General features: G+C 42.4%; 4 protein-coding genes across 8 annotated transcripts in view; 2 read left to right on the top strand and 2 right to left on the bottom strand.

The window, feature by feature from the left end:
• Positions 1-4,383: 4,383 nt before the first annotated feature.
• On the bottom strand, positions 4,384-16,483 carry frk (fyn-related Src family tyrosine kinase). Of its 2 annotated transcripts, XM_088285689.1 has the most exons (8): positions 15,893-16,481; positions 13,102-13,223; positions 11,692-11,855; positions 11,395-11,563; positions 8,867-9,025; positions 5,753-5,934; positions 5,387-5,546; positions 4,384-5,302 (listed from the first exon to the last, which is right to left on the bottom strand). In XM_088285689.1, the coding sequence occupies exons 1-8, from the start codon at positions 16,273-16,275 to the stop codon at positions 5,094-5,096; spliced, it is 1,548 nt and encodes a 515-aa protein (XP_088141815.1). In that variant the 5' UTR covers positions 16,276-16,481; the 3' UTR covers positions 4,384-5,093. The 2 variants fall into 2 exon arrangements, with proteins under 2 accessions (XP_088141815.1, XP_088141816.1); XM_088285690.1 differs by lacking the exon at positions 8,867-9,025 and having other exon boundaries at positions 15,893-16,483.
• A 5,406-nt stretch (positions 16,484-21,889) lies between these two features.
• On the top strand, positions 21,890-66,279 carry lama4 (laminin, alpha 4). 2 transcript variants are annotated; one of them, XM_088286160.1, is made up of 37 exons: positions 21,890-22,202; positions 26,038-26,139; positions 26,939-27,066; positions 27,157-27,237; positions 27,657-27,871; positions 29,318-29,418; positions 36,292-36,472; positions 36,902-36,985; positions 37,067-37,218; positions 37,348-37,458; positions 37,610-37,721; positions 38,300-38,464; positions 38,546-38,739; positions 41,253-41,369; positions 42,782-42,930; positions 44,190-44,331; positions 44,416-44,509; positions 44,586-44,702; positions 44,868-45,053; positions 45,435-45,574; positions 46,632-46,796; positions 48,800-48,945; positions 49,039-49,201; positions 49,288-49,421; positions 49,840-50,011; positions 50,247-50,378; positions 50,497-50,639; positions 52,674-52,803; positions 52,875-53,012; positions 53,188-53,321; positions 54,332-54,496; positions 55,019-55,172; positions 57,626-57,785; positions 62,429-62,553; positions 62,633-62,726; positions 64,419-64,535; positions 64,626-66,279. In XM_088286160.1, exons 1-37 carry the CDS (start codon positions 22,095-22,097, stop codon positions 64,757-64,759), a joined length of 5,085 nt encoding a protein of 1,694 aa, XP_088142286.1. In that variant the 5' UTR covers positions 21,890-22,094; the 3' UTR covers positions 64,760-66,279. The 2 variants fall into 2 exon arrangements, with proteins under 2 accessions (XP_088142286.1, XP_088142285.1); XM_088286159.1 differs by having other exon boundaries at positions 64,611-66,279.
• Positions 66,280-82,075: 15,796 nt separating this feature from the next.
• On the top strand, positions 82,076-83,802 carry LOC148316986 (B2 bradykinin receptor). Its single transcript, XM_088286897.1, has 2 exons — positions 82,076-82,089; positions 82,786-83,802. Exon 2 carries the CDS (start codon positions 82,786-82,788, stop codon positions 83,800-83,802), a length of 1,017 nt encoding a protein of 338 aa, XP_088143023.1. The 5' UTR covers positions 82,076-82,089.
• Positions 83,803-93,548: 9,746 nt separating this feature from the next.
• The window catches only part of kcnk10a (potassium channel, subfamily K, member 10a), a 41,527-nt gene continuing 10,323 nt past the window's right edge, over positions 93,549-124,752 (bottom strand). For 2 of the 3 annotated variants that reach the window (XM_088286162.1, XM_088286161.1), the window contains 5 exons: positions 122,349-122,466; positions 120,954-121,114; positions 113,305-113,497; positions 112,522-112,664; positions 93,549-96,779 (listed from right to left, as the gene is read on the bottom strand). In XM_088286162.1, the coding sequence (XP_088142288.1) occupies positions 96,102-96,779; positions 112,522-112,664; positions 113,305-113,497; positions 120,954-121,114; positions 122,349-122,466 (1,293 nt within the window). In that variant the 3' untranslated portion in view covers positions 93,549-96,101. The remainder of the gene's footprint in view (positions 96,780-112,521; positions 112,665-113,304; positions 113,498-120,953; positions 121,115-122,348; positions 122,467-124,752) is intronic. The other variant, XM_088286163.1, reaches the window with a different exon arrangement.

The raw sequence follows: 124,752 nt of genomic DNA, 5'->3' as shown, positions 1-124,752 counted from the left end.
CAAATTTATATACGTCAGAACAACAACCGGACTCATTTGATAATATGGACCGTTTCTTTTCCTCCCTTAATCTTTCTCGCTTATCTGATGAGCAGAAGGCCGCTCTCGATGCCCCGATATCGAAGAAAGAGATACTGGATGCGATAAACGGATTACAATCTGGGAAATCAGCTGGCCCGGACGGGCTCTGTTTGGAATTCTATAAAGAATTTCATGACATATTAATTGATCCCCGATTGGACATGTTTAATGATTCGCTGGTCAAAGGTATGTTACCACAATCCTTGAGAGAAGCAAATATCTCACTGATTTTAAAGAAAGGCAAGGCTCCTGAAGAATGCACATTTTACAGACTGATTTCCCTGCGGAATGTGGATTAAAAGATTCTGTCTAAACTCCTAGCGGCTCGATTGCAAAAAGTATTACCAATTTTAATTAACGACGACCAAACAGGATTTGTTAACGGAAGAAACTCCCGTGATAATATACGTCGGTTACTCAACGTCTAATATTTTCAGCATCACTCTAAAAGTGGGCTTGTAGTATCCTTTGACGCCGAGAAGGCATTTGACCACATAGAGTGGGCATATTTGTTCTATACCCTGAATAGGTTTGGACTTGGTGCTACATTTACTAATTGGATTAGAATCTTATACAAAAACCTTCTTTCAGCGGTGCTCTCAAATGGACTGCGTTCTTCTTACTTCAATGTTTCGAGAGGAACTAGGCAGGGTTGTCCCTTGTCACCATTGCTATTCGCTCTTGCGATAGAACCTTTGGCCGAGACGATTAGGACAGATCCTAATATGAGTGGCCTTAAGATCCTAGATAAGGAACATAAAATTACACTGTACGCTGATGATGTTTTGATTGTTATGACGAACCCAGTCACCTCCATCCGTCTTATTGAGGGAATCAATATATTTGGCAGCTTTTCAGGTTTAAGATTAATTTGACTAAATCCAATGCCACGCCATTGGGCATCTTGGAGAAAGTGCCAGTGGAATCTTTCCCCTTTAATTGGACCCCGGGAAGTTTCACTTGAGAATTTTCATTACACATAATTTTGAATAACTGTACAAGGCTAAGTTTCCCCCTTTGCTTACTCGTGTTCAAATGGACCTAGATAGATGGTGTAACCGCCCTATTTCTGGGATGGGCCGAGTCACACTACTGAAATTGAATATTCTTCCCAGGTTGCTCTATCCGCTACGGATGATCCCTGTTTTATTATCTCACATGGTAATTAAACAATTGTATAGTTGGTTTAGCTCTTTTATATGGTCTAAAAGAAAGGCACGTGTTAAAATAGCTGTGTTGTGTCAGCCCTTATCGGATGGAGGCCTCAATCTCCCGGATATAAAAAATTACCAAATTTGCACGCACTTGTATATGATAGCCAATTTCTACCTAGCCTACTTCTCTTTGGATCAATATTGAAAACTCGAAGTCTGAGTGTTCCTTACTTACCTTGCTGTTTCTTTGCCAACTTAGGTCTTTAAAACAGTCTTGTCATAATCCTGTTACTCGCACTACAGTTATGGCGTGGCGAATTTTGAGAAAAATGGAAGGAAGGTCAAATATTACGTCTGCACTCACGCCAATATGGAATAATCCGGAGTTTGTTCCTGGCATGAGAGATGATAAATTCCGAGATTGGGCGTGTCGGGGGTTATCTAAATTACAGGATTTTTTCGAGGGGTCTATTATGATGTCTTTTGATCAGTTAACTGACCGATATGGCATTCCAAAGAGAGACTTCAATCAATATTTACAAATAAGGGACTTTATTAGGAAGAATTACTGCCAGCTTGGTACTTCAGGCTATATCAGACATTGAGAAGCTAATTTTTACATCCAAGTGTACCTCTGTTAAATCATTTCACAATACTCTTAAGGAGCTATCTCTCATCAACACTTTGTTCTTGAAAGAACATTGGGAGAGAGAGCTCCATTGTAAAATTGCAGAGAGTGAATGGAGGAATGTTTGGTATAAAGTAAAAACACTGTGTGTTTGTAACAGAGTTAAAGCAACTCAGCTCATGATCTTCCATAGGGCCCATATTTCTCCTCATCTGTGCCATAAGATTAAACCTCACACCTCCCCAATGTGCTTGAAGTGTAAAGTAGAAATTGGCACCCTCACACACTGTTTTTGGTCTTGCCCCAAAATACAATAATTTTGGTCTACAATTGGAAAAGAAATGGAAAAAATATTTGTTGTTGATTTGAGTTGCAATCCTGTATTTCTTTTGCTTGGACTCAATGACTATTCTATTGCTAACAAATATCATAAGAAATTGTACCAGATTCTTTATATTTTGTGCTCGTAAATGTCTGCTGGTGAATTGGATTTCGGCGCGTGCATCTTCAAAGACACAATGGCATAGGATTATCTTCGACCATATATCCCTGAACTATCTGACTTGTAGACTGAATCACAAGGAGGTGTTCTTTCTGGAGCTCTGGGAACCTTACTTGACTTTTGTTGTACTTGAGATTTCAACTATTGTTAAAAGATCATATGTGCTCTGACATGTTAACTTGTCTCTGCGGGTACTATTATTCTAACATCCTTTTGGGCCAATGTTGATTTTATTTTGTCTTGAATTTTTTTGTTTTATTTTTGTTTTAGGTTTTGTCTACTTTATTTTTACTTATTCTATTCATGGTATTTTCCCACTGATTGTTTTGGCTGTTGGTGTACTAAAAAACAATAAATATATATTTTAAAAAAAAAGTGCAGTCAACAATAACTCCTGAAAAACCCGCCCAGCTAAATTAAGACAACCAAAGAACAAAAATAACAATAAAACCGCTGGGGATGCGGCAGGCCTCTCGTTCTCACTGTGCATGAAATGATGAAATGGTTCTTTATGTGAAAATGATCCATGGTGCAAGATTGGGGAGTGCTGACTTTGCAAATTGAGCCAAATCAGTTGATTCCATTTAGATTGTTTTTTGAGTTTGCATGTGAGCGAGACTGAGACTGAAACGGTTGTCAAAGGCCACACCAACATGCTAAACTCAATTGTCTTAAATATGAATTTGTCTTTTTATACAGCAGGCAATTGTATTGTTTTAAAATCCTACTCGTATACTTTTGGTATCCAAACACAGTATACCTTCAAGACTGTCATTATTTTACTGTGAAAATAACAAATTTGACTTTCTGTGTCCTCTCTGCTCTCATGCCAGGGTGCCAGGATCGAGGTCAAGGGTCACCAATGTGGCGCTTGCAGGGATCAGGAAGCACCCAATGAGAACATGTGTAATCATCAGGCGAGTTTTATTAAATAGTAACATTTATATACAAATTACCAGCTTGTGGTCACCGAGGTCCGAACCCATGTTGTTTTTTCAAATGACTGTGATTCTTCTCATCTGGACCTGCACTTCATCTTACTTCTGCCATCAACTAACTTCAGGATTTACCCCTGCAGTACAGGATAAACCATCAGAACTGGCTTGCCTCACTTGCCTGGCTTGACCTCAGGAAATAGTCTCTTATATGAAGACCAGTTTTTTTTTTCTTCTCAGTGAACACAGTAAGGGTGGCACGTGGTAGACTGGTTAGGACGATAGCCTCTCAATACAGAGGTGCAGGGTTCGATTCCGGCTCTGGCCTTCCTGTGTGGAGTTTGCATGTTCTCCTCGTGCCCGCGTGAGTTTTCTCCAGGTACTCCGGTTTCCTCCCACATTCAAAAAACATGCATGGCAGGTTGTTTGGACACTCTGAATTTCCCCGAGGTGTGATTGAGAGCATGGATGGTTGTCTTTGTGTGCCTCACGATTGCCTGGCAACCAGTTCACTACTGCCCAAAGACAGCTGGGATAGGCTCCAGCAAGCCCTGTGACCCTTGAGAGGAGAAGCAGTTCAGATAATGGATGGATGAATACAGTTATATCGGCAACTCTTAAGACTAGTCGTTGGAGGTGATCGCTTGCACCACCAGAATAAATGCAATTCAAAATAAAAGCAGCGTATATCTACATTTTTTTACTGCATAAAGGCTGCAACAGCCAATCACAGACAGGCGTTGGTATCTCGCGGGCTATACTTTACCGAGATTTGTTAAAGTTTATTCATGAGGTCGTGGGTCAGTGTTGAGGGGAAAAATGAGCACCAGAAATTAACCTCTGATTCGCTAACTTGACCCGAGAAATTACAGTACGTGCACCCCAATTGTTCTTCACATGCAGCAGTCGCCAACTGTATTATCCCCTTCAACGGTTGCATTCAATGTGGACCTTACTGGAGAGAAACTGTATTTAAGAACATTCACCCCAAAAATCTTAAATCCTTGAGAATCCAATATTCACTTACTCCATATTCATAAACATCTAGCACTGCTGCTACATGATCAAAAAACTTCTAAAGAATTCTATTTAATTCACTTTTATTCAACATAACTGACAGTAAGGTCATCTAAACACTTGTTAAATGTACAATTCATTCATTATATAAAAGTAAACTTTTGTTATAACATATGAAAGCACCACATCTACGCAGCCCACTAAGCTAATTTGTTAAAATGATATGCTTGATTACAGTTGCAAATCATATACAGTATCATACAGAGTGAAACTAAAAGGATGCTTAAGATCAAAATTACCGCAAATTATTGACACCCACAGATAACTAAATATACAAAAATAGCAATGACTTTACAATGATGGTTTTAATTTATATTTTTAAAAAAGTACACACAGACTAACTACTGAGTTACGATACATAGCGTCAAGAGTTAAGATCACATGCAATCAGCTGAGGTAAGGTGTTGTAAGTATGATTCACTCATTTTCATATCTTGCACAGAAGGTAGCAAGCGGGAAGAATGTGGCTAGCATGAATTGCAAGCAGAACTGGTTCATCAAGATATTTAAAGACTATATTTACTTTGCTGAAAGCAGCCTTTGAGGCCATTCACTTGGCAAAACACGCTAGCAGGAGGACTACAGTGACAGCATACTCAAAAAGGTTTGACAGTATCACATTCAAACGTCAATCAGGTTCTAAATTTAAGTGTGGAATGTGTATGGATGCAAGTGATTTTGTTTAAAATGTATTATTGAGTTCTCAGCTCGGAGCGCTAATAGGTCGCAGCGTCGTCATAGGAGGTAGCGCTCAGGTCAAAGAAGTCCTCCAACTTCCACTGCAAGGTCTCAAATGTAGGCCGGTCCTGTTCATTCTCATTCCAGCAGTCCATCATTATGTCATACATGACTTTGGAGCATTTGGGGGGACGCGACATTCTGTACCCTTGAGGAACTCGTTGGACAACCTGGTAGTTTGTCATGTCTTGACAAAAACAAGGAGAAATTGTAAACAAATTGATATGACAGCTCAGTTGTAATTTATTATTTTTTCAAACACCGGTCTTACCTGGGTATGGCATTTTGCCAAATGTCATGATCTCATACAACAGAATACCAAATGACCAGACATCAGATTTTATTGTGAATACGTTGTTGTGGATGGCCTCCGGAGCAGTCCATTTTACCGGGAATTTGGTACCTTCTCTTGCCTCATACACATTTTCATTCTAAGTGCAAAACACAAATAACACATTAAAATAGCACAACCAAAATACTTCAGAGCAGTGTCACTAAAAAGAACACACAAAGATCGATTGATCTATATTTTATGGGGCGAGTAGGTTTAGTTCCCCATCTGGTTCTAAAGCAAATATCACAGCAATGGTTTATCACACCAAATGAAGCGTAATCATGGAGTGTATGAAAGAAATACCTGAAAGACCCTGGCGAGACCAAAATCGGCCACCTTGCAGATGTTGTTCTCCCCTACCAGCACATTCCTGGCAGCAAGATCTCTGTGAATGTAGTTCTGCAACTCCAGAAACGCCATACCAGATGCCACCTGAGCAGCCATCTCTATCTGGTCAGAGAGCTGTAGTTTGGCACCCTTGTCCTCTGAAATTATTAAGACAACCAAAATAAGTCAGTGGAAAACGGTGCAGTATGCAAACAGTTATGATGAAAAGAGTTAATGTTACGACAAGTCCGCCTTTGTCATAAGCGGTGCAAAAAATATGAGCAGCAGAAGATTAGTTAGTGTACATTATACAAAAAAAAAAATCTCAACCTTTACATCTCAAACCCCTTTTAATCATTATTTCTATTATTTATACACCAGCCACTTACTATAACTCTAGAGGAGCAGTGATGCAAATCAGGAAAGGAAAATCTTTTTATAGTAGGATCAGTGTTCTGGGACAAAATAATGCATCAAATTATTTTCAAGTAAAATCTAAAAAAAATGAATAAATATATAAATAAGAAAAATCAATTAAGAAAAATATATATACATAATCCATTTAGTGCAGTCCAGACCTTAAATGGTCAATCCATGTCAGAGTGCATCTTAAGATCGGTAGCCACAATGATTTTCCAAATCTCAAAATATTTTGGACCCGTTTTTGTAATTTTTCACTCCCCGACCATCGAGGATAAGGAGTCAGATTTTAACAAGGCTCTGACTAACCTTTGAACTGGTAGAACTGGTGTAACCAACTTTTTCAGTTGGTCACACCAGCACAGATTTGGTCACACTTTTTTTTTTTTTTTACGGTGGTACAGCATGACCATGACTTGAAGTATAAACGTCACAATTGGCATTCCGTCGTTTCATGACAAAGATTGACAGAGATATGATGATGAGATCAAGATATGATGTTTTCAAAATATTTTACTGGAATAAGAACTGTCGGCAACAAGCAATAGCTGACAAAACAGGTCAATTATTTTGTATAACATTAAAAGACAACATTGAAAAAAAGATTTAGTTTTAATGTGAACATGATTATGCTCAATGCAGAAGGACCAGCTCGTCAGAGCGTTACAGCCCGCCTAGCATCATACTCAATCGACTCAACGCTGCTTTGGTTTAGGTCCTCCAAAGCAGCGTTATGTGGGCACATTGCAGGGGGAATATACTCATCAAAGCTCAGATGACTGATGTCAATAAAACTGCTCAAATTACTCTAAATATTATTCTTGTTCAGTGTTTTGTTCCCGTTATTTAAAGTTTAATCCCTGTTAAAAGGGGGCTACTTTCAAGTTGCTCCAGTTTTTTGTGGTGAATATTAAGAATTATATACAACAAAAAAAAATTAAATCACGTTTTGTTTTAATTTTTATTATGTCATTTTAAGGCAATATTGTTGTTTGATTTGTGTTAAAAGAATCAAATGTTCAAATTAAGAATGAATTTTCTTGTAACTCATTCTCTGCCAGCCTAGGTAAAATGAATGTAGTTTTTGGCTTTTATATCCGTCAATAATAGTCAGTTAAAAAAGAAGAAAAGACAGAAAAGCATACCATAGCTTTTAAGTTTACATGATCATTTGTGACTGGAATGGGCATCGGGTCTCTCTCTATCACATCTATCACTGCTTCTGGCAGGACCTGTACCAGATTTCATAGATCTCATAGCCTCTCTGAAATGACGTGAGACTGTGGGCTGTGGAATCAAGTGATGTCAGAACCACATTAACACGTTTGCCTGCTAAAACAGCACATTTGAGTCCCGCTTGCAAATAGCTGCCAACGGCAGAAACTTTTGCCGTATAATACAATGACAGCAAAATTAACAATTTAAGTAGCAGTAGTATCTTTAACTAGCGACTGAATATGATTTTGGTATGGCATCTGATATGTAGATGTTGGTTGCTATGTGACATGCTAACAATAAAACTGGGAAAAAGGCAAGGCGAGAAGACAAGTCAAGCCAACCGTCATGTCCGAAAGGCTTGATAGTTCGCAAGCAAAAATGGGGCGAGGTTCACCACTGTGATCAACTGTGTCAGTGTGAGAAATAGAACAATGTTTCTGCTGTGAAGGCTTACTGCAAAATCAAAGCCTATGAAGTGTATGATGTTGATGTCCATGTGAGAGATGGGCATTTTACAAAATTTTGCCAGCCTGTCATTTGTCAACAGTCTGGGCACCTGTTTGTCAACGTCGGTACTTTCCCCCCCCCTCTTCATCACTTTGTATTAATGAGCTAAGAGAAACTATTTTGGCTGTCTTAGTTGGTGAGGAGGTGTCTGTTCTATCAGTCTATGACATTTGCGTTGATGTCCAGGGGAAGGGGAGTGCAGGGACGTCTCCTGTGGGAGGGCGTACATGGATTTCACGGAAACCATTTTTAATTGCGTTACCTGAATGACTTGAGAACAGTTCAGTCCCTCAATACTTATATAAATAAAAAAATACAATTTTAGTAAGTAAAACAGAAAAACAAAAGCCACACTGGTGACAACTATGCCATGTTAAGTGCAATGTCATGCAGCAGCATTTTGTAGACATTGGATCAATGTCCATCCATCCATCCATCTTCTGTACCACTTCTCCTCACTAGGGTGTCGCGGTGGTGCTGAAGCCTATCCCAGCTATCTTCGGGCAGTAGGCGGGGGACACTCTGAACTGGTTGCCAGCCAATTGCAGGTCACACAGAGACAACCATCCACACTCACACTCATACCTAGGGGCAATTTAGAGTGTTCAATCGACCTGCCATGCATGTTTTTGGAATGTGGGAGGAAACCAGAGTACCCGGAGAAAACCCACGCAAGCACGGGGAGAACATGCAAACTCCACACAGGATGGCCGGAGCCGGGATTGAACCCACGCCTGATGTTGTCTCTCACTGTGAGGCCATCGTGCCAACCAGTCTACCACCGTGCCGCCCCATTGGATCAACGTGGGTGTCGTAATTCCCCCCCCCCCAATATTGGTCTGATAGTTATCATGATCCTGAATTGAATCAATAACATCCTATAACGAAAATAGAATAAACAACTGAAAAAAATGTAATGTAAAAATTGAGATAAAAAGTATGTACTTTGGAGATATTCAAGCAAGCTGCCATTCTTCATCAGCTCGGTGATAATATAGATGGGCTCTTCCATGGTGCAGACGGCATAAAGTTGGATTAGCTTGGCATGCCTCAGTCTCTTCATGATTTGAGCTTCTCTGAGAAAGTCCTCAGCGCCCATTGTACCTCGAATATACAAGACAAAAGACTCAGTATATATAGAGCTGGGTGAGATTAGTATTTTTCAATCATCCAAATTAGCAACATTGAATAAGCAATGTAATGTTAAATTGTATTACTAATACTACGACTACTACTACTACTACTATTCTAGACTTCATTTGCTTTGAGTTATGTTTTTGAACATGCAAATGATGTACACCACATACACGAAGAAGAAGAAAAAAAAAATCTAAAACAAACAAAAGAAAACAATATTCGCAAATAATGGAGTATAACACAAAGTGAAAACAAAAAGTGAGCAATTTCAATGTCCGAAACGGGGTGGAAAGGACTGCACTTTATTTATTACACATCAATACTTACCAGATATGGATCTACCTCACCATTAAGTATTACTATTTTCTCATTTATATCTGCATAACATGCAAACATACATATTGTATACCTGTATATGCATCAAGATTATTTTACTAAAAAACTAAAGAAATAACTACAACTAGAATTGAATAAACATTTTCGTTAAAGAAATTAAATTAAAACTAAAATGATTTAGAAAAATTAAAGCTAACTGAAACTAGATATTACTTTTACATATCTAACTAAAACTCACTATAATTGCAGAGAAAAGGTGCTTTGTTTTCATCTTTGGCAATTAATTATATACACAAGCCTTTGGGGTTGATTTTAAAAGAATTTCTTTTGATATTAACATTGAAGATAATGCATGGACATGTATGCAGATGAACATAACAGCAAAAGGACAGGCAGGGTGAATTTCAAGCCCCAGGTACAACTCCATTAAAAAAAATAATAAACAAAAATAACGGTTGCTCAGGCTTTCTCTGCCTCAAGGTACGGAAGGATTGTATTAAAATTAGTGGCATTATTCAAAACTTTTACAGGACAGAATGCCAATTATTTAATTTAGCATATTCATATTTACTGAATATGTTAAACATTGATTAAACAAAAATCATTTATCAAATGAAACTAGAAGTACCGTGCATAGGAATGACTGGGACGGTAGACATGGTGTTTTCTGATTTTTTTATATTATTCTCATATGCTAAATTTATATTACTTAGTTTAAATGCGTGAACTCTGTTGAAATTTTCAGTGGTAAGACCTCAAACTTGCACACATAGTATTTTCATGACCTACACTCACATTCACAGCAAAAATATTCAGTCTGCACATTTCAAACTGATTACAAACCAGACAGCATTTCATGGACAAATACGATAAAGCACATTTTCCAATTAGGCCGTAGAAGATGCAAACATACCAAATTGGGAAATGGAGGGGTTACAGGGACGCTATTGCAAAAACACATTCTGAACTGACTGGTACAAGATCGAAGGCTCATCTTCGGATATGCTGCCATGGATATTACAGCCCTGGATGAGGACCCACTCCACTGAAGTCATCTTCCTGCAGCACTTCATTCAATTGACTCTTACATTATCTTATCTATTATTGCATAGCATCATTGTATGTGTCAAATGTTGCCCAGTTGGCATCCATTGCAGCCTGGTCATCCTGGAAGGGGGATTCCCCCATCTGTGGTCCCTTCTCAAGGTTTCTCACTTTTCCCCTAATGAGGTTTTTTGAGTTTTTCCTTGCCCTCCTGGGGGTTAAGATCGGGGATGTTGATTGTGGCTATGTAAAGCCCTTTGAGACTGTCTGTGATTAAGGGCTATACAAATAAAATTGACGCGACTTGACTTGAAAGACATAACAATTTGAGATCGGAGCACCCACACATGCACACCGACAAGATTACAGGGGAATGCCAGCAGGAGAGAAGGAGAGACTGCCCGCTGGAGAAGGCCAGCCGTGGAATGCCAGTCTTGGGGACCAGACAGGAAACAACCTTCTAGACGATGACTAACCTGGAGAAGACCTTCCCTTCGACGTGGACCCCTGCCGTGGTAGGGAGCGAGGACGACTGATTCAACGTATATCACCCTTGACATAGAAACCTGGCTAGAGAAATCTTATAAATGTGAGGGCGAGCTGAGATAGCGCGCAATTTTTCGATAGTACTCGCCCAAGTACAGTTTCTCGTGAGATTAAGAAAAAGCAGACCAGATACCTGTCTTTGTATTATTTCCTGAACTCTAGAAATCGAAGAAACTAAATATCGGAACTCTAATCAGTTGTTGAGTCTATATTTACCCTTTTCTTCTTGAGTACAAAAAACGAACACACACTGGCATAAGTTTGGCTTTTAAGGTTTATTTACTAAATATTTCTCATTCCCTTTGTGAACACCAACAGCACCAAATGGGCGACAGGTGGTGATGACATAAAAACTTTCCATTGTCCACAGGTAACTATATTTTGAATAGTATTTACATCAAAGCGCTTACCAGGTTTGAGGGTCTTCACTGCAACAGCTGTGGTGTCATTCCATAGGCCCTCATAAACTTCTCCAAACTGACCTGCTCCCAGTTTATGTAGCAGCTTGATGGAACTGCGGTCAATCTCCCATTGGTCCACAGTGTTATAGGATAGGCCATTAGTCTGTGGAGCCTCAATCTACACAAACATTACACTTTGTTATGCCGTGTTTAATATTAGCCATTCTGAATAGCCCATTCACCACAATTATTAACAGAAATGAAAATAGATTTTAGGGGAGTTTAGAATAAAACTAAAATACGTACCTTTTTGCATGGTTCTCCCAGACGCACACAGAGCCCATCTGGTTGCGTCGAGTAGTGACACACCAACTTCTTCAACGTTTCAAATACTTTGGTTCTTGAGACATAGTAGAGACCCTGCTCTGTTTTTCTTACTTTATAATGCTTCACCTTCCCATTGTCCAACACTGAAAGACAAAACATCATAGAAAGTGCATTAAGTCTTCTCCTGTTCGGCCCACCAGGCGTTCCTCTCAGCGGTTAGTCGACCAATGAGAAGGATCCAGTTAGAACCAGAGTGTTCCCAATATGACAGTGTCGCACAGTGGGCGTTGGTGATATGATCAACTTTTTTATGGCGTTACATTTATGCCACAACTAAGCTGGCAAAATGTCAAATACTGCGTACGAAAACATGTTTTGTGCGTACAAAAATGTGTTTCACATGTAAAAGACCCTCCAAATGTACGCACAAAATAGGTTTTACGCTTACAACTTCTCACTCCTCTACGCATACAAAGCAATTCACGCTTGCGATGCAGGCGTGACAATTGTGCCACAATTCTTAACCAATCAGGAGTCCGACACCAAAATCTCTGGCACCGCCCTTGTATACATATACACATACATGTATACACACATTATAAACACACACGTGTGCACATATGCACATCCACTCGCACTTAAATAAGCAACATAATGAGTGAAATCAGTGACAATGCCTTTCACAGGTGACTCCGAGAATTTTAAATATATAATGTACAGGAAGAGTGTGACAAAAGAATAGGTTGGGTTGCTTTTGAGCCCTAAATAGGAGCCTCTAGCTGAGCCACTCTTTTCTTTCTTCATTTTTTAAAAGGTGCGCGTCAAAATGTGCATGCCTAGGGTCATGCAAACACTGAAACTTACCTAAAAATTTCTTCTAAATGCCCTCCCTTCTGGTTGTTATGTACGGCGGATTCAAGAACATGTTATTTAATCTTCTCCATCTCCATTTCTTGCTGACGGTACGAAGCAGAAGATTTTGTTATAAAAGTAATATGTTCAAGAGCTTCTGCAGCACAAACATAACACCGTAATCCGCCATTGTTGTGAAAATGTAGCCGGAGTTTGCACACAGTCATGTGAGAATGTCATCGCAGCCTTTTGAATTGAATGGAGAGAGCTCCATTTACCAGGAAAACTTCGCAAGGATGTCACACAGAGTAAGTCCAACATTGAACAGCATTGACTGTTTCATGAGAAAGTAAAAATATTTCTTCATTTAATCTCCAAACTTCCAGCCAATTCTAATTACTTTGGGCTAATATTGGCCCATAAAATGATCCGTGCCCCCTATACTTTACAGCAGCAGAAATCGTCGATAAACGTGCAATAGGCAAAAGATGATTTTGGAAGGAAAAACTCAAATTAATGTAATTACTTGTTTCTTACCTGAGAGGGAGAGCTCCCCTTTCTGGCTTTCACAGTCCCTGATTAGGAAGGATCCTTGTTGGTTCTTTCCTGTTAACAGCATCTTCTCCGCATCCAGCCTTTTTGTCTCGGGAAAATACCAGCTACACATTAAAGTGAACGCAGAAGAGAAGTTAATCAGACATGTCACAAGTAAATGAGTTCCGCCTCCTCTTCCTCCCAAAAACATGGATCCGTAAAACATCTAAACTCATATGGTTCAATAAGCTTCTCGGTTGAGTTGGTCAAACAAACGTTCTGTTTTTGTTTTGTTATTTATTAATTTTTTTCACTAACAATTATCAATGCGGAATCTCTTAAAACACTTGTTTGAGAATGATTTAAAACCTCTCCTTTTCTTTTTGCACACGACAATGCAACTCGTTCAATGTTTGTCCAAGAAGAAACCTTTTTATAAATGGGTAAAAAAAACAACTACATTTACGGTACACACAACACCACAGCAGTGGTAAAGAAGGTCCGCCAGCGTCTGCACTTTCTGAGAGTCCTCAGGAAATTCAACCTGGACAGGAAGCTGCTGCTAGCCTTCTACCACTCGTCCATCGAGAGCCTGCTGACGTACTGTGTCTCCACCTGGTACAGCGGCTGCACTGAGGCGGACAGAGTGAGGCTCCAGAGGACAGTCAAAACAGCACAAAGGATTATTGGCTGCCCTCTCCCCTCACTATCGGACATCTACACCGCCCGGTGCCTCAGAAGGGCTCTCAACATCGTCAAAGACAATACCCACCCAAACTCACACCTGTTCGACCTGATGCCCTCTGGCAGGCGCTACAGATGCATCAAATCGAGGACCAATAGACTGAGAAACAGTTTCTTTCCGAGAGCCGTCTCCATTCTGAACTCTCACACACACACGAGAACACCCTTACCTTGCAGAACAGCATTGTGATGTGTTTTTATATACACTATTCAGTACTAAATTCCATTGCACTCTCTTATTTATTTATCTAATTTATATATTTGTCTGTATTATTGTTGTATTGCACTGGAGAGGGGAGCCCTCTAATCTCGTTGCACACTTGAGTGCAATGACAATAAAGGGATTTCTAATTTCTAATTCTAATTACCTCAGACATTTGCAATGTGAACGGCCTTCTTACTTGACTTTCTAGATTTGGCTTTGAAAGCTGGTGCTTTTTGTCTGTAATATGGACATCCTCATGTTTCTAATCTGGAGTCCAAATATTCTGATTGTATATTAATGAAATATTATTCTGTGTAACACTGGTTGATGAAATAAAATTGTATTCATGACTCTATTGTAGTCATCTACAGGGTGACCTAAAGCGTGACAAAAGTGATGGCCTATGACTGTAGCCCTGGAAAATAATGTTTGAAATGGATTGCATTAAATGTGAGGCCCAGAGTGATACAGAATATTTTTCACAGGGCCCCATAATAATGGTCCTATTCGTACGCCGGACATTACAATATTTCAGTAAATGCGTACTAATCCCCCACCCCCAAAATAAAATTTCCCTACTGTTTTCATAAACAAAACTGCGTCAACCTGTGAGTTTATTCACTCCAACCATACTTTGGTACCTCACAAGGTCAAGTAAAAACTAGAGGGAAAATATTTTAGTATAGTATATATAGTTAGTAGTAGGTATAGTATACTTCTCTGACAATTCATAACACATTCAATGATTAACGTTGTCAAGTACAGTGTGGTATTAACTGGTTTAAAGATATATCTGAAAATATATGTGTAAATTAAGGGCTTGTCAAAATTAAAGTGCTAACTCTGGAGATCAATATATTTTTTCTTAACTCAGTTAAATATTTTAATTCATTTTACCCCGTTTGATTTATTTAAAAAATAATTTGCATACTTTGCAAATATTGTACCATATTAGCTGTACATCTTTAGCACATCATCTCAGAACAAAACACCCTCAAGTTAACATTGGGCCTTGCAAATCAACACTGCTGGAGTGTTGGTGTTTGTGGGCTGTTTTGAGAAATGTTTCGAAGAGAAATGCCCGCAGAGATGACTCTGTTTAGATTGGATTCAAGAATCAAAGAAAGCTATTTGAATTAAATATACTTCATATTTGGTGATTTTGCATTCCTTACAAGATATTATTCAAGTAAATATCTGTCAGAAAAATCTTAGTTGAAAAATGTGATTAATCGCAATTAATCATGGGATTTTTTGGGTGATTAATTAGTTAATTGTTTACTTGACAGCAGTAGTTAAATAAATAAAAACTTGGAAATCTTATTTTTACTTTCAGACGGACAATGTTTGTTTGTTGAGAAGCAAATATACATGACATCACATTCTTTTATCGACCAAAACTATTTTAACATGTGAATAAAACAGGATAAACCTGTAGACCGTTTCGTCACGCAAAACTGAGAACATCATCCAACAACAGAAGTTCCTATTGTTTCCATTATCTCGACTTTTTCAATTGACGTCATAACCAGTGTTTGGACATATAATGTAAATTGAATTAACCACAAAGTACTTCCAAATAGCATTCCCTTGAAATAATATAGGACACCGTAATAAAGTAAATTATTAATTTCGGACAATGATCAACTAGCCTGAGAACATTCTTCAACGCAAAACTCAATATCTTTACGACTGCATTTTGTATTTGGGAACAAACAGGGTACAGGCATGCTATTTTTTTTTTTACTGTTGTAATGCTTCAACAATAAAAACATGAACATAAAAGTAATCTGACCTGACTTTTCAATTGAGGAAAAAGGAGCGCATGACAGCACTATTACTCACGGTTCTGCGTTGATACTCTCGACTGGCGCCACATAATTTGCGGGGATATAACCCTGTTTGGACTTCGAAATTCCAGTGAGCGCTTTTGCATACCACCAGTCTTTGGCTTTGATATCCAGAGCTTGCAACATGTCACCTGAATTGAAGCTTAAATCCTCCTCGGTACGAGCAGAGTAGTCATAAAGTGCGATAAAACGATTCTCGATATTATTCTCTTCTTGGCTGCTCAAATGCGGCTTAATTGTCCGGACAGTTGTTGGGTTTTCAATGACGATATCTGTTTCTTTTTTCTGGTCTTCATTCTTAGTTCCGCTAAGATTTGGATTCTTAAAACAAGTGAGAAATCTCTCACAACACGCTGAACACTTTGTTCTGATATCCATGTTCTAAGTCAATCATGGCAATTAATTTTCAATGTTCCAGTCGGGGTTTCTCTCATGATCCGTCACGTACAACTTTAGTGTTTCGATGTCATAAAAAATGTATCGGAGCGCAGCACTATTACTTGGTGAGCATAGTCCAAGTTGATAGTGGCGATCACCTGCACCTGATGAGAACTGGGGAGTGTCACTTCCTCTGAAGGGAAGTAATGCTGCGTTCGAGTGCTTCTGGGAAAATCCTGAAATTTCCCTTCCTGACTGTCGGTAGGAGGCGTATTGAAAATTGAATTGTTATTTTCTTCTGAACAAATAGTTTGGTCTGTAGGTTTCCTACCTAACAATAAATGTGCAAAATTACACAACAAACACAAAACATTTTCTACTATGTAATGCTCGCAAAATAAATGCTTTGTTGAGATGGTAATTATTTTTCTCAAGTCCCATCAAAGAGTCACTTGTTGGCTTACTGCATTTATTTGATTTATATTCATGATGTTGTTCTGTAAAATAAATGAACACTGGGTGGCAGCATTGACCTGTAAGGATCACAGTGTGATATGCTGAGCCTGATCCTTTCTGAAAAATTGCACCATGGGAAATGGAGTGTGGTAGTTCTGTGCTGCAGCGCGGGGTGGCGGGATTTCCTGTGTCTTCCAGTGTCGGGTTGCTTGATGGGGTTAGGATCGTTCGGAAGCCTGCGCGTCACGCGTTATTATATATTTTTGCAATATTTTTATTTGACTACATGTTTGTCCCCCGTGTTTGGTGTGTTTCTATGTTCTGAGTTTCTAAATAATAATAATTTAAGAAAAGTACACTAATTTATATATTTGTCTGTATTATTGTTGTATTGCACTGGAGAGGGGAGCCCTCTAATCTCGTTGCACACTTGAGTACAATGACAATAAAGGGATTTCTAATTTCTACTACTTTTGCAAGGATAGAATATAATAAAATAAAACATGTTTACCCAAGGCAGCACGATGGAACGACTGGTTAGCACGATGGCCTCACAATATGGAGGTCGTGTGTTCGAATCCGGCTCCGCCCTTCTAGTGTGGAGTTTGCATGTTCTCCCTGTTCCTGCGTAGGTTTTCTCTGGGTACTCCGGTTTCCTCCCACATACCAAAAACATGCATGGCAGGTTGATTGGACACTCTAAATTGCCCCTCCGTATGAGTGTGAGCGCAGATGGTTGTTCGCCTATGTGTGCCCTGTGATTAGTTGGCAACCAATTCAGGGTGTACCCTGCCTACTGCTCAAAGACAGCTGGGATAGGCTCCAGCACCCCCGGCGACCCTCGGGAGGAGAAGCGGTACAGATAATGGATGGCTGAATGGATGTTGACCCAAACGTAAAAAGTAAAAAAAAGACAGAAACATGGATCATAATAATTTAATTTGAAGTCCTGGTCCGTTTAAGTCAAGTCCATTCATTTAATCACCACTTAATCACAAAAAAAGTTTAAAAGAGCTTCACATGCCCGCAGTTGACAAATATTACCGTTATCCCCTAGTGTTAACCCCCATGAGCGAAACGAAAAACAAATAAAGAAAGGAAAAACAAAAACAAAAAAAATCATCTGAGGAAAAATGAGAAACCTTGAGAAGGGGGCGTAGATGCAGGAATTCCTCTTCCAGGATGACCAGGTTTACGGTCCAAGAGGTACACGACACCATCGAGGAGCTACGAGACTTACCCAGAGGATACATCAGACTTCCCATAATTAATTGGCCGCAGGAAGCTCTTTGATGCTCAATTGTCTCTCCTCAATGTGCGTGCGTTCAAGACAATTGAGGTGTTCCTTAAAGGGACTGGCCAGCCATGGTGGCCCATTTTTCACCAACAAGCTCAATTTACATATCTATATATATTTTTATCAGGAAACTGAAATTGGTCATCATTATCTTTTTCATCCATTCATTTTGGAGAAATTATCAAATAAGTGACTACTTCACAACGCCTACTCTAAATGAGAAATATGGCCACGCCCCCTCCTCTCTCCTCATGTCCTGCGAGAGTCACTAAAAGGGACAGATTTCAAACTCTCCATTGGAAATCATTTTACTTTCATTGCATATAAAACGGTGATCAATTAGCACCAAAATTCATGTGAACATCCCTATCAATGACCACTTATAATCAAAAACATTAACCTCCCCTTGGCTGATTTACGAGAATAAGGAAATATTGAAGTGAGCAGATGCACCCGCAAGCTACATGTATGTATGCTGGGAGGACGCTAGCACACTGCTTCTTTGCTGATCACGCTGAAGATGCAAGGCATAAACCACCGGTGTGGATATTTACAGAGACTCAAGTGGGAATGAGTAGACATGCACTTGTTTGGATGAGAATTGACCCAAGTTTTTTGATCTACTACACGCCGTCCAATTTCCAATGCGGCCACACTTGGCTCTAGAGTCGGCCTCCTCGCTGTAACTTTTTTACCGCTGAACATTGATGCTCCCAAAGCAATGCGCTACATTCTAGAAAATAGGTCTTTATCTGTAGTCGACCCCCACTCGCTCTTATGGCGAAGCTGGCAGCTGCAAGGGGTGTCAGACAACGCATTCGACTGCTTGGGAGGCAACTCTGCAACATGAAAACGCTGGCTGGCGGGAAAGTAAGGAGTTCATGTTGTTGCGCTAACGCCTTTTGTTTTAACAGCCTGAAGCTAATTGGTGCCATTAGCCGTGACGTTAACCTACTGTTAATCTGTGAGGGAAAGGGGGAGGGTAAAGATCCATTCCCGCCTGCAGCCGTCCATCTCCTGGGAGTTGACATGACTTTTGCGAAGCTAAATGTCCGAAATATCACCAGTCTGGCTTCATGTGCGCATTCATACTCTCGTCCGCAAGAGATCTGCACGGTATTTTGAATTTTGTGGAAGTGATCACATGTGCGCCCGTTTGATGACAATAAATCCAAGCTTTTATGCTGTGGTGCAGTTAACCTGTTAATGGGCCTAGGACCATGCAGTGCCATTTTGTTGTGTTTTTTCCCAGCCTAGGTATGGTCAGTGAATGCAACGCGATGTTATGAGTATGAGACTGTTGTTAGATTGCTTCTTGTTGTATTGTACTTGCGGATCACTGCATGGACACTGCTAAAACGCTGTTTGTGCCGGAGCTAGGGACCAAAACAACACGGTGTATCATCTCAACCAATATCAGCTGTGATTGTAACTTTATTGTTACTGGAGGCAAGTAAAGTTGACGAGAGAAAATTCTTTGTCGTGTGACTCCGTCGTAAATCTCACCACAAAAAAAAGCCCTTAAATCATTACAGAGTCTTTTGGGGGAGGGCAATTAAGTACTGATCTAATTTATACATGCAAACATATTGAATAAATGTCAATTTTAAGCCCATCCAAGTGTCCCTTTAATATGGCGACGTGAGAACAACTTCTGGGTCTTGTTCAGTGATCTGAGGAGCGAGGAACTAGGAAAGTTGCAATTAAGAGACATGAGATGGACACAATTGAATAAATACAACCCATCCAAAAGGCAGAAAAACAATGAACAACAGGGTAATCCAGGACAGGAATCTGATGGGTCACCTTGTATAACGTCCCTCTTTTGTCGATACATAAGAAAGGTGAAGGGAAAAAAGAACAACCACTGACTGAGCTCCTTTAAGGGGAGCACAGTATGGATTTGGAATAAAACTAAGCAAACAGGCTCACGAGGCTCAGGCTAGCACATGTGTAAGTAGGGAAGAGGGAGTATCAGATGGGGAACATTCTGGCCCAGATGCACTGAGCAGGTTCCGCAGCCAGAGGCGCCACTTCATCCCAGGTGGCTGCGCTGCAACACAGGAAGGGAGGTCATATGAGTGTGTGCGTGTGTGCCTGCGTGTGCGTGTGTGTGTGCGTAAGTCTATGTCCTCTGTCCAGACTGCTCACCAAAACACATCATATTGTTGCCATAGAAACGACCTCACTGATTGCATTTACATGACATCACTATTCGAGTTAATGTCAAAATTCTGGTTTGTTAGCTATTTGGAATAACCCATTTCCAAGAGTGAGCAGACAAGTTACTCCTGTTTACAAAAGCTGTCATTTGTTATTTTTTTTAATTAAAATTGTTTACAAATATTAGTTTTTCTTCAAGTGAAGTTTTCAGAGTGCTGGTTAATTTTTTTAAACTCTTTGACGTAATCTAAATTTACAGCAGTTTTGGACCAAATAATTTTTTTAGATTTTGTGCAATTTATTTAAAAACTTCTTCCAAAAATTCCTACAGATGGGCAGCTGAAGCCTTCTGAACCTTTAAAAATTTTCATCCAACTTACTACACTCGTAATGTTGCTAAGGTTGAAAAGGTCAAAATTATAGCATTAACTCAGTTGATTAATCCAATTTTTTTTAACTCAGTTAAATATTTTAACTCAATTAACTCAGTTTGATTTACTTAAAAAATAATTTGCATACTTTGTAGTTATTATGCCATATTAGCTGTATATCATTAGGAAGTCTCAGAACAAAACACTGTGTTCAAGTTACCACTGGGCCTCGCAAACCAACACTCTGGAGTGTGGCGCTTGTGGGCAGTTTTGAGAAATGTTTTGAAGAAAAATGCCTGTAAAGATGTCTCCATTTAGATCGCATTCAAGAGTCAAAGAAAGCTATTAAAACAGTCTTTTAATTAAATAAACTTCATATTTGGTGATTTTGCGTCAATTCCAAGATATTATTCTAGTAAATATCTGTTACAAGCTTTGCAAAAAATAGTAGTTGAAAAGTGTGATTAATCCTGATTAATTATGGAATTTTTCTGTGATTAATTAGTTAAAAAAATTAATCATTGACAGCACGAATTTATACACATGATTTACTCACAGTGTTGATGTCATTTCCCTTTAATGAATCTTGGTTTGATATGCGCTTCAGAAATTTCATCCAAGATTGCTCGGCAGCCATTATGTGGAAGAAAATTCCTGGAAAAATAAAATCTGAAAATACTTAAATAAATTATCTGATTGAGCATGTGGGGGCTACAAGCATAATTCTGCGGGTGAGTGATTGGGGTGGGAGGCGCATTGCCCCCCCCCATAGCTCCGTCGATGGCAGTTAGAATTAACACTATTGTATGTGTTTATTGACTTCTTTTGACAACCTAATGAACAAAGTATTTCAATTAGTGCTGTATACTATGCTTAAATGGTGCATGTGAAGTTAAGAAGACAGCCATAGGTGCTTTTTTTTGCTAAATAAGTCTGTAAGAATTGCGGAACGAACTATTGCACCAATAATGATCAATGAATGAATCAAGCATGTTTTCCACGTGGCTGGTAAGCTTTGAATATTTTTTCCCTTTAATAAATTAAGAAAAAAAAATAAAACTACTTTGCAAAAAGAAAAAAAAACTAAGAATTTGATAAGAGGCAATTACTTTATCATGGCACTACAGTCCAGTAAGTATTGAGGAAAAAGGGTTGTTTTTAGATAATGATAGCAGGAACATCATCGTGAAGGCCAATGGCAAACTTTCCATCTGTCTTCTTTTGCTCTGCCCTTTCTTTCATTTTCCTGCCTTTCCATCTGTATGTGATTTAGACACACTGGCTCAGGCAGTGGGGGAGGGCAGTTTGACCAAGTGAGAAGATTCAGAGCTGGCAATCAGGGAAAGAAAGGGAGGAAGTTCACACAACTTTGTTTATTTGACTCAGCCCGGGACAAAGATAGGCACTGTGACAAATGAAGACATTAGAGTAGTGGAAAAGTGAAGCACAAGGAGCAACACGAAGACTCTCCCATTGTCTGATTCTACTCACAGACACAGATAGAAAGGGAGCCCACTCAGCCAAAACAGAACATGGCTCAGAAATCTATGCGATTCCTCTGCGTTTTAGGCATTCTCTTTGGGATTGCCTCATCATCGTCTGCTGTCAGGCTTGGAGCAGAGCAACAGGCATCATTGAAAGTAAGACATTTAATATTATTGGTTTTTGAAACAATGCTGGCCAGCATTGACTTTTGACACAATTATAATAGGATTCATTGTGTAGACAATAAATGCAAGATGGATGGTGATTAATGTACATATGGAACTATTTGGAAATTGTATTGCTTTGGGATGCCCTTATGGTTAAATTTACCGAGTTTCATTAGGAGAGCCTGAATAGTAGTTTGTGCTTCCACCATTGCCATGTTACATATGCCCCACCCTGACTGAGCAAAATAACAGTATTTACTTTATCCCTCCGGTATGTTGGCATGAAATTCTCATCCTTTGTTGTATTCATTCCAAAGGCATTTGTTTTATTTGACATCTATTTTAAAGAAATTCATTTTAATAATTCGACTATTGCTCATTTTCAGAATATGAAATCTTGTGTTCACTGATAGAGGCTTCCAAATAATGCATAAACTATATATTGCAAATACTGTTCTACGGAATTGATAATTAAGATTTTAATAAAAAACATTTGTTGCATAATACAGAAACTGTACTGACTGTTGACTACGTTGTTTGGCATGACACACATTTGTAGCAGTCTCCAATCAGAATTCATACAAAATCAATGTGATTACACCTTTATGGTATGGATTAGAAGTATTCACCTGTGTCGTCTCAACTTCTGTCAATTTGATAAACACTGTGTCGAATTAATACATTTAATGTCCCATTCCTTGATCTGGATTCCTATGTGGTTGTTACAGTTTGTGACAATAGCCACAGTACTCCATTTTGTTGCCCTAAATTCTCATGTAAGGATTGGGCGTTAGTTAAATAAGATTTTTACAGGTAGTTCATTGCCAAACATGGAAAAACAATTCCTCACAGTGTGACTGATGAGGATTTTTTTTACCCTCCTTATATGTCGGAGTGGATGGCTCAACTTCCACAGACTTACTTTGTGCAGTTAGGATGACATTCTCATGACCCCACATTTTTTTCCATTTTAAGGACATTCCGGGGGAGTTAGCTTGAATAAGTTCTGAGTTTAAGCGGCCCTCCAAAGCTCAGAAGAGGCATCTCAATATGGTTGTTAATTCAAGATATTTTATATTTAATAAATAAGAAAATAGCTATTCTTATTTCATCAAAAGAAAAATTGAATTTGAAAATATTTTCAGAAAGAAGGATAAAGACATTAATTGGAGGGATATAAACACACACACCCAAAGAAAAGCTTAAATCACATTTCAAGTTATCGTTTTGAAACAATACCTCAGAGAGTGTAATCTGAGCAGTGAGGAGGCTTCACATTTCAAGAGAAGGCATGGCCCCAAAAGACAAGTGAGGGTGTCGACTTGGAGGAACACTCAGTGGTGGAGACAAGACATGTTTTTGTGTTTGATACTATTTCAACTCTGCCTCGCACACACACATGCAGAGCTTCAGAACATACCAAAGCCGCACGTAGCGACACAGGCAGAAAAAGAAGTTTGAACAATTGTACGACTGTGACTTGCTGAATGTCATCTTTGTTATCCAACTGAGTGAAAATAGTGGGAAGGAGGCTCTGATGTTAAATAGTTACTGACTGTGCTCACTTCTGCTGCAATACATTCTAATTCACATGACGTTCACATGAAGAATGATGTTGTCAACCACCTAAACATACATGAACTTTTGACCTAACATTACATTTACATTGTTTTACAGGTGTCAAGTTAAAATTGGAATATTTGATGTGCTGGAATCCATTCATACCTATTCATCTTTTAGCACGTGACCTAGCAATGTATACACACATTTGCACCAGTGCACCATCTTGAACAAACAGACATTTAAGAAAGACAATGCGGGGGAATTTGGCCACAATAAGCTAACCTCTGACGAAGAACATCAAAAGACGAAAGCAGCAAGAAGTTATGGAAGCTACATTCACAAAGACAGCTACTCCGACAGGGCGCATTAAAGATTTAAAGAACAAACTCATTTTTTCTGTCAGTTTTGTTGTGCCTTTCTTTATTATACATGAATACACAACTAAATTGCAACTGTAGACAAACATTTTTGAATTAAATTAGATAATGTGTAATTTTTAACATGGTGATAAAATGACTTAAATTACTAAGTTATTTATTTAATAAATAATTATATATTTTATTTTATTTTTTATATAAATATAATATTTATTATACTATTCTTACATTGTACAGTATTTTCATTATCTTTCCAATGTGCGCCACATAATAATAGATTTACTTTCTTTATATGCATACACTGAATTTCTATGTGAGCTATAAAAATGTAATTGAGTTGAGTTGAGTTTATGGGAGCTTATGTATGCTCTTGTTCCCATATAACTCAAACTCTGGATTTAGATCATATTAGAGCAGAACTACCCTTCCTGACCATCTGCTGCATCTCCTATAAGCACTTCAACCCCCTTCCCATGCATTCTCAACTGCGTAAGCGCTGCAGCTGTTTGAAACGTCATACTGTGGTCAAAGAGCCAAGGTCTGAACCGGGTCCAAACACTTTAGGTGACTTTAGAAATGGTAAATAACAGATACACTTTCCGAAATGTGATTTATGACTAGTTTAGTTTTAGGACAGCCTTTTGGAGAAGAATCATTCACTTAGTTTCATTGAAATGCGCTTTCCTACCCTTGTCTTACTTTTCTATGATTCAGCCCTACTTTCCTGCCAAAGGTCATTGGAAGCTTAGATGGGGACAAAGCGTTTTCTGTCACTGGTACCTGATTATGGAATTTGGTGTCAATGTTAAAAACCTCTTGAACAAAAGATTGACACACCATTATAGCTTGAGCCTGATTTAATTGTCTTGTCTGTTTTTATAACATGGTTATGAATTGTTTTTATATTGTTTAATTGTCTTTTGTTCAAATATTGGATTGTTATCTATATGTGGAACATAGTTTCAGCTTTGGTGGCTTTTAAAGTGCTTCATAAATACTATTGAGCAGAGTTAAGTTACTTTAGTTCAATAGTTGCTTCATTTAGATTCTTTTCTTTTCTTTTTTTTTATTTATTGTATTGCCTATTTTCTTGGGTTTTTGTGACTATTCTAACCATTGTCTTACATACCTCCTTAAAAATGAGAGCATATCGGAAGGATTTACTCCTAATAATAAAACAATTGCTGTACTAATGACATGATGGATTTTAGCAAAAATGCAATGGTACGCAATTGCATTCAATATTACTTTTCAAAGCACATTCATTGACAAGGTCAGTCAGATCCTGTTTTGTTTTTCTGCCCAAGTTGTGTGACATTTTAAAATCTTGAATCTTCAAAACCTTGACGTTATAATGGCAGAAACTTTTCTTGCGCTTATTTTCTTAGTTGATATTCACTATTTCTCTTATTTCCCCTCCGGGTAAATCAAAAGTGAATGATTGAGAATGATGACCGAAGAAAATGACTCAGACCAAATCATAATGAAAGTACGAGTCATTATTAATTTACCTATGGACCAAATTAATTTAACTTACCTTATTACCTATCAGACAAATTTTGAGAACGAACTTGTTGGACAGTGTACTTAGACCTAACTGAACATGACAAAAGAATTTGTAAATATCTTGTGAATACAATACGATACAACTTTATTTATTACACTACAGCTGTTGCTGCAACAAAGGACTTTCCATATGGTGTTATATAAATTAGCGGGAAATTAGAACACAAATTAAACGTCATCATCTGAGGGCAAAAAGAAAATCCAAACTGTAAAACAGTCCTAAAGCTATTTTGCCTTTATCATTTTGATTCAATTATAAATTATTGTTTGTCCAATTAAGACTTTCTTTTTAATGGTTATTCTTGTCCACTCCTTAGGTTTGCGCTAAGGGATTTTTCCTTAGTGAGCAAAACAAATGCTTGCCGTGTAACTGCAAAGGCCATGCTGATCACTGTGAGGACATCACGGGCATTTGCTTTGTAAGTTAAGTTTACAGGACATATTTGCATCAAAGACACTAAGTTCATTTATTTCATTAAGTGTTGGCTACATACATTTGTCATCTCATTAGAATGCTTAAATGGAAACATGCATTTTCGAATTTTCTGTATGAATTGGTCCAAAAAAGGCACAGCAACAGGAAAATGCAGTCTCTGCAAGCTAATGCTTATGTTTGTATTGGACGGACCAGGGGAATATTCCTAGTGCATGGGAGAAATGTATGTGAACGGCAAGGCTAATGACTTCTTCAAGAGCTAACCGGAGTCAGGAGTTAGCCAATTAAGAGTAGGCTACTGTAAAGGAGGTGTTGATTAAAGCTCACCGGTTTTGAGTTTGCTATTCTGAGTAAGCATTCTGACACATGCTTTGCACAAAAGCGTATCAAAGAAACGAACTTGATCGAAGCTTGTTGTGATAAAATATTACTGACCCAGAGCAGTTTAGAGAGGAAGTCAAAAATCATCATTCCTACTGTTCTGTTCGATTCCAAAACAGATTCAATCATTTATTAAATTCAAAGGATTACATATTTTTTTCATGGTGTGTTCAGTAAAAGCATGTAAACATTTTTATACATTTTTGTGACTTAGATCTGTGAGATTTATCCAGACGTTCAGGAATTTCCAAAGTTTTCATGTTTTTTTTCTTGAAACTGGAAACTACCAGACTCAAAGGCCACACCGAACTTGTTTTTTTTTTTTTTTTTTTTTTTGGTAATGAGATCAATCACATGATGTTTCTTAAAAAGGCTAATCTGTTGTACTTGGCCGCTTTCAGAATTGCAGCGATCACAGTATGGGTGATTTCTGTGAAATGTGCGAAGATGGCTACATGCTGGCTCCTAGCCAGGTTGGACGCCATAGCTGCCAACCCTGTGCCTGTCCTCTCTCTGTCCCTTCCAATAAGTATGCATGTCTGTACTTTTTCCTCACGCTGAAAGTTCAGTGTTGCTCAGCAGTGTGCAATATTTGAAAGAATTTTGTTCTTATGGTTAGCTTTGCAGTCCATTGTGACAGGAAAGGTGACATTCAACGGTGCAAGTGCAAAGAGGGTTATGCCGGACATACCTGTGAGAGGTGAGTACTGGGTCGTCTTATGTTGTCACAGCATTCAACATGTGTCACCCACAGAGGTCAACAAGCGACTATGCATAGAAGACATTGACAATGGCAATGTACGTTGATTTTCCCCACGGCCCTCATAGTTTTTTTTTTAATGTTGCATGCCATTGGAACGAGCCTCATGATCCTGAAATTTAACCTCTTCCCTCTCTTAAAACTATTGAAATAAGTATAACTCCAAAAAATCAGGAGAAGACGATGGGAGAGGGCTAGGGCATAATTGTGCTGCTACGGGATAGGCTGTGCCTTAATTTTAACAAATGTAAAGATTTGAGCTACCCATGCCACATCCATTCATAAATATATATAAACTCAGTAGGTGACAAACTGAAAACTTTTTTCTTCATTGTAACAATAACAATTTCTCCCTCCAGGTGTGCCCCGGGTTACTATGGCATGCCATTGAGAGTTGGCGGTTCCTGCAAGCGATGTGACTGTAATGACAACTCTGACCCAAACCTGATCTTTAATTGGTGCCACAATGTTACTGGTCATTGCCAGCACTGCTGGGGCAACACTGCTGGGGCGAATTGTGAGCGGTGTGCACAGGGTTTCTACGGTGATGCCATCGTTGCCAAGAACTGCAGAGGTTTGGGGAGTCACATTTGAATGTTAATACAGTGAAATCAATTTGTGATGGTCCAATAATAGACCTGAGTGAAGATAGAACTGCTTGGGTTCTCAAATGGATTGAAAGAGTTGCTATGGTTAAAAGATGCTCAGAATTCTTTTAGCACGCAATGACAAGTGGTATTGTGTTACCTTGTAAATCCCAATTTCAATGAAGTGGGGGTGTTATGTAAAATACATGATTTGCAAACCCTTTAACCTATATTCAAATGAAGATGCTCCGAAAACAAAACATTTAATCTTCAAACTGATACATTTTCTTGTTCTTGTTTTTTTTGTTTTGTTGTTGTTTTGTTAAGTTAAAAAAAAAACGAACAAAAAAACCTTACTACTAATACTTACAACTTCGAACTTACTAACAAAATTAGTCTTTAGGTGAGCACTAATGAGGGGTGACTATGCACCGTATCCTGTAAGCATTGTGCGGTAGTAACTCTGTCCGCCAAGTCCTAATGTTTCAGAAACCGGAGGTTTGACCTTCACCCCGATATTGACCGAAGCAGCCAATGCTGTTCTCTTAGCCAATGTGAAAAAACAGAATAAGTGCAGTGTCCTTTGTACTTTTCACAGAGGTCGGTCTGGTGGAACCATGTTCAGGTGGAGAACAACAAATTATGAACAGAATCTTGTAGACGTGAAAAAGTAAACACTGACAGAGATTTATAGAATTAAAGTTCGCTTCACTTGCTTCGGATTAATCAGTAACCAAGAAGTAGCTCTTGATTTTAATGTTTGGTGGAGAAAACAGCTATATAAATAGAAGATTTACACAATAAGCAATCACTGCAAAACTGGACAAGTATTGGTTATTCCTTATTAGGTTTTGCTTTGTAGCAGAAGTGATGAACTGTGTTAACATACAACATTTTTCTGAAGTGTTCCTGAGTCCACATGGCGGGATACTTTACCCAATGATGCCGTTTCTTAATGCAGTGCCATTGAAGTATCAAAGGTCACGGGCATTCAATGTTGGTTTTCGGCCTTGTCACGTATTTCTCAGGATTTTTTAAAACTTTTGATGATGATATAGCCTATAGATAGCTTGCAAACTGTTGGTTTATTTGTTTTCAAAATTGTGTTTGTAGAGTATTCAATTGAATATTGGTTGAAATGGTATGCATATCATTGCACACGTTTTGTTTATTTTTTTCATTTTAATGTTTTACATTATGTCCCAATTGATTGGAATTTGGGTTTGTTTATTGAGAACTGACCCATTAATAGATTAGACTTTTAAGAAAATGTTCTTTTCTAGAATACATTTCATATCAGCGACGTAAATGTCACAAACACACAGTTTTAATGAAGTGAAGCGTCTCATTGAGGCCTCCAAAAATAAACTTTTCACAATGCCTGTGACAATTTGACCTGTAACAAAATGCTGTGCGTCCTGTGTCTCTCCCAGAGTGTGAGTGCAATAAATGCGGAACATCCTCATGTGATGACAGGACGGGAGTGTGTCACTGTAAACCAGGCGTAACCGGGCGACTCTGTGACCGCTGTGAGGTAAGAAATAACTGCACTAGTTGGTAATTGTTACATCAAAATGATTTAATTTCTGGAGTTAAGTGGGAGATTAAATGAAACAAAACTATAGAAGAAACACAGTAATCGAAGCACAAGTACTCCACATAATTAAGAGTTTTTACAGATATGGGTAGAAGCGGGCATGGTGTAGCCGTCAATAGAAAGCGACCAGTCAGGGCAGGTGATGCGAAGTGATTTTGGGCCAATGTTGCTATTGAGTTTGAGGAAGTTGGTCTGCATCTAGTTTTTCATGTATCGCAGGCAGATGATGATAGTGGAGTGAGTGGCAGCAGTGATGGATTTGATGGAGATCATCTGAATTCCAATGTTCATGAATTATGAGTTGTCCTTTAATCAAGATCCATCAGGCTACATGCAATGATACTCTAATGAGACGGAAAATCACTCGTTTTGTCGTGGTTAATTTGTGTGAAAAACCGCAAAGTAGAGGACTTTTTATTAGTTCAAATTTTTACATTTGACATTTTTATCATAAATAAATAAGTAAAACGTTCATTATTCACAGATTTTTGCAATCTGCCGTCCGGACGAATCCCCACTATCTCTATCCACTATACCAGCGGTCTCAAACTCAAAGAATGACATTTTGCAGCACCCACCTTGACATCAAACTTTAATGTTAGTGCGGCCCCCTCCTTTTTTTCCATGTCGTTACCCATGGCTTTGTGTTTTGTGTGTGTGTGTGTGTTTGTTTTTCTTAATTTATGAGCTCCCATTTGTCAGGCTCATAACAGCTTTCAGCGAAATGTAATTCTGAAGTGTCATAAAGTAGAAGGATGAAATTTCCTGTCACACTGTACCTCTGGGAAGAGAAACGCTGTAGACGAGAAGAACCAATTTCAAGAAAAACAACAGACAGAATGTTTTATTTTGTTGAGCACAGGGGCACCCCGACATGTCTTGAATGCACATAGAAAGTTGAAGTGCTCCAGAAATCCGGCATCATAAATCAACTTGCTACCAAATACCTGTGAGATGACAGGGAGCACCGGGTAACTAATCATGTTCACGTTTTGAAGACTCAATAATGCTCTGAACTCGTATTAATACATATGAAGATTGGATTAGTTGCACTTCTTTTTTAACACTCGAAACCCATTTTTTTTGTGGAATACTCTATCTCCAGCGGCTCCCACATAAGTTATTATGAGAGCTCTGCACTAAATGGACTGTAAAGAAAGGTTTAAATCATCATTGTCATCTCTCACTTTCAAACAACATATTTGGGCAAGAAAGAGATTTGAGTTGCCATACCAACTTAATGATTCACAATTACTGTATTCTCACTGCAAGTTTATGATATAACGTGACGTTATTTTTCCTTTATTTCTAATTAAATGTATTCATCTCAACCACATTTGTGGTGAACTGTTGGCAAAGAGACCATAATTTTTTTTTTTCGTTGACTCAATGGCGATTAGTACCAGGGCCTTGGTTAATGGAGAATTTATCCTTGCCACGCTTCCCTCAGGGCAAGAGTTGTGTATCTATGGACAGATTACCTCTGTCATGATCCGCGTCGGGCATGGCAGGGTTCTGTTATTATTTTTACCTTTCAATGCTTTTGTATTATTGTTTTGTCAGCTGAGTGGGGGTGTTCCCCCTCAGCACTCGTCCTCACCTGCCACGCACCTGTTCCCCGTTAACCGTCACACACCTGATCCCCATCCGCTCCACTAATGACCGGACTATTTCAGCTCCCCATACCGACTACTCCGTGTCGGGTCATTGCAGCTATTTACGGACAATCACGACCGCATTTTGTTCTCGTCCATGTGCTTATTCATATCCTCGTTCCCGTTTACGTCCCTCAGCGTTTTGCCCCTGCTTTCGTTCCTCGCCCTTCTTTTCTGTTAGTCACGTTTTGTTACCTTTGTTACTTGGCTCCCTTCCCCGTTGTCCTTCCTTGTTGAATCCCTTTAATACATTCCCTTAACATTACCCATTTCCCTGCCTCCTCGCCTTTTGGGTCCCCCTCCTCCTCGCCGTAAAGCGATCGTGACAGAATGACCCGACCAAGAAAGGACCCAGCGAGGGGCTCACGGCAGCGTCATGGACGCCGCCGCACGGACAACCTCCCTCATCAGCCTGCCGACCAGCCCCGCACCGCGTCTGTTTCATTCCCTTCATCTCACGATTACGTAATCGACGGTCTACCTGTAATTCCTCCACACCTGATTATAGATTCGGATCACGACGACGATTTTGAGCACCATGCACCTTCACCCACTGACTTCCTACTAGTTGCCGACACCATCGATGATTCTGAGCACTATGCCCGCTCGTTTTTGTTGACTCGGATCACGAGGACGACGCCGACTACATCTACGCTCTGTTGGACGCCATGCGCAACCCGGACTCAGTTAAGACCAGTCACTTTCTTCCCCCCGAACAATTTCTGACAGCTTTTTCGTTCGAGTTTTTTGACACCACCTCCCACTCTGCCTCGCGCTCTTCACGCCCCAAATCACGTAAGTCACGGTCACGCCGCACTCCTCGTCCACTGTCGGTTTCCGCACCTTGTCACGTCCCCCTTGCGTCTCGTAGCTCACGTTCACCAGCACCTGTAGTCTTGGTCCCTCGTGTCTCCCGTTCCCCTGGTTCCCTTTGGCGGCAGGCTGATGGGGATCAGGTCCCCCGTCTTGGCTGCGCCCGGCCCGACTGCTGCGCCCGGCCCGCTGCCGCCTCCACGTCAGCTGCAGCAACCCACGCCGCCTCTATGTCAGCGGCACAGACCACGCTTTCTCCATGTCAGCTGCAGCAACCCACGCCGCCTCCACGTCAGCTGCAGCAACCCACGCCGCCTCCACGTCAGCTGCAGCAACCCACGCCGCCTCCACGTCAGCTGCAGCAACCCACGCCGCCTCCACGTCAGCAGCAGCAACCCACGCCGCCTCCACGTCAGCTGCAGCAACCCACGCCGCCTCCACGTCAGCTGCAGAAACCCACGCCGCCTCCATGTCAGCTGCAGCAACCCACGCCGCCTCCACGTCAGCTGCTGCAACCCACGCCGCCTCCACGTCAGCCGCAGCCTCCATGGCCGACCCCTCGTCGGCTGCAGCCTCCAGAGTCCCACTCCGGCTCCCCGCCAGCTGCTGAGCCCCGTCCCGGCTCCCCGCCAGCTGCTGAGCCCCGTCCCGGCTCCCCGCCAGCTGCTGAGCCCCGTCCCGACTCCCCGCCAGCTGCTGAGCCCCGTCCCGGCTCCCCGCCAGCTGCTGAGCCCCGTTCCGGCGCCTCGCCAGCGCCTCAAGTCCATGTTCCGGCGGAGCACGCCCTGCGTCCGCCCCAAGTTCACGTTCCGGCGGAGCACGCCCTGCGTCCGCCCCAAGTTCACGTTCCGGCGGAGCACGCCTTGCGTCCGTCCCAAGTTCACGTCCCGGCGGAGCACGGCCAGCGTCCGCCTCAAGCTCTTGTCCCGGCGGAGCACGTCTTGCGCCCGCCCCAAGTCCATGTTGCGGCGGAGCACTTCCCGCGTCCGCCTCAAGCTCATGTCCCGGCGGAGCACGTCCCGCGTGCCCCCCAAGTCCATGTTCCGGCGGTGCACGTCCCGCGTCCGCCTCAAGCTCATGTCCCGGCGGAGCACGTCCCGCGTCCGCCCCAAGTCCATGTTCCGGCGGTGCACGTCATGCGTCCGCCCCAAGTCCATGTTGCTGCGGTGCACGTCTTGCTTCCGCCCCAAGTCCATGTTCCGGCGGAGCACTTCCCGCGTCCGCCTCAAGCTCATGTTCCGGCGGAGCACGCCTTGCGTCCACCCCAAGATCACGTTCCGGCGGAGCACGTCATGCGTCCGCCCCAAGTTCACGTTCCTGCGGAGCCTGTATGGCGTCCGCCCCAAGCCCTTGTTCCGGCAGAGCACGCCTTGCGTCCGTCCCCGGTTCACATACCTGTGGAGCCTGTACGGCGTCCGACCCAAGCCCTTGTTCCAGCGGAGCACGCCTTTCTTCCGCCCCAAGCTCACGTTCCGGCAGAGCACGTCCCGCAGCCGCCTCAGGTCCTCGATCCGACGGCGCTCGTCCTGCACCCGTCGCAAGTTCCTGCCTCGACGGCGGATGACAATTCCCCGCCGTCCCAAGCCACGTTCGTGACGGTGTCCGATGGACCGCCGCCGGTTCCCGCCTCTGTCACGGCGGTCTTCGACGACGCGCCGCCGCCTTTCTTCTCTGCCTCGGCGGCGTCTGATGAACCGTCGCCGCTTCTCGTTTCTCCCTCAGCGGCGTCGCACGAAGCGCCGTCACTCCCGGTTCCGGCGCCCGCAGCGGACGACGTTCCGTCATCGCCCCCCGTTCCTGCACCGGTGGTGGAGGACGACACGCCGCCGCCTCTCGCCTCTGCTCCAGCGGTGCCAGATGAACCACCGCCACTTCTCGCCTCGGTCTCGGCGACGTCCGACGACCCACTACCGCTCCAGGTTCCTGCCTCGGCGGTGGACGATGACCAGCCGCCGCCTGCCGCCTCGGCCTCAGCGGCGTCCGACGAAGTGCCACCGCTCCCGGTTCCGGTGCCCGCGATGGACGACGGTCCGCCGCCACGTGTCACCTCAGCCTCGGCGACGCACGACGACCCACCATCGCGCCCTGCTCTTGCCTCGGCGGTATCCGACGACCCGTCGCCACTGCTCGTCTTGGCCCCGGCAGTGCTCGACGACCCACGGCCGCTCCAAGTTCCGGTCTCGGCGGCGCCCGAAGGTCCGTCTCCGCTCCACGTTTCTGTCTCGGCGGTGTCCGACGATCCGCCTCCGCTCCGAGTTCCGGTCCCGGCAGTGCCTGATGATCCGTCGCCGCTCCACGTTCCTGACTCGGCGGCACGCAACGGTCCGCCATGCCAAGTTCCGGTCTTGGCGGTGCTTGACGATCTGCCGGTGCTCCAGTTTCCTGCCTCGGCGGCGCTCGACGATCAGCCGTCGCCCCAAGTTCCTGCCTCGGCGGCGCTCGACGACTAGCCGCCGCTCCACGTTCCTGACTCGGCGGCGCTCGACGATCAGCCACCGCTCCAAGTTCCTGACTCGACGGTGGTCGACGACCCACAGCCGCGTCTCGTCCCTGCTCCGGCGGCGTCCGGCGATCCACCGCGTCTCGTCTCCGTCTCGGTGGCGTCCAACGGCCCGCCGTTGCTCCAAGTTCCTACCTCGGCTGCACCCGCTTCGACGCCGGCCCAAGCAACGTCCTCGGCTGCACCCAGTGTCCCGCCGCCGCCTCTCGTCTCAGCCCCGCCAGCGGACTCCTTGTGGCGTTCGGGTCGTCTCGGACGTCCGCCTGAATGGCCCCAATGGGATGCACTGGTCTGGCCACCCGCACGGCCGCCTGAAGGGCCACAAAAAGACTCGCTGGTCTGGCCTCCCGGACATCCACCAGACCGGCCTCGATCACGGGTCGATGACCCACCTCCCGACCACTTCCGCCCACCTTCGTTTTTGGACATGGTTTTCTTTTTGTTCATTTTTTTTTTTGGGACGTCTGGAATCCGTCCCTTGGGGGGGGGGGGGGTACTGTCATGATCCGCGTCGGGCATGGCAGGGTTCTGTTATTATTTTTACCTTTCCATGCTTTTGTGTTATTGTTTTGTCAGCTGAGTGGGGGCGTTCCCCCTCAGCACTCGTCCTCACCAGCCACGCACCTGTTCCCCGTTAACCGTCACACACCTGATCCCCATCCGCTCCCCTAATGACCGGACTATGTCAGCTCCCCATACCGACTACTCCGTGTCGGGTCATTGCCGCTATTTACGGACAATCACGACCGCATTTTGTTCTCGTCCATGTGCTTATTCATATCCTCGTTCCCGTTTACGTCCCTCAGCGTTTTGGGTCCCCCTCCTCCTCGCCGTAAAGCGATCGTGACAACCTCATTGTTCGATTATGCCTCTTAATAATTACACAGGCCGTTGTGAAGTTTCCTCTTGGGTCGGCATCTTTTCATCTATGACACGGTTAGAACACATATCAGTTGATTTCAGTTCAGGCCGCAAAGTCACCAAACAACAATAGAGAGAAAACTTAGTAACATATTATTTGAAGTGTGTCATAATCATAACGCGACACCTGTCATGAACATGAATGAATCCTTTTGACATCAATGTCAATCAGTGGCGGGCCGTGCATTTCACACATAGGCCTTCAGTGAAGTCCTCTTTTGTGTGACTTGAATAATAAATCCCTTCATATTGCCATCATTTATGACACTACAGCCGGAGAAATAATATACAGAAAGACACTTACATACTACTGAGTGTTGGACGACCTAGGTTCTCTTGAAAGGTCCGTCTTGAAAATGGCCTGGCAAGTGTATCCATACTTTTCACTCCTTTGGCCATTGTGGTTTAAAAAAGCAAGAATATATTTTACGTTTTCGAACGGTCGCCAGTTACAACTTCAAGGTATGTTTATTCCGCTTAGCGCTGCCCCCTCATGAGTGCGTATCCAATCACAGAACACGTTCATCACCTTCAACGTAAGGCCTGTGAGAAGGCCTTACTGTAACCATAATATAAAAACTCTCACCTAAAAATACAACACTACGATATAATAAGACATCGATGGAAAAAATATGATCATGATTTCTTTGCGTCAGACCTGCGCCGGGCCTGAAAATAGGGTCACACGTCTCAGTTGTCTTATATTCAAGTTCCATGGACTTGCTAAGAGAAAGGAACCACTGATGTTTCCCTTGCAGAAGTCTTTTAGCTCCTCGACAGTGTCAATGAGTATAAATTGATTGTGCACCATCTGTATCCTAAACTGAACAGGATACTGGAAAGGTTGGAATCCAAAGTGAAAAATGTGTCCCCAAATTCAGTTACAAGGTCCTAACATTGTTTTTTGTACTGGTAATTCAGGAGGGTTACTCGGGTTTCTCCAGCTGCCAAGGCTGTCAGAGATGTGAATGCAGGCCAGCTTCTCTTCGTCCCACCTGCCATTCCCTCACTCACAGCTGTCTGTGCCGCCCGGGTGCCGGAGGTCGTTACTGTGAGAGGTGCCTCCCAGGCTTTTGGGACTATAGCCCCTTGGGCTGCAAGAGTAAGTTGTCCATAGATGTTACAGTGTGTTCTCAATTTCTCTCGAGGTTCATGCAGTTCATCGCATGTAGGAAATGTTTTCTCTGAATAATCTCAAATCACTAGTACACCCACACACATTGTGAGGATTTATGAAAGAACATTAATGTAACATTTTTATCTAATTTATTTGTGTGTAGCTTTTGTCTTATAAGAGTACCTAACTGAATTATTCTCTGTGGCATTTATCCAATTTTGCTTTTCTGAATTTGTCTATTATGTACACAGCCAAAGAGTTAGCACACTGTTGCTAACGTACAGTAACAACTCACCTCTCAGCCAAAAGCACATTTTATGGATGGTTTTTTTTCTCCACATCTCTAACAGCTGTAGGAAATTTACCAAAAGCTGAACAGTATAATATGGAATGTGTGTTTATGTCGTTTTACAGGGTGCGACTGTGAGAGCAGTCACTGTGATATGCAAACAGGAGAGTGCCTATCAGAGCCTGCAACCGTTAATATGTGCAATATCAGTAAGATGAGCTCTCTGGAGTCGTAAATCAACTCCATCAAAAAGTTTTGATCCTGATCAAACACATCTAAATTCTTTGCAGGTTGTGATGAATGTATATGGCATGTTATCGGAGACATCCGACTGTCCAACAAAACGCTTGACCATTTGAGGGTTGGAGTGTTGAACATTTCTACTGGGGCTGCTGTTAACGACAGAGTCAAATATTATAACTACACCGCTCAACAACTGCAGGTACATACACAGATACATTACAATACAATAAAAGTCAAAGGAAGAAATAGTATTATGGGGTGAATTCAATCCTTTTTTGATACACTGAAGAGCTAATGATATTGAATTGGATTTCTTTGTGTGTTTCAGAATCACTTTTATGCCTGGAGAAACAAACTGTCTGAAATTAAAACAGAGACTGATGGAGTGGAAGATTCCACACAGGATGTTGTATCATACATAAAAAATCTTAGTGAATCGGTTAGTGAAGTTATATTTTAAATTCAGAATTTTTAAAGTGAAAAGGTTAGCTTTGTGCAACAATACCAAAATTGATTGTGTTTTATGTTCTTAACTCATGCTGCAATTACATTTTTAAACTGCATTTGCTACATTGTGTTTAAATTGATAGGAAAACACGGTGAAGAATCTCTGGAGCCAGCTTGATGTGGATACACTTCAAACCTTAACGCTCGCCGAACATTTCAGCAAAAATCTCACTGACCTCAACATGCGCATTGAAGGTACAATATAACTTAGCTGAAATACAACAAATACGTATGGATTTCTTGCATTTATAATTTAAATGACCATTAATAAAATGTGGATTGATTTCTAGAGTAATATAGCGCCTGTGGTTCAAATGTAGGCTACAACATTCCCATGACTAGGCCTTTTAATACTTGAGTTTGGCTTTGTAGTGTTTATATCTACCATGTGGCTCTGTGCACTCCAGACAACACAGAGGCCTGATGAGACAGTGGATAGTACCAAAAGCAATCTTTTGCCAGACCAGGAACAAGACATCTGGATGTGTTTAACTCTCACTAGATGTGCATGTCAAACAAACAGATGTTGTTGCGTGGTCCAGGCTGATGCCGTTCAATGGCATTTTCCAGTTACATACCAAATCAGTCAATTTGCAATAAACTGGAGGTGCTTGACTAATGTAAATGGATTTAGGTGGTGACAGGTCACCACACACACCGGGCAAAATTCTTATTTTTCTCCAAAAAATTATGATTATATAGACCCAAACAAAAACAATGCCATCGTGCACATGCACATGGTAAAACTCTGATATTCTTTTTATCATCTGCAGAAATTATCCATGAATGGCAGCTGTACAGTGTTGAGCAGGAAGCAGACCCTGAAGTGGTCAGGAGAAATACAGACCAAGCCATGAGTATTGTGAGCAACATGAGAAATCTTGATTTGTCCACACAAGGGCCTATAAACATTGAAGAGTCAACAGAAGCGCATGATTGTAAGTATATTTAGTTTAAGACTACATCATATATATAAAATAATGAGTGTAATAAATTCCTCATCCTGGCTCTATTAACAGTGCTAAGACGTATTCGTCAGTTGGAGAAGAAGTCATTGATTACACTTGGTCATCTCAACCCACTCAAATTGGCTTTGTCTCGCTTCACGACCAAACTGTCTGATGCTCAGTCCTTCCTCCAGAATGCAACTAGTACAATAGAGGAGACGCGGGACAGGAACAGCGGCAATGCCCTCAAATTCCAGAGGAATGAGGTAATTTCCCATGACCTTTTCTTGTGTCTTTTCCAGCTTTTTCTTCTCACGAAGTATTTAATTTCATACAGTAAGCGTATGTATAAACACCCTTTGTGGTAGTCCACACGCCTACACTTTGCCAGCATACCCTCCCAAGCTCACACAGGAAGGTATAATTTTGATGAATTTCAGAGGTTATAACCTAAAAGATAAATGAACTTCTTCCTTGGCCCACATTACTGTGGTCATGTACCTCCCAAAGGACTTGGGCAGAGTTATGAATTGTATAGCTCTTATGCTTACATTTATTCTTCATGATCAAAAATAAAAATATTTCCTCAGGACTGTATATTAAAAGGAAGAAAACATGACATTGCATCCTCACTCATCAACTCAATTCACCGAATATGTACAGATATATATATATTCCTTAATAGAAAATCATTATTTGTTTCTTCACCCTTATAACTGCTGGGCAAAAAAAATATTGGACAACCCCCTACTTGGGTCATTTTGACCCTATTTTCAGGTTTATTTTGTGCAAAGTATTTTTTTTTTGCTCAAATTGGGTTGGTTTTTTTGCCCCATATTTTTACACAGCAGCATTTTGAGGCTGAAGAAAGAATGAAAGAAAAAACGATACATACACATTTTTGTCAATCAAGCGACCTTTTGTATAATATGATAATGCAGATGTGGAAGTTCTCCAAATGGCATTATTTAGTTTACACAGTATGTTTAAAAAAAGAAATTTCCAGTTGGGATATTATCTCCAGCTGGAGCTAAACTCCTAAAATTTTGGGACACAAAACAAGTGTTTAAATGTATTATTGAAAAGAAATGATTAGAAATAAGATAAGAATCAATAAGAAGTTGGTTTCTAATTTCCGACTGTAACAGCTTTTTACTCTTCTGGGAAGACTTTGTCGCAGTTGATCTGTGGGAATCTTTTTCCTTAGATGTATCGGCCCCTTTTCTAGGACGCCACAAATGCTGGACAAAAAACTTTGGTTCACAATTTGTTTTATCCTCAGGGTGTTTAATTATACCGTGGTAGTATTAAAGGTGAAACGTCTTGATCTGTTTTAAGTTGACATTTTCAACACTTAAGAATGGTTATTAATTTGTAGGAAAAAATAATGAATTGACCAATCGTACAGATTTGTGAAAAATATCCCAATTAATTGTGAGATACTAGGTTTTGGCATACGCCATGGATATAATAGTGCTTGGAGCAACATGCACTTCCATGCATGCGGGAAGTAAGAATAAATATTACTAAATGAATAAATAAGAAAGTAAAGTAGTAGTATTTAATAAGTGAAGGAGCCACTGCTAGGTGCACAAATGGAAGAGAACAAAACAATTCTTGTGAGTAGGGTTGGGCGTTGTTTGAATTTGATCATTTAGATTGTTCCAAACGGTTTGCGATTTCAATTCTTTTCTGGGTGTCCAAATTACAGCCATTCGTCTTGAGAAGCTTGCAGCGCACACTAAAATAACACTTGACACGGCCCGTGTGCTTTGCCAGCATTGCATTGTTCAAACTGGTATGTTTTTATCAACACCCACCAACATTAATTTTGACTCTCATTTGGCATTTAGAATCATGTATGCAGGTATAACACACACAAGGCGCAAAAGAAATGATTTCACATCGCAGTTTGTGAGGTAAAATTTACATTTATAATCTCATCAAAATGCATTTTATGTATAACAAATAAACCACATATTACCCCATAATTCAAACTTTCAGAATGATGTTGGACGATCAAACAGTGGTTTTGGCACAGCATGAACACAAACGATCGGGGTGAAATATGGTCTCCATGTGACAACTTCGCAGTGGTGATTTGGGATCATTTTGGCTTGGCCAATTTTACATCATCTGCAAGTGAAAGTCTGCTTGCAGTTCTTTCAAATGTACTTTACGGGTGTCAATCTCCTGCATGCACTCCAGCGAGTCTATTTCTGCTTCCACCAAGTCAAAGACTGTGTGCGCCTCTCCTGTGCTGAGAGGAGCCGCTCCTATTGGCTGAGAAGCAAGTTGGCTGTGTTCTCTTCCACAACGGCGCAACCACCCCTTTCTCACTAAACAAAAGTCTAGTGATGTAAACAATTCATATCATCCTTTCCAATCTACTCAGTTTCCGTTTTAGCGCCGATGCTATTTCGATCAAAAGTCCCTTTCGAGGTAAATTAAGTGCAGATCTATATGTAAATGTGATCTCATCCAGGGCAGCAACTCAGATGAGTGGCCACCTCATGGAACTGTCTGATATAAATGGGAGTTCACTGTAGTTCACTGTAGCCTGCTTTACCACCAAAAGCAGTTCATGACAGAATTGTCCGTTGACCCATTACATGACAGTGGTTTGCTTTAGAAAGCACTGTAGTACAACAGACATGAAGCAAGGGGAGGGTTTTGTGGTCTGCTGTAGGAATTTTGTTCACCCGATCAACAAAGAACATTTTCAAATGCATTATATTTAATGTAAAGCTCCCGTGCTTTTGTTTTTTTTTACTTTCAGGCAACGCTGCAGAAGCTGGAAGCTGAGTTCATGGCTATTCATAATGGCACGGAAAAAGCCAATGACAGAATTTCTAAATCACAAGAGAATGTGGCGGAAGTGGATAGGTTGATTGAGGTATGATCGCTTTTTTTAAGATCAGTTCTCTGCAAACATTTTATTTTGTTATGTGGTAACCGGTGGCATCCTAAGGTTGGTCAAATCCCTACAAAGGGCGGATCAGATTTATTTTCATTGTATTCAGTAAGCAACGAGATTCTAGAGCTCCCCACACAATTAAATATTTAAAATAGATTAATTAAAGATTAAATAATTAAATACAAAATAACTCAAAAATTGGATAAATAACAACACATTATGTTGTTGCTTGCTCTAGAAGGTAACGGTAGGTGTGTGTGAGAGTTCAGCATGGAGATGGCTCTCGGAAGATACTTTCTCCCCAGATTACGTCTTTCGTTCTTTTAATAAACACACCACATGAAAAAAATACATCATTTTTCTACAGTTTTGTTTTTTTTACTTATTAGTTTTCTTCTTGGTGCTTTCTCAAATTCACCACTGCCATGATTACAAAACAATATCATCAAATCTTTATTGATGGTTTTGTGATACACGTCTCTCCATGGATTTTGGCTGCTATTCTTAAAAAAAAATGCAGACAAACAAATATAGAACAACCGAGTAGGATTAATGGTAACAAAAACAGCTCACAAAAAATGAAGCTCACAAAAAAGAATATTTGGGGAAATGTGCCAATATTATCCAAGTGTTTCTGAAAAGAATCTGTGTGGGAGGGTTGTCAAATTGTAATGTTGTCCAAAAAGACTTGCTTTGGAAAACACTTTTCACTTTTGTCTAGTAATGTACATCAGCTATGTTTTTTTTCCATTGATGATTATTTCCTTAATCCTCAGTCAGGGCTTCTTTCATTGGCCAAATAAAATTCCTCTTCACAGTTCAGTCATTTGGGCGATATATGCTTTCCCCATGCATATGACGATTGTTTGTGGCGTAAATATTAAACATTAAAAGGCAGAAAAAAAATAGACAATGTGCGCTCCTCGCTCCCCAGATTTCGTCTCTCATTTTAAAAAACACTTTCTCAAATTCACCACTTCCAATATTTCAAAATTTCAATAATATCATCAAATCTTTATTGATGGTTTTGTGATACACACGTCTCTCCATGGATTTTGGCTGCTGTTCTTTAAAAAATAAAGTAAATAAAAAAATCAGTATAAAGTGTACATCATGGTATGAGTATAACTTAGAAACATGAATTTCATGTAAAAATGCGTCTTCCAGCCACAGGTACAAAAAGTGTTTCTCTTCTTCAATGTCTCTCTTCCCATCTTTCTTTTTTTTTAGATTATCTGGACCTCAAACATGATCAGTTATTCTAATACATAAGGATATTTACGACTGAGATTATGGAAATCATGTGTGTTGAAAGTCTTAACTCTGCAAGATTTAGTTTAATTTAACATATCGCTATGGTTTGCATCAATTTCTCTTTGCTTTGTAAACAGAATATAACACAGTACCATGCTGCAATTGATGGCGCCAGGCAAAAGCTGATAGAGAAGATGGAGCAGCTCTCATCCGCCGATACAGATTTGATTGGGAGGGCCGATGAGCATGCCGAAGAGCTTGAACGACAGGCCGCCGAATTGGAGGAGTAAGAAAATTGTCTTAAAAGAGCACATGGAGCCTCTTATATCACGCATAACTCATATATTTACATACACACACTGTCAATATTCCTCACAAACTGAGGCGGCCCTGGCTAGATTTGCATCCCCGTTAAAACAATTCCTTGAGCATCCTTGACCATTTCCAATTACCTCAATTGAACATTGTCAAAATCTTTTCAAAATCTGCTACAAATAATTGTTCCTGATGGCTCTCATGAATCTGTATTGTAGCCGGTACTGGTCGTAAATTGTCACCTATGAATCAACCATTTAATAAAACCAATTTGGCCACCGTTTTACCTAAGCCTTAAAGCAATGCATACATCCATTATCTTTTCCATTTGTCCCCACCAGGGTCACTGGGGTGCTGGAGCCTATCCCAGCTGACTTTGGGCAGTAGACAGGGTACACCCTGAACTGGTTGCCAACCAATCGCAGGGCACATATAGACGAACAACCATTCACACTCACAATCCTACCAAGGGACAATAGGGATTATTTAATCTTAATCACACCATGTTGATTGCATGTTCTCTAAAGGAACATTCAAAAGAATCACATATATGTAGTTTAGAGGAATATACATTAATTTGAAAACATTCTGGTCTATTTAAGAAGTAGTCATCATTGAAGGAAAATGTATTTCCGGTAACCATGTCCCCTAACAGGTTGCAAAATATAAAATAGTAATTGTGACTAAACTATGATCTTTCAATGACTCACCAATAAAACAATTGCCTAGCTAGGTACCAGAGAAAATAAAGTGAGGAAAAAGTCAACTCCGTGGGCTTGTTTTCCTTTGCACAATGTTGCCATTCAACATTCTCCAAATATCAACCAGATTTAATGATGCCACCGTCTCTTGAATTTCACATAGTGGTTGTAGATGATTACTTAATTTATATGAACCACTTACTGTCCAAAACTGCATCTGTCTTTATTTTAACCACGCTTCTGGAATTAGAGTTTGTCAACACTATTTTAGGTCCGTCAGATCTTTCCTCCTCCGCCTTTTTCTTCTTTTTGCTCTGCGACAATCGGCGTTGAGAATTTACTACTTACAGTGTCACACCAATTGACATGATCGCCAGATTTTGGGATGACATGAGCATATACATTGAGGACCAGATTTCTTTGACCTCTGTCTTTGTGCTTGAATGGAGATGGCAGAAGACCCTGGATCCCTGGTGAGGGTGTCCTCTCGACAGGGTAAAAACATTAAAACATATCTTATTTTTTCCAGGGACCTACGAGAGAGTGATACCAACGGCTTTGTGCAGAAGGCCATAAGTGCTGCTAATGTCTACACCAATATAGTGAAATACATCCACGACGCCAATATCACATCACTTACAACCTTGAACTTATCCCACACAGCAAATGATGTAAGCTCACAGAACATGAGGCAAATATATTTGGTATACTCGCCAACATAAAGTTGCTCTGTCCTTTTTTGTTCCATGCTTCAGTCCGTCACTGGGATCAACGTACATCTTAATGATCTTGTGGTAAAATGTGACAATGTTTTCAAGGAGTCTGTTTCATTGCATTCTGAACAAATAGGTAGGCAACACTCAAATATCGGTTATCCCAACATTATTGTATCGGATTTTTCACACTGACATCAATTTAATTCCAGAGGTAGAAGCCAAAGTGGTTGACAAACTGAAATACATTGAAGTGACAAAAGAGATCTTGGATAAAAACACCAAAAAACTTGAAGAAATGGTGAAGGATATTTCTGAAATTCAGACAGGTAGATTACGCTGACACAATTTTAGCCACTTTTAATTGCATTGTTATGATTATCATCCAGACTCGCAATTTTAATTGTTTTAATTATTTCAAATGTGTCTTGTAAAATCTGTGTCCAAGGATGGACATAAATTATTTTTACCACGTCTTCTCTAACCCATTTCAGCCAGAACTAACCAGCGACTGGAGTATACACTCAGCGTGGCTGAGGGAACTTATAACCGCTCAGCCGCAGTGCTTGAGACAATTATGCCGATCAGTAACAAAGTAGAGGAATGGGCCGATAATCTGAGCAAAAATAAATACTCTACAGCGGACTATGAGCAAGCCGTTGACTCTGCAAAGGAATCAGGTATTTTATCATATGCACTTCAAGCAAACTGTGTTACCAAATTGAGACATTATTAGATGCTTATTCTGGAGTCTTGCTTCCTTCAAAAACTGAAGTAATATTACTTTATTAAATGTGTACAGTATTGTTATCAGGTTAAAATATGGTTAGAGATGTTGTCCATTGGATATCTCCTTCAAGAAACTCCTGGGATACTTTTGGAGTTTTTCTTTTCCATGTCATTTATTCATTGAATCCCTTTCAAATCCCTTTGTCCAAATATCTCACCCATATGTATATATGGCTGTACTTGCTGCAACTACTGGCAAATTATAATGAAACAAACACCATGACATCATATGTCAGTTATTGCTTACAAGCTCAGTGTTTTGTACTTCGCAGTGGATCACCTCCATTTTCTCGTTCCTGAGCTTTTGGATAAGCTAAAAGTGGTTGAGCAGAAGAAGCCTGTCAATAACATCACCGCCAATGTCATGAGAATCAGAGAACTCATAGCTCAGGCCAGAAGTGTGGCAAAGAAGGTTAGTTTTCACACAATGTTGTCACAATTAGCTTCAGCTATGTCACCTATGTTAGAAATAATGCACATTCTTCCAAATAAAGTATAGTTTTATCTATCTTTATATTGTTCCAATTAAGTTGACTTGTGGGGTTTGTATTTATCATTATTTTTATTCATGTGGACATATTGTGTGAACACTAGACATTATGAGTAATACCTTAAGCTAATTTATAAGAATATATGAATGTATTGTCTGCAGATTTAGTCTATTGTGAAACTTAGACAATAGTAATACAGTATATTCTAGGTTTGTCACCGAAGCTAATCATTCAATCAATTACCCAGAGCTGGGCACTTGACTCTTTTTTGCCGGTCAGTCCCCCACCCGCCGACTGCAATCTGGTTAGCCTTCCAGCGTTTCTGGCCTTATTCATAAAAATTGTGAACTGCTGCTGTTGCATACCAATACAAGGGGTGGGGGGTGCAGTACCAAAATCCCTTTAACAATCATTAGCTGGCTAATTTACTATTCAGAGCCGCTTACCTTATTGTCACCTTATTAGGGTGGTAAGTGTTTCGTCAAACCTAAGTGGGTTAACGATTTGACTTCCCCTCTGTTCTCTCTGTCTTTAGTATTGCCGCCGCCCCCTTTTTAATGGTATACCCAGTAGCAGATGGGAGGTGCGGGTTACGTGATGTCAGGATAAGGAAATACAGGCAGGCTTGAACACACACTGCTGTCTCATGTCTCTTCATACACAAACAGTTGATCGTGGCGCTTTTGACAGGTTAGGTGGCAATTTTTTAGATTACTTTTTAGCCGCCTCATCAACACATCACACGCACGAGGTATGATACTTGGGCCGGACTAAAATCTACCTCCGGCCTTTGTTAATCGAACCCTTTTTTAAAAATTGTCACCCCACCCCCCGGCCCAAAAATGGGCCTCTGGTCGGGCTGGACCTTTCCCCTCCTGGGACGGACTGCCCAGCTCTGCTATTATAACAGTGCAAAACAGCATAAAAGCTGCGCACCACAACTGAATGTCAAATTTCACAACATATTTTCCACTCTAGGTTCAAGTGTCCATGAAGTTCAATGGTCAGTCTTCAGTGGAGATTCATGCTGATACCAACCTGGAAGACCTGAAGGCACTGACGTCCATCAGTTTATTTGTGAGAGTTGACCCCGACAAAGATCCAATAGAGGACCGTTTCATTTTATATCTGGGAGACAGAAATGTAAGGAGATCACTATACTATTGTGATTTGATAATAGTGAATGCACAAAAGGAAAACCTCAGAGAAAAGCTTGTTCGTAAAATCAATGGTATGATGGTATTATGTCTTATTGTGATTTGCAGGATCTAGATATAGATTACTAGCAAAAGTTTGGAGACACCTTCCAATTTAATACCATGATATTGTGTTTGACTGACACGTAATTATCCATCCATCCATCCATCCATCCATCCACTTATCCCGGGTCAGGTCGCAAGGCCAACACAGACTTCCTTTTCTCGTCATCCAAGTCTTATGGGTGGATCCCGGGGTCATTGGCAGGCCAGCTGGGAGACTTAGGCCTCGTCTACACTATTTTTTTCATCCACATTTCCCCGGAGAGCTTTTTCATTAAATTCGAATGTTTCTGAAAACTCCAGCCACAGTGGGGATTAGTGGATATCTCCGGATCCGCCTTTGGCTGTGGACAGTTATAACTGGAGATTTACATTGTATTTTAGGACCATGAGCTAATCTGCCTCAGTCCGGCATGCAGCTCCAACACAGACCACACTTAATTTTTTGGGGGAATTTATATATTTAAAAAACTATACAGCGTTCTTGACTCCAGTGTCACCTTTTTGAAGACTCCATGTCAAGTGGTATTATTGCTCTGCTGGGATGACATCTTGCGGCAGGGCTCTAAGGATCCCGATGAGGGAAGCAAGCTGTTGGGCGACCTCAGTGCCATAGTCTATAGCCACACGTCATTGGAAATGCGCATACAAACGCACTTATGTGGGTTGGTGTGATGCATTTTTTAAAATAAACGAGGCAGTGTCGATTGGGGCAAAAAAAATCGGGCATGGAAGGAGTTCTTTGACGCAGAAAAAACGACAACCGGGGGGTTTCGAGTTAATTCTGCTCCACCATCCGGCGTCTCAGGAGAGGGAAGCAGTGCACCATTAACACTGTTTATAGAGCTATGGGGTGCTGCTGACCCTTTTTACCCATCTCAGTGACTTCAACCCCAGAGAGAGAGGAGCCTGCCTCAGAGATTCTCCTCATAAGATTGTGTGTCAGTATAATTAAGAAGGCCTTTGAAGAACCCCCCCCCGTGTTGTCAGCAATTCTCTGTCCCAAAAATGCGGTGCTGATGGTGAACTGGTTCCATCCACTGAGATGCTGGATTGTGGACAAGAATTTCCTCAAAGTTGTTTAGAAGTCAGGCTCATTGGCCTCACTAAACATCTTCCATGCGATCATTTTTGCCTCAGTGCCCAATAAAGCTGATTTCCGCTTGGCTTCCTGGTATCCATTCACCATCCAAGTCCACCATCATATGCAGCATAATTTGCTCGTATCCTTGTTCTTTCACTTTTCTGACTGTCTACACACGGATTACGCTAATGCCTTTGAGCCTACTAGCTTAGCATTCCCATAAGCACACAGCTCAAAAGGGGTGTGTCTTATCTCCTTATGTTCGATTGTTCATATCTATGGTTTAAGTGCCCCAGCTTAACGAGGATGCGGGAATCCTCTCCAGCTCCCCTTCCAAGGAGACCAAAAAGTGTGGGTACTCTGAGCAGCAGTTGGATACTTAGGGATAAACAACAGTCAGGACCCATTCTTTACTGCACAGGCACTGAGCAGTGGGAAATATTCTCCCCACACTTTCTTGGTGCCTTTCACCAAGGGTAAATCCTGAGTGGAGGATATTCCAACCCCTCTCAAGAAGACCGGTACTGGAGCCCAAAGCATGTATGAGGCAAGCTTGACTATATCCAGATGGAACATCTGGACTTCACACACAAAGTCAGGCTTGTTGTCGGCTAACGAGGTGATGTTCCACGTCCCAAAAGCTAGTTTTGGGTACCACCCAACTAACACTGCACTGACACCCACTTGGCCCTCCCACAGGGAGAGAGAGGTCCCCACATTGTGCCTTCGGGCTGGGCCACATGAAATTGTAACCTACTATATAAGACAACTAGATGACTTCTTGCTCCCTTCTGTGCTGTTAGGGTCAGAAAGACTACATGGGACTTGCCATCAAGAATGACAATCTTGTGTACATGTACAAGCTTGGTGGTGAATATGTAGAAATCGCACTGAGCTCAAAACCTGTCAGCCAATGGCCTGCTGTCTTCAACCACATCAAAGTTGAGAGGTACTATCAGAACGGTTTCACGACTGTCAAGCACATAAAATTTAAAGAACACAGTCATAAAATGGTTGCATGTTTTCTTTTCTTTCTTGGTAGGTTGGGTAGACATGGGAAAATCTACCTAGTCATCCCTAGCCAGAGATCCACAGATGAACAAAAGTTCATTCAGAAAGGTGAAGCGCCGGGAACAGACTCACTTTTTGACATTGCCCCGAAAGACATGGTGTTCTTTGTTGGAGGTGTCCCACCAGATGCAAAGGTATTTTATTTTTAACTATAGACAGTCCACATGTATTAAATAATTTCCATATTAATTGTAATATTCCTATATTTGTTTGAATTCAGCTCCCACCACCTTTGGCTCTTGCTCCTTTTGTGGGCTGCATTGAGTTGGCCTCGCTGAACAACGATGTGATCAGTCTATATAATTTCAAAAACACTCACAAAATGGATGTGACTACATCAACACCATGTTCCAGGTATTTTTCAATTCTATACATCCATCGTGATTGTTGGAGTTACGCGCTGGGAGCACCACTTTGAAGAAAGTATCCCTCTTTTTGTGGAACCACCATGTGCTTTTTGAAGAGTAGCATGTTTAACCCTTGAATACATAACAGTTTTATTAAACTATTAAATGTGGATGCACATTATTGTCAACAATTGATTAGTCAAAATGCAAATTTGTCATTAAATTAACTGAATTACCTAGACACCCGCAAGTCATTACAGAAAGTGTAGCCGGTGGCAAGTGACCTGTTAATGTTATTAAATGATCAAACAAATTTTGAGGTGAACATCAGGTTGATGATTGATTAGTCGTATGTCAAAACTGTGTATGTTGGAACTTGAGTGTATCCTTCACTAAACTAATGCAGTTTCTCCTTGTAATTACAGGTACAAACTGGCTTTTTCACAGAGTCGTATTGCAAGCTATTTATTTGACGGAAAGGGCTATGCACTGATCAATAACATAGAGCGGAGAGGAAAATTTGGTTATGTCACAAGATTTGACGTTTCAGTGCGAACAGTTGCAAACAATGGCGTGCTTTTCATCATGGTCAATGCTGTAAGTTCAAACTATAGTAACTCATACTCAGGGGACATTCTTCTGCTGAGGACAAATAGTCCATAGTGGGAAAAAATCTGTATCAAGTTGAATAATTAATTATGAATGTCTGGAATACATACACTTAGAGTACATGAATAAATTAACTTACACTCATGGATAAATTAATTGTCGCATTTACAAATGTTGACTAAACACTTACCTTGCACTTTTTCTTGCTTTTAATTTTCCCCAGGATAAATTCTTTCTTTTAGAAATAAAAAATGGATTTTTGCGCCTAATGTATGACTTTGGCTTCAATGATGGGCCAAAAGTTTTGGAGGATCACATACCTAAGCTCAAAATAAATGATGCAAGATATCATGAGGTATGTTTTTCTTTTTTACATTGGTCTTACAACTTAACCTGAGCTAAATAGGGAACTTTTTAAAAAAAAAATGTAATAATAATAATAATATGCTGCCTGTGTTTGACTCATTGAACAGATTTCAGTCATCTATCATCAGTCAAAGAAGGTTATCCTTCTGGTGGACAAGAGCCATGTTAAATCTATGGAGAATCCGAAAACCACTTTGCCATTCTCGGATATCTACATTGGTGGGGCACCCTCACACATTCTCCAATCTAGGTGAGTTAAAAAAATAAATAAATCCAAGAACATGTTCGACTTTGAGAACTGTGAATTTGAGTGTCGTGATTGTTAATATTCTAAGCTTTCACAAACATGAGGGTGATTATTGAAAGGTCTTTTTTGTAAATGATAAATTAAAACATAAGCAGGACTGTAGTCCCAAATGTGCAAGCATAAATACAATCCGAGCTAAGAACCATGCTAACGTAGGAATTGGACATCACTATTGAACTTACTAACGAAATGAGTCTTTAGGTGAGCACTAATGAGGGGTGACTAGGCACCGCATCCTGTAAGCGTTGTGCAGTAGAAACTCTATCAGCCAAGTCCTAATGTTTCAGAAACCGGAATTTTGACCTTCACCTTGATATTGACCGAAGCAGCCAATGTGAAAAAACACTATAAGTGCAGTGTCCTTTGTACTTTTCACAGAGGATGGTCTGGTGGAACCATGTTCAGGTGGAGAACAACAAATTATGAACAGCGATTATTCCTCAACAGTGATTTAAACACTGACAGAGATTTATGGAATTAAAGTGTTGCATATGATGTTTATCTGTTTTTAATTAATGAGATATTATGAACATGATCTGTGCCGTCACCCAAATGAATATTATTAATTGGTAGTAGGGGGTAATTTGAGCTAATTTGTTATTTCACAAATGTGTGTAGCTTCGGATCAATCAGTAACCAAGAAGTAGCTCTTGGTTTTAATGTTTGGTGGAGTAAACAGCTATATAAATAGAACATTTACACAATAAGCACACACCGCAAAACTGGACAAGTATCGGTTATTCCTTACATCAACGATGACAAGCAGCTTAGACGGTCAAAAGTACTTTAGTTTCAGAAATACTTAGAATATGAGGAATATTATTTGCATTTGTTTTCTTGTTTGCACCATAGAGTGCTGAGTTTGAGTTTTGATTTATGTGTGTATATATATATGTGTGTATATATATATATATATATATATATATATATATATATATATATGTATATATAGATAGAGAGAGAGAGCGAGAGAGAGAGAGAGAGAGAGAGAGAGAGAGAGACAGAGACAGAGACAGAGAGAGACAGAGACAGTGGGCGGCACGGTGGCCGGACTGGTTAGCACGATGGCCTCACAGTGAGAGACAGCATCGGGCGGGGGTTCAATCCCGTCTCCGGCCATCCTGTGTGGAGTTTGCATGTTCTCCGCGTGCTTGCATGGGTTTCCTCCAGGTACTCCGGTTTCCTCCCACATTCCCAAAACATGCATGGCGGGCCAATTGAACACTCTAAATTATCCCTAGGTATGAGTGTGAGCGCGGATGGTTGTTCGTCTCTGTGTGCCCTGCAATTGGCTGGCAAAGTGCTGTCAAAATTAAAACATTAACTCAGGTGATTAATCCCCAAAAATTTAACTCAGTTAAATATTTTTGCTCAGTTAACTCGTATTCAAGAATCCAAGAAAGCTATTAGAACAGTCTTTGAATTAAATATACTTCGTATTTGGTGATTTTGCATCAATTCCAAGATATTATTCAAGTAAATATTTGTTATAAGATTCGCAAAAAATAGTAGTTGAAAAATGTGATTAATCATGGAATTTTTGGTGATTAATTAGTTAAATTAGTCACTTGACAGCACTAATATATATATATATATATATATATATATATATATGTGTGTGTGTGTGTGTGTATGTATGTATGCATGTAATGTGTGTGTGTACATACAGTAAAATTAAACCATTGAAAAAAAAAAAACAACAAATGTAGGGTTAGTTAACATTTATCTAACGTAAATGTAGCCGATGATTGTGTAATACCTAATCAGACTGTAAATCTCATGGATTAGGACACAAGATGTATTTTAAAATGTTCAATACCAGTGAACCTTATGTCATTGTTGTTGTGCATTTGGACTGTTTTCCATGGGTAAAACAGGTGCTTGAAGTTAATTTGCTCAATTGCATATTCAAGAAAGAAACTTTGCAATATTCTGTTTGATTATCACAGAAATACAGTGACGTGTCTCTCATGACAGGTCCGAGCTGTCTGCTGTGGTTGGTCTCAAAGGTTGTGTCAAAGGCTTCCTGTTCCAAAAGAAAGACTTCAACCTCTTAGAGGAGCCTGGCACCATTGGCATCAGTAGTGGTTGCCCAGAGGAATCTTTTGTAAGCGCCACACTTGGGCTTCTTTCAGTAATAGATTGCGTGGCATTTAACATTCTTAATTTATTTTACAGGCATCACATAAAGCCTATTTCATGGGTGAGAGCTACTTGGGATCCTCAGCAAAGATTTCACCATTTGACAATTTTGAAGGAGGCCTCAACTTCAGAACCTTTCAAGCCAGTGGTGTACTATTCTATCACAATGAAGGGGTATGAATACACTTGTGAATATATATATATATATATATATATATATACATATATATATATATATATACATATATATATATATATATATATGTTTTAGTTTAGTCTGGTGCCACTGTTCATGTTCATGGGTGGGTAACAAATACGCACTTGTAAATCTGCATTTTTACCGCTTTAGCCCGACGAATTCAGCATCTCCGTTGAGAATGGAGCAGTGGTGATGAACTCACTTGGAACAAGAGTTAAAACACATAAGAAACACTATAACGATGGAAGGACACACTTCTTATTGGCCTCGGTGAATAATCATAAGTAAGCATTTGATTTTACTTTGATGAAACCATTTGGTTTTGATGCAAATTCTTTTTTTTTTTAATCAATCACATTTCTATCAGCTTTATTTCCAAGAATGTTGAATTACTATACATTCTGTAGGGCGTGGCCACCTAGCACTACTTTGCTTTATGATTTGTCAGTTGAAACAATCTGGAGGTCATTGATTATTGTTACATCCATCCATCAATTATCTGTACCGCTTCTCCTCACTAGGGTCGCGGGGTGCTGGAGCCTATCCCAGCTATCTTCGGGCAGTAGGCGGTTGCCAGCCAATTGCAGGGCATGATTATTGTTCTCTATTTTATTTGATTTATTTTAATTATTTTTCTCCAATTTATTAATTTTTCAAATCTGATTTTTTTTCTTAGTTTGAACAGTTTGGTTTTAATTGCTTTTATTGATGTACAGCATTGGTGTCAAACACTGGCCCGTGGACCACATTTGGCCCACAGTGTAATTATATTTGGCCCGTGAGGCTATACCAATGACTACTATACCATTTTACGTTCTATATGATAACAGTAACATTCAAAATTATAATAATAATTTCGAAAAGCACACAATGTATTGCATTAATAAAGCTTCTTATAATAAAAAAATCAGCATTTATATTGTTTTTTAAAAATTTTAAAATTAAATGCTGCGCCGCGGCTTTGTTCAAGTTTTGCTTTTCGGCCCATTGTGTATTTAAGTTTGACACCCTCGATGTACAGTGTCCTTGAGGGTCTTGAAAGGCGCTTGGCAAAATGAATGTATTATTATTAATATTATTTTTTCATTATTATTATTGAGCTTGACCATCAGTCACCTATGCTTCTAAAAACACTATCAGCTAATACAATTTTGCTGTATATTGAGGTATTTGTGAGCATTTACAGAACAGGATGCTTTCAACAGTGTTTACAATTTTTACTTGCCAGACTTACAGTATGTGTCTCTAATGGCATACATGTATTTCATTCACTATGATTCTGTTTACATCCAAGGTATTTATTATTGGTGGATGACAAAGACAAGCAGGAGAAGAAACGCCCACAATCAGTCACAAGACCGTCTTCCGTTTCTACAGTAAAGAACTTCTACTTTGGGGGCTCCCCAAGCAGCAGCTTAAAGAATTTTACAGGCTGCATTACTTATGCCTACATAAACAGGTAGATCTTTTCTCAACATTGAACATCCATGATGGTTTTTCTTAGGTTGCACAATTGCTCCCTCTGCTGTTCAGAACACAAACTATTCATAATCGTCGTTCAAGTACCGAGAAGCAAATTCGACAGTTTTACCATTCACGGCTGTTTAATACAGTCCAGGTTAAGAAAATACTGTCACCGTCAAAAGTACGTTTTAAGGAGGGGGTAGGTTGTTAATTGGTTCAAACGCTTTCCTTCCTCCGGTACTCAAGTAACCCATAGCAATTTCTAGAGAGTGCAACCTAGCCATTTTTCTTAAATCGCACAGTAAACCGATAAATTTGTGATTATTTTGCCAAGCACGATGTGTATGCCAAGTTTCATGTTATCATGAATGTTTAGACCATCAAAATCTACATCCTTTTTTCTTAGCACACACCGTGTTGCCACGGCAACAGTGTTGGACGGAATTGCTGATTTGGTACCAAAATACAGACTCCAATATTACTTTTACCCCGTCTCTCTGCCCTTTTCTCTATGTAGACAAGACCGAGACATTGAACCTGAAGACTTTCAGCGCTATACCGAGAATGTCCAGACTTTCCTGCAGGACTGTCCAGTGCAAAAGCCTCCTGCTGCTCTTTCATCAAGGCACAGGGATGACAAACAAAGAGCTAAACGGAGGCTCTCTCGTCAGGTGAGGCAAGAAAAAGCATTAACCTGAATAAAAAAGGTAGAATAGATTTTAAGTTTTCAGTAAAGCTGTTTGTATTGTTTATTTCTGATTTAAGCACAATATTCAACCTATGCAGCCATAGGTTAACAGAGATGAATCAATCCACAATTTAATGGCTTTAAGAAGTGACCGTGAGGTCAACATTGCTCCCTGCCATCTGTCAAGTCACCGATCAACAGAACATGCCTCCCAAAATGGCAACTTTGCAAACAGTTGGCAGCATTACAGAAATCTCCCAGAATCCCTGTCTCATAAGTATGTCTTACATTCTTCAAAATCTCAACTATCTTAAAAGCCTTCTCTAAAATAAATTATCAATTTTTTTTGTTTTGGATTTTTAACACTGCACTATATTACTCTAATATATATCATTGTTAGAAATATGATAAAGGCATTTCGTGAAAGGGGCACAAAATAAATAGTAATGTGCAACATTTTCAGGGTTTAAAGCAGCGATCTGAAAATTAATTTTTTACCCCCTTTCTTTCAATATATTTTTAAGTTGTTTTTTTCCCCACAAACCCTCAAAAATCTGTTCATAATTTCTGAATGATGAGAAACATTCAATATACTTTTTCCACGAAAACAAGGGAAATATAATAAGGGGGGAATCCCCTGAAAAACCGTAAAAAAAGTCCAAAATATGATGAAATATTTTGGGGAAAAAAGGAAAGAAATCTGTAAATATGCAAATTGTGGTGACCTGCGAATAAGCAGGGGTTGACTGTAGTTTTAAGTTGCAACTCCATAATATTGCTAAAATCAGGTCTGTTGTATCATATGAAGACCTCCCAAAAAATATTCACTTTTATTTCTTTAAGATTAGAATTAGAATTAGAATTAGAAATCCCTTTATTGTCATTGTACTCAAGTGTGCAACGAGATTTGAGGGCTCCCCTCTCCAGTGCAATACAACAATAATACAGACAAATATATAAATTAGATAAATAAATAAGAGAGTTCAATGGAATTTAGTACTGAATAGGGTATATAAAAACACATCACGGTGCTGTTCTGCAAGGTAAGGGTGTTCTCGTGTGTGTGTGAGAGTTCAGAATGGAGATGGCTCTCGGAAAGAAACTGTTTCTCAGTCTATTGGTCCTCGATTTGATGCATCTGTATCGCCTGCCAGAGGGCAATGGCAACTTATTTACTTGACTAAATTAGAAATCTTCGAACAAACTGCAAGTAGTTCAAAATGTGGCTGCTCAAATGCTCACTTTTATACAAATAAAAGAGCTCAAATTACCCCCATTTTGAGATCTGACAGTTCAATTGGGAAATTATTTTAAAATTGTAACTATTACTTCAAAGCACCTCATGGCTTGGCAGCAGAATATATAAGTACACTTAAATCCTTACAGTCCTACTAGCGTTTTCAGTTAATGCTTCAGGTTTTTGGGACGGCCTTCCAAACAATATTAGAAATGCGATGTATTTAACATCTTTTAAAACTTTTTTATTAAAGACAATTTCTTCAGGCTCACTTTTCCTCATTTTATGGATTTAGTTGTAGTGTTCTGTTATTATTATTTTTTTTTATTATCCAAATTTTCCTTTTTTGACGTTTGATTTCCTCGTATCTGTCCGTTTGCTTTTATGTATATATTTTTATTTGTTTGTAAAGCACTTTGTGCTAAATTGCTTAAATGGTACTAAATAAAATTATTATTATCCATCTATCCATTATCCAAACAGCTTCTCTTCACAGGGGTCTTCAGCAGACAAATAATAATAATTATTATTATTATTATTATTGACTGAATAAATTTCATTCTGTTTCTTATTTATAATTAAACTTGTTAGCTCTTTTGTCTCGGACAGTGTGTTTTAGGTTTTTATTTACCTCACGTTTTGAGGGCAGTCTTTTGGCTTTTTTATTTTTTTATTTATTTATTTTTTTTTTTTGACTCGCTTTAGCAGCTGATCAGCTGCATTTTTTGTGTGTGAGAAATAAATATTTGTTCTTGCACTCAGTGTCGTTTTTTTGTTCATCAGTTTCCTACCGTGCTTGAATGATACATTTTATACATGTCCTGGACTTGGCTCAAGGATCCCGACAAAAAGAAAGCAAGGATGTTAGGTGGTGTGTGCTAAAGCATTTATTTGAAATTCTTTAAAGGAGGCAAGCAGAACTGTAAAAAGTCCTTGGTGCCGCACGGCTGCGACAACATGTGCACGATGGTAACAGGCCTCTCCCAGCTCATCTTCTTTAGTTGGAGGCCGGCCAAGGAGGGGTCAAAGTGGTAGTGCATGCAGGTGCAGCAGAGCGCAAGCACACAGACCTGCGGAGGAAAAGAGGAGCGGTTGCAAGGCATTTCAATAGCCCGTTTAGTTTTATGTGCCATTGTCCCGTTAAATATTTGTGTGTGCATACTGTATTTCTAATTTGAATCTTCATTTGTTCTCTTCAGATTAACTCAGTAAACAGCTTTTCTGGCTGTTTGAGCAATATTCAGCTCTATGGACACGAGTTGTCATCTGCGGATGAAACATTTGGGGTCACGCCATGTTTTGAGGGACTCACTGAGGCAGGGACATTCTTTGCTGAGGAAGGAGGCCACGTACTTTTGGGTAACTTAACTTTCTTTGTTGCTCTTCAGTAGTAGTAAACATCTCACGTGTTTTCCTTGAGTGCATACACAAGCCACAATATTTTTTTTCATTAATAAGAAAATCTTACTCCAAGGTAATGATCTTTGTCTTAGTTCAAAGTAATTCATTCCCCTGCTCTCAGCACTGTCATTCCTTAAGAGTCAAACTGCTTGATGTAGTTTACTGCTGGACAGGTGCATAAGTTTCATTGAGCATTACCGTATTTTTACGGCCATAAGACGCGCTGCAGCAATGGGCGCAACACCAGTTGAGGGTGCTATTTCCATATTTAATGCATATAATAGGCGCGCCGCACTACAAGGCGCTAGCTCAGCTGGCTCGCTCGCGCTAGCTCAGCTGGCTCGCGCGAGCTCGGCTGCTCGCGCTAGCTCGGCTGCTCGCACTAGCTGATGCTAGCTCACAAGGGCTCAATCCCATAGGGGCTCGTTGTCAGAGGTATCACCCCGTTTCAATGACAGATGTTATGAAACTGTTGGGAATCACTGCCAATAACAATGACCAATTAAAGGTGTCTTGGCAATAGTCTACTAGACAACGTCAGGGGAGGGACTTCACTTGTCACCACACTCCTTAGAGTCACGGTTTCAAATCAAAACAAAACAAAAACTCAGCATACAAGCAAACAATGAAACAAAGAAATAAGATTAACACAAAACATGTATCTCTCATGCCATCTACATACCCAAAAGAAATAAAAATAACACAAAAAGTTTATAGCAATGGCTTCTTGGGAGCCACTCAGCCTTAGCCAATTACAGAAATGCCTTCTTGGGAGCCACTCAGACTCAGCCCATCACATGGCTGTTTAGAGAGATGTGCATGGCTGTTTAGAGAGATGTGCTGTTGTGCTTTGGGCTTTTTGCAGTCTGTTGTCTAAACCTGGGACGTTTCTTGCTTGCAATAACATAAATGATAAGACAGACTACATCATTGTGGACAGCTGCCCTTTTGTCCAGCTTTCTCCTACACCATCACCCAAACACCATAGTCACATAATGTATAAGTCACAGTCAATTAGAAGCATAGATGACTCAGACTTTGACCAGCAGGGTGTGCTAACATGCACTCCGAACAGCCCAAAGAGTAAAAGGGTTGGTGGTCGCGAGTGATGCTTAGTCCATATAATGGGCGCGAGTGATGCTTCGTCCATATAATGGGCGCGTCGCTTTTCAAGGCGCTTTGTTTGTTTTGGGCAAGATTGGGGACTTTAAAGAGCGCCCTATGGCCAGGAAAATACGGTACAAAAATTGTTTCATTGCAGTGCTTGCATCAAATAAAATATGCAATAAAATTTAAATTAATGTTATCATTTTTGTTTAGGCCGCTTTTATTCATTTAAAAATAATTAAAAATATCAATTATGTTGGATTTTAATTAATTTCCAGCGGGTTGCCTGCAGGCAGCATATGTGTCGGCCGTGGCCCTGTTCTAAAATTAGCTCACCTGTGAGATGGGGTGTGTGTGCGTGTGTGTTTAACTAAAAAGTGCCACTCATCAGTAAGACACATTTAATGTTTTTGTTGCTATTATTTTTTTCAATTGGTTAACTTTGAAAATGACAATATTAAATAAAATAAAATGTATAGTTCAAAGGTCATTGTAATGCGCACCTGAGGAACAGGGCTGACAAAAAAATTAAAACAATTCTCAAACTGAATGGGAGGTAGAATTCTTTTTTATGATCGGGAAAAAGAATTCTGCTTGTGTCTTATTTGTGGGCCAACTGTGGTGACAGCAAACCAACACATTTCAAAATATGTAACACAAGCTTCCATGCTAACTGCCCACTGGATAGCTCTGTACGAGCCGCAAAAGTATGTGAGTTGAAGGAAGCTTTGCGCAAACAGCTTTCAACATCTTTTTTCACTAAACAGGTGAAAAAGGCTCAAAAACCAACTGAAACCTCATTTAGAGTTCATGCGATCCCCAGATGAATACACTTTGCTGCTGAAGGACCCTGAGTAGACACTTGACCTTGCATTTTTAATAGTAATGATTGAAATTTGAATTGTGAGCTACAAGGCAAAGGTAAGACTGTCGCTGATTTGATAAATTCTCTAAACTTAGTTAAAGCGCAGATGAACATATTCTCTGCTTGGGTGCTGGACAAGTGGAGACTGAAATTGTAAAGCCTATCAGGCTGCTACAAACTTTTGGAGTCTTGTTGACACCCAAAAGCACAATGTTTTATGTGCAGGAGCCTGTTTGGATCAAACTATTTGTATGAATCAGTATTTTCTCGCATTAACCTTTTCAAGAACAAACAGAACCAGCCTCAACAGGAGTCATTGAGAGTTGCATTGTTACACCCCAGATAATAATAATAATAATCGACAAAAAAACAGAGCTTTACGGACATGGATTTTCCACCTCTGTAAACAAATGACATAGCAGTGTCACGATAAAATTGAATTCAACTATTGGACTATTGTGAGAGGCGGTCACTGATTATGTAGTGGTACACTCGCCTGAGTTGTGTGCGGGCAGCGTGGGTTCAGTTCCCTCTCAGTGACGGTGTCTATGTCTTCCCTGTGACTGGCTGGCGACCAGTTCAGGGTGGAGTGTGCAGTTCGCCCGTGGTCAGCTGGGATAGGCTCCAGCACCCTCCCGCGACCCTGTACAGCAGAGGTATTCAATTAAAAGTCACAGAGGTCCACGACTAAAATTTCTTCCAATTAAAAGGTCCGAACCAAAGTCAAACTTCCCTTAATGTCTAGCCTATGTTCACAGTTTCAATATTTAGTAATTTTCAACAGAGCACACTTATATACTAAATATTTAGCAATGTTCCCATTTAACACCTTTGCGTTTATTTCACATTCAAAAAAATGTGGCTCCAGGAACTTAAGTTTGCCACTTCCAGAAAAAAAAAACTGTAAAATATCTCCTGCAGAAATATATCAAGTGCTAAGCATTGAGTTAACATCTTGTACCTTTTTTCTTAAATCAAAGAGTTATCAGCCTAAAAAAAACTGAAAGCCTAATTATTCAAGTAAAACAGGACAACATGTTCAGTACACAATCAATAAAAATGGCTGTCCTCATGAAAAACTAATTCAAAATGAGCTTTGACGCCACCTTTTATTTTGAATATTTTTTTAACTTCTCTTAATGAGAAAAAATAGTTTGTGACTACCCTGCCAGTGACTTAAATCTGGGTTGGAACGGAGTCAGGGCCATTGGGATTTGGTAGATTATTTCACACATCTGGGCTTTGTGTTTTCCTTTCAATAATGTTTGTGCAACCGCATTTAAGCACTCCTTCACAACTTCCCCATCACTGAATGTTTTTTTATGTTTCCCCAAAATCCATGATACTTTTAGTGAACAATCGTTTGCATGCCGCTGGGCTGTCAACGAAAATGTAAAAATCTGTTATACTGCACTGGAAGTTCGATGTTTTTGCGTGCGCTCACCTCAAACTTCTGCGGATAACTTTGGGCGGTGCTTTGTTTCGTAGTGGCGCTTCGCAATGTTGCGACGGTTTCGGAGCATATGATGCACACTGGTTTTGAATCGGCTGCTGCCAGAACGAAACTAAATTTCTCCGTCCATTCATTTAAAACAACACGCATCGACCTTGCTAACTTTTTAGGCATACTGTCTGCAGCACTCGCTTCCGGTCTGCTGTGCAATTGGCAGTGGATCGTAAACAAAAGATCTGATTGGCCCAAATCAGTGACGTCTCTTCCGTATTAACTAGAATTGCAGCGCCAACGTTTGCGAATGCGCCTGAAAAAAATTCATCATAGATTGGTTATGGGTCCGGTCCGCCATTTGTTGATGCCTGCTGTACAGGATAAGTGGTGTGGATAATGACATGACATGACATGACAATTGTGATGCAATGTGTTAGCTTTGTTAAGAATGCTGTACGTTAGGTTTTAAGTTCAACATGCAATGTGATTTATTTAAATATCTGAGAGTCACTTACTTTGTACATACATGTTTTAAAGTTGTTCATAATTAGTAAAACTGTAAAGGATGAGTGAAAATTAGACATTTCCTACGTTTGCAGGGAAATGTTGCATATTAATATTTATCTATTTCCTGATTTGCTAAATTATTCTTGATCCTTATTGTGTGAAATCCCCAACATGATTAGTGTAATAAGTTTCAATAATTAAGGTACTAATAACATAATGAAAGGTGTTTTGAGGAAAATTGGGAATTTATAAGTGTGTAGCAAACTGGTAGCCCTAATCAGTACCAAAAAGTAACTCTTGGTTTCAAAACGGTTGGTGACTCCTTCTTCACAGAATTTCATAGATAATTTTCCACATTGGTGTATTGGTCTGCAGAGTGTTCAAATTTGATCTTATAGTTTGCACCGCATCACGTTTCTTTTGCAAGATGCGACCTCGTCCCTTGTTCCCTGCGCATCAGGATTCAAAGTTAACACATCTTCACACATAACTAGCCAGACTGCAAATTAGCAGAGCACACTTGAGCAAAACAAACAAGTGTGAACCCAAACTGTTTCCTCATCTGTGCCACAATGCTCACTATATTTGAGAGGTAAAATAAGACTCAACGTCAGACAGATTTTTGTCAACCTGACCTCAGAGAATTTCTTTAACTTGCCTGCTTCCCTCTTTTAGACATACATGACTTGGGAATGAGATTTCAACTCGAAATGGAGGTGCGGCCCCTGGTGACATCAGGTGTACTTCTGCATGTGCCCATAGCAGAGGGTTATTTTTCCATGTACATTCATCAAGGAACAGTAAGTAGACGTCACAATACAACAATCAAATATATCACTGTTCTAAAGGTCATAAATGTTAAAATGAAATGTTTTCCAGGTGGTGGCTGTTTTGACTGATGGGACACATGAATTATTGGCAAGAGTATCTCCAAGAGAGGCTCTGTGTGCTGGACAATGGCATAAAATTGCAGGTGAGTATTATGTAGTTGTGGTCAAAATGCATTTAAAGGGGAAGTCAACCCCAAACTTTTCTTGACAATAATATGTTCTATGTGCCTCCAGTAGTCTAAACAGAGCATGCTGATTAATATTTTGTTTGTGGAATGTCAGTTAATTGGTAAAATCCAACTAGTTTTATCCATCTGAGGAGCCCATGTGACAGCGTGCGACTCCATTGCCTTAACTGGATTCTATTAGTATGTGTGCCGAGAGTACCGTAGATAAAGGCCACGTAATAGCACAGCAATATAATGGTCTAGCTCAGTGCTTCTCAATTATTTTGTTACGCACCCCCTCGCAAGAAAAAAACAATTTTCGCCCCCACCCCACCACCCACTCTCCACCTCAACTATAAATAACAATTGTCTCTAAACTAGTAATAGGTACACCTCTGCATAACATCATGTCCTTGTTAATATAAAGAAAACAAAAATAAAGAGTTATAGTTCATCTTACGAGAATAACCTCATTAACATTCTTTATAAGTCTGTAAAAGAAAATATTTTGAGTGCATCAATTTGCTTGAAATTCCAAAAATAATTATATCCTTGTTTAAGATGTATAAATTTTTGACAGATTAATTGCACCTTTTGCTGCTGATAATAAAATGAAACAAAAGCAATAAATAATAACACATTCAAATTGACTTCAACAACATTAACTCAGGATTACAATGTATAAAACACATTAACCAATAAAACAAAAATGAATACACCAATTTGTGCTTTTTATTTATTTTTTAATTTATTTTTCAAAATGAGAAGGCCAAGATTAATGGCTACAATGGGCACGCTTTGCCGTGCTGAGCTTCTTAAAGCGAGGCTTAAAGCATGATAATGTAACTCTCAGCTTCTGCTCAATGTTTAGCAGGGACATGTACTTGGTCTACTGGAATGGACGTGCAATTACACTTTATCGTAGTATGACGGAAAAAATGCATGTTCCCCAGGGTCACACGCGCCCTCCTCAGCATCGCACTGCACCCTAGGATATAAGACGCACGTGTATATAAGCCGCAGCAACTCTTTTTGGGGGAAAAAAAAAAAAAACACTATACAAGCTGCACCAGGCTATAAGCCATAGTTTTCTATGGTGAAAAAAATTAATTGTTTACTGCATGTACCGAACGATTTTGTTATGTGAATGCACATTAAGGTAAATAAACTGATTTTTAAAACAGTGCCTTTTAACATGGCAACAACTTTGCTAATTGAAACACAACAGAATAGCGCATCTTTCCCCTACCGGTGAAAGAAAAATCCACAAAAAAAAGCCGCACCGTTGTATTAGCCGCATGGTTCAAAATCTAGGAAAAAATAGCGGCTTATAGTCAGGAAAAATACAGTAATTATTCCGAGGGACTGATGAGGTCCATTGGTAGGTGCTGCTGTTTTTGTTCTCATTCATTCGCATTCAAATTCACTTTTTTTCATTTTGTTTCAAATTTGCAACACACCGGGCAATTTTTTGATGCAATATTTAGTTCTGGACTTTATTTGTCGAAATACTGTTACCTGAGCAAAGTAAAAACCTTCAAAAGAGTCAGACACGGAAAGCAAGTCTGTGGATAGTGTTTTTAATTTATAAATTGCTGAACACAAATTTAATTGACTTTTTAAGGCTTTGAAAATATAATTAAACTGCTCTGTCCTGCCTGATTTCAGTGATGAAAGATATGGACATTGTCAAACTGCAAGTAGACCAACAGGCCCACAGTGTGAATGGATTTATGAATCTTCATTCTACAGTCAGCAGAAAGATTTTTTTTGGTGGCGCTCCAGGTGAGTTATCCCACAGGGTTATAGTATTTTTTTCTATTCAAGACGTCACTTTCTAAACGTTTGTTTACTTCTCAGATCTCTCCCTTGCAGGCAGCCATGTCACCAAAGAGCCTTTTGTCGGTTGTATGAGGAACCTGATAATCAACAACAGTAGAGTTAACTTCAGTGATGCGGCTCTGATCAGTGGAGCCGTCAACGTAGGATCCTGTCCAGCTTTGAAATAAAGTCAAAATGTTCCCAATGATTTCTTAATAACAAGAAAATTATAACAATTATAGAGAATCACTGTCTTTTATTTACTCTGCATGCTGACCGCTTTTTGTTATAAACAAAAACGGATGCCATTAATCACACTGAAAAAAAAAAGTATAAATTTGAAATACATTGTTTAATTTCACACTGCATACTCCAATGTTCCACTATAATATCTCCTATATTATATAAATAACACTTTTTTTGTAGCACAATTTTGTTTTTCTTAAATGTGTTTTAAAAAATTACATTGCAGGTTAGACTAAATAATTCCCACTTAGTGCCTATATTCGATACTTACATGTCTGTAGTGTTTTATTTTCAAATGGTTTGATTCCCGTCAGGGGGGCAGATTATTAGTTCTTTAACTCAATAAAATGTTTTGAACAAGCTGGGTTAAACAGCCAATATGCTTGTGCACTGGAAATGAGGATTCTGTCCGTCCTCCCCAAAAAAAGAAAAATATAAAAGCATTTTATTATTGGGAAAATAAATCTGCAAATGGATGAATCTGCATGTGCGAATCCGCAAGTATGAATTCACCTTATGCCTTTTTCAGCAGTATTCGTTAACTGTGCATAAAAGTCGGTGGGTTGGACAGGGTGGCAGTGGCGGGTGGAGCTCAGTCCCTCCCTAAACGCAGATATTGCACTGTGGGTTGATTGATTGAGTGATTGATTGAATTTATCGGATGAAGCACAGAAGAGAGCACAATAAAATGTCCCGTCTCTCAGTCAGGCATCACAGAGGATAAAAACACAATAAAGCCAAAGGGCATATTTCCATTGTGGTCCTAAACACACAGAAAATCATAAAACAAACAAATAAAAAAGGCAACAAATTATCAGCAAATCTGAATAAGAAAATGAATGCATTTCAAACGATTCAAATAATTTCAAATAAAGCCTACATACTCAATTACAGAAAAATAGAACACATTTTTCACTTTAGTGCAAAACACTGGGTAAGTGCTGGAGCAGCACAATGGTAAAAATATAAATTAGATCATTATAATAAAAAAGGAGTGACTAAATTTGTGCATTTAAGTATTGTTTTCTTCCCATAGTTTAAAGGCTCTTTTGAAAGTAGTTAAGGAAACACTTTTTTGAAATTCCTTAGCTTGTTCCACTGAAAAAAAAAAAACGAAACCAAAAAATCCTTTAGCATTGTGAATTTACACAGGAAAAAGTCGATTGACCTGATGACATTTATTGATGGGATTAATAATTATTAAAGTTCACATTTTCATCTAATTTGTTTTTCTACCCATAAACAGTTTCATTTTTGAAAGTACTTAGAGTCCAGATGTGTGCGAGTATGAGCTATTAGGATAACCCCCTTATTTTGACCTGTCTGCAGTTTATCTTTTAAAATTTAAGAAAGACAAGTATACCAGGATATGGCAGCGTAATCTATGCGGCTCTGAAATAGTGACCCTGGCAGGATGTGAAGGGTTGACACATTAAAAAATAAATAAATAAAATAAATCAGCTTTTCTTGCATTTGAGTCTTTGAGTTATTTCTTCGCCTGTTAAGCACTTATCTAGCAGGCATCCAAATTAATTCATTTTCTCTTCGGATTTAATGACACACACTTCTACTTGCACCTTGCAACCTGATGACTTTGCCAACATGATTTTACTGCCAAAAATAATGGCTTCAATTTTGCCCAAGTGGAGTGGAAGTCACATTGCATTCTGCAACTCAGTGCTCAGAGTGTTCTCACCACAGATTTGTCTGAATTAGCAACCATCAAGATTGAGTCGTCGGCATACAAAAAAGAAGAGGGAGCAGGTTGAAAATCATTAATATATACAAGAAAAAGTCAAGGCCCTAGTATGCTTCCTTGTGGTACTCCCAATTCCAGAGGGTTTTTTTTTCACTTGAAAGAGTACCATTTTCTTCAACGGTTTGAGAACAGCTTTCCAAATATGAGCTCACAAATTTAACCGTCAAACCAATTAAAAAAAAATATTAAAAAGTCTGGTTTGGATTTTGTGTAGCTCTTCGCAGCTGATGTATTTCGTGTTGAAGGCTTCTCACATTCAGATATAACACATGTAGACCCTTAGATGGGAACAAATGTTTTAGTTTCACCTCTGACTCCACGTATTCACCTGGTTCCATAAAATAATCTCAACCCACCCTCAGATTGGATTCATGTTAAGCGGCACTGTGGTGACAGCGGACCACAGGCCTCAGAGCTTGTCACGCCCAGAGGAGACGCAGCTGCTGCTCGGATATTGTCTTCTCCAACATCGGAAAAATGAGAAAACGGAACCAGAGACCACGGTCCCACTAGTTGAAACCCAATTTCGCCCCAGTTTGGTCTGGGACGGCCATGGGCACCTAATAATGTTTTGAAGAGTTGCAGTGAAGATCCAGGTGAGCTGAATTGTCGACTAAAAGATGCTGAATTTCTTTTAACCAAAAATGTTTTGATTGCTTAGTAACAAAGGGAAAACGATAAAGAAACAATAACATTGGTACTACAACGCCACAAAGAAAACACGACAAATAGCCCGAGCTGGCAAAGACATACTTGCAGATTGGTTTTATGAGGTGGAAAATGTTTTATTTTAGTTTTAAATCTCAAGATCTGTCTGGTTTTTAGGAAGTGACTGTGAGGGTTCGCCGTACGGCGAGCAGGAGGTGGACCCAAAATGCGAGGAGACAGGGAGGAGGGTAACTTAAGGGAATTTATTGGCTCAATTTAATGAGGGCAAACAAAGGAGCGTGGGCAAACAAACGTGGCTAAACTGGACAAACTAACGAGGACCGTGACAAATACAGAGGGGCGAGAGCGGGCGCATGAGCGCGAGCGAGACGAGAGCAGGGAGCGGCCGTGACAGTCCGCGAGGGAAAGCAGGAGCACAACGGGATAGCACCACGGGATAATGACCCGACCCTGGGTTGATGGCATGGGAAGCTTAAATAGTCCGGTAATCAGGGGAGCAGATGGGGATCAGGCGTGTGATTGTTAATGGGGAGCAGGTGCGTGGCTGGTGAGGGCGAGGTGCTGAGGGGAAACGCCCCTGCTCAGCTGATCAAAACAAAAACACAACAGCATGCACACAAAACAATAACAAAAACCTGTCATGCCCGACGCGGATCATGACAGTACCCCCCCCCTCAAGGGACGGATTCCAGACGTCCCAAAGAAAACAATCAAAACGAAAACCAAGTCCAAGAACGAGGGTGGGTGGAAGGGGTTCGGTAGGTGGGACCACCACCCCGATACGAGGCCGGTCTGGCGGATGTCCGGGGGGTCAGACCAGCGAGTCCTTTCGTGGTCCCTCGGGCGGCCGTCCGGGTGGCCAGCCCTGCAAGTACCGCCGTGGCCATTCCTGCGGACGTGCAGGTGGCCAGACCAATAAATCCAATCGTGACCCTTCAGTTGGACGTTTCGGCCTCGGCAGCGGGACCCCGGGAGCAGCAGACGCAGGAGCTTGGAGCGGCGGCTGATCGTCGAGCGCCGTCGGAACAGGAACTTGGAGCGGCGACGGTTCGTCGGATGCCGCCGAGAACGTGACTTGGAGCGACGGCTGATCGTCGCACGCCGCCAAGACAGGGACTTGGAGCGCCGGCGGATCGTCGAGTCCCGCCGAAACAGGAGCTTGGGGCGACGGCGGATCGTCGAGCACCGCCGAGGCAGCGACGGGAAGCGACGGCGTGTCCTCGGGCGCCGCTGGGACAGGGAATTGGGGCGGCGGCGGGCCGTCTGGCGCCGCCGAGGCAGGGATTTGGAGCGGCGGCGGGCCGGGCGCACCAGAGGCCGGGACTTGGAGCGGCGGCGGGCCGGGCGCAGCGGGGACAGGGACTGGTGGCGGACGCAGGACGTGCTCCGCCGGGACAGGGACTGGTGGCGGACGCAGGACGTGCTCCGCCGGAACAGGAAGTGGTGGCGGACGCAGGACGTGCTCCGCCGGAACAGGGACTTGTGGCGGACGCAGGGCGTGCTCCGCCGGAACAGGGACTTGTGGCGGACGCAGGGCGTGCACCGCCGGAACAGGGACTTGTGGCGGACGCAGGACGTGCTCCGCCGGAACAGGGACTTATGGCGCTGGCGAGGCGCCGCAACGGGGTTCAGCAGCCCGCGAGGAGCCGGAACGGGGCTCAGCAGCTCTCGGGGGGCCGGAATGGGGCTCAGCAGCTGGCGGGGAGCCGGAACGGGGCTCAGCAGCTCGGGGGGAACCGGAACGGGGCTCAGCAGCTGGCGGGGAGCCGGAACGGGGCTCAGCAGCTGGCGGGGAGCCGGAACGGGGCTCAGCAGCTGGCGGGGAGCCGGGACGGGGCTCAGCAGCTGACGGGGAGCCGGGACGGGGCTCAGCAACTGGCGGGGAGCCGGGACGGGCCTCAGCAGCAGGCGGGGAGCCGGAACGGGGCTTAGCAGCTGTCGAGGAGCCGGGACGGGGCTCAGCAGCTGGGGGGGAGCCGGGACGGGCCTCAGCAGCTGGCGGGGAGCCGGAACGGGGCTCAGCAGCTGTCGAGGAGCCGGGACGGGGCTCAGCAGCTGGGGAGGAGCCGGAACGGGGCTCAGCAGCTGGCGGGAAGCCGGGGTGGGGCTCTGGAGGCTGCGTTTGATGAGGGGCCGGCACTGGAGGCTGCATGGTCTGGGTTGCTGCAGCTGACGTGGAGGCGACGAACCATGGTCTCAGATTTGGAGGTGCTGATCTTCATCCCAACCGCTGCACACTCGGCTGCGAACCGCTCCCATGAGAGTTGGAGATCACGGCTCGAGGAACCCAACAGAACCACATCATCTGCGAAACGCAAAGATGCAATACTGAGGTCACCAAACCGGAGTCCCTCATCACCTCGACTGCGCCTAGAAATTCTGTCCATAAAAGTTATGAACAGAATCGGTGACAAAGGGCAGCCTTGGCGGAGTCCAACCCTCACTGGAAACTAATCCGACTTACTGCCGGCAATGTGGAGCAAACTATAACATCGGTGGTACAGGGACCGAACAGCCCGTATCAGGGGGCTCGGTACCCTGTACTCCCGAAGCACGCTCCACAGAACTCCCCGAGGGACACGGTCAAACGCCTTCTCCAAGTCCACAAAACACATGTAGACTAGTTGGGCGAACTCCCATGCACCCTCAAGGACCCTGTAGAAAGAGTAGAGCTGGTCCACTGTTCCATGGCCAGGACGAAAACAACACTGCTCCTCCTGGATCTGAGATTCAACCTCCCGACGGACCCTCCACTCCAGTACCCCTGAGTAGACCTTACCAGGGAGGCTGAGGAGTGTGATTCCTCTATAATTGGAACACACCCTCAACTCCCCCTTCTTAAAAAGGGGGACCACCACCCCGAGCTGCCAATCCAGAGGCACTATCCCCGATGTCCGCGCAATGTTGTAGAGGCGAGTCAATCATGACAGCCCCACAACATCCAGAGCCTTTAGGAACTCCGGGCGGATCTCATCCACCCCCGGGACCTTGCCACCGAGGAGCTTGTTAAGCACCTCAGTTACTTCAACCACAGAGATAGGGGAGTCTACCATGGAGTCTTCAGGCTCTGCTTCCTCAATGGAAGGCGTGTCGGTGGAATTGAGGAGGTCTTCGAAGTATTCTCCCCACCGACTCACAACGTCCCGAGTCGAGGTCAGCAGCACCCCATCTCCACTATAAATAGTGTTCATGGTGCACTGATTCCCTCTCCTGAGACGACGGATGGTGGACCAGAATTTCTTCGAATCCGTCTGGAAGTCGTTTTCCATGGCCTCACCGAACTCCTCCCACGCCCGAGTTTTTGCTTCGACAACAACCGAAACCGTATTCCGCTTGGCCAGTCGGTACCTGTCAGCAGATTCAGGAGTCCCACAGGCCAAAAAGGCCAGATAGGACTCCTTTTTCAGCCTGACAGAATCCCTCTACCGCCGGTGTCCACCAGCGAGTTCGGGAATTGCCGCCACGACAGGCACCGACCACCTTACGTCCACAGCTTCGATCGGCTTCCTCCACAATGGAGGCACGAAACATGGTCCACTCAGACTCAATGTCCCCCGCCTCCCAGGGTACGTGGGCAAAGTTCTGCCGGAGGTGGGAGTTGAAACTCTTTCTGACCGGGGATTCTTCCAAGCGTTCCCAGCAGACCCTCACAATACGTTTGGGTCTGCCGGGTCGGACCGGCATCTTCCCCCACCATCGGAGCCAACTCACCACCAGGTGGTGATCAGTTGACAGCTCCGCCCCTCTCTTCACCCGAGTGTCCAAAACATGCGGCTGCAAATCCGATGACACAACTACAAAGTCGATCATTAAACTGCGGCCTAGGGTGTCCTGGTGCCAAGTGCACATATGGACACCCTTATGCTTTAACGTGGTGTTCTTTCTGGACAGTCCATGACGAGTACATAAGTCCAGTAACAAAACACCGCTCGGGTTCAGATTGGGGGGGAGGCATTCCTCCCAATCACGCCCTTCAAAGTCTCACTGTCATTACCCACGTGAGCATTGAAGTCCCCAAGCAGAACGAGGGAGTCTCCAGGGGGAGTGCTCTCCAGCACACCCTCCAAAGACTCCAAAAAGGGTGGGTACTCTTTACTGTTGTTTGGTACATAAGCACAAACAACAGTCAGTACCCGTCCCCCCACCTTGAGGCGGAGGGAGGCTACCCTCTCGTCCACCGGGGTGAACCCCAATATACAGGCGCCAAGCCGGGGGGCAATAAGTATTCTCACACCTGCTCAGCGTCTCTCACCTTGGGCAACTCCAGAGTGGAAAAGTGTCCAACCCCTCTCAAGAGGACTGGTACCAGAGCCCAAGCTGTGTGGGGAGGTGAGCCCGAGTATATCTAGTCTGAATTTCTCTGCCTCGCACACCAGGTCAGGCTCCTTCCCCATCAGAGAGGTGACATTCCATGTCCCAAGAGCTAGTTTCTGTAGCCGGGGATCAGAGCGCAAGGTCCCTGCCTCTTGCCGCTGCCTGACTCACATGGCACCCAACCCCTTTGGCCCCTCCCTCAAGTGGTGAGCCCATGGGAAGGGGGACCCACCCGCGTCCGGGCAAGGGAAAACGTGGTCCAAAAATGTTGTGCTTCAGAAGGGGGTGTGGTGAGACGTGCTTTGTCTGGACCATCACCTAGGACCTGTTTGCCGTGGGTGACCCTACCAGGGGCAAAAGCATCCAACAACTTAGCTCCTAGGATCATTGGGACACGCAAAACTCTCCACCACGATAAGGATATATATATATGAATTAATGATTTCATTTTTTAATATGTAGCCGATAAATACATTTGGGGGGGAATATAACCCTTTTATTTAAAACTTTTATTGAACGTTTCATTGGGCCATGTGTGGCACTTACTTCGCTGACACATCACAACTTACCTTCTTCTTATCTTCTTTTCCTTTCGGCTTTTCCCTTCGTTCTCTGCATCCTCTGCTCTCACCCCAACTACTTTCTGTCAAGGGAGAATCCCACCAAATGCGGTGGAGTGACCCACGCCTCGACAAGTAGGAAATTTAGGGACAATAGACACGGACACCAAGTGGCAAGTTTCCGGCCAGGAGAGATGAAACCTCAGTGAACAGGTCTGATCTCTGAACCTGCGATTCTCCCCGGGCCTTTTATTGAGAATCATAGGTCACGTCGACACATTACAATCAATACAGAAATTAATACAGGTTTACACAACAGTATCAAAGGTACATTTATTCTTCAAGGGTATATGTATTCTGGGCACAGCTGGTGTTTGTCCGGTCCATATCCGCCTCCTTTCATGTTTATTTAGAGTGGAGTTTGTTCGGTTGCCCTGACCTGGGTGGTTGCCCTGACCTAGGTGCAGGTGGCTGTGTTGTTCTATTCCCAGAATTGTTAGTTAATAAGTGAACCAAAATTAGCAACAAAATCCTATACTATAGTGTTGTGTGATGTTAGACTTATTCTTCATTACATTTGATAATATGATTGTTCCTATAATATTCTTCTCACTTTCATGTCCTCTTTAACTATCTCCATAAACCTCCTCTTTGGTCTCTAGACCTCTTGCCTGACACTTCAAAAAAAAAAAAAAAAAAAAAAAAATATATATATATATATATATATATATATATATAAGATGGTGGCGCGCATAGACACAGCGGCTAACGGCTCTCCCTCCCAGTGCTCTTTATTGCTTTTTATTTGTGTATACTCGGTCTTATTGGCACCAACTGGGGCACAGTATCGATATACCCGCCAGGACATCGTGGACATTGGATATCGATGCGAAATAACCATCACAGAGGAATTTTGCTATGATCACAAAATTCCTGACGAACTGGCGAGGCCGCCTGGCCCACCGTGGGTGGTCATCGGGACCGGGAGGCGGCGCAGGCGACGGAGAGAGAGGAAGCAGAAGCGGGGCTGCAGGTCCGGTGTCTTGCTACGGCTACGACGGCAGCCCCACAAGCAACCACTGCCGAGTCTCTACCTCACCAACGCCAGATCCGTGGTCCATAAAATCGACGATCTGGGATTACAAATCCTGGGAAACCGCTATGTGCGAGACAGCTGTGTGATCATCATCACGGAATCCTGGCTGCACGCCAACGTCCCCGACGCTAGCATCCAGCTAGCTGGGCGCTCGCTACATCGCACGGATCGGACGAGGGACACCGGTAAGAGCAGGGGCGGGGGGCTCTGTGTTTACGTGCATGAGAACTGGTGCAGCGACAGCATGATCGTTGAGAAGCACTCTTCCCCCGACATCGAGTACATGTCCGTTAAATGCCGGCCTTATTTTCTCCCGAGGGAGCTAACGGAAGTGATCGTCACAGCTGTTTACATCCCTCCTGATGCTAACACTAGCACGGCGCTCTCGCTACTCGCGTGCGTCATCAATAAACAACAGCGGGCCCACCCTGATGGCGTTCACATAGTAGCGGGGGACTTTAATAAGGACAACTTAAAGACTGTACTCCCAGAGTTCCACCAGCATGTCAAGTGCCCAACGAGGGGAGACAACACTCTTGACCATGTGTACTCAAACATCAAACACGGATACAGAGCCCTCCCACTCGCCCCCCTCGGCCAGTCAGACCACCTGTCCTTGAAGCTCGCACCTGCATACACCCCTCTCAGACGAAGATTCAGGCCCACCACAAAGACTGTGAAAACCGGGCGTGATGACGCCATGAGTGAATTGCAGGACTGCTTTCAAGACACCATCTGGGACCTCTTTGATCATAAGGACCTTGATGATTACACACAATGTGTACTGGACTACATCAAGTTCTGTGTGGAAACTGTGTCCGTGAACAGGGCCATACGGACCTTCCCAAATGCGAAGCCCTAGATGTCCAGCCAGGTTCGCTCTTTCCTCAAGGCTCGTGACGCTGCCTTCAGGTCAGGCGACAAAGCCCTTTACATGGTGGCTCATGCTGACCTGAGCAAAGGCATTAAGCTAGCCAAGGCGGCCTACAAGAGGAGGCTGGAGTCCCACCTTGCCAGCAACAGACCACGGGAGGTGTGGCAGGGTCTATGGAGCATCACCAACTACCGAGGCAGCAGCATGACTTCTATAGACCCGAGTGCATCGCTGGCAGAGGAGCTGCTTCTTCGCTCGCTTTGACTCACCCCAACCGTCACACCCCCGCACTTCATGCCTCAACTCCCCCCCACTCACCGTAGAGGAACACGATGTGAGGCGTGCGCTCCTGGCTATTAACCCCAGGAAAGCTACTGGGCCCGACGGAATACCAGGCAAGGTCCTCAGAGCATGTGCCCACCAACTGTCACATGTTTTCTGCAGGATCTTCAACCGCTCCCTGGCTCAAGCAGTCATCCCCTCCTGCCTGAAAACTTCCACCATTATTCCTGTCCCCAAAAAGTCACCCGCGGTCCTCCTGAATGACTACCGTCCTGTTGCTCTCACGCCATGAAGTGCTTCGAGAGACTGGTTCTCCAGCACATCAGGGACTGCCTTCCTCCCACTCTGGACCCCTACCAGTTTGCATACCGGGCTAACAGATCCACTGAGGACACCATCGACACTGCTCTGCATGTTGTGGTGGGCCACCTGGAACAACAGCAGAGCTATGCCAGGATACTCTTTGTGGACTACAGCTCGGCATTCAACACAATCATCCCGGACATCCTCCCCGCCAAACTGGACATTCTCGGCCTCCCTGCCCTCACACGCATCTGGATTAAGGACTTTCTGACCAACAGACCCCAGACTTTGTTGCTCTGCCCCTACATGTCCTCCACCCGTACGCCTCAAGGATGCGTGCTGAGCCCTCTCCTATACGCCCTCTACACCTACGACTGCAGCCCGGCCCACGGTAACAACACCATCGTCACGTTTTCTGACGATACGACAGTGGTCGGTCTGATCTCGGAAGGTGAAGAGACAGCCTATAGAGAGGAGGTCCAGAGACTGACGGCTTGGTGCGAGGACAACAGACTGCAACTCAACATTGCAAAAACAAAAGAGATCGTCATCGACTTCAGGAGGAACAAGACGGTGCCGATCCCCCTCTCCATCGAAGGCGTGTGTGTGGAGAGGGTCCACACGTTCAAGTTCCTGGGAGTACAGATCTCTGATGACCTTTCTTGGACACACAACACCACAGCAGTGGTAAAGAAGGTCCACCAGCGTCTGGACTTCCTGAGAGTCCTCAGGAAATTCAACCTGGACAGGAAGCTGCTGCTGGCCTTCTACCACTCGTCCATCGAGAGCCTGCTGACGTACTGTGTCTCCACCTGGTACATCGGCTGCACTGAGTCGGACAGAGTGAGGCTCCAGAGGACGGTCAAAACAGCGCAAAGGATTATTGGCTGCCCTCTCCCCTCACTGTTGGACATCTACACTGCCCGGTGCCTCAGCAGGGCTCTCAATATCGTCAGAGACAATACCCACCCAAACTCACACCTGTTCGACCTGATGCCCTCTGGAAGGCGCTACAGGTGCATCAAATCAAGGACTAATAGACTGAGAAACAGTTTCTTTCCCAGAGCCATCTCCATTCTAAACTCTCACACACACACACGACCACCCTTACCTTGCAGAACAGCGACGTGATTGTTTTTATCTATCCTATTTCGTATTATTTTCCATCTCACTATTTATTCTCTTATTTATCTAATTTATATATTTAATCGAATTATTGTTGTATTGCACTGGAGAGGGGAGCTCTCTAATCTCGTTGCACTCTTGAGTACAATGACAATAAAGGTATTTCTGATTCTGATCTTTCTGCCAATATACTCTCTGGACATGTCCAAACCATCTCAGTCTGGCCTCTCTGACTTCAACTCCAAAGCCCCTATCATGTGCAGTCACGGAGCAGAGCGGCGCCTATCAGTGCCGTGCCTCTATTAGTATTAGTGATTAGATCAAACCACACCCGTGAACAATCCACTGTTTAAAATATAAAATGCCTGCTCCAAAATTATTTTGCACCCATCGCTTTGGCGCCCACGCTAGCGTGGCAACCCCTATGCGCCGCATATGTCGCATACATACTTTTTGCGCCACTAGGTACATTGGATCTTTTACTATTAAAAAATAAAGATAAAAATGTGTACGTAATTAGGTATAGGTACACATTTTGGTACTTCAATACTAATTTACCTCAGCTACTTTCCTTGGGCTCGTTTAAAAAATGCATTAATTCTCACTCTTGTCTGATATTTTGTTTGTGTATAAATATTAATCTTCAGTCTATTGAAGCGCAAATTCAATGACTTAACTCAACTGGGCCAAATTAAGGAAAATGTCAATTTTTCTGGGGTGTAGTCCTGACTTGACTTGTATAGTGGTAGCTGATTATAAAGGCTCCAATGCAATACCTAAAAGTATAAATGAAGAGATTGCTGCAGTCACATTGACATGATGGGTTTTAGAGTCATCAATAGCGGCGCGATTGGAGCGGCTGATCAGTTATAGGGTCCACAAAGGAAACTTTGCACTGATTGTGCTTTATTCCTGGTAATGGAGATAGAATTAAGCACTGCGTTTTGTATTCCATGCTTTGCTTTGCTCACAGTTTTCCTTGATTGTTAATAGTCATATGCAGAGCAGTTTTTGGTCTGGATTGATCTCAGACTGTAAATTTGAACCGGAAGGTCAAATGCTGACCTACTGTATTTTCGCAGCCATAAGGCGCACTTTAAAGTCCCAAATCCCGTCCAAAAAAAAAAAACGGGGCGCCTTCTGATGCAGAGCGCCCATTATGTGGACCAAGTGCACCCCTGGGCTGACTGCGAACGTTACCGGCCTGCACACTACTTATATCGAGAGAAGGCGGGCGTGGCTAACGACAACAGGCGGACGTGAGAGGGGAACGATGGGCGTGGACGACAACGCAAAGGCACGCCCCCAGTGCAAAGCAGGCCCCAGTGCCCCTATATGGGCAAAGTGTCTGCTAGCTCTGTATGGAGAAAGCCGGCATCATATCCAAGGAGCTGCGCAGCAGCGTCACAGAATCTGACAATGACGAGAGGGAACCTGGCGTGTTTGTGGGAGAACTTGCCCAGCTGTTTATTTCTGATACAGAAAACGATTCTGATGGATTTGTGGATGAGGACTGATCAATAATAATGTGAGTACATTGTTAAATAGTTCAATAAAATACAACCAAACTCAGTTTTGCTCCTGTTGCCTTTTTAAAAACAGCTAGCCACGCTAGCCATGCTATCTTATGTTTTAGTGTGCATGAATGTTAACTAAGGTATTGTATGGTAGGCTGGGAGGCGGAATTTTGCTGGGCCTACACTATTATGCTATTCAGTTGATTTGGGGTGATAGTTTTAGTTTTAGATGTTACACCGTGACCGCACATCGTTTGTTGATTAGTGACTTGCTCACACCGGCATTGTGTCGGCATCCCATCTGAGGGGCTGCGTGACAGCGAGACAGACTGTTAATGACTCTCGTGTTTGGTGGAGAACGTGTCCAGCTGTTTATCTTGGATCCAGAAGACAAGGACTTGGTGCATTTTTGGGTGAGGACAACTTCAGCACGTTGTTAAAAGCTAAAATAAAAGTACCACCGAACTCCCGCTGCCATTTTAAAAGCACGCTAGCGCGACTGAGCAGCTAGCACGACTGAGCAGCTCGCGCGACTGCTCGGTTCTGTTTGCGCCCAATGATACGGTGCGTTCTATGTATTAAATACAGAAATAGCACCCTCAACTGGTACTGCGCCCTTTGATACGGCGCGTCCTTTGGCCGTAAAAATACGGTACATCAAAAATCATTATTTTCTTTCCTTTACAGTCAATCACCAAATTTCACTGCTTACAATATTGCATATATACTGTAGAGATAAAACAAAAAACTTACCTGTGATTTGTGCGTTCGTTTGTGAGTGGATATATTTTGAGGGGTGAAAAATTATCGGCAATGTTCGTTACATATATACAGTCAACCCCGATTTTTATCTGTCTGTCTATTAATTAATCGCTATTGTATCAACCAACCCCCTCCATTGTGCGCTGCGGTTTCTCTAATTTATTTGTTTAGTTATAAATCAATTTTGTTAATTATTTTTGGGTATATATATATATATATATATATATATATATATATATATATATCCTTAATCAGCCTGCTTTTTATGCCAACTGAAAGTAACGGCTTGGCTAAATTCATTTTATTACGTACATCTTTGGACATGAATATTCATTGAATTATTGTCAATGTTTCATGTTATTTGTTCTATTGTATTATTGTTATTTTATGTTAAATGCTCTGTAATATAAATTTTAAAATATATATGTATATATATATATATATAAATAAAGATGTATTATTATTATTTCCACGACTTCATTCCGTTGAACCAGGAGCTGCAAAATACAATATTAACATTTTTTAAAAACTCTTTTTTAAAATTCTACAACAACTGAGTAAGCTACATGTCAAACATAGGGTCCTTTTTATTGCTAATGTACTGTGAATAAAATATATTGTGAATCTTTTCTTTTTTTAGTGTTCTGCTGCATGCGAGTCAGACTTTGTCCAGCTCTTCCGATTCATCACAACCAATCATGGCTAAGCTTCAGAAAACATGTGAACCGTGATCGGTACCTGAGCCCTTGAGCGACTGTGATGTTATGTAAATCCTTCACCTCACTGTGACTATAGGACCAGCATGACTGCGTAAATAATTGTCACATAAGCTCAATAGCATGGTTTGAGTACTTCTCTAACATTGTATTGTATGAACATACTCTAAACCCTAACCTTCCTCTCAGTCCATTTACTAATCACATTCCTTTCCCATCACTGTTGAGAGAGTTCACATCCATAATCCACCGGTAATTATCTGAAGAACATTAGCCAAAGACATGCTTCACTGTGTCTATATCATATCTGCTTCTCACTGTTTATCAGTCTATCTTGATTGGGAGGAACGTCATTGAGTGACTCCATGTTGTATTTCATTTTATTCTATTAAATTGGTCTTGAAGTAATAAAATACATGTCTTGATCAAGTGCACTTCTAACAACCGGCTCACATTTCACGTTTTTTCTTGTCCACAGCAACACTCACACCTTAACCCTCTGGTTCCAAAGTGCTAGTCCTTACAGATGGCCCACTGCTGTATCAAGAAAAAATAACTACTGTAATTTATCGTAACTCAAAAGCAGTGGCTAGCCGTGTGTTTCCCACGGAGCCCTTCAGTAAAGTCCTACTTAGTACTTGAATGAATCCCCCTCATAACACCAATATTTATGACAACATGGCTGGAAAAATAATATACAAAAAGACGCACACGACTGAGTGAGTGTTGGATGACCTCGCTTCTCTTGAAAGGTCCGTCTTGAAAATGGCCTCGCAAGTGCATCTGCAATTAAATTCACATATTCCCTCCTTTGGACATTGTGGTTTAAAAAAGCAAGAATATATTTCAGATTTTCGATCGCCGGTGTGTTGATTCCGCATAGCGCTGCCCCCTCACAAGTGAGTATCCAATCAAAAGTCGCATTTATCACCTTCAACGTAAGGCCAGCGAAAGGCCTCATGGTCATCAACTCATGATCTGATTGGCTTTCGCAACTGCTGATCAACTGTGATACCCCCACATTCATGCAGAACAGACGCCCGCAGGCCTTGGACGAATAGCGCGTGCTACTGGTACTGTGAAACACAACACAAGCTAGCTGAATTTTGATTGGCTAAAAGCTCTAAACTACAAATTCAACTCTAGGATCTAATATCAATGTGAAGAATATGATCATGATTTTGTGATTATGTTTGGCCAGCAAAGAAGGATGAAGGCCTTAACCTCCTACCACTGCTTAAAAGTGAATAATTCTCAAATAAAAGAAACTTCTCAGCCTTTGACCACAACTCTAAGGGCAGATGTTGTCTGAGTCACCATCCTTTGCAAATGTGAGGATGTTGAAGCCCGCCCCCCCAAGCCCCACTCCACCCCCCACCCCCTGCAAAGGGAAATAACCGTAAGTTGTTTGAATAATTTAGAATGGAGTATTTTTGTCATTGTCAAAAGCATTACCACAGACAATATAATGTTAGAGGAGCGACCATTACACTTCACTCTTGTTGGTACAAGCTGTTCGATTGCTGTGCCTGATCAAATTTTGTGATGTGACACTGCTGCACTGTGGGGTAAGGGCAGCTCATTTTATAATGACAATTCCTATTTGGGAATCTGGTTAAGTCCGGTAACAATTGTGTTTGATACCAGAGGCCTGCCTGCAGGTTAGAGTCAAATTAAATTTCTTGTTTTATCTTCCTGCGTGTTCTGTTTAACTCACCAGGGAATAGTTGTGTAACAGTGGTTGCTCTGCCAGGAAACAATGATGGCAAGTGATCATTAGGTGTGTGGGGGTGAGTGTGGGGGGGTGTGTGTGTGTGTGTGTGTGTGTCATAATAGTAATCCACCATATTTGTGTGTCTGCTGCATTTCATGTACATTTATATTCTAGTTTGAGAAATTCTGAAACTTAATATCGGAGAAAAACCATTGGACAGCTCGTTGTTTGGTACTTTGTAAAATGCTGTTAGTAATGCTAGCTAAATTTGTATTCTTGTGTGTGTAATATGGTTCTTTATGTTGTGTGCAACTCAAATATACAAGCAGAGTGTGAGTTTGAAGTTAGAGTATAATGACTTTAACATATATCTACATTACACTGACGTAACTTGTGACTGTACATTACATCTGGACTCCAAATAATTTTGATAGTATTAAAATGGTGTTTATTATTTTGTTTCTTTTTTTTTTATTGTGTTATGTTTTTGCCATCATTGCTGCACTGTAATTTTACACCGTAAATACTTAGTAGCAAAATTGTGGTTCGGACAAAAAAAAAAAAAAAAGGATTTCCTTTGAAAAATGTACCTTTTGGAAAATAAAAATTAAACCTGCTCCATGGCTGAGGACTAATGACAAGACAATGTTAGCTAAAGTGGGCCCTTCCAGTACACACATGAATTAATATAAGTAAAATGTCATAATCTCCAACTAGCCTATGCGAAAGGGAAAATCCTTGACCAAAATTCAAACCCTTAACTTTTAGTTGCGTTCGACATGCTAGCCCCAATGAAACTTGGTTTTGGATAGATACAAATCTTCAAAATGAAGTAAAAAAAAAAAAAAGAATTGGGATTGGCACGAAATGATTTAAAAGAATTATTATAGTTATGATTGTTGTTGTTGATGCTACTGTTATTCTAGTTGTCTGATTAGTTTGCACGTTAACTGAAATAGCTAAACAGTATGATGACTCCACTTTTCTGGAGAACAACTCTACTTAATGATGTGGTCATGCTTATTATCTGATAACTGTTACTTATATTATTAATTAATTAATTATATAATTCATATATAATTAAAAATCTTTGCACATTTGACACTTTTTCCAGTTTGATTGTAATGCAACTATAATTTTACCATAATTTTGTGAAATGTTTGCAAATAATATCTTAACTGCACTCATCTAGCTAGATTTGCTCTGATCTGGATTGATTTTGTAAAGATAGCATCTGTAGCAAATGAAGAGCGAATAATTTGAACCAATAGTAGATGTACAAATGCTAAATCAGGCATGTGGTATTAAAAAAAAAAAAAAAGCAGAAGAACACAAGACAACAATACTTAAGTTACTAAACTACGATAAATCTAAGCACAAGACTGAGTTAGGCATAAAAAATGAATTTGTACAAATGCATTTTGGTCCCAGTCTGTGCGAGAAACAGATGTAGGCTGTGAATGACGTCACGGTGATGAGCTCTGAATCTGCTCCTATAAAACTGGTCCCGGCTCACCAGTTCCCAGTAACGCTTCTGGAAGAAGACGTGGTACTTGTAGAGGATTAAGTCAACGAGATGAGGTGAGCAGCCGAACATTTTTTTACATTCTGATACAGATTAAGATACTGTATATTATATAGGCATTTATCAATTAGAGCATCTGCGTTTCTGAGATTTTAATCATGCTTCATTAACTACACACAGACACATGCACACACCCGCGCACATGCACTCACAGAAACACATTGAGTCCTGTCAAGCGATCACATTTTTTAATTTTTTAACAAAAAATCCCACCAGACAGGTGACATTCCATGTGCCTAGAGCTAGCTTCTGGTGCAGGGCATTGGATTGCCAAGGTCCCGCCTTTGGCCGCTGCCCAGCTCACTACGCACCTGACCCATTTGGCATCATCAAATGAAATCATAATCCTACCGATTCAAATTAATTTACTTAAAAATGAAACATTCAAGAATCCTATTGGACCCCATTTACTGAGATATGTATCAGAATCGTCCTATATTGAAAATATGCAGGGCCCTGATATATGTGTCATATGAGATATTGGTTTTGTTTAATTTAATTTCACGGTTTCATTTTTGCATGGCGATGCACTTAACCAAGTCACCTACTCATTCCAGGGTTTTTTTTTTTTTTTTTGCTCGACACTTATGATACACTTTTCGAATTGTGTACATCCCCAATTTCACCTTTTCAACTTCTCCAACTTTTGTTTAGTAACATGAATGCATAGTGACACTGCTCTCATTTTCCAGATGGCTATGAATGCATCAATCCCAGAAATTGATTCCTGCAACAACTACACTGCCACCTTACAGTTGATGTCATCCTTACAGCCGCCATACCTTGGTGTGATCAGCTTGGTGGGCTTCATGGGGAACAGTTTTGTGATCGCTGTCTTCTGCCTGCAGAGAAAGGACTGCACTGCAGCAGATATTTACCTAGGTAACATGGCTGCTGCTGATCTGGTCATGATGACCTGCCTCCCTTTTTGGGCTTTCACTATTGCTCGTGGACACCAGTGGGACTTTGGTGAAGTCCTCTGTAAGCTAGTGAATGTTGCTATCTATATGAATTATATCTGCAGTGTACTGTTCCTTACACTGGTCAGCTTAGACCGCTACCTTGCTCTGGTGAAGCCCATGAACCCCAGTCGTCTGAGGAGGCCTTTGTGGGCCAAGCGGATCTGCCTGGGCACCTGGATGCTGGGATTCCTTTTTTCAATGCCCGTGCTACTCTTTCGCGCAGTGAAATATGTACAAAATGCCGGTGTAGATGCATGTATCCTGGTCTACCCTCACCTGGCCTGGAGAGTGCAGCACAACGTTCTCATAAATGTATTTGGATTTCTCATACCTGTTATGGTGATAAGTTACTGCACCTGTCATATTGTGTCTGTTTTGAGAAAAGATCATGTCAGAGGTCTCCCTGGAATGAGAACGGAGAAAAAAGCCACCTACTTGGTTCTAGCAGTGATGGCTGTCTTTCTCTTCTGCTGGACACCACACCAGGTGATGCGCTTTCTGGACACGCTAGAATACTTCCAAATAACTTCCGGATGTATTTGGGGCTATGTTCTTGACCTCGGCATTCAGCTGTCTACCTATTTGGCATACAGTAACAGTGCTGTTAACCCCTTCCTTTTTGCAGTTGTGGGAAGGCATTTCAGGAGAAGGGCAAAAGAGGTGTTTGCAAAAACTCTAAACCATTGGTCAGAAGATGTGTCTTATGTGACAACGAGCTTTACTTCAGTAAAACTCAATGAAACATGAATAAATCTGTTGAGAAGGCAAGGTGTCTCAAATTGGAAAATGTTTTATTCATGAGCGGTGGCGGCGTGATGTTAGACAAGCACATCCAATAGAAGAGCTGGCACAGAGATTTTGTGTTATTTCAAAGGGGAAGTTGCTAAGAAGAGGTGTAATTTAGATCCTAATGACCTAAAAAAATTCAGACCGCTATCTACCTTACCATTTTTAGATTGATGCAAAACAGCTGACAGTATTGATTAAACTGGATGCTAGCGTCACTTTTGCTATAGTAGACCACAATTTTGTTTTAAGTTGTCGTCCTCTCAGATGCTGTACACAATTGGTTCAAATCCTATCTCACAAACAGGACTTTTATGTTAAGTTTGGATACCTGCCTCTTTAAAGCCAATAACATCACGTCTGGTGTGCCACAAAGTTCGTTGTTAGGCCCGTTGCTTTTTAATCTATGTCCCATTTTGGTATTTTCATCAGGACACAGCTTTCAGAATTGTACATCTGCAAGTTTCCTGGTGACACAAGACCTATGGATACAATTCTTATAGTTTTGCTTTATTTTTTTTTGGGGGGGGGGGTTTAGATGTCAAATCCTGAATGGCATAAAACTTTCTCCAGTTTAAGTTTTAGTCATTGTTCTTCAGCAGTCAGGACCAAAGACAGAAACATTTACCTCTACTACATTTACTGTCTTTAGTCCATCCACACATAGAAATACCTGGGCGTGACTTTTATCTCTGGGCTGACTTTTGCACCACATATTGAGAAAATCACCAATAAATAAATAATAATAATAATAATAAATAAAAATTCCCACTTATCGAACATTTGCCAGAGTCTGCCCCATTTTCAAATTTGCCAACATGGAGACGCCGATACATTCTTTTATTACCAGTCATACAGAACTTATGTATGGTGTTTGTTATGGACCATCCGGGGTACTCTGAGCTGCTGTTTGGTGCACAGGCACAAGCTACTCTTTTGTCCACTGGGGTGCACACCAATGGACATGCGCCAAGCCATGGCCAATAAGTACACCTGCTCTGCACTTCTCACCGTGGGCCACTCCAGAGTAGAAGAAAGTCCAACCCTTCTCAAGAGGGCTGGTACCAGAGACCAAGCTGTGTGTGGATGCGAGTACCGGTGTGATATCTTGAGATATCAATGAAGATATGCACGCACAACGGCTCTCTTTATGTCGGCTCTTTTTAATGCAGCACTTAACATCATACAACAGGTCTGACTGACGGTTGTTGTTACTCTGAGTTCACAGACCTTCCTAACTCTGACATATAAACCACTAGCACCCTCTATTGGCAACAATCTGTAACTCCGCCTAACCACTATATAACATCCCTCCCTTCTTAAATCTGAAACATACTATAAACAGTTAAACTCAAAATATACGTACGTGTAAGCATGTTTAGCCTTGTAATTACTAACAAAAGACTACTCAGCCCAAAACTCTGCCACTCCAATGTAAACTACATAACAGTCACACCCCTTTTCTTTTTTTTTTTCTTTGGCACATATTTTACATCACAAAATCTGTCAGATAGGCAGGAGGTCTCTTGTTTCGTTGAGATCGCCGCAACTCGTGTTGGTGCACTGCTGGCCTCACTGTACTCTTCCTCTAGCAGCACCGGAGGCCCAACCTCGTTCTCCACTTGTGATGAACTCGCCTCCTCTCTCCGTGCACAAGTTATTGGCGCTGGCAACACACAGCCCTCCTCCTTTGTCGAGTCCTGTAGCCGAACAGACGCATCTCCGGTTCTGTCGAACAGTTGATCCACATGTCGCCGCATTATCTTCCCGTTTCCCAGCAGCACACTATACGACACCGGTCCCGTGGACTCCTTTATGAGTCCCGGTATCCATTTTGGGCCTGCCCCATAATTCTTGGTATAGATAGTGTCTCCAGCAACAAAACTGCGTTCCTTGGCGTGTCTGTCATGATAAGCTTTTTGACTTGCCTGTTTTGCTGCCACTCTCTGCTTCATATCTGGGTGTATGAGATCAAGTGTACACCTCAACTTCCTTCATCTCAGCAGGCGACAGTCCCGTTGTTGACTGTGGAGTGATGCGGTAACTAAACAAAACTCTGTTCAGTTTTGTCTCCAGATTTTCCCCGGCACTTTTTTTCACAAGTCCTTTAAAGGTTTGTACAGCTCTTTCCGCCAACCCGTTTGATGAGGGATGGAACGGCGCAGAAGTGACGTGTGTGATTCCATTTCGTGCCATAAATTCCTTGGTTTGCTCACTCACAAAACACTGGGCATTATCAGACACAATCATTTCTGGAATACCATGTGTACTGAAACTGTTTCTCAAACTGTTTACTGTTGCTGATGACGTTGCTGAGTTGACTGGATAAACGTCAAGCCACTTGGAATGCGCATCCACAATAACTAAAAACATCTTTCCCATGAATGGACCCGCATAATCAATGTGAAGTCTCCTCCATGGCTTCTCAGGCCACTCCCAGGGATGGAGCGGTGCACAGGCAGGTGCCTTTCTGTGTTCTTGGCATGTGGTGCATGATTTTACCATATTTTCCACATCATTGTCCATTTGCGGCCACCACATATATCCTCTTGCCAGTCCTTTCATACGGCTCATCCCGGGATGTGACTGATGTAACTGTTCCATCATGGAAGCTCTTCCCCTCTCTGGTATCACAATGCGGGCTCCCCACATCACACATCCGCCTTGCACACTCAACCCAAGTTGTCTTTGTTTATAGGGTAAAAAGTCCTTATCTAGATTGTTGGGCCACCCTCTCAAAATGTACTCACGTACTCTGGAAAGAATGGGGTCTTTTGTTGTCCATTTCTGCTGTTGGTGTGATGTCATCAGTGGAAGCTGTTCTTGCTCCAGCATTAACACCACTTCCTCAGATGATGGATCTTTGGGTGTCTCCGGCAATGGCAGACGACTGAGCGCATCTGCATTACCATGATCTTTACCGGCTCTGTATGTGATAACATACTCGTAAGCTCTCAACAAAACAGCCCATCTCATGATCCTTTGTGAAGCCATCTGTGGGACTGCTTTCATCTCATGGAATAAACCTATGAGAGGTTTGTGGTCTGTATAAATCACAAATTTTCTGCCATATAGATACTTGTGGAAATACTGTACTCCAAAAATCACTGCGAGCCCCTCTTTATCAAGCTGGGAGTAGTTCTTTTCTGCCGCTGACAGTGTTCTTGAAGCAAAGCCTATGGGTTTCTCATCTCCATCACTCATTCGGTGAGCTAGTACCGCTCCCACTCCATATGGTGATGCATCACAAGACAATAGCAATTCTTTTTTTTCATCGTAGTGTACTAACACACGGCTAGACTGCAAACATACCTTTGATTGCTTGAAAGCCTTTTCTTGCTGTGGGCCCCAAGACCACAATTCATCCTTCCTTAATAGTTTGTGCAGGGGTGCCAGCAATGTAGGCAAGTTTGGAAGGAACTTATTGTAGAAGTTCAACAGTCCCAAGTACGCCTTGAGCTCTGTCACAGAAGTGGGTGGGGGTGCCTCTTGTATGGCCTTTACCTTTGCTGGTAGCGGATGCAGCCCTGTCTTGTCCACTCTGTGTCCCAAAAAGGTCACCTCGTTTTCCATAAACTAGCACTTGCTCCGTTTCAAACGCAGTCCTGCACTTCTCAGTCGCTTCAGAACTTGATCCAATGTGTGCAGGTGATCGTTGTCATCTTTTCCTGTCAGAATAATGTCATCCAAATATACGGCAACTTTTTCGATTCCTTGCAGGACCCCTTCTATGGTACGCTGAAAAATGGCTGGACTAGAATTTACGCCAAAAGGTAATCTGGTGTATGTAAACAGTCCCTTGTGAGTGTTAACTGTTACATATCTTCTTGATTCTTCATCCAGCACAATCTGTTGGTATGCGTGGCTCATGTCTAACTTAGAGTACTTCTCTCCTCCCGTTAGACAAGCTATCATGTCTTCCATTCTGGGGATGGGGTACTGTTCAATGGCTGAGCATTTGTTTACTGTCAGCTTATAGTCTCCACAAATTCTCGCTCGTGAGTCTGGTTTGAGAACTGGTACAATGGGTGCTGCCCATTCAGAAAACTTCACTGGCTCAATGATTTTCTCCTGTAAAAGCCTCTCTAACTCCTGTTCTACTTTTCTTTTCATGGCAAAAGGAACGGATCTTGGCTTGTAAAAACAGGGTGTGGCATTTCTAGGTACATGGATTTTAGCTGTGAAGCCCTTCAGCATCCCTAGCTCATCTTTAAATACTTCTTCATGTTTAGACAGTATTTCTTGGAGAGGAGTTTCGCTGTCCTCTACTCTGTGGACCTCCTCCAGCCAGTCTAACTTGAAGGCTTTGATCCACCCACGTCCAACTAGACTCGCCCCAGTACCTCTAACCACGACCACCTCTAACATCTTGATGGTACCTTCATGTTCAACTTTCACTTTCGCTGCACCTATCACCGGCACTTTACGGCCACCATATGTCCTGAGCTTTATCGAGCACTTGGCTAGCTTTGGCCTCTGATTGTCAAACAGCTTGTAAAAACTCCTACTTGACATTATGGTGTATCCACATCCAGTGTCCACTTCAAAAATTACTTTTTTGTCATTTACTGTTAGCTCTTTTTTAATTGGCTCTTCTCAAGGGATCACTATCACTTCAATATCATTTATGTTGTACATAGTCCTGTTATCCTCCTTAAAGTGATACATAGTGAAAATTTCTTCCTTCTCACTATCTCCCTCCTCTTCCTGTATGAAATTAGCTGCTTTACTTTTCTTCGGTCGCCCCCATTTTTCACGCGAACCTGTTGCTTTCCCCAATGACTTACTTCTGCATGCTCTTTTTATATGGCCCACCTTACCACAGTTGTGGCACTTCTCACTGGCAAATCTGCAATCTCTTGCCACGTGGTTGTCTCCACCACACCGATAACACCGTGTGTTCCTCTGGGGTTCCGAGCGGGCCTCCTCGACCTTGTTGACTGACTCCAAAGGGCGACTCCATTTGCTATGTTCCTTCATGCCATGCAAATCCACAACGGCCCTGTCTGCAGCCTCCAAAGCCTGTGCAAACTTGAGTGTCTTGTCAAAAGTCAATGCATCCTCCGACAACAACCTCCGCTGTATCCTGTCGTTGTTTATTCCACAGACTAAGCGGTCCCTCAGCATCGTGGTCAGCGATTCCCCATAATTACAGTCCAGCGCAAGCCTCCTCAGCTCCGCAACATAGTCACCGACACTTTCATCCATTTTTCTATTCCTGGAATTAAAATTCCACCTCTGCATTATTTCACTCGGCTTGGGGTGAAAATGATCCGTCAACATTCTCACCAGTTCCTCGTAAGTCCGTTCTCCAGGTTTAGCCGGACTGAGCAGGTTCCTCATCAGTGTGTAGGCCTGGGAGCCCACACTACTCAGCAACACAGCCCGTTTCTTGTTAGCATCAACAATGTCGTTCGCTACAAAGAAATGGTCCAGAATCTCACAGTACTCCTCCCATGACTGTGAGTTGCCATCAAAAGGAGCCACCGAGCCGACTGTAGTAGCCATCGTCTCGTTCACAGGACGTATTCCGGACACTCGTCGAGGCAAACACGCACCGCTGCCGTCGTCCCGTCACTTCAGAGACACGATTTCTCCGCCCTCATCTCAGGCACGTATCCACGACTTTCATCCTCGTCGCCATATGTGATATTTTGAGATATCAATGAAGATATGCACGCACAACGGCTCTCTTTATGTCGGCTCTTTTTAATGCAGCACTTAACATCATACAACAGGTCTGACTGACGGTTGTTGTTTACTCTGAGTTCACAGACCTTCCTAACTCTGACATATAAACCACTAGCACCCTCTATTGGCAACAATCCGTAACTCCGCCTAACCACTATATAACAACCGGCAAGGAGATGTACTTGCCACCTGCAGCAGCGTCCGCACCTTACGTCACCTTGTTTAATTTGATGATGTATTATTGAACGGTGTTGGGCAAGTTACTTCCAAATTGTATACTTGAATGTCAAAGTAAAAAGTCATTTTACAATATTACTGTCTTTGTAGAATAATTGGTTACTCAAGTTTAAGTTAAGTTATTTTTCAATCGGGATTAATTTATTCAAAAATGATTTTGACACTTTGAAAGGAAAAAGCACAATTTTCTGAAACACTATGTAATACGTACACGCTAATAAGCATTAAAAAAGCAATAGCCAATTCTCAAGTCATCAATGATAAAGCATGTTTCCGACAAGAATATTCATTTGCATGTTACTTTAAATACCTTATTATAAAGCGTTACCCATCATTATTTTGCAAGGTACCCCCTGATAGGTAGCACTTTCTTTTTCTGATATCCAACTACAGTATATAGTATGCAGTTGCACACTGAATGATTTTGCAGTTTTTAATGTGAATCTCACCATTATCTTTGTTTTGTCGATACCATTTATCTAAATGACAAATGAAAGCACCGAATAATAAATAAAGTGAAATGCGCGATATAAATAGATTATTAATGTGTACTTATAAAGTAATAGCCAACTGTTAACTGTATTTGGACTTATCGCTGATTTTGAACCATTCAACAGATGAGAGAAACATATTCTTCCAAATTGTTCCATCCTTCCTTTATCTGCCGCTCATCCGGGGTCGGGTCGAGGTAGCTGCTTCAGCAGGGCAACCCAGGCTTCCCTCTCCCCAGTGGAACAGCTGAACTTTGCACTTTGAACCTTGGATTGCGCTCACATTTAGGATGTCCTAATATATTTGTTAACCGTGTATGATCAGGCATGTTTTTTTTTTTTTTACTCTCCCCACAAGTCATATTTGCATAGCTCTCAACAATCATATAAAGTGACATAAAATACCAGACAGTTTTGTAAACTTTATATTGAGTGATATTTATTTCCAAAAGGAAACATAATGGTTGCGCCTTAGGGACTGTGAGCAACATCCAAGTACAAGGCAGATTTTAAAAACACAGGCAGTTAGAAAAATAAAAAAACACAAAAGCCTTATCATCTGAACAATGCAGAGCTCTACAATCAACATCACACAGTACATTGTGTTTGCGATATAGCATGCAGTGTGCGTTTTTGCATTTGACTCATCTCTGTTTCACGTTGAAGCTTAGAGTTTTTTTTCCAGTTTTTAAGAAGTCTTTTTTTTTCAACATGTGGCTTCTTGCTGCATCCACACCAGCTTTTCCTTTGTATCTTTTTCACATGTAATATATACAATAGCGTAAAAGAAATAATTAATTAACATTGGTTGTGAGAATGTAAGGCTAGGGTGTAACTGAATACACAATTTGAGTCAAGAACAAGTGTCACAATCTACATTTTTCTATAGTGCCATTAAAGGTAAATGGCAAATCTGAACTTCTACATACTAATGTTAACTGCTAAGTAGTCACCAGGATACTTACCAATGCCGTAGTATTTTTCTTTTCACCTGATGCAAAATTAAGCACTCATGCCGTCACCTGAATCACATTTCTTTATATTTCCAATTTTTTCCAAACAAATCCAGACCAATGCTTAAAGCGTCACTTCTGGGAGCTAATTTTAAGCAATTTAAAAGACGAGATAAGTTATGTTAACAAAAATTACACAATCACACTCACAGTAACAGCTGCAACTTGATCATCTCAAAGGGATCCATCACAGCATCTCGACGCACAACAGGTTTCTTTGCATTATGGCTTATGCTATATTCTGGTGTCATTCATACTAAATAAATATCATACCATGAGTATGTTTTCAACAATTGACCCCTTTTTTTGTTTCTTTTTTTAAATTTTTAATCACATTGTCACATTAGGGTCATGAATGGGCTGGAGCCAATCACAAATTGATGTTTGGCGAGAGGAAAGGTACACCCTTGATTATTCACCTTTCAAATAAAATTTTCTTTTTAAAAATCAAAACTCAAACTAACAAAGTGCCCTGAGATGCTCAAAGAGGTCATGGGTCATATATGTATATTTGGATGTCATATTCAGGAAAAAAATTCACTGATGGAATTATTTTGATTCAAGGCAACACCAATCACATTATGCGTTACATTCAATTACGATGGATTAATACATTTTACATGTACCGAAGTTTACCTGACATTGTTTTCATCCTTTGGGTCCACAATGCCAAATAATTAAAATGTCCTCACAAGGGACTTTTTTTTTTTCAATGAAATAACATATTACTACACTTCCAACTTGATATGAAATAATGAGGGAACTTGAGCTACTTATGATACAATAAGTTGTTTAATTTCAAATTATTTAACCACTTTAATTTAACCGGCTACCCTTGTATTTGGCCAATGTACACACTGTGTGTGTCCACAATGCTAATGTGCATGTTAAAGTTCCATATACTGCAAAGAGCAGGTTAACTAAAGACACACCTAACATTTAGTTTTGAAACAAGGGTCAATCAATAAAAATGTGAGGGGAAATGTTGAATATGGACTGTACATATGACTGCTGCGAGACATATAGTACATTAAAGCTAATGCAGTGGTGACTTTGCATGTTTTGTAATATATTTGTCCATTTTTGTTTGAAAAATCTTTCATATTTTTCTGCTTTTATTCCACGGCACCTTAGCTCAACATGTTCAAACTCAAGCACAGAAGAAAATATGAAGGTTGTACAAATAAAGGTGTTACATTTGTATGTTGGCTTGTTTTTTGGAATGTTTTTTCTGGGGTTAGAATCCCACTTGGAGAAAATTCCACCATCTATGCCGTACACTCCTCTCAAAGTATGGGAAAAGTGAGGACCATGTATTTTTTTCCCCAGGAAAACATTATAGTTTGGCATTAAAAAAAAAAGAATATGAAATAAACAATAAAAATTTCATTTCAAACATTTTTTCCATTTGTTTTGGTACTTTGTATTTTTTTTTGTATTTATGGCTGGATCAGAAACATGTCGTGGAAGATGGCATTATTTGGAAAGAACTGTCCGAACAAATATTTAAAATAAAGACGTAAAATAGTAGATGAATAGAACATATTTATGTTTAAATCCTTGCAATGACTCCATCAAATCCCATTTACATCACCCAAATTTTGAGTAGTCCTAAACTGTTATTTTCATAGAACCTGCATTTTCCTGTTGTAAATGAGTTGCAACTTGCGAGAACTCGCTTTGCTTTTTTATTTGTTTATTTATTTTACAAAGAGGAAAGTGCTTTGTGATTAAAAAGGTCTACATCATAAATATCGAAACATAACTACAATCTGCTTATGCGTTCTCATTGCCTTACATAGCAGTTTTTAGGAAACATGACAACTACATGTTCAGAAATGGAATAGTCAATTATGAATAGTCATCATCACTGCACAAAATAATTCCCAATGTTTTACTTAAATCTTGGCACTGATTTTTTCATTTTGGGATAGTCCCTTATCTAATATGTTTTGTATGATAACTTGTGGCGGCATGGTGGCCGAATGGTTAGCACGATGGCCTCACAGTGAGAGACAGCATCGGGCGTGGTTCGATCCCGGCTCCGGCCATCCTGTGTGGAGTTTGCATGTTCTCCCCGTGCTTGCGTGGGTTTCCTCCGGGTACTCCGGTTTCCTCCCACATTCCAAAAACATGCATGGCAGGCCGATTGAACACTCTAAATTGCCCCTAGGTATGAGTGTGAGCGTGGATGGTTGTTCGTCTCTGTGCACCCTGCAATTGGCTGGCAACCAGTTCAGGGTGTCCCCCGCCTACTGCCCGAAGATAGCTGGGATAGGCTCCAGCACCCCCCGCGACCCTAGTGAGGACAAGCGGTAAAGATGATGGATGGATGGATGATAACTTGTGTGGTAGGGGCATTCCCAAAAATAATACATCTAGCCTTTCACCCCACATAATCAAGTTTCTGATGCTTGGCAGTCAACTTGTGTATCCAATCCAGATATAGATATTTAAGAATAAAAGATGAAGTGTTGATCTATTGTGTTGTGGTCACAGCTGTGGTTGAGCAGCTTTAGATTTGTTTGTCGGGGCTATGGTAGATGATAGTCAAGGCAACATCCACTCATTGATGACATCATTGATTTTTTTTCCCAGTCACCTACTTGCTGTGTGAGCCTTCAATCATAAGCCTGTTCAATCACTCACATGGATTTTTTTTTCTTTTTTAACCCTTCATTTTTACAATAAAGAAGTTATTGATCAACCACTTGTGTTATGGTATAAATCAGGCGCTGCCGTGTAGTTTCTCCTTTTCGCCGTTACAGGCTGACAAGAGGATTGAATTATTTTAAATGATTGAGCAGTCGAGTTATTTGCAAAGATAGTCATAATTGCAGGAAGAATGAGTGTCAGCAGTACCTGGCTCAAGGAACAAAAATGTGTGGCTCGTTCAGGGCTGGATAGCTTGAGCTTTCCTTATTATTAATCTGAATTAGCAAATTTCTGATCACTTCAGATTCTGAGTCTAAGGAATTTACAAATAATAACCCTTTTTCTTTAATTTGACAGATCTGGATGTGAAATAATTACTTTCTATTGAGATTTTACCTCAAATTGGTAAACTTTCATTGTAGGCTATGTGGTGATTGTTGGGTATGCTGTGATCTACAGTCCTTGTTTAGTCCAATTTTTTTTTTTGCATGTCACTTGTCGAAAGCATCCTTCATCCTTCACTCAAAATTTCTGAGGAATTCTGATTCTTTGTTAAACAAGGCTTTTCTCCATGATATATACAGTGAAACCCCGCTACTTCGCGGTTCACCTTTCGCGGGTTCAGTGCTTCGCGGGTCTAAAAAATATTACAAAATTAAAAACTTTTTTGCCCGGGCACGATCAGGGCTCTCCATTCGCTCCGCTCCGCGGGGGCATTGTAGTTTCGCCGAGCGGCGCGACGGGGCGCTGGAGCGGTTAGACGGCCGGCGTGCGCTGAAGAAGAACGTGGGCGAAGAGGAGAGTGGACGAAGAAGAGCACGTTCCCCCGGGCACGATCGGGGGCGACGTTTCGCGCGGTTCGGACCGTACCAGAGCTCCGGAGGAGGCCGGCCGGCGTGCGTGGCAATTACGCAGAAGAGGAGCACCTTCCGCCCGGGGCACGAGCGGGGCGAAATGAAACCGAGTTCAACCGAACGGAAACATGCTTCGGGGGAGCAGGTCCGGCGTGCGTGACAATTAAGCCGAAGAGGAGCATCTCTTCCGCCCGGGCACAAGCGGAGCGCGAGGCTGTCAGTTATGAATGAATAAATGAATAAATAAATAAATGAAGAATGCCACCTTTGATTTCACAGGGCACACCGGACGGCGTACCAGCAGGTAAAAGTCGAAGTAATTAATTAAATACAAAAAGAAGTAATTGAATAAATACAAAAATAATGGCTGGGGAAGAAAAAAAATAATAAGTTTTAATAATAATTTGTTTTTTTTTTGTTATGACATGAATTTCACTCTCTCTCTCTACCCGTATTCTATATGGTGTACTGTATACAGGTGGGTATACTGTATACCTGTATAGGTTTTTTTAAGCATTTTTGAAGGTGCGCCGCTACTTCGCGGATTTTCAGTTTTCGCGGGTGGTCTCGGTCCCCATAAACCGCGATAACCGGGGTTTCACTGTATATATATATATGTATATATAATGATTTATTGTACAATGTATGTAGATGTACCTTGCAGAATCGCATGAGCCAATCTCGGTGACGGCTTTTGCTTTTGAAGTAAGAGGGTTTTGAGACGTGGGAGAGGGGGGTATACGGTGGTGGATGTAGACGAATTGTCCACTTTGGAAGGGAACCGCCGACGGAAGTCTTGTGTATGGAGGTTGCTGATGTATTCCCCATTGAAGACTAATTGCCGAGGGGATAGGATGCTGACATACAGTTTAGCCACCTTTGGAAGGTAATTGCAGACGAGGGGGTGGGGTGTGACTTATTTCATAGACCAACCCCCCCCCCAAATTCTATGCTTTTCTTTTTACTTAAAAAAAAAATAATAAATAATCTTGTGTCAGGCTGGTACCAGACCGTGGACCAGTGGTTGGGGACCTCTGCTTTAGCACTTGTTGGAGGAACACTTTTCCCCAGTGGCCATCACTTGGCATAAAAGTGTACAACCTATGAGTGTATTTTGCATTGTTACACTGGATCATGGTGAAGCCAATATAACGTCTACCTCATATTCTTAGGGCACTGTGAATACTGCATGTCAACAGAACAGTATACGATACTGTAGCACAAAGAAGCAGGCATTGTGCCTGCTTAAGCACATACTGGTGAAAGAGAAAACTTAAGGCACAAATGGTGGCATTTTTAAACATTTTTTAAAACGGCTGTTAGGGGCCCATCTCAATATGTAGCTCTTTCATTTCAAGTGTTTCATCATTTTTGTTCTCTTTGGTTTGCTCAAAAATAAGCCCATTATGTGACTTGTAAGCTTCTACAAACGACGGAAATTCAGACAAGCTTGTATTGCACTCCTTGTCTTCAGTCTCTTCATGTTCCTCATCCTTGCTCTTCCCTTCATCCATAACAGGTGTGCTACAATCAAAGGTGGCCGTATTCCAACCATAAGCTTCACTATGCGGACGGCGAGTTTCTTCTGTGATGTTCGTCTTCAATTCTCTATTCCTATTGCGTTTTGCCAGCTTGGTGACAGAACCCAGGCGGTTAAAAATGTTGTCCTCAGATGCGGTTTGGTGGTTGGCCTGACGGTCGCACTGCTCAGCACCCCTTAGTCGAAGATTGTTCAACTTAGTGTCAATGCTCTCCTGGGAGGAGGTTTTGTAGCTGTTGGTGTCCAGACTGTTGAAGAAGGCTCGGCGTTCTGGAGAAAGCATATCCATGGACACCGCACGTTGATCCAGGCCGAGTTGTCGTCTCTCCATACTGCGGATGGTGGCAGCACGCTGCAGTTTGTCGCTGACCTCAACACTCATACGCCGCCTTGTCTCTCTCAACTCTGCTCGCACATTTGCTTTCCACTCTGCTGCATGAGCCTTGATTTCCCCAACCTTGGAAAAATACACAAATTATTTTAGTGATTGACGTCATAGTTAAAAACAACCCCTGGGGTCAAGTGTGAATTCTTGAGAAACTAGACAAAGTGAAAACATCAAATTAGGATAACCCTGTTTTTGGACTTCATGAAAAAAAAATATTTGAATGCAATTTAGAGAGAATAGAAGGATCACTTTACGCCAAGATATGAAACAGTTATCATGACTAAAATGATAACTATTATCACATTAATCAAATAGATGTTAAAAGGTGCAGAAAATAAATAAAAAATGAAATACATAAAAAACATTGCAATTTATTAGTTCCAAAACAAAAAAACTAACATCCGCAACACTATGTTCCATTAGACATTTGAGACCACCCAAATTTCTGAAAAGACTAAAGATGATAGTGATTAATTTAATAGTAGTTGGACTCTTTTTCAGTGGTTGGAAACGTGTGGCTCGCCGACCTAAATTGCCTCCCCGACAATTATATCTGTATCGCGAATACATGCACCGAACTGACTGCCGAACCCAAGTGGGGATTTAATGACATCAAAAGAAATACACTGATGTTTAGGCCTATTGGCCCACCAGACATTATTTTTGCAAGCTTTGTAAAAATCCAAAAGCCAACACGCACGCTAACTGGTTTACATAAGCATGCATTTATCTTCCAATTAAAAAATGAGAGCTCTAACGAGAATTGAAGGACACATTGATTACAATGGCCAACCAAATAATTATTGAATGCCAAAGATATTTTAATGGTCTACAACCTCATCAAACTTGAAGCATAAAGAATATGCCAATGTCATAACCTCCTTATTGTTAGCACTTTTGTTGAACAACAATATGGAATATTTGAAAAATTAGAGCTGTTTCTCAAAAAACAAATTCATTTTTAATGCAGTGACATAAAAATACCCTAAAACTGTTCAAACTTTTTTGGCACCCAAATGTGTGTTGAGTAGTGATATGGGTACTTCGGCCCGAGTCCATCCTGGAGCAAGCCGTGTCTGAGCATGGCTTCACCATCAATCGGGTGAGATGGATGAGTAGCGATATGGGCACTTCAGTCCCGGAACGAAGGAGATCATCATCGACTTCAGGAGGAACAAGACTGTACTATTGAATTTGTGGCGTGAGCCGTTCTTTATTGAAGTGCGCAACAATCAGCAACATACAGCAGCGCAAAAAAACGGAAGTAAACAAAGAGTCTTCTTCGCGATACACAAAGTCACAGCATTAAACAGCATCACCCATTGACAAATTACCGTACTACAACACTCCCACTTAATTTTACAATGGTATCTCGAAGTTTTAAACAATTTTACAGAGCTGTGCTCCCTTTTTCAAAAATGTCAAGAAAGGCAAATCAAAAGCACATTTCTCTTTTACAGTGAACTTCAGGAACTCTTTTTTCACATTTCTTCAGGAACTCTTTACACGTTTCACACATTTTAACCAATTCAACTGTCAGACACCAACATATATTTAGACTGGAAATAGTCCAATTTCCCTCCTAAGATTTTCAAATCTTTGTTTTGTAAGTGGCTTGGTCAATATATCCGCTTTTATGTCATTTGTTGGACAATATTTTATCTCAATTTGTCCATTCTGGACACATTCACGGATGTAGTGGTATCGAATGTCAATGTGTTTAGTTCTGGAGTGGTCCACAGGATTCTTTGCAATTGCGATTGCTCCTTGGTTGTCTACCAAAATTCTTATGGACATATCCTTCATCCCAAGATCGCTCAGTAATCGTCTCAACCAAACACCTTCTTGTGCAGCTTGACTCAGTGCGACATATTCAGCTTCAGCTGTTGAAAGTGCAACTGTCGCCTGTTTCTTGCTAAGCCAGCTCACGGCTCCTCCACTTACTAGGAATATGTTGCCTGTTGTTGAGCGGCGGTCATCTTGATCACCTGCCCAATCAGCATCAGAGAATCCGATCAAAGCATCTGTGTTTGAATGCTCACACTTGAGAGAAAGGTTTGCTGTCCCTTTCAAGTATCGGAATATCCTCTTCACAGCAGTCAGATGTGCAGCGTCTGGATTTGCGTCGAACTTAGACACAGTACTCACTGCATGAGCTATGTCTGGTCGTGTGGCCATTGCAGAATACAGCAAACTTCCTACCATTGACTGATAGATTTGTTGATTTACTGACTTACTGACACCATCGCTTTTCCTTAATTTGACATTGGCATCAGCAGGAGTTGCCACAGGGTTTGCATTGTCCATTCCATATCTCTTGAGTATAGCCTCGATATAATGCTTCTGACTAAGAAAGACACAGTTCATATCTTTGTCTTGGACCACGGATATGCCCAGTATGTAAGACAACTCACCCATGTCTTTCATCTTGTAGCGCTCACCAAGGGTCGTTTTCTGCAGGTTCATGTTCTCCTTTGACTGTGTTATCAGAATGAGATCATCAAGCTCTTCTCTTGATCTAACAAACACGCATGAATCAGCTGTACTCTGTTTAAATCCTATTTCCGTCATGAACTCGGTGAAGGCTTTGCTCCAGCAGCGAGGTGACTGCTTCAGTCCATAAATTGATTTTTTCAACTTACATACCAAGTGTTCTTGCCCAGGTTTTTAATGTATCCCTCTGGTTGCTCCATGTAGATTTCTTCTTCTAGATGTCCATTGAGGAATGCAGTTACAACGTCCATCTGTGGTACATGTAAATTGTTTTGGATAGCAAAGGACAGTAACGTACGAATTGAGTTGAATCGTACCACTGGTGAAAAGGTTTCATAATAGTCAGTACCAAACAACTGTGAGTAACCTTTGGCGACAAGTCGACACTTGTATCGCTCCAGTTGTCCATCACTACGATACTTGACTTTGAAAACCCAACTTGATCCGACTGCCTTTCTTTCCTTTGGTAAATCCACCAGGTCCCACGTTTCATTTTCCAACAGCGACTCATATTCCAAATCAGCTGCCTCCTGCGATTCCTTTGCATTAGGACTCATCATTGCTTCTTTCATCGTGACTGGTTCCGTCACAAAGCAGATTTTGGCATGCAACAATAATAACTGTATCAGCAAACTCATCATATCCATATCGCTTTGGAGCTTTTTTCAGTCGGTTACTTGTTCTAACAGGTTTATCAACAATGACCTCTTGTGTTTCACTCTCATCTCCTTCCATGCTGATTTCAGTCTCTGAGCAGGTTACTTCCACTTATTGTTTCCAATCAAAGTTGGGTTCCCTTGGAGATGACATCGCGACAAATTAGAATCCTTTTTCGTTCTTCATCATACATACGGTAACCCTTTGCATTGTTTGCATATCCCACGAAACGAAGTTTTACAGCCTTTTTGTCCAGTTTGCGTCTATCTTCGTCAGGAATATGTGCATAAGCAATACAGCCAAAAACCCTTATGTGTCTCATGTCAGGTTTTTTTCCCATACCATCTCTTGTAGGGTGTTTCTTGCTTCAAGACAGATGTGGGCAGCCTGTTCTGAATGTAAGCTGCCGTGGCTACAGCCTCTGCCCAGTACATCTTTGGTAACTTTGCATGAGATAGCATGCTTCTAGCAGCTTCAACTAGTGTCCTATTTTTTCTTTCTGCAACACCGTTTTGCTGCGGTGAGTGAGGAACAGTCATTTCATGATGGATGCCTTGATCCTTCAAATATTCTTGAAACCCCCTTGATGTGTACTCACCACCATTGTCAGTTCTCAGTCTTGTGATTTTTTGCCCACATTCATTCGAGAATGTTTTCTCAAATTCCTTAAATTTGTAAAGAACTTAATTCTTCTGTTTCATGAAGTATATCTTGCAGCATCTTGAGTAGTGATCAATGAATGTCACAAATTATTTTGCTCCACCAATAGATTCAGTGTGCATTGGACCACAGACATCACTATGAATTCTGCGTTTGGACCGTATTCTTCCAATCGACTTGTATGGCCGTTTGGACAGTTTGCCTTCCACACATCCTTCACAGAATGCAATCTCTGTTTCTGCAGAAAAGTCCACCCCTTTTACTAGATCCTTCAGTTCCTTCAGCTTGGTGGTGTGTCCCAGGCGCTGGTGCCACAGACTAGCTGCGAGTGATGCACCATGACAGGCGGGTGGATTTCCTTCAACATCCAGCTGATAAAGTCCATCAGCTCTTTGAGTTCCTCTTCCAAGGAGGATTCCATTTTTTCCACGAATGTTGCAGTGAAATTTCCTGAACTGTTCTGTATTTCCCTTTTTGGTACCAGCTCCCACTGAGAAAAGATTTCCAGATAGCTTAGGAACATACAGAACATCATACATTGTAATCCGTTTTGAATCCCTTTGTTTGAAAGTCATTTCCAAACCGACATTTCCTATTCCAAGGGCATCAACCACCCTGCCGTCACCTAGTTTTACAGTCTGTGCCTTTAAGAACTGGTGGTATTCTTGAAGTATGTCTTTATCACATGTCATGTGCTTTGATGCTCCTGAATCAATCAACCATTCACCTTGTTGCGATTTGTTAGTTGAATGTACTTCTTTCGTGACAAAAGCAACTTCTGTCGCATCTTCTTCATCTTCACACATCATGCTTTTAGCCTTGTGAGTTTTCTGCTTAGCTTTGCGTTTCCAGCTTGGACAATCACGCTTGATATGACCTTCTTTCCCACATTTGTAACACCTCCACTTGCTCCGTCCTTCTGCTCCCACTGCATTGGAGCTATCCTGCACAGTTGCCTGAAATTGTGTGGACATGGCTGATGCACCACCTGTTACAGCACTAGCATTAACTCGTTTTTGCTCCTCATTTATCAATGCTTGCTGAACAAACTGCAGTGTCAGATTGTCAATCTTTGTTTCTAGTGCAGTGACAATTGTGGCATAACTTGGTGACAAGCTTCCCAAAAGTGTTACAATTTGGTCTTCCTCTTCAATTACAGCTCCTATTGCTGATAGCTGATCAGTAAGCTCCTTAATTTGTTTTACAAGCTGAGACAAACTGGGTTGTACTCACATTCAGTACTATCATGGAGAACGCCTTCTCACTCCGTTTAATGAATTCAGCCTGTGCGTGGGCGTTAGCATCGGCGGCTAGCGTGTCTGTCTCTGTTAGCATGCCCCACAGTCCTTTAGCCTTTAGCAAGTGCTCCATCTGAAACTTCCACGTTGCCCAATTCTCCGGTCCGCTCAGCTTGTCAATAAACAGCTTCTCATCCATCGTGAAATCCCACGGTACTGTTTATCTCTTTCAAAAAACTCGTGTAAGCAGCCTTTTTAGCGCCGTTCTGGGCCCATAACCTATTGAATTTGTGGCATGAGCCGTTCTTGATTGAAGTGCGCAACAAATTACCGTACTACAACATGTACCACTCCCCACCTCCCTCTACATCAAAGGCGTGTGTGTGGAGAGGGTCCACACATTCAAGTTCCTGGGAGTAGAGATCTCCGAAGACCTCTCCTGGACACACAACATCACAGCAGTGATAAAGAAGGTCCACCAGCGTCTGCACTTCCTGAGGGTACTCGGGAAATTCAACCTGGACAGAAAGCTGCTGCTGGCCTTCTACCACTCGTCCATCGAGAGCCTGCTGACGTACTGTGTCTCCACCTGGTACGGTGGCTGCACTGAGGCAGACTTCAGAGGACAGTCAAAACAGCACACAGGAATATTGGCTCTCCCCTCCCTGTCGGTGCCTCAGTAGAGCTCTCAATATCGTCAGAGAAAATACTCGCCCAAGCTCACACCTGTGTGACCTGTTGCCTTTTGGCAGGCGCTACAGGTGCATCAAAACAAAGACGAACAGACTGAAAAACTGTTTCTTCCCGAGAGCCATCTCCATGCTGAACTCTCAGTTACACCTACCCTTAACTTGCAGAACAGCAACATAATGTGTTTATTTATTTTCAATTTAATTATTTAATGTTTATTTCATCTATTTTATAGATATAATTAAATTATTGTTGTATTGCACTGGAGCGGGGAGCTCTCTAATCTCGTTGCAGACTGAGTACAATGACAACAAAGGGCATTCGGATTCTTATTCTGATTCTGAGCAAGCCCTGTCTGAGCATGGCTTCACAATCAATCGGGGGAGACGGATCCTCAGCACGTTTGGCCCAGAACAGTGACCGTCTTTGTGTGACGTACCCCTTTGCCTAGGACAAGAGACAACTCTCTGAATTGAAGCATCATCCGAAAGCACAGAAATAGAAAGTAACTAGGGTAGTTGAATATTTTATTTGTTTGCTTTTTCTATACCTTTGTAGCCTTGATAACGACTGTTCCTGTGTTTCTGACTTATTAATCTTTTGGCTGACAGTAAGGCAAGTGAGTGTGAGTGTGCATGTAACGTAACTAAGTTCTCAACACCGCCGACACCGCAGAAGAAGTTGAAGTAAAAGATCTGATAGTCGTAAAATTGTGGTGACCAACTGTCATAATTTGTGTAATAAAGCATTGAAAAATAAATCATTTTTAATTTAGGGATGACGGAATTGTGGTAACAATGATGGGCTGACGATAAAGAAGGTCCACCAGCGTCTGCACTTCCTGAGGGTCCTCAGGAAATTCAACCTGGACAAGAAGCTGCTGCTGGCCTTCTACCATTCGTCCATCGAGAGTTGGGCTGCACGATATTGGAAAAAAACTGACATTGCGATTTTTGGGGAGGTTGCGATGTAAATTGCGGTATTGAAAGTAGAAAAATTTTCACCAGATGACTTAAATAGGGCGGCACGGTGGCCGAATGGTTAGCACGATGGCCTCACAGTGAGAGACAGCATCGGGCGTGGGTTCGATCCCGACTTCGGCCATCCTGTGTGGAGTTTGCATGTTCTCCCCGTGCTTGCGTGGGTTTCCTCCGGCTACTCCGGTTTCCTTCCACATTCCAAAAACGTGCATGGCAGGCCGATTGAACACTCTAAATTGCCCCTAGGTATGAGTGTGAGTGCGGACGGTTGTTCGTCTCTGTGTGCCCTGCAATTGGCTGGCAACCAGTTCAGGGTGTCCCCCGCCTACTGCCCGAAGATAGCTGCGATAGGCTCCAGCACCCTCCGTGACCCTAGTGAGGAGAAGCGGTACAGAAGATGGATGGATGACTCAAATAGTTTTGTTTGGGAAGAATTTGGTTAACTCACCATGACACCATTGGATTCTGAAGGATTGTATTACGATTACTGGCATTATTTTAAACACTTACGGGACAGAATGTCTATTTAATTTAGCAGGTTCATATTTACTGAATATGTTAAACATTGATGAAACAAGAAGCATTTATCAAATGAAACTAGAAGCACAGGTCACAAGAATGACTGGGATTGTAGTCCTGATGTTTACTGATTTATTATATTATTCTCATACGCTATATTTATAGTACTTAGTTTAAATGTGTGAACTTTATTGAAATTTTCAGTAGTGAGACAAACTTACACACATAGCATTGCCATGACCTGCACTCACATTCACAGCACTTCAAGGACAAATACGACGAAGCACATTCTCCTGTGTAGATGCAAACATACCAAATTGGGCACTGGAGGTGTCACAGGGACGCAATTGCAAAAACATATTCCGAAAGACATACCAATTTGAGATCGGAGCACATGAAACATACACACGCACATTAACACGCACACCGACAAGATTACAGGGAAATGCTAGCACAAGAGACGGAGAGACTGCCCGCTGGAGAAGGCCAGCCTTGGCGTGCCAGTCTTGGGGACCAGACGGGAATCAACCTTCCAGACGGTGACTAACCTGGAGAGTATCTTCCCTTGGACATGGACCTGTGCCGTGGGAGGGAGCGAGGGCTACATTCCCCTTGACATAAAAAAAACTCCTATAAAATCTGAAGCTGGGGTGAAAGATGCGCACCATTTTTCGATTGTGCTCGTTCGAGTACAGTTTCTCGTGAGATTAAGAAAAAGCCACCCAGATATCTGTCTTTAAACTATGTCCTGAACTCCAGAAATCGAAGTAACTAAATATCGGAACTCTAATCAGTCGTTGAGTCTTTATTTGACACTATTCTTCTTGAGTACAAAAAAAACGAATATGCATTAGTGTAAGTTTGGCTTCTCAGGTCCATTTACTAAATACTTTTCATTTCCTCGGTGACTCAACTCCAACAATTCATATAATAATTCAGATATTTAACGTTGTATTTCCCACTTCAATGTAAACAGCAGCAAAATATTATATTTTAAACAAAAAAATAAACAAAAGACCGTTGCACTAGTCCCTTCACTCCTTTACAAAAACAGAAGAAAATAAAAAACCTCGAAAGCAGCAACAGTTATAAACATGTTTAAACTAAAATATAAAATATGAAAGCAGGTGTATTACAAAAATATTAAAAATAAATGAGGCGCTACAAAATCCAGTTTGCGAACAGCGACTATTGAGTTCAAACTTCTTATTTATTAAGAGGATAGTCAGACGGATGTATGACGCTAATGTCCGGCGTTGTGATTGGGCGAGCATTATATGCTGCTTGAAATGGCTCATCTTCAACATGTATTTTCTGTTTATTATACAGCATTGGGATGGCCACTTGAGAGAAATACGTGCGCAACGGCATTTTATACCTTTTGTTCAGCGTGCGGATCATTTTTTTTAACCTCGCTTACGTGACGCCGTTGAGTTGCTTGCACCGTGTTTTTTGCGACGTGAAAAGTGAATACATTCATGTTCTGTCATTGTTTTTGAGTAGATGGTTTCACCACGGGTCCCACTAATGAGTTTGAACTGGTTATACAGGGGCTTGTAATAGCGATTCAAAGATAAAGATAAAGATGTCCTTTAATAGTCCCACTATGGGGAAATTTGAGGTGTTACAGCAGCAAAGATATAGATCACAGAGGCGGCGGCGTAATGTAGCTGTTAATGTATAACATTAGCAGCAGACATTCATAAAAAGCATGCAAATATACACAGTATAAATGTATATACACAGATCCCCAAGTATATACACACACATCTCACAACATATGCAGTGTAAGAAAACACTCCTAATGCCTGTCCATAGTACAGAGGGGAAATTAATAAAAACGCTGCAATGATAAAAAATACTGAATGACTGAAAATACTGTAATGATAAAAATACTGCAATGATTAAAAGTATAGTAAATATCGTGAAAGTACTGTAATAATAAAATCTACTGCAATGATAAAATATACTGCAATGATAAAAGTACTGTAGTGGTAAAAGTACTGCAATGATAAAAAAAAATACTGCAATGATAAAAGTATTGAAAGTACTGTAATAGTGAAAGTACTGCAATGATATAAATACTGCAGTGATAAAAGTACTGTAATAAGAATACTGTAATGGTAAACGAAATTCAGCATTGGTCAGTATTTAAGTACAGCATTGGATAAAGCCCAATAGTAGTGTGTATTGCATTCTAGGACTGCACAATTGCACTAATGCCCGCCTGTTTGTAGGCCTGACCTAATGTTCATGTTAAAAAGTCTGACAGCAGCCGGCAGGAACGAGCGGCGAAATCTCTCTTTCGTACAGCGAGGGTGTAACAGTCTATCACTGAAGGAGCTGTGGAGTGTTTTAAGAGTGTCATTGAGTGGGTGCGCTGGGTTGTCCAGCATTGATGACAGTTTTGCCGTCATCCTCCTGCCCCCCACTGAGTCCACAGAGTCCAGGGAGCAGCCCAGGACAGAGCTGGCCCTCCTCACTAGTTTGTCCAGTCTCTTTTTGTCCCGGCCCGAGATGCCTCCTGCCCAAGAGACCACTCCATAGAAAATGACCGGTGAAACCACAGAGTCATTGAAGTTCCTGAGGAGTGTCCCCCGAACGCCAAAGGACCTCAGCCTCCTGAGTAGGAAGAGTCTGCTCTGGCCCTTCCTATAGAGAGCGTCTGTGTTGTCGCTCCAGTCCAGTTTATTGTTCAGATGACCACCCAGGTACTTGTAAGTTGAGACCCTCTCAACGTCTGTGGATATTCACTGGTGCAGGTGGAGAGTGCCGACGCTTGCAGAAATCCTTTGGATTTCCCAGCGTTGATTTGGAGGCGGTTCTGCTGACACCAGTCCACAAAACCCTGCGTAACCCCTCTGTACTCCCGATTGTTTCCGTCAGTGATGAGGCCAACAATCGCAGAGTCATCAGAGAACTTCTGCAGGTGACAGGTGGAGGAATTGTATTTACAGTCCGAGGTGTAGAGGGTGAACAGGAACTGCGGCGCTCCCGTGCTGCAGAGGAGCGCGTCAGACACACAGTCCTGTGTCCTCACGTACTGTGGCCGGTTTGTGAGGTAGTCGTGGATCCATGTGATGAGGTTGTGGGCCACTCCCGCCTGCTCCAGCTTGTCTCCCAATACGGTGGGCTGGATGGTGTTGAAAGCACTGGAGAAATCAAAGAACATGATCCTCACCATGCCCCCCGCCTTCTCCAGGTGGGAGAGTGAAGTGTGGAGCAGGTAGATGATGGCATCATCCACACTGATGCCAGGCTGGTATGCGAACTGGAGTGGGTCCATTGAGGAGGTGACCAGGGGGCACAGATGGACGAGAACCAGTCTCTCCAGGGTCTTCATCAGATGAGACGACAGCGCCACTGGTTTGAAGATGTTGAGCTCCTTCGGCTGGGGGGTCTTTGGAAACGGAACCAGGCAGGATGTTTTTCACAGCTGGGGGACTCTGCCCAGCTTCAGGATCAGGTTGAACATGTGCTGGACGATTCCACACAGCTGGTCTGCGCAGGATTTGAGGATCTGGGAGCTAATCCCATCTGGACCTGCTGCCTTCCTCGCCTTCATCTTCCTCAGCTGGTTCTTCACCTGAGATGTTGTGAGGAACAAGGCTGAGCAGGAAGAAGTGGTGGTTGTCTGATGTGGCTGGGAACTGGAGCCTGGGGAGAGAGAGAGGGGAGAGAAGAGAGGAGAGAGAGGGGGAGAGAGGGTCTCGTTCGCAGTGGAAGGGGGGCTTGGTGGGGGCTGCAGCAGGGGAGACTCAGCGGGGGCAGGCATTTGATCAAACCTATTGAAAAATAGGTTCAACTCATTTGCCCACTGAAGCCCCCCCGCCTCCTTCTGGGTCTGACCCGGTTGTCCGTGGCCTGAGATGGTCTTCAGGCCCCTCCAGACAGCCCTGGCATTGTTATGCTACAGTTGTTCCTCCATCTGCATCCTGTAGGACGTTTTCCCCTCTCTGATCCTCCTTCTCAGCTGACGTTGCACTCTCTTCAGCTCCTCCTTGTCGCTTGACACAAAAGCCCTCTTTTTCTCCTTCAGGAGAGCTTTAATATCCGGTGTGATCCAGGGTTTGTTGTTGGAGAAACATCTTACTTTCCTGGTGGTAATGGTGTTCTCCATGCAGAAATTAATATAGTCTGTAATTGTGTCTGTTAGTTCATTAATGTCCTCCCTGTGGGCTTCGCTGAATATCTCCCACACAGTTGTGTTGAAACAGTCCTTTAAGGCCTCCTCGGCTTCTCCAGACCATCTCTGAACTGTGCGTGTCACAGCTGGCTGCCTGCGGACCAGAGGTTTGTACACAGGCAGGAGAGCAACCATGTTGTGGTCAGCCTTGCCCAGCGGGGGGAGGGGCAGTGATGTGTACGCCTCCTTGGTGTTGGCATAGAAAAGGTCCAATATTTTATTGTCTCTGGTGTGGCAGGTTACATATTGTGTGAATGAAGGCAGAGAGGAGGAAAGAGAAGCATGATTGAAGTCACCAGAGAGAAGAAGCAGGGCATTTGGGTGCTGTGTTTGTAGCCTGGTCACATGCAGTCAGTACGTCAGAGGCTGTTAGCAGAGGGTGGCACGTACGCTGCCACCGCGATCACATGACTGAACTCTCGCGGCAAACAGTCCGGACGGATGCTAACAGCTATCAGCTCAATGTCCCGACTGCAAAGTTGATCCTTCACAGTTATGTGCCCAGGGTTACACCATCTATCATTAACAAACACAGCCAGCCCTCCTCCTTTCCTCTTGCCGCTCTCCAGTGTCCTGTCCGCACGTAGGACTTGGAAGCCGTCCAATTCCATGACGGTGTCCAGCGTTAGCTCTGTTAGCCACGACTCCGTGAACATCAGCAAGCTAGCCTCCCGGAAATTCCTCTCATGCCGGGTTAGTGCTGTTAGCTCGTCCATTTTATTGGGAAGGGATCTAACATTCCCCATAATAACGGGCGGGAGGACGGGGTGGTATCGTCTCCTCCTTGCCTGGCGTTTAGCCCCCGCAAGACATCCCCGTCTCTTCCTCCTCAGCTCGCGGGGTTTCGCTCCGGGAGCCGATGCGGGGTTAGCTAACAGCTGATCTCTTGTGTACACGATCGATCTTTAGCTCCGAGTTTTGTCACCGGACACGATCGCGCAGTAAACAGCCCCCAACAACAGTAAAACCACCGCAAGTTGGATGTACATTGCTGCTATGAGGTAAAATAAAATAATACTGGGTAAAGGGAAGAAACACAAGAAAAAGGCTCAATAGTGAACCACGCTGCTGTAAACAGGCAGCCACTCGCGCGGAACCGGATATGGATGGTAGGACAGGTTTGTTGTATTACCTCGTGTTTGCAGCAACAACGGCAGGGCACTGTCGGCAGAGAGTTTTTTTGTGTGTTGTATATTCCTTTGTATAGCCGAAATAAGATTTCGGATGTTGATTTTCTTTTGGGGTCTAAATCTACTGCCACTTCTGCTGCCGCCTCCTCCTCCAGTTTTCCACTGCAGTCAGGCCAGCCTCCACTCACAAAGATGAAGTCAAGCCAGCCGCTACTGTTATTTTTAATACTGTGCATCACGGAGCATTACGGAAAAGCGCCGAAAGCGTTTGCTGTTAGCCACCTTCAAAATAAAAGCTCACAAACTCATGTATGTATCAGTGGTTGGGATTTAAAATAATGTTATTAAACTTCTCTGTTCACACAGGGGGAATGCAAACGGTCTCAGAATTGCACCAAGAAATATTCTGAATTGAGATAGAAAGAGAAATTAATGTCAACTGTGCATAAATGCCTGACATTACAACTGATTTGAAAAAAAAAAGTTTTTGTTGTCCTGCAACCAGACCAGTGCTGGGGAACACTGGATCACCCCGGTGATCCAACCAAAGTACTTTCATTAAAATCTTATGTGGCATTTCAAAATAAAAGGCAAAAGAAAATCTCAACATTTGACCCTTAGACCGGATTTTGGAAAAAATCATTAATCAGTTTTCGTTATCCCGGAACCAGACCAGTGCTGGTCCACACGCTTTCTCTCCCGCAGCTCGCTTTTCGGCGGAAAGTCGCAATCATATTTTCCATGAACACTCCGAAAATGCCGCTCCACATTTCCCTTCTTTGGTATTGCAATGGTAGACTGGCAGATGAGGCAAACGCACTTCGAAAATGTCATCTTGAAAAACAACTCCTCCCATTCCGTATTAAAGTGATACGTTTTTGTCTTCTTACTTGGTCCAGCACCCCCACTCATGTTTATACCCCCCTTGAGTTCAAGAGAATAAAACGAGGGCTTAAAACCAACTCGCTAGCTTGTTAGTTGTGCTGCACTAAGCACCGTTGTTTGCGCATGCGTGCTGACCTATGTGTCACAAAAAAAAAAATAAATCATGTGTCATCTGACTGGGTGCCCTGAATCAATCACATGACGAATAACGATAGGCTGACATCAATTTTTTAATGTCATGCGATCTACCCATACTACCTTTGCGATCGACTGGTAGATCGCGATTGACGTAATGACCACCCCGATGTAGAGCATAGTGTAGCGCGCTGGTTTCATGAGACAAACCAAAGGTTTCAGTGTACTAAAAAAATAAATAAATAAAATAAAATAAAAAAGACAAACATCACTCATCCTACGATGCGCACATTGCAATCGTGATGTTCGAACGGCATATCGTGCAGGCCTAATCGAGAGCCTGCTTGACCTGCTGTGTCTCTACCTGGTACTTGGCTGCACTAGGGCAGACAGAGTGAGAGACTCCAGAGAACAGTCAAAACAGCGCCGAGGATTATTGGCTGCCCTCTCCCCTCCCTGTCGGACATCTACACCATCCGGTGCCTCAGCAGAGCTCTCAATATCATTAAAGACAATACTCACCGAGCTCACCCCTGTTCGACCTGTTGCCCTCTGGCAGGCGCTACAGGTGCATCAAAACAAAGACTAATAGACTGAAAAACAGTTTCTTCCCGAGAGTCATCTCCATGCTGAACTCTCACACACTCCTACCTTGCAGAACAGCAACATAATGTAAACACATTTATTCAATTTCGTATTTATTTTCGATTTAATTATTTAATCTTTAATTAATCTAATTTATATATTCAAATAAATTATTGTTGTATTGCACTGAAGAGGGGAACTCTCAAATCTCGTTGCACACTGAGTACAATGACAATAAAGGGCTTTCTGATTATGATTATGATTATGATCCCAACTGATAACAGATAGGAATAGCAGTTTGCCTAATGTAAATGTTATATCGGCCTGGGATAGAATTGTTAGGAAAGAAATTTGGCCCGTGGCCAAATTAACATGGATGTGTGCGTCAGTAAATTTTGCCAATCCATCAGTCGTCAATTGCCAGCACCCTTCTGTTATGGTCAGTCATCATTATTTTAAACTGAACCAAAAATGCCCTTGTCAGTCACTCATTGTTATTTTAACCACTCTTGTCTCTCCTGCACTTGTCTCTGCTAAATCTATTCCATAATTATTTATAATCATTTCCATTACAGCACTTTGGTGCATTCCGCCACCAACGGTACAGGAACTGCAAAGGGACTTGGCAGGCTTAGTTATCTACTATAGGTCAAAGCCTCAAAGCCCAGCGTTTCTGGCAATGCGTTTCCATATATGGTCAATAAAGTTCGCTCAAAGCAACACCGCTATATATTCACCCCCATGTCAGTCGTCAGCAAAATGGGAATCCACCACTGAGAAGGTCGACCGGTTAGCGACAATTAAGAAAAACCACAAAAAACGCTTTCATCACCACTTAGTCCATCAGTTTTATTAAGTTTCTTGTCATTCATTTGTTTTTTGCCAGCAAACTGGGTGTATGTCAGTAACGGACTGACGTAACCTTCCCTCAGTACAGATGGAAAGACCACAGACTTTTTGCAGACCCATCAGTCTTTGTTATTGTATTCATGCAAGTGTTATTATTCCAAGCTGAATTTTTGTTCTGCACAAAGAAGAGGATTGATTCCTCTTTCTCCCAAAAAATAAATGTATGAAAATTGCAAGCCAATCAGGTGGCTTCATGCTAAAACTTTAAAATAAAAACTATCTTGGCTCACAGCTCAACAGCTTTAAACAAACTGTAAATAAACCATGGTCAGTGTGTTGCAATAAGCCCGCACTTGCTTGGTCCTTCTCATTAGAGGAAAGTCCCAAATGAAAGGACGTCCAAACCCTCTCAGAAGAAGTAGTTTTGGTGCCCCAGATGTAACTTGAAGACAGCCTGACTATATCTAGTGAGTACCTGTCAATCAATGTACACAAACTCAGGTTCCTTGTCTGCCGATGAGGTCCCTGGTGCCAGTTCCTGCAAAAGAGCGTCCCTGTCTTCGACCACCAACCATCTCACAATGCACCTAATCAACTTTGCCCCTCCCACAATTGAGGAACCCACTGGAGGTGGTGATATTATGCAACTTACTTTTAATTTTTAAGAATGGCATTTCCACTCTCTTACTGTTCCATTAAAGGAGCCAAATGAAGCTCACCCCGTTGCATTCCTCTGTTGCAAAGTAAATCATTCTAAACCATTTCAAAGCAGCATTAAATGATAAAAAAAGTGTGAGTGAATACCTCTTCTTTAGTCTTTTTCGATAGCACCCTCAACCAGTCGCCAATCATGTTTAGCACTGCGGCGAAATAGGCCAGACCACCCAGGATCCAAAACCACACCAGAGGTCTATACCACTTGCGATAGTCAATCCTCCGGTTTCCGCCTGAGAGGAAAAGATGCCATAAATAAGAGTCTCATCCATTTCCAATACCGCTTGTCCTCATTAGGCTAAAATGACTTTGCACAGGAGCACAATCTAAACCGATAAGTGTCTCATTCTCAACACAAAAAGAAACTAAGCTGAAATAAGAATTACTCCCAATAATGTAATGTAATAAGTCAAAATTTTAATGAGAAAGGACAGTTCAGAAACTCTTTAATTGAAGAGAGTTCAAAACTATATAATGTATGCATTAATTTGGTCACTGTTAAGGTTGAAATAGATGGAACCAAATGTCCAAAAGTGTGTGTGAAAATGAACTTGTTAAAACTCCTTGAATTTATTGATATCATCCATGAACGATTTAAAGCCTTCAAGTAACCTAGCGTTGTTTTTGGAATGCAGAAAGAGCTCGAGTACTTATATATGACCCACACAATCTGGGGCAGAAGCTAGAACCCTAAATACAGTACGAGGGCTAGACCAAATATTTGAACCAAGAATAATGGATTTGTCAGGCAGATGTTCTAACCACTAGCTCACTGTGCTGTCCATATCATGATTTATAAAAAAAAATTAAGACACATATAAGCATCGCCACTAATTTGGGTTTCTTTTTGTTACAATAGAAGAAAATGTTTACCTGCCACATAGTCTCCTATTCCAACAGTTGTCAAAGTGATGACGACAAAATATGTCGACTCTAGAGCCGTCCAACCTTCGATGTGTTTGAAGATCACAGCTGGGATGGTCACAAACAGGATGCAGCCAGCCAGGATGAAGAGCAGTGTAGACGCGACTCTGATTTTAGTTTGACTGATTTGGTTGTGTTTGTTCTATCAGGGAGGAATCATCCAGACAAACACACGCACACACACGCACGCACACACACACACGCACGCACACCCCCACACGCACCCACACACCCCCACACACACACAGAGTAATTGATTTATATCCGACAAGTATTGACTTTATCAACAAAAACAAAGTTTTAATCCAAGTAACTTAAGACTCAGATGAGAAAAGAGGAGAAAATACAGACTGTGATTTAACCTGCAAGCTCGTCAGTGTTGTATGCTAAATTTCCCATCAGTCTACTTCCACCAAAGCAAACCTGAATGCCAATGATATTGAGGCTAATTCATTGTATTAATTTCTGATCGACAGATATTGCTTTTCAACAAATTCAGTCAAGGACAATAAATTCATTCACTACCAGCCCAGGTAAAATAAATGTACTTTTTGGCTTCTATATACGTCAATGGTAGTGAATGTTCATATATTCCATCTGTGTATCTTAAAATGGACGCTTGACCCGGCTAAACATTGGCACATTTATGCATTTAAAAATCACATCAGTCCTAAAATATAGCTTAATTCTGTAGTGATTTAAGGGTTTTTTTGTGATGGGATTTATGACGAATTGGCACGCCCATTGACCTCTCCACATCCTCTCACCAGGCCTGCCTTCCACTGGACCCCCAGCTTTGACTACCTTCTCCACAATAAACCCCTGGTTCATGCCACTTCTGACTCCGTTAGCTCTTGGGTCCACTTTTCACCTCCACGGCTTCAACACAGCTGTAACAGAATAATCTGGCCACAATGGACCCGTCAACTCTGAATCCCCTCAGAGAAGTGCTATCCCTTCAATGTAGGCAGCTCGGTTGCCATGAAAAAATGCTTCACGAACTTATGGAGAGCGCACAGAGTTTACAACATCAGCTCACGCACCTCTCCGCCCGGATTCCCTCTCTGCCCCCCGCCGGGTGGTGTCCCTGGAGGGACACCTGATCACCCTTGTTTCCCACCAAACAATACCATTCACACTCATCATTTCCAAAAATCACAGAGAAACATTCACTTACACCTAATCAATTCGCCTCAAACGGCCATTGTGCTCAGTTTTCCTTGGCTTTGTATTCACCCCACTATTGACTGGCGACATCTTTCCATTACCAGCTGGAGTGTTTACTCCCATTCGCATTGTCTTCGGTCCGCTGACCAGGTTCCCAGTTCTTCCCCCCCTGCTTCCAACTCCAACGGATCTCTCCACGGTTCTCTCCTAATACCATGACCTCTCCCGTGTGTTCAGTAAAGATCTCACACTACCTCCCCATCGCCCTTACGACTGCGCGATCGATCTTCTCCCAGAGCCTCCTCTTCTCACCAGTTGGCTGTACAATATCTCGCATCCAGAGAGGGAAGCCATGGAAACCTACATCCAGGATTCCCTCATCTCCGGGCTCATTCGGCCCTCTTCCTCTCCCCTCGGAGCAAGTCATTTCTTTGTTAAAAAGAAAGATTCTTCGCTCCGCCCATGTATCCACTTCAAGGGACTGAATGAAATCACTGTTAAAAATAAATCCCCCACTCCCTCTCATTGATCCATCTTTTGAACCTGTCTGTGAGGCCCATGTGTTCTCCAAATTGGATCTTAGAAACGCTTACCACCTAGTCTGCATCAAAGAGGGGGATGAGTGGAAAACAGCATTCAATACTCCGCTGGGACACTTTGAATATCTGTTCATGCCTTTTGGACTCACCGATGCCCCGGCTGTTTTCCAAACTCTCATGAATGACATTTTAAAGGACATGCTGAACCGTTTTGTTTTCGTGTATTTGGACGATATCCTCATCTTCTTGCACTCCCTTCATGAACACGTTTTCGTCTGGTCCTTAAACGCCTGCTTGAAAACTGCATTTTTGTTAAACCAGAAAAATGCGAGTTCAATGTCTCCTCTGTACACTGGGCTACATCATTGCAAAAGGCCAACTCCAACCTGACCAAGCCAAGATTCAAGCCGTAGTGGACTGGCCCAACAAAGAACTACAACGCTTCCGGGGATTTGCAAATTTCTACTGCTGGTTCATTCGTAACTACAGCAAAGTGGCCAGTCCTCTCACAGCTCTCACCTCAACCTTTATCCCTTTTCAGTGGACCCCTGCAGCGTCGCAAGCTTTAAGTCTTCTCAAGGAGCTCTTCACCAATGCCCCAGTGCTCAAACAACCAGACCCTGCACTCCAATTCATTGTGGAGGTTGAGGCCTCGGACACAGGAGTGGGAGCTGTCTTGGTGGCCCAACATGGCCCGGGATACAAGGGAATCTGTTTTAGCCTGCTCTGTTTGTGCCCAGGGAAAAGCCACTCACATCCCTCCGGCTGGGCTACTGCGTGCTCTTCCCATCCCTCGCCGCCCCTGGTCCAGTCTATCCTCCGGTTACCATCCTCAAACGTACGGCCAGACAGAGCGAGCTAATCAAGACCTCGAGGTCGCTCTCCGCTGTGTGGTGTCCCATAACCCTGTGTCCTGGAGTTCAGCCCTTGCCTGGGTTGAGTACGCCCACAACTCACTCTCCCGTTCAGCAACAGGTATGTCGCCATTTATGGCTTGTCTTGGCTATCAACCACCACTCTTTGCAGACCAGGAGCATGCTGTAGCGGTGCCATCTGTGAATGCCCACCTCCGGCGGGTCAGGGGAGTATGAAAGGAGGTCAAGGCGGCCCTCGCTCGTTCTGCTCAAAAGAATAAGCACCTGGCGGACCTTCATCACACTCTGGCTCCTGCCTATGAACCTGGACAGATGGTATGGCTCTCATCCCGCGACCTATCCCTTCAAACAGACTCACATAAACTCACGCCAAGATTCATTGGCCCTTTTCCTGTTGATGAAGTGATTAACCCCTGCGCAGTCAGGCTTAAGCTTCCAGACTCGTTGAAGGTACACCACACCTTTCACGTCTCTCTCCTCAAGCTTGTCTCCACAAACTCTCTTAGCCTTCCGGCCGTTCCCTCTCCACCCACCCGGATCATTGATGACCACCCTGCCTTCACGGTGTCCAAGGTACTGGATGTGAGGCTCCGGGGTAGGGGTTTCCTGGTGGACTGGGAAGGTTATGGTCCGGAGGAGCGGTCACAGATTTTGAGGAAACTACTTTTGGACAATTCTCTATTGGAGGATTTCTACGCTGCTCACCCCGACAAACCAGGTCGGACGCCAGGAGGCGTCCATTGGGGGGCGGGTACTGTGGTGTCCTGTTTATTGGTTGCATTTTGGAGCCTATGTTTCTCCCTACAGGGCTGGGGCGGATCCCTCTGGTCACGCTCCTGATCCGGCGCACCGGCAGCTCGTCACTGTCAATCAACCACCAGATAAAAGCTCAGTACAGCCAGGAGATTATCCTGCTTCAACCATGGTGCTCAGGCTCCCGCCTGCGTTCATGTGATCTTGCTCAAATAGAACTTCTGCCAAACTGACTCGATTCCTTGTTTCTCTCGTGTGCTGTCTCCAAGCGTCCCGCCTGTCCGCCCAAGCCCCTCGTCATCACCTGTGACCCCCTGAAGCTGCATTGACCTCTCCACGTCCTCTCACCTGGCCTGCCTTCCACTGGACCCCTAGCTTTAACTACCTTCTCCACAATAAACCACTGGTTCATGCCACATCAGTCTCCATTTGCTCTTGGGTCCACTTTTCACCTCCACGGCTTAAACACAGCCGTAACATGCACATTACTACTCTTGTCCACTTCAATTTGTAAAAACATATAAGCGTTCTGCAGAATAGTCTGGATCAAATTTGACCTCATATGAGCAAAAACCATGATCACCTCTACAAAATCAAAAACAAGGTGCCAGTCGCTTCTTCACTTACCCAGGCTTTATCGTAAAAGAGCTTAAATTTAGTTTTCGGATATTTAGCTACGCTAAAGTTTTGTTACGTCTCAGGAGGCAGCCGGCGGCTGGCGTCACGACCGCTGTCAGCATTGCGGTGCAATGACCACAAACTTTTTCGAGAAGCCCTGGAGGTGTTTTTTGACGCATCCCGTGTCGTGGTGCGGCACTACTTTTAAGGGCTGCTTCGGGGTTGTCAATTGCACGACAACCCCAATTGCCATACCTTGGTGAAATTTCAAATTTAAAAAAAACCATCACGCTAGCGCGCAACCCTGGTGATGATACGCAGTGCACAAATTTGATGGATGGATGGATAGACTTTGAAAAATTTGGAGAAAGAAAGCAGACGGCAAAGTGTGCCCGGGCTGGATGGGTCATTTTCAATTTTTTTTTTCTCAGAAACTGCACATAAGACCCTCATTACCTCATTCGCTTTTAAGTCAGCCACAGAAAGGCTAATCGTTTTCAGAGTTTGAAGTGGGCCTAAGATGTCCGCAAACGTTTGGGGCCGGTTGGCCCCATTATTTGCAACGTATTTACAATTACTAATGGAAAATTGTAATCAAGCTCTGACTTTCACCAAGTCATGGAGGGAAAAGAGAAGGCTGGCCGTAATTGTCATGATCCGTGTCGGTCATGTCAGTGTTTTTGTTATTTTCTTCACCTTCCTGCCATGTGCTCCTTTGTTTATTTGGTCAGCTGAGTGGGGCGTTCCCTTCAGCACTCGTTCCCCACCAGCCACGCACCTGTTGCCCGTTAGCCTCACACACCTGATTCCCATCTGCTCCCCTAATGACTGGACTATTTAAACACCTCACTCCGACAACCCATTGTCGGTGCATTTCTCCCGCCATGCCCTTCATTCCCGACATCGCTGCTCCATTAAGGACTGTCACGGCCGCTCCCCGATCTCGTTCTTGCTCTCGTTCACGTTCATGTCCCTCAGTATTTGTCACTATCTTTGTTCCTCGTCCTTGATCCAGTTTAGTCACGTTTTAGTTTGCCTTTGTTATTTTTTGCACCCTGCCACGTTGTTTGTCTTTGTTTGAGTTAATAAATTTCCTTTAAGTTACCCCTTTTCCCGGCTTCCTCGCATTTTGGGTTCACCCCCTTCCCGCCTACCGGCGAACCCTGACAGAATGCACCGACCAGAAAAGGACCCAGCGAGGGGCTCACGGCGGCGTCATGGACGCCGCCGCACGGACAACCGCCCTCATCAGCCTGCTGACCAGCCTCGTACCTCGTCTGTCTCTTCTCCTTCGCTCCCAGGTAATGATAACGACCACCTCCCTGTCATACCTCCCCACCTTATTATCGATTCGGACTATGATGAAGACCTTGAGCACCGTGCCTTTTCACCCCCCCACTTTTCAATCCAACCCGATTATGAGTATGATTTCGAGCACTATGCCCCTCACATTCTGGTAGACTCGGACCACGAAGATGACTTTGAGTATATATACAATCAGTTAGACGCCGAGCGTAACCCGGAATTAGCACAGACCAGTCACCTTCTTCCCCCCGAACAATTACTAACACCGTTTTCATTTGGGTTTATCGAGACCACCTCCTCTTCCACCACGCGTCGTTCACCTCGTCCAAAGTCACGTAAATCACGGTCACGTCGTTCACCTCGTCCACCGTCGGTTTCCGCACCTGGTCACATCCCCCTTGCATCTCATAGCTCACGTTCACCGGCACCTGTAGTCTTGGTCCCTCGTGTCTCCCGTTTTCCTGATTCCCGATGGCGGCAGGCTGATAGGGGTCAGGCTCCCCATCTCGGCTGCGCCCGGCTTGACTGCAGCGCCCAGCCCGCAGCCGGCCCCTCGTCAGCTGCAGCCTCCAGTGCCGGCCCCTCGTCAGCTGCAGCCTCCAGTGCCGGCCCCTCGTCAGCTGCAGCCTCCAGTGCCGGCCCCTCGTCAGCTGCAGCCTCCAGTGCCGGCCCCTCGTCAGCTGCAGCCTCCAGTGCCGGTCCCTCGTCAGCTGCAGCCTCCAGTGCCGGCTCCTCGCCAGCAGCAGCCTCCCGTCCCGGCTCCTCGCCAGCTGCATCCTCCCGTCCCGGCTCCTCGCCAGCTGCAGAGCCAAGTTCACGTCCCAGCGGAGCACACCCTGCGTCCGCCCCAAGTTCACGTTCCGGCGGAGCACACCCTGCGTCCGCCCCAAGTTCACGTTCCGGCGGAGCACGTCTTTTGTCCGCCCCAAGTCCACGTTCAGGCGGAGCACGTCCTGCGTCCGTCCCAAGATCACGTTCCGGCGGAGCACGTCGTGCGTCCGCCCCAAGTTCACGTTCCGTCGGAGCTCGTCTTGCGTCCGCCCCTAGTTCACGTTCCGGCGGAGCACGTCCTGCGTCCGCCCCTAGTTCACGTTCCGGCGGAGCACGTCCTGCGTCCGCCCCAAGTCCATGTTCAGGCTGAGCACGTCCTGCGTCCGTCCCAAGATCACGTTCCGGCGGAGCACGTCGTGCGTCCGCCCCAAGTTCAGTTTCCGGCGGAGCACGTCTTGCGTCCGCCCCTAGTGCTCGTTCCAGCGGAGCACGCCTTGCGTTCGTCCCAAGCTCACGTTCCGGCAGCGCACGTCTCGCGTCCGCCTCAGGTCCATGACCCGGCGGCGCACGTCTTGCGCCCGTCGCAAGTTCCTGCCTCGACGGCGGTCGGTGATTCGCCGCCGTCCAGAGTCACGTTCGCGGCGGCGTCCAATGCACCGCCGCCGCTTCTCGCCTCTGCCTCAGCGGCCATCGACGACCCGCTGTCGCCCCCTGCTCCTGCACCGGCGGAGGACGATGAAACGCCGCCGCTTCTTGTCTCTGCTTCGGCGGCGCCCATCGAACCGCCGCCGCTTCTCGTCTCCGCCTCGGCGGCAACCGACCGTCCGCCGCCGCTCCGAGTTCCTGTCACGGCGGCGTCTGCCGATCCGCCGCCGCTCACAGTCTCTGCCTCGACGGCGAACCCTGACAGTAATGTTCATTTCCTGGAGGCATTTACTCCTTAGTTTGGTATTGATTTCTCAAAAACAAATTGATGAAATTGAAAATGCAAGCTAATATAATTCCCCCCCCCCCAAAAAAAAAAAAAAAACGTAAATTGAGCTTGTTCTTGAAACACCATATGGATGAGCCCTTTCATATCAGATACTACAGATGCGTGCTGAAATTTAAACTATGAGGCATATAATACATGAATATATAAACATGGGCCGTCCCAAGAGGATATAAAAGAAGAATAAAAGCTAATTGGATACAATTAACTTCAAAGAAGCCGTTTGTTTCCGCAACACTGCAATCAGCATATTGGGCGATACTTCTAAGTCACCTCAAAAAAAGAAAAGAAGAGCTCATTTACGGTGACAGACAGTATTAGTGGTTATTGAAACCTTGGTTTTATTTTCAGTTGTTTACTTTTACTTACTCTCTAGAAAATATCAGTCTTTCTTTCTGAAAAGATTTTTTTATGTCACAATAGTGGTGGAAATTATTTTAAAATGATTTCTCGCAGTCTAATTTTTTTATATCATTAAAGCTTGATATTTCAACACAGGTTTGTAGACTTTCTATCCCACATGCATATATCTCATATAACATCTCAAACACACGATACATACCAAATGAAATAACTCACCCGAAACATCTTCTCCACTTTGGCAATACTTTTGACAAATATGGTCCCTAGCTGGTCACCAACCCCTGCCAAGAGGAATCCAAACAATGGGATGCCAAATATTGCATATAGAATGCAAAAAATCTTTCCTCCCTCAGTGCTTGGAGCGATGTTACCATACCCTAAAAAAATATGGAATAGAAGGTCAAGATACATTTTTTTGCAGGTTTGAGCTAAATCAGATATTTGAGCCACTTGGGCTGATGTCACTGGTAGACCAGAAAAATCAAAAATGATCTTTAATATTAATTTGATTATTTTCTATCAACTCTTGAAATGGAACAGAGAGTTATGTCTTATTGTTGAAATATGAAAAAAAAACGCCAAATAAATCCAGTGACACCCGACCCCCCTCCCATCTACTTCCCTCCGCCGGCCTCTTTTGGCTGATGTGCATCACTGACGGACTTGATGGTGAGATAGTAAATTGCAGATGCTCCCCAACTTACGAACATTCGAGTTACGAACAACGGTACATACGAACATATCTGCGCGTATGTCAAAAAATGTTCGGAAAGAGATGCTGTAAGTTAGATTTTGTATTTCGCGCCTTTTTCCGAGTAGTGCTTCTTTCCGCCACTAATACCGACGCTTGGCGCTGTGAGAGCTCACCCAGCATCCAACTTCCTGATGAAAAAAACGAAGAAGAAAACTGTGCAATTGTCGTTAGATCGCTTCTTTCGGCCAGTTTCTAGTAAATCCTCTAAGGAAGATACTCATCAACCCTCATCTTCTTCCTACATTGAAGTTACGGAGGAGGAAGTAACTTTTGAAGCCCATTCCAGCGACGACGACGATCCTTTCATGATATAAAATCCTCCTCTTCCTCCATCATCTCCTTAAGCATCGGGTACATCTTCCAAAAGTAAGTTAAACCTCATTTTATTTATCTTATTAGATACATGTACATACTGTGTGTGTGTGTCTCTCTCTCTCTAACATACATAGTACAGAACTGTAGGTATTCTCTCCATTTTATTAAATGTTTTTTTCAGTACAAACCAATACAGGTTACTTATACAAGCCTTAAACATACTTATATAAATCTTCAATATACTTATATAGGCCATAAACAAAAATTATAATACAAAATATAGCGCGGAAGCAACTTACGAACGAATTCACCTTATGAACGATCGTTCGGAACGTAACTCTTTGTAAGTTGGGGAGCGTCTGTAATTTACTTTTTTATTTTTATTTAACTGGGCAACAAATAAAAATACAAACAAATACCAAAAATTTTTTTTTAAAAAAGTGCTCAACTTTTGGTACAAAGCATATATATATATATATATATATATATATATATATATATATATATATATATATATACTTTAGAGGATTTCATGATTGTACCTATAGTTGTGATAACTGTTCCAGCAAAGAAGAAGGCACTACCCAGATCCCAGTGGCTGGAGTTATAAGAGGTATCACCAACAGGATTCACACCAGCATTCACAGCATCAACAGAGTGCTGGAAAGAGAAGCCAATATGTTATACATTTTGAGAATGAATAGTGTGTTACAGATGTTATTGTGTGTGTCTCACAGCCTTACATCATTGTGTGGGTGTGAATGGATAATGTGAACTATAGATGTAGAAATTTGTCATTACCTCATGATTTGATTCAGAGGGCTACGATTTGATTCACCAGGTTATTTGATTATCAACGTCTGGAATCATAATTGGAAATGACCCACATTTCCATGACTAAAATAAAATTACATAGATATTTACTTCAGTGATCCTTTTTTTCAAATAAATTGGAAGGAATGTATGTATTAAAATGTAACCAATAAAACATTGCAAAAAATGTTACCACAACCCCAAACCGGTGTTTCGATTGTGTATTGTCAAATGATTGACAAAAAAACATCCCAACAATATTGCTGATTTAGATTATAATAATGAACAATTTCATTATGCGGTATCATATTCTTATCACACATAACATATTACTCCATTGACACATTTCTGACAAAAAAAATAAAAAAACAAAGCGCATCTTAGCTCAGTGTTATGTCTGACAAGTGAGTTGCTCATCTGGGAGCCACAGCCTTGATAAACCAAACTCGAGATCAATTTCACATTTTCAACTTTATCTGCTTTGGATTATTCTGTTTATAGATTTAAACATTTTAATGATCATGGGGAGGTACGGCTGAGAAATTATATGTGACATCTTTCATTCACATGAATTTATATTCTCCCAAGTTAATATAAGTGGAAGTTTTTCAATCATGTTTTTAATTTGGTGCAGTTGTGCCCTGATAGAGTAAAGCATTTTTTGTACTGATGCATCCTTTGATTAATGTATTGCAAATAATCTTGGAGACTATGAGTAGACTGGAGACCTAATGGTGATAATTAAGTTGCTCAACATTTGGAACAAAAATTAAATCATCATCATCACTGGAGGTTGACATGCTATTGCTCTTTTAAGACCACTGTTTGTGTAGGAATGTGCAAACTTGGTAGCCAGCCATTCTACCATCCATTTTCTGTGCTTCTTTGCCTCATTCGGGTCACGAGTGTGCTGGAGCCCATTGACACTGACTTTGGGTGAGAAAAGTAGGTTGTCAGCCAATCGAAGGGTACGAATAGACAATAAACCATTCATTCTGATATTCACAGATAAGGACAATTTCAAGACTTCAATTATTTTCAACAAACCTAACTTTCATGCTTGAGAGCATGCAAATTCCACACATGAAGGCCAGACCCAAAATATGAACCCATTGCGACAATAGTGTTGTTAGTTAGAGTTGATGCTGCTTGGGGGACAGATTGGAGCACAGGTGTCAAACTCAAGGCCCGGGGCCAGCTCTGGCCCCTGACATCATTTTATGTGGCCCGAGCAGGGCAAATCATGTGGTTCAACTTCCTGTTTCTAGCACATTTTCTTCACTTTTAACATCGAGATACAGTGGAACCTCGGTTTTCGAATGAATCACAGTTCGAACAAATCGGAGTCTGAACAAAAAATTTGAGAAATTCTTGCTTCGTAGTTCGAACAAAAATCTGAGTTCGAACGCCGGTACGACGCGTGAGTGCGTACGCGAGGGTGGGATGGTGAGCGGCGTACAGGTGTAGATCGCTCTCTTTGTGACCAACTGTTGTCGCGTGTGGACGTGCTGCGTTTTGCTCTCGCGTTTTATTTAGGTGTACGAAGTGTTTTAGCCCCTAATCTGTCATGACCCGTATCGGTCATGTCAGGTCTTTTGTTTGTTTTTGTCACGTCCCGTTTCAGTCATGCCATGTCTTTGTTTTGTTGTCCCAGCTGAGTGGGGGCGTTTCCTCCAGCGCTTGTTCCCTTCCCGTGTCATCATGGCTGGAGAGACGCGCCCACCAGCCACACACCGGTTCCTCATCAGTCACGCAGCTGTGTCACATTGACTGTTAATTACTCGGACTACTTAAGCGCTCAGGACCGACGGCTTGTTGTCGGAACATTGCTTCTTTTGCTTGAATGTTACGGTCGCTCCCTGATCTCGTTCCCGTTCTCGTTCACGCTCATAGAGATTTGTCACTGTCCCTGTTTCCTCGTCAGTTTTGTTCAGCCTAGTCGCGTTTAGTTCCTCTTTCGTTATTTTGCACTTTGTCACGTTTGTTTGTTTCCCCCAGCACCTGGTTTGCCCTCTTAAATTCACTCATTAAATTCCTCTTAAGTTACCCTTGCCTGGCTTCCCTGCATTTTTGGTCCTCCTCCTTCACCTCGCTACGAGCGCCCCCTGACATAATCATGCCTCCAAAGAAAGT

Source organism: Idiotropiscis lumnitzeri, chromosome 21 (assembly GCF_059441095.1).
Source record: "Idiotropiscis lumnitzeri isolate Australia: NSW breed Sydney's pygmy pipehorse chromosome 21, RoL_Ilum_1.0, whole genome shotgun sequence".
Lineage (NCBI taxonomy): Eukaryota > Metazoa > Chordata > Actinopteri > Syngnathiformes > Syngnathidae > Idiotropiscis > Idiotropiscis lumnitzeri.
Note: the sequence above shows the minus strand (reverse complement) of the source record. Positions and strands in the feature narration are given on the sequence as shown.

Coding starts and splice junctions, on each gene's coding strand:
- frk (XM_088285689.1), bottom strand. CDS start 16,275: ATGGATATCAGAACAAAGTGTTCAGCGTGTTGTGAGAGATTTCTCACT. Junction 13,224..15,892: donor GAGAGTATCAACGCAGAACC/GTGAGTAATAGT, acceptor TTTAATGTGTAG/CTGGTATTTTCCCGAGACAA. Junction 5,547..5,752: donor GTCTCGCCAGGGTCTTTCAG/GTATTTCTTTCA, acceptor TTTTGCACTTAG/AATGAAAATGTGTATGAGGC.
- lama4 (XM_088286159.1), top strand. CDS start 22,095: ATGGCTCAGAAATCTATGCGATTCCTCTGCGTTTTAGGCATTCTCTTT. Junction 27,067..27,156: donor CTCTCTGTCCCTTCCAATAA/GTATGCATGTCT, acceptor TCTTATGGTTAG/CTTTGCAGTCCATTGTGACA. Junction 53,013..53,187: donor TATTCTATCACAATGAAGGG/GTATGAATACAC, acceptor TTACCGCTTTAG/CCCGACGAATTCAGCATCTC.
- LOC148316986 (XM_088286897.1), top strand. CDS start 82,786: ATGGCTATGAATGCATCAATCCCAGAAATTGATTCCTGCAACAACTAC.